Source organism: Rissa tridactyla, chromosome 4 (genome assembly GCF_028500815.1).
Source record: "Rissa tridactyla isolate bRisTri1 chromosome 4, bRisTri1.patW.cur.20221130, whole genome shotgun sequence".
Lineage (NCBI taxonomy): Eukaryota > Metazoa > Chordata > Aves > Charadriiformes > Laridae > Rissa > Rissa tridactyla.
In genome coordinates, this window is record NC_071469.1 from 61,377,909 (window position 1) to 61,522,087 (window position 144,179).

General features: G+C 43.7%; 1 protein-coding gene across 2 annotated transcripts; it reads left to right on the plus strand.

Annotated features, from left to right (window-relative positions):
• The first annotated feature begins 6,597 nt into the window (after window positions 1–6,597).
• Window positions 6,598–110,563, plus strand: KIF26A (kinesin family member 26A). Of its 2 annotated transcripts, none has more exons than XM_054200314.1 (15): window positions 6,598–6,747; window positions 9,197–9,442; window positions 43,099–43,599; window positions 59,580–59,746; window positions 78,514–78,697; window positions 93,589–93,798; window positions 95,780–95,873; window positions 96,353–96,615; window positions 96,858–97,041; window positions 97,339–97,498; window positions 99,210–99,372; window positions 99,932–103,310; window positions 107,412–107,602; window positions 108,473–108,623; window positions 109,080–110,563. In XM_054200314.1, the coding sequence occupies exons 1-15, from the start codon at window positions 6,613–6,615 to the stop codon at window positions 109,253–109,255; spliced, it is 6,204 nt and encodes a 2,067-aa protein (XP_054056289.1). In that variant the 5' UTR covers window positions 6,598–6,612; the 3' UTR covers window positions 109,256–110,563. The 2 variants fall into 2 exon arrangements, with proteins under 2 accessions (XP_054056289.1, XP_054056290.1); XM_054200315.1 differs by lacking the exon at window positions 6,598–6,747 and adding an exon at window positions 8,710–9,043.
• Window positions 110,564–144,179: the final 33,616 nt, after the last annotated feature.

Consider the following 144,179-nt stretch of genomic DNA (forward strand, 5'->3'; position numbering starts at 1 on the left):
GAGGGCTTTCGATCTCCCCTTGGAGAGGGGACACGAAGAGCCAGAGCAAGCCGAGATGAGCTCTGAGCTGCCAAGCCCAGGTAGTGACAGGAGAGCCCTTGTATCAAGCTGTTTTACCCAGCCCTCCCCTACAAGGCAGGTCACGACCTGGAGCTGTGCTTAAGCCCCTGCTTTGCTCCAGACTTGTAAGACCCACTCTGTGGCCTGAATTGCCCCACGTGCAGGCACGACATAGTCTTGGCATGGCAGGGAGTCCTGTTACTGTGGTGGGAACTGAAATGGGGTCCTGCAGGCTGGGCTGGACCCCCCAGGACCACAGGGGTGGCAAGGAAGCACCAGTGAAGTAAGCAGAGGGCAGAGCCCTAGTGTTGCAGGAAAGAGGCACCCAAATGGCAGAGCTGGAAGGAGAACTGGCCACAGGCAGGACAGAGTTTGCCAGCCCGGCTCATCTCAGGGACAGGGAGGAAATCTGCCTTGCGGTGTGAATTTGGCCACTCTTCTCCATGTGTCCTTTCTGTCCCTTCTGGTACAGCCACATCGCACCGCAGAGCCACCACGGAGCCAGCGTCTTCCCTCTTGCAGCTTTCGCCCTGACCGGGAGAGGGCTGGGTGCTTCTCTGGGTGTCACCCCAGAGCCCAGGGGTGTCTGCGTCGGCTGGTCCAGCCCTGCAGCTTCGCCCTGGCACCCCTAGGTCTCCAGGGTGGCCGCATTCCCATCTGCATGTGAACATGCAAGTTCGGGTTGGATGGGGCTCTGAGCAACCTGGTCTCGTTGAAGATGTCTCTGATCATTGCAGGGGACTAGATGACTTTTTAAGGTCCCTTCCAACCCAAACTATTCTATGATTGTATGCGTGGGACGGGGGGGGGGACGGGACTGGGACACGGGGGAGGCTGTGTTTGCTTTTCACACTGGTTTCACCGATAGGATCGTTATTTTTTCCACAGTCTGCAAGGGCTGAATTTTCCCTCGATGGTCTCAACTGCCCGCCCCGCAAATCAACTAAACCTAGCGTCGGCAACCGGGCCTGATCAAAATAAAGGAGAGGCCACACAGCAAACAAACAAACAAACCCCAAACAAACAGGCGCCCCCGCGGCTCCCAGCCCCCCCCCCTCACCCCCCTCCTCTCGCAGCCCGGGGTGGGGAGCGCTCGGGAACGCCCCGAAACCTGCAGCGCCCCGCGGGGAAACCAGCTTCCCTCTACCCCGCCCCAGGGAGTGGGTCCGGACCCCCCCGAAGACCGCCCCCCCGTCCCCCCCCGGCTTCCCACCGCCGCTGCGTGCTGCCCCGTGGGCCGCCGGGGGCTCCCCGGGCGGGACGGGGCCGGGGGAAGCCGCCTCCCGGGGCGGCCGGGAGCAGGGGGAAGTGTCTCCGCGGGGTCCTGCCGAGCGGCGCCCCCGGGGCTTTCCCGTCCCCCCCTCCGAGGTTTGGGCTGCGCTTGGGCTGGCCTCGAGGCCGGCTTTGAAAAGGGACGTGCCTGCCCCCCCTGGCCGCGCTCCCAGCCCGCCCCGCCATCTCTCCCTTTAAAGAACCACTAATTTATCGTGTTTTCCTAATTATGTTTTATTTAGCTATTCATGAGCTATTTGGTCTTCCAGTGTCTAGGGCTATTCCTGCTCTGCTTTCCTTTCTCTCCCTCCCCCTCTTCCCTCGCTTTGATGTCCTTTTGCATACTATACAAACAAGATCAAAAGCTACTTTTACCACCTCCGCCCACCTCACGCAGTATTTGTTACGGGAGAAAGTGTGTTTCGGGTCGAAACGCTGCCTTGCTAGCGAGAGCTACTACCTAGCAGAAACCTGGGGGGGGGGGGGGGGGCGGTATGGAACAGGGAGTGGGGGCACGGCACCAGGTACATGAACTTTAAAGTGAGCCCTATTACCACGTTATTTAAAGGTCTGATCGTGTCAGGTATAATGCTGAAGAAAAATGTTATGTCGGACAAAATGCTTATATTTTCCTGCGGTATTAATGAGAAGCTTGCCCTGGGCTATTTCCCCATCTCAGAGGGCAGCAGATGCGGAAAGTCCTTGGGGAGTAGATCTTTGAAATTTCATCAGCATTCATGGGTGACCTAGCCTTTTCAAACACAATGATAGACATGATAAATCATCTTTACAACGAATTCTAATTATCCTTTATATGGCCGGGTTGCCTCTCGAAAAGCAGAAATCTAACACTTTTCCATATTGCTTCCAGATTTCGGTGAGGGTGTCAAAAGTCTTTTGCTGTCCTTCTTCCTTGCTGCAGACCGCATTGTGTGACATTAGCCCTAAACCCCTGAGTGTGCAGGAGTCAAACTACTCTATTAAGTTACATGCTTGCCTGTATTGAACTAAATTTAATTCCTTTCGTCTCTTACCCAATGAAATTATGTGGTGCGGTGTAAGATAGGATTAGAAGTATATCATTATAGCAATTAATACTATAATGCCTCCATGATTAGTGTGCTACATTGAATTTCATGGATTTTTGCTCACTGTTGCCTAGATTTCCCTTGGGTCCTCTAGCCCAAACCATTGTATTCTTAGTAAATTAAATGTGAAATCACAGCAATATACTTAATAAATCCACTATCACCTGTACAGTGTATTAATAAAGGAGTCCAGTGCAACCTGTACAGTATCACCTTGCAGCCTGGGATGCTCACACTGGGAAGGCCTTTTCCTGCGAGGAAATGGCAGCTGCCTGCTGTGTGCCTGCTCTCCTGCCCAACCTTCTCTCCGCTTGCAGAGCAGGTCCAGGGGAACCGGACTGTGGGAGCCCAGCACGACTCATCCCAATGCAGGGCACAGAGGGGGCAGGTGGAATTAGGCTTTTGGCTCGCAGAGGGAATGCCCCACTCCATGGTTACTTAGCGAAGGGAATGCATTGCGATGCAGTAACCCCCGACTCTGCCTGGGGACTTGGATGGAATCCCCTGCCCCTTGCTGGCTCCCCCGTGCCCAGGGATGTTCAAGCCTCCCCCACCTCCCCTGGGGGAGGGAGGGGGTCTTTAAAGAGGAGTCTGTTTGAAGTGGCCCTGATGGAAATGGGGTTATTTCAGAGGTACAGTAATGGCTGTCTGGTTATCTGCAGCCAGGGCTGTGTGGCGAGGAGATAAGATATTTATTAAGAGACCCGTTTTAATGCTTGGGGATCGCTTTCAGAGGGCCCAAGAAAAATGGACTTTATCTAGTCTATTATTATGTACAGTCACCCTGTTGATGTTTTACTTTAGTTTAGACACGATGAATAAAAGCTAATAACTTTCCCTCCAGCTTGTTTATCGGCAAGACACCTGAGGGCAGTGGGGTGGGGAGATACTTGCTTTAGTAGGGGTGATTGAAGAGAGACTTTCCAGGATTCAGGGTGAGGTTGGGGCTGCACAGGGACCCTCAGTGCCTGACATTCAGAGCATATTTTAGACCCAGACTTTCCTAGGATCCTTGCCAAGAGCCTGGGAAGAGGGGCAAACTGTAGTGGGGAAGGGAGACCTGGCGGGCTGGAGGTGGCCTGGGGACAGGGAAGAGCTAGGCTCTCCTTGGGGCCAGATCAACTGATGTGAGTGCTTAAACTTGGGTTAGGCTGAAGGTGTGGGGGATGCAGACAGAGGCCTCAGGCCGTCTACAAAGGAGGCAACAGGCCTCCTAGGCCGGGATGTGTTTGCCTCTGCCCTTGGATGTTTCCAAGCCTCTTTCGCCAATGTGCATGGAAATGACATTATATTCTGGGTTCTGTTAATGGGCACTGTTCTACCTCATGCTGAGCACCTGGGCTGAGGGCCTGTGTGGGACATGCTTTACCTGTACAGCTAATGTTCATACCACCGTTTTGCTTGAATTGTTTCTCCTTTCACCCTCTTCTTCCTACCCCCTTGGTAGTATGTCACCTTCCAAGCACAGGGGTCTTCCAGGGCAGGGGAATGTCCCAGCTGTGCAGTGGGGCATGGTGGAAGACATGCAGAGTGGTGCACAGAGAGGCAGGAGGCTGGGATGGGGTTGGTGGGGAATGAGAGGATGAGTCTGTGTGAGGGGGTACAGGGCTGGGTCCCTGCAGACTCCATCCCCAGGTGTGTTCAGGGACCAGACGACATGTTGGCACATCTCTGGTGTGAGATGTCTGTATCAGGAAGGGACACAATAAACAGCCAAACAAATCCTTGCCCCTTTGCTGTAAGCATCTCACCATTCCCGTGGAGTACATATGCATGGAGTACTGCGTGCAGCTCTGAAGTCCTCAGCACAAGAAGGACATGGACCTGTTGGAACGGGTCCAGCAAAGGGCCATGAAGATGATGGGAGGGCTGGAGCACCTCTGCTATGAGGACAGGCTAAGAGAGTTGGGGCTGTTCAGCCTGGAGAAGAGAAGGCTCTGGGGAGACCTTAGAGCGGCCTTCCAGTACCTAAAGGGGGCCTACAGGAAGGATTCTTTATCAGGGAATGTAGTGATAGGACGAGGGGTAATGGTTTCAAACTGAAATAGGGTAGATTTACATTGGATATTAGGAAGAAATTCTTTACTGTGAGGGTGGTGAGGCAGCGGAACAGGTTGCCCAGGGAGGTTGTGGATGCCCCATCCCTGGAAGTGTTCAAGTCCAAGCTGGATTGGGGCTTTGAGCAGCCTCATCTAGTGCGAGGTGTCCCTGCCCATGGCAGGGGGGTTGGAACTAGATGATCTTTAAGGTCCCTTCCAACCCGAACCCTTCTATGATTCTATTTTGTGATTTCCTTCCTCCTCTCCTCCATCCCAGCACCTTGCCTGTGACAACTGTATTCCACCTCCTGTATTCCAACTCCATCGTACAGAGTCACCCATTAACCCACCTCCCTCATCTAACACACAGGCTCATCACTAGCTGGAAGCCCAGAAGGGGCAACCTAGTAAATACAGAGTATAGAGAAGCTATGGTGTCCTTTGTGGCCATAGAAACTTAAGACCTCTCCTCTCCTCTCCTCTCCTCTCCTCTCCTCTCCTCTCCTCTCCTCTCCTCTCCTCTCCTCTCCTCTCCTCTATTCTCCTCTCCTTCCCTCTTTTCCTTCCTTCCTTCCTTCCTTCCTTCCTTCCTTCCTTCCTTCCTTCCTTCCTTCCTTCCTTCCTCCCTCCCTCCCTCCCTCATCCTTCCCCTTCCCCATCTCCACCCCTCCTTTCCTCCCCCCCGCCCCCCCCGCTCCCCGCAGCACCTACGGCCACGCCGCTCCCCCGCGACGTGCCGTCCCCCGGCCGAGCCCGGGCTGCGGGGCGGGACCTCAGCCCCGCCCAGGACGCGGTCGCGGGTGGGAAGAGCGGGACGGGCCGCGGCTGCCCCCGCAGCAGCGCCCGGTGTCCGGCCGGCGCGGAGCCCGCGGGGGGACGCGCTCCCCCGCGGAGCCCGGCTAAACAGATTATTCAACTCACTTTCACTGCAGGCGTTATGAAGCGGGATAATGCTTTTGTCAGGGTGTGAATGATTTGTTTAGCGGGAAAGTACACGGGAAAGGATTAACGCTCTGCCCACAGCCGGCTCCCCCGCTCTGCCGGGGAGCCCGATCCATCCCGTCCGCCCCGACGGGACGGGCCGCGCCCCGGCGGAGACCCCCGATGCGGGAGCTCTGCCCCGGCCCGCAGGCTGGGACACGCGTGGGGACATGCGTACGTGGGGGTGCGGGGGGCAGCAGCGCCGCGGCGGAGGGGGCGGCCGGAGAGGCAGCCTGCAGGGAGGGCTGCCCTCTCCCCGGGGCAGCCCTGAGGGACCTGTTTCTCGGCCCCCTCGATGAGGAGGGGCTCGCTCCCTCCCCGCCGTCCTCACCGGCTGCAAATAAAATTAAGCAGGGGGGGAAGAGGGGGAAGCGTTTCAGAGGAGTGAAAGACCGGATCCCTTCCTGAAAGAGCTTCACTTCTGCTCCCTCAGGCTTTCCTTTTTTTTTTTCCTTCCCTTTTTCTTTTCTGTTTTCCTTCCTCTTTATTTCTGTGCTTGTCTTTTTCCCCTCTTAAACGGACTTCACTGGCAGCTTTTCCCTCCTTGCGCTCACCCCGGAGGAGGAGGAGAAGGAGGAGGGAAAAAAATAACAACCACCCCACCAACACAGCCACTAAACCCACCCAGCAGTGGATGGGGGGAGGCAGGAGGCTCGCAGTGCGGGCTCCTGGCCAGCGGGCGGTGGGAGCCCCCTCGCTCGGCGAACTGATGGCCGGCGGCGGGGGAGCAGGGCGCTGCCGGCCCCCCGCACCCAGCGCAGCGGCCGCCCCGGCCCCGGCGCCGGCGGGGCGCTGAGCGGGGCCCGCACCCGCGCTCGCTCGTCAGGCAAGGTGCGCTGGAGGGGGGATAAAACGGGAGGGAGAGCGGCGGGGAGAGGCAGAGAGAGGCAGGGAGGCTGGTGGGTCTGCCCGGCTGCTGGCTACCTCGCCCCGGCAGCGCGCATCCTGGCAGATGAAGGAGTAACTCACCCGCGGCTGGCTTTTTTTCTTTTTTTTTTTTCCTTCTTTTTTTAAAGGGGTGGGAGGTGTTTGCTATTTTATCCTTTTTCTTTCTTTCTTTTTTTTTTCTTCTTTTAATTTTTTTTCCTCTGTGTGTGTGTGTGTGTGTGTGTGTGTGTGTATACAAATACATCGCCTCCGCTCAGGGAGCCGGATATTTCCAACCCCAAACTATGGCTTTTCAAAAATCGCCCGATGCCTCCAACGCCACGAGGAAAAACCCCAGCCTGCTGGAGATAGGAGCCTTGTGCTTGGACTCGGAGATCATCTTCGGCTTCACCAGCCACCTCCTGCGGAGGAAAGCCAAGGTAAGGAGACCTTATCCCGGCCCCGGCGGGATGGGGGAGGCCGGGCGGTGTGGGGTGGGGTCCGGCTGCCTGCCCGGTCCCGGGCCGGCTCACGGGAAGGGGATGGAGAAGTTGGCGGTGGGAAGTTGGCGGCGCGGTGCCGGGGCGCGTTTCAGCACCACGAACAGTCCTGGCGGCTCCGCGGAGCGGCGCGGAACAGCGCGGAGCAGCGCGGGGAGGGAGGGACGACGGACCGCGCTGCCCGGCCGGCTCCCGGGGCGACCCCAACTTCAAATGGGGAGTGGGGGCATCGCGTCCCGGTATTTCCAGGAGGTTTTTTTTTTTTTTTTTTTTTTTACTTCATAAGAAAAGGCGGGGGCTCAGCCCAGCAGCGCGGCTCAGCCCCAGCGCCGGACGGGGAGCACGCCCCGGTAACCCGCCCGCCCCGTCCAGCCTGAGACTTGGAGCCGAGGGAGGGTTTTGCAGCCGTTATTCGGACGCATGAAATTTCGGAGCAAGTGTCCGGAGACCTGCAGGGCCCCGGGAAGGCGAGAGAAGGGGGCCGGGGCACAACGACCGAGTGCATGTGTCTGTGCCAGCTCCGCTTCCCCTTCCGGACCCCGGGAGGGGCACACGGCAGCTCCCGGGCAACAGCCCCCTTCCCCTTCCGTCTCTCCTCTTCCCCTCCCCACCCAAACTTTTCTCGGGCTCCAGGCGAACGGTCCGGGCAGGCGGGGGCAGTGGCCGCAGTGCCCCGAGGGGCTCTGCCCGCGGTGCGGGGGCGTCTCAGGGCTGTGCCAGGGGGGCACATGCCCCCCCCCCCCGCCCCGGGGCATGCACCCTTTTTGGGGACACACACACACACACACACGCACACACACACTCTTCAGACACGTGCTGGTGAAAGCCAGGGAAGTTTAAGCCGTGAAAGGTGCCTCTTGGCGGAGTGGACACCCCCCCCCCAATAGGTTTTTCCTCCCTCTTTGTGCTTGGCGCTGCTCACATCCCCGCAGACCCCGCCCCACGGTCCAGTGCCACCAGCACCCACCCCCGCTGGGTGGCGGGGAAGGAGACAGACAAGGAGCCGCGTTTGCCATCGCCGGGGGAAGCCACCGCCGCCGCCTCCCCCGCCGGGTGCCGGCTCCGTCCCGAGTGGGACCGGGGGCTCACGAGTGCAGCCCCGCGGCGGCGCCGGCAGGTGGCGCTCTGGTCACAGGGACGGCGCCGGGGCCGCTTCGCAGCGCCCGGGCACGTCCCGGCCCGGCCCCTGCCCACCGCCGCGGGGGCAACGGGACCGGGCAGCCCGGGGGGGTGGGGTGGGTGTCATGACAGACAGCGGCGCGTATCGCTTTCTCTGGAGGGTGGGGGTGGGGAACCTACAAAAAAAAAAAAAAAAAAGAAAAGTGCTAAATATACAAGCAGAAGCGGCAGCCAAGTAGACAATTAGCTGCGAACGTTAATTTCTCCATCTGTCAGGTCAATTTTCGCATGTAGGAACATCCCATCGCGCCCGCCGAGCGGCTGGGGAGCCGGCCCCGGGGGAAGCTGTGCCCCGCAGCACCGCGCATCTGCCCGCGGAGGGGGAGAGCACCGCACTCCCACTCCGCGCCCGAGAGCACCAGCGGCGGCGGTGGAGGAGGGGGGAGCAGGCCCGAGCCCCGTTTGCAGCTGCCCGCACCCCCAGCGCCCGCGGCAGGGGCCGCCGCAGCGGTACCGGCACCCTCAGCCCGGCCCTTTTTTCCCCGCTCACGAGGAAATTGGGTGTTGAAGTGTGAAGGCGGCAACTGCGGGAGTGCCCACGCTTTAGTCACACCCGTTTGGGACTATCCCGTAGGGTCACTATAAAATGGCATCTCCCCCCACCCCCCTCCCAAACCCGAACCCCAGCCCGCCCTGGCCGAGCCTCCCCCCCCGCGGCTTACCCCACCCCACCCGCCCCCGCCCAGCCCCTCCTCCCCTGCCCTCCGAGCACTTTTCCAGCTTTTTTTTTCCGACGTGCTCCCGTGCTCCGGGTCCTTCTCCGTGCCGCCGTGGGGAGCTCACTCCGCCTCCGTCTCCTAACCCAAACTTCACTCCCTCCTCAACATGGGAGGCAACATCACCTAGCGCGGCAGCCCGGACGGCGGGGAACGGGCGCGATCACTGTTGGCACCCCCCCGACCCCCGCCCCGCCATGGGCGCCGCGGGCCGGCCGCGCCGCCGGGCACCGCGCCGCCCGCACTAGCGGAGCGGGGCGCGGGGTAGAGGCGCATCCCCCGCTGTCATGATTGCGGCCGCCGGCAGGAAGGGTCTGGGACCTGAGCCCCGGGCGCCGGGGGTAAGTTGTTACAACACTCCTCCCCGCGTTTGGGCTGCCTTTTTTTTTTTCTCCTTTTTCTTTTTTTTCCCCCCGTCTTTTTTTTCCCCGCGAGGGGGGTGGGAGCCGCGTTGCCTCCGCGATCCGCGGCGCTGAGCTCTGCTCTCTCCGCAGGTGGCGGAGGGGAGCGCGGCGCGGGAGCTCTCCGCGCGGAAGAGGCCTCCGACCGCCGCCGAGGAGGAGCGCTGCGCCAGCCGCCCGCCGCCCGAGGGAGCCGGGGCCGCCGCGGGGACCGAGCCGCGGCCGCTGGAGCGGGCGGCGGCCGGGGGCTGGTGCCGGAGCTGCCAGGCCCAGCTGGCCGAGCTGAGGAGGCAAGCGGCGAGGCTGGCCGCCGGCGGCTGCCCGCCCAACGCCCCGCCGGTAAGTTCGCCCACGCCGCCCGTACAGCGCCGAGCACCGCCGGGCGGTAGCGGGAGGCGGCGGGGAGGGGGGTGGGTGGGTGGGGATGGGGGGTGCGGGGGCCGCGGGAGCGGGGTCAGGTGTGCATCCCGTCGGATCTGGGAGGAGAGCGTGACGGCAAAGCCGGTGATTTCCAAGCCGGGAGGGTTCTTCAAAAGTTCAAGGATTTCCCGTCCCGGGCGTTATCAAAAAGCGAAACTGTGCGGCTGGACGCTCCCCCTCTGCTACAGTCACCGCCTGCCAGAAACTGTTACAAAAGATAGTGACTTTGTGGGGAGGAGCGGCGGGAGGCTGCGCGGGTGCCGTCCGGGACGCCGCTGGGTGCAGCCCGGCACCCGGGTACCGAGCGAGCTCCTCATCCCGCTCTCGCTGGCCCCTGACAGCCCGGCTGGGTGACGCCGTTTCGGGGCTGCCGGCTGCGTGCTGCGGCTGGGCTTTGCAGCCCCTTCGTCCTTCCTACGAGAAGCTGCCGGTAGCAGCGGGTCAGCTCCTCCTTCCGAGGAGCCCGTAAAGTGCAGCTTGGGAAGCACACACGCGTGTTTGTGGCGCTGGAGGAAAAGTTTGAGCGGGATGGTTTTGCTGGGATTTGGCTGTCTGGGTGCTTGAGTTGTCCCTCCCTGGCTGATGGGCTCATTCCTGTCCTTAGCGCCACTGGGGCAAGCCGGGGCTGTGGCATTTTCCTCCAGTTTATGCCTCACGGTGGCCCTTCGTATCTAGTAGTGAATGGAGAAAGTGCATGAGCACGCCAGAGGTTTCCTTTCACACATGCGCAGCTTTATTTGCGTGCATCGTAGTTGCCTGCACAGTTTTTCTTTCCGTGTTTGTTTCTGTATATCAGAGGTATTTATTGTTGTCCCTTTTCCTTTAGTGAGGGCACGCAAAACAAAACTTTTAAGAGGTGATACAGGTGAAAAAATACCGGGTCTTGAGACAGAGTCTTGCCTAGGCACCTGAAGAGATCTAAGGATTAGCTGACAGGGCAAATTGCAACAGAAGACCCTGAGATTCAGTTTCAAGGCACACAAAACGTGTGTTGGGTTTTTGATAACATTTGGAAGTAACGTATTGTTTTCTAAACAATGCTTATCTGGATGTTTGCAAGAATAGGGGGGAGGGTCTGAAGAGGAAGCCAAACCCTACTGACCTTCATTTTCATTCAAAGAGTTCCTGTATGATCTACAGAATTCCCATTGAATCTAAATATAGTTTTGTTTGGAAGTGCATTGTGGAGCAGTGTCCGAATGCACAGTGAGGTTTGTATTTTCAGGCCAGATCCAAAGCCCTTTGAAATCAACAGGAGTCTCTCTATTGACTTGCTGGGTTTGGAGCGGGCTCTTATTTCAGCAGTGTAAAAGGTCACGTATCTTATCTCATTGAATTCAGGACTGCTGGACCTTTTGTTTTCTGGATTGCTGCGGACGATGGAAAGAAGTTTAATTTCCCCTTGTGAAGTGGATGCGATAGGCAGCTTGAGCGAGGAGCACATAAACCCCTGTTCCTGTTGTTGGGGTGGGCCTCAGCCCTAAAGAATAGTGTCCTATCTGGGAGTGGATCTCTGTCATGGGGAAAAAAAAAAAAAAGCCACCATTTCAGGAGAGTCAGGGGGCCTTGGCCAGGTGTTCAGGTGAGGAGACCTGTGAGCAAAGGCCTGTTTGTGTGGTCTCGTTCCTGCAAGTCTCGGGGGACTTCCTTGATAAGCACTCGATGATGGGTAAATTAATCCCTCTATTCTGCAGGGTTTCAAAGCACGCCTAGGAACGTAATAAAATAGTAGTCATCACAGTGTCAGAACCTCGACAGACCTGATCACAGAGTAACAGATACCTGGAGATCACTTACTGAGTAGCATACAGTAGTGTTAGATGTTTAATATTTTTTTTAAAAATACATTTTCTAGCCTAAGTCTAGCCTAATTGCAAGCTCAAACCCCCACTAATCCTGGTGTAGTGAGCAGCTCCTCAGGAAGGAAGATGCAATAAACACTCCTACTTACTGCCTTCGGAGTGTGAAGTAGGTTAGCGGGAGATAACAGTCAGGGGTTCGGCGACTCAGCTGCCGTGAATTGGCCTTGCGGTGGGAATCTGATGCAATATGCTGGCAGGTTGAGCACTGTGTAATAATGTTTGTGCCAGAAAGGCAGCTTGCTTGCTTCCCCCCCGCCCCCCATTCCTTTCTTGTTTAATTGTATAACAAGACATCCGAAAAAGCAGCTCCTCTCCGTAAGAGGAGCCCATACAATAAAAGTCCAAAGAGTTTCTCACAAGCTCTTCTAACGTCCTGTCAAACTAAGCGACTACTGGATGAGTAAACACCAGAAGGCTACCGCTCGGAGCATGCTGCTTTCAAAGGATTTACCTCCTTTGCCATAATAATTGAGGGATCTTTCAGCACAGATTCAGAAAGATTTCCACACCTGGTTGAAAACCCTTTGGAAAGGTGGGTGGGTGCCTCGGAGATGAAAGAAGGGCTAGTTTCCTGCTGTTGATATCTTTCCTGATGAAAGAGAGGAGGTGTATTCTCATGCGTGGGGCAGCTGAGGAGGGATTGAATTCACATTAGAATAAAAAGCCAACCTACTGTTTGCAGTCTGCAAGGGATAACAAATCTAATTGCTTGAGAGGGCTATGATTCATCCAGTTTATGTGTTGCTGTCCTTTCAATTAGACGTATTTAAAATATATAAATAATATAAAGTTTCGGTGCTCAGATGATGTGCATTGATTACAGAATACTGTTAGTTGTTTGTGTCTCTTTAAAGTCCTCCAAATCTCTGTGGACAGCTGATAAAAAGATACACCTCTTTGCTTGTGTTAAAACTCTTTAAGAACAAGATTTACTGCACCCCACGCTGTCGATTCCCTTCTTCTTACTGCTGCTGCCTTTACAGTTTGCTGCCACAGTGAGGCCTGTGTGTGAATCAAAGTGTGATTTTTTTTTTTTTTTTTTTTTTTCTCTCCTTTTCTTTCCATCAGGCAAGGAAGGAAACGAGCAAAGTTTAATCTGAAATTATTGCAGGTTAGCATTTTGGTATTGCAGTATCAGCATCAACTGCCGGGTCATATACTGAACTAGAGGAGGATGAAAAAATAAAAAAAGTGCCTTCGTTTATCCCTAATTAAAAGTTTTGTATGTGCCTTGCAGGCTGTGTTCCTGGGGAGCTGGTAATGGGATACAGGAATCTCCTACCTCCAGGGTTCTGGCCGGAGTGGAGAGCAGGTTGTTGTGCCTGGAAGTTGTTGCTGTTGGCAGCTGTGGGGCAAGCCACGGGAAATGAGTTGGTGGTCTCTGTCTCACTCCCACTTGGCAAATAGCCCTGTCACAAAACCACCACCACAATTACCGCTAATTGGCATCACTGTTGGCAGTTTCACAGGAGAGGCTGAGGACTGAATGGGGATGTAGATTAAATTAGTAATAATAATACTTAGCACCTAAAATCTTCACAGGGCTTCACAAATGCTAATTAATTAATTGGGGTGATGCTACCATTCGGTAAACCCGAACAGTGCTGTCATTTCTAAAGCGGTGTATGTCGGAGCGAGGTTTGCGTCTCCGAAAGGAAGGGGAGAGGCTGCGACTGTCCAAGGTGGGAGATGTGCTCCCAAGTGAGAGATGTGCTCCTACAGCCGCATCGCTGTCAGTAAACTCTGCGCTCCCTCTAGCACAGGCAACAGCCTTAAGGCTGTACAGCTCCTGTAAAATGGTTTTAGCTAATCCCTTATGAGCAGAGGAAGCAAGCTCTCTTGGTATGAGGAACGCGCGCGCTGATACAACTACATCCACAGAAGGGTTTTATACTGGTATAAATATTTTGGTCATAGAAAAGTAATAGTCGTATCCAGTTATACTGGAATAAAAGAATTTTTTTATCAGCACTGAAAGGAGGCCAAGATCAGTGGAAGTTCGCTTTGGAAGTGATTAGCATTGAGGATTGGGTTTCTCCCAGCCTAGGGATTCAGACGCCCCATTTCACCTGTCCCCATCCCTACTCACCCTGACCCCTCCCCGGTCTGAGCAGTTGATATGGTACCCACTGCCAGTGCAGGCGGGGGCAGCGTTAAGGGGGACAGAAACACACATATTGTATCGTAGTTTGAGTTCAGCCAAGTTCTTGCTGTCTTAGATTTTGAGAGCTTATTTTCTTCCCTATTTTTTTTTTTATCCCCATGTTGCATTATCCACACCGAGTGTTACATGACGCACACCACTGAACGGCTTCCTGGGGGTTTGAGGGACAAAGGAGCGAGTGTGGGCTCTTTACTGCGGGTGGGATCGACAAAGCTTTTTCTCTGATACCTAGAAAACCCCACTGAGTATTGTCTGTGTTCCCAGTTGACTGGGTAAGCTGTGGTGGGGTACAAAGAGGCACGCTGCCAGCCCTGGTCTGCAGAGAGTCTTGGTGACCAGGACAGGTTGTGCTTTTGGTTGTTAACGAACCATGAATCATTTGAGAGAGCTAAGCAAGTCCTAGCCTGCCGTGTCCTTGGCAGGGCTCTATGGAGAAGAGCCTCCTGTGGGAGGAAGTCTGTCTTTTTCCTTAAAAGGGGGAGGATAGCAGTGGCTGTAGACACACTGTTTGCACCGATGTGTCTCAGCTGTGCCAATGCCAGGCAGCGCTGCTGGATTGAACTCCCACCACACCTGCTGCTGATCAAAGCGACGGTCTCTTGGTACACCTGTATGTGCTGCTGATTGCATCAACTGAAGGGGAGATAGAGAACAAAGTTTGGGGAAGAGCATGCTCTTTCCTGTGGGTTTCTACTGTATGCTAAATAATCCCCACATGTTTCCGTGAGTAGCAGAACTAAGGAAGGATGGTTTGGTGGGATGGATGCTTTGCTCACCTCCTTTTCTCTCCCTGTCCCTCTGTGTTAATCCCAGCTGTTTCCTCCTTGTCCCGGATGACTTGATAAGAGGCAGCGCCTTCTCTGCATCAGCTGGAGCTGCACACATACTATTTGGTTGACAGTAAACTAGTACTCCCCGGCCATCTGGCTTCTGTCAAACAATTAATAACAAGTGGGTCCTGCCCAGCTTCTCCCACTGCCAGTTTGTGGAAGTTGTAGGAACTTGCTCTGAGCCTTTTGCCTCAATTTCAGACCATTTGACAGGTTCAAAAGCTGTTTAGAAGAGCTGGCAGCAAAGGAGGATGGAGAGAAGGGCAATATAGCAGTTCTCATTGCTTTGGAAAACCAGGCTAAGAGGACAAGCATGGGATTGAGGACTGTGGGCTTGATGCATGATGGCCAGCTACGCTTTCGTATTCCCACCTTGGCCACTCTGACAGCACGGTATCAGCAGGGCTAGTAGCAAGCATGATCCCTGGCTGCTGGTACCTGTCTCCTCACTGTTGGGCGCTTTGGGAGCCTGCGCTGCACACGGAGGAGCCTGGGAGAGGGCTCTATGTCCTTAGCGTTCGCCTGCAGGCTCACGCTTCCCTGACAGAACAAGGCTTTGGAGCATGTGGGGACTTCTCTCAACACCTGAGGTGCGCATGGAATAGGCCTAAGCTTTTAGAAGCAACCCCTGACTTTTTGTGGTGGTTTTCTTCCTGTGCCTATTGTTTTCTATTAATGCGTCGGCCCTTTCTACTGAGTGTCACGGTGACCTGGAATTTGAGAGTCCCGGTGATGGTTTAGAAACCCTGTGCTGCGTCTTGGCTAAGTTTGGGCTCCTCTGTTACTGAGGGGCCGCTTTTCATTTCATGGGGGGCCTTTCTGCAACTGGGTTGACATGGATAAGGGGAATTGAGTGGGAGAACTGTCTTCTACAGATTTGCCTCTAGAGGAATTCAATTTTCAGGGCTCTTTACAAGCACTAAATGCACCTTAAGAAGTTCTATATTTAATGTTTCCAAAATGGGTAAGTGGAAAAGTAATGTCATAGTTAATAAATATGAAACTACGGGGCATTTTTTTGTTTTTTCGAGATGCACTTTTAATGTGTAATTTTGCGAGAGAGACTCCTGCAGAGACTTGGCTGTGGAGCGCTTCAGGCTATGAGCTCAGATGTGGGTTTCAGGTACGTGTGCAGTCTAATAATGGGGTTAGTGACAACACTGTGTCAAATGTGTTGACGTGAGCACTTCCCTTGTTCCAGTCACTGCAGTAGTCCCCGTGCTATATGATAGGCCATGGAAACTAATTGTAATGAGTTTGCTTTAGACATTTAGGATTTTCAAGCATGCCCTTTTAAAATACAGGTGAGCGGGATTATCTTGCAGTTCAGATGCCAGAGGCAAGAGACCTTCTTGCTGGGGGATCTGAAGTGGGGGAGCAGGGATTGCACAATTAGCTGAAGGTACTGCAGTCTCCCGGGTAGCTGAGGGTAATTAGTATTGCTCTGTCTCTTTCTCTAGCTAATTCCTTCAGCACCCTGCCCTATTAGGGAAAAGGGAGGAAACACATAAACCATTTCATAATCCCAGGGGGTGGAAAAGAGCATCTGCTTCTAACATCTGAGGTTACTTTGAACCTGTTGAAATATGTAGTAGCTGCTTTATTGTTTTTGCCAAGAGTTTCCACCTACAGTGATCCCAACCTCTGACTTGTTAACAGTGAGGTTGTAGGAGGCCGTAGTCATCCTCCTCTCCCCCAGCCCACAGCAGCTGATAGTGGCTGCTGCTCTGGACCTGACACCACAGGGTATTGGAGCAGGGATGGCTGAAACCACCAAGAGTGTGTGTTTTTTTGTTTTTTTTTTTTTTTTTTTTTTTTTTTCTTCCCCCAAGACCAGGATTGCCTACAGTGTACACAGTTGCTTGCATGGGTCTCCTGCTGCTTGGGTACCCTGCGATAACTGCACTCTGTGGGTCTGAATCCTTTTTCCCCACAGTGAGGATGCTGATGTAGAGAAGAGTCAGTTAGTCCCTGGGTTTTCAGCTGGCTGATGAGCATTTTGTTGTGAAAAGTGAGCAGAGATTTTGCTTCGCCCTGGCTTAGAGGAGGAGAATCTATCCGGAAATGTGTGCGTGTTTTACGGAAGATTTTTCCATGATGATGCTCTTGCCTTTCTCAAAATTGGATTACCTTCAGGAACTAGATCTATTTGGATATTGCTCACATTGAGTGTGGCAGGCAGCTGTCCATTTGGGAGCATTGTATCTTCATTTTTTTTTTATTTACTGGAAATCTATGGAATTTGGTTTGTCTGGATTTGTCTCCCTGTTCTCTGACTTCAGACCTGCAGTTCTGTGGAATAAGTATTTTATACTTATGTGTTCAGTGTATCCTCAAAGGGAAGGCGTCTTCAGGAAGGTGGGAATCTTGTCTCCACCACTGGTAGTGCTCGTGATCAGGAACAGGCTGATTTATTTTACAAGTGTCTACTGATTTTGTATAGTCTTTCAGATGAGTGGCTAACAGGAGGACATTTGGGCCTTACTTTCAGGAGAATCATGCCTCCTGCTCCCTTTGTTAACAGGAGGAACTGTGTCCTGTTTAGACACAGGGCAGGGATGCAACACCTGAATTTAATCCCTAGATCTTTCAGTGACTTTGTGAATTTGGACAAGCTGCTTAATATCCATATGCTTAATTTCTCCTTTGCCCAGCAGAGAGAAAAATCTTCCATCTCTCATCCATTTCCAGCAATATTTTTTTGTTGTTGTGGGGCTTCTTTCTTGCTGTTGGATTGTATGAATGGCATCAAGCATCATTGACTGCTGCTCTTAGTAGGGCTGTCTGGTCCTGTAATATGCATAATAAGGAAGAATACGTAATACCACAGGGACACAGAAGCCAGTGGAGTCTGACCGGCAAATGAACTTTCAGGTCGGGTGTCCCTATGTTGGGGACAGGGGAGAGGGTTCTGGGGCTGGGGTCTCTGCTACAGAAAAAGCCAGGGATTTCAGATAACCATGAAGATGGTAACAGATAGTCCTGAAAATCTGCCGGTTCACCAGGAGGGGAGTGGTGAGGCTGTGTAAAGGGACTGAAGGTGCTGTGGTGTATGTCCAAGCAAAGGGGAGCTTGCTTAAGTAGCAGGTTATCAGATCAGCTCGGGGAGCACAGATTAGAGCTGTACCAGTGCTGTCTAAAAGGGGTTTATCTGCACACTGCTCTGTGCCTCCCTGTGATGAAACTAGAAAGCTGTCTTGTGGAAATGTGATGTGGCCTTGTAGTAAACCGGGAACTCTTTAGTCACTTCAGTCCCTCATACTGCTGTTGAAGTTTATGCCAAAGTGTGTTACTTATTAGTTTTTCGTTAATTTTTTTATTTTATTTTTAAATGGAAAAAAGTAAAATTTTGTAGAGGAACCCAAGAGCAGAGCTTCAAGTGATTATGCCGAGCAAGGGTGGTGGTGGGGATCTGTCACTTTGCAGGAGTGATGTATTCTTCTCTAGGATAAGTTAAAGTTTACACAGTGAGTGTAAACTGGTGTGTAGTTCTTTGGACTGCCTTCTTTGCTTTGAAGCTGCATGAGTTTTTAAGGCGTAGCTGGCAGATGTTCATTTTCATGTTGGAGAAAGAATGTTTAACTGTTATAAATATATCCATCTATTTTAGGCAGCATAATGCCATTGTTGCATGTTTGTTTTATCACTAAGAGTCTGACTGTTGCATGCATCGCCCTAACATACAGTGAATCCATGAAATCTCAGCAATTGCTCACAAAGAGAGGCTTAGGTGCACACAATTATCCTTCTTTCTGAGTCAAGCCTTAAAATCAGTCTTTGATCAGCGTTCCTGGAGTTTGGCAGGCTGCTCTGAGTTTTGGCTGGGGCTGGGTCGGCATTACCATACGTCAATACCTGTGCAGAATTGATTGGAACGCTGGACAGCTGTGGGAAAATGATCAATTTTCATTTAGCTCTTAGCAAATCTTCCCCTAACGTTGCTGAGGGATTTTACGTTGCTCGGTGAATGGGATGGGAAGCCTTCTGTACAGAACTGAACTGTGATACTTCTGGCGAGGCTGGGCATTGACTGGCTTTCAGCATTAACTGTGAAAGTGAAGCATTAGTCCTAGTTCTCACAGCATTCAAAAGATTACATTTAAATGTGTTTCCTGTTTTGCCACAACATGCAATTTGTTACAGCATGGTTTGCGTTGCTGTCGGTGTGTATATATTGATCAGTGCTGATTATACTGTAAATAGGCAGTGTTTGGCTGTGTGTTTTAAGTCATTTGGGAAGTTAGATGTACTCAGTTTGTATTGTGCTCTTTTTTTTTTTTTTATTGCCTTGTGTTGTTCTCACTGTATTGTGTGTTGTAGCATGTATTTACTCCTTTTGGCATTGTTGCTATTCTCCTAGACTTCAGAATACAGCAGTACAGCTTTGCCTGTAGCTTTGTCAAGTAAGACTTTTTTGCAGGGGTTGCCTGCTGCTTTTGCATCTGATGTGTCTCCTGAGCAGTTCAGAGGTGATGGCTGTGCCCAGGGTACATCCCGCAGCCCTCAGCAGAGTGGTGCTGCTGAGTGTTTTGGAGGAGGTGAGCCTGCTGGGGTGGCTGAGGTCAATGGCACCATGCTGGGTTGGTGGTACACGTCTGATTCCCATCCCAAAACAGGGCACCAGGAGCTGTTGTCATCCCCAGACTGTGTCGTGTCTCCAGGGACTCTGGGATGCGACAGTTTCAGCAGCTGTTGGAATTATTATGCAAGTGGCTTGTACGATCAGGAAATCTGCCCATCCTTATTGCAATTGCTTTACTACTTTTGGGTCATCTGTAGCGGCTCTCTGTACTGCTTGGTGTGGAGTGGTGAAAGCATTCAGCTCTTTCCTTGGTAGCTGTTGAGTCCCCTTTGAGTGCCTCTGGACAAAACGTGCTGGTGTTGTGACAGACTCTCTCTTTAACACAAAATTGTCTACTGTATAGTGTAAAAACAACTGCTTGTATCTACTGCCCAACTACAGCCAGGCTATAGTGAACAATAGCACAGTTCCCAGGAGGGTAAAGAGGCCAAAAGCCAAACCTTAAAATGTTCTCTGTGCTTTGTCCATGGAGTGCTTGGTAGATGCTGGTGTGGAACTGGCTCCAGAAGCCAAGACCACTTCCAGGCCTAGGTGACCAGTCACCATCCCAGACTGGGAGCATCCCAAGTGGACTGTTTTGTGAAAGGAAATGATTTTCAGCTGCAATAAAGAGACAGTGAAAGTTGGACGGATCTGGGCTCTGTTCACAGAATTGCAGAATGATAGGGGTTGGAAGGGACCTCTGGAGATCATCTAGTCCAACCCCCCTGCCAGAGCAGGGTCACCCACAGCAGGTTGCACAGGAACGTGTCCAGGTGGGTTTTGAGTGTCTCCAGAGATGGAGACTCCACCACCTCTCTGGGCAGCCTGTTCCAGTGCTCTGCCACCCTCAAAGTAAAGAAGTTACTTCTCACGTTGAGGTGGAACTTCCTATGTTCAAGTTTGTGCCCATTACGTCTTGTCCTGTCACTGGGCACCACTGAAAAGAGCCTGGCCCCATCCTCCTGACACCCACCCTTTAAGTATTTCTAAGTGTTGATAAGATCCCCCCTCAGTCGTCTTTTTTCCAGACTAAAAAGACTCAAATCCCTCAGCCTTTCTTCATAAGAGCGGTGTTCCAGTCCCCTAATCATCTTGGTAGCCCTGTGAACTGCGTTCATCAGGTGAACCTTGACTACTGATGCCAGAGCACCTGACGTCCAAACAATCAAAGGAAGGGTAGGGAGACAGTTGAGTGAGCTGATCCCTGGCAGCCAGGGAAAGGAGGATTTTGCTTCCCATATGGCGAGTATGCTTAGGACACGTGTAAAGAGCGTGCTGGCCTCTGCCAGTGTTGTCCTGTGCGTTGTATTGAAAGAGCAGCAGAGCTGTGTTTGTGTTTTGGCCTGGATTTAGTGAAGTTGATTGCTGAGCATTTGAAGAAGGGATGTTTGTCTGACTGGTATTATTTGAGCAATGTCAGCCATGTTGTGATGGCGCATCAGTTTTGTGTTGAACACGCGTACCTGTGTGTGTTTGTATAGGGACCTTGCTGCTCCACTTATGAGACGGAGTGCTCCAGTAATAGAGAGGAAATGGCGTTCGACCTTTGAAAATGTCACATAATCCCCACGTGCATGCCCTAATGCTGTGTGTGTTGTGAGGAAGAGAGGTCTTCCCATACCGCTGCCTGGCCCTGGTCCCAAGGAAACAGTCATTAGCGATGAGAAACAAATTTGCTGTACAAAATTAGGCCTTTGAAGGATGGAGGTGAGGCACAAGTGTCTCTGTCACTGTCCTTTCTGGGCAATGCTGGTGCTCCCTTTCTGGTAGGTGGGCAGAAGGTTGAAGGGCTGGTTTGTCCCAGATACCATTTTTAGAAGTGCCTTAGCCTTAATATGAACTACAGGTGCTGCAGATCTTTTGTAAGCTAAAGTATCTTGAAAACTATGCTGTGGGTGAAACACAGGCCACGATTTGGCCTGTAACTATTTTGCCTGTAGCTTGTAATTAAATATAAAGTTAAACCCAGGATCTCCGGTGAAAATGTTCAGGTGTTAGTGTAGCTTGTGTAACTGTGAAGGCAGAAGTGAGCTATTTTGCTGTCTTTCTCTGAAGACTTTGTTGCAAAGAAAGGCGAGTACATTTGACATTCCTCCAACAAGCTCTCACAAGGGTAATTTTGTGTGGATGATTGAGTGGCATGGAAACACTGTAAGATATTGTCCTTTTGTGGGTTTTGTAAAGAGGAGATACAGCTGAAGTAATTTATAATATGTACAGAGTCTCAGCAGTCTGCTGAGAGCGCTGCTTTTAGGAATTACCTGTAAGAATAAAGTAAAAAGCATTTATTATTGATATTCACATTCCACATATTAAGAAATATTTCTTCTGATATTGTTAATTTTTTATTTGTAGGCTCCGAAAGAGTGTAGAGGAAGACAAATGTGGTCGGGGAAGAAAAATATATGAGTTAATACATTAAGTTTACATATTTTTCGTTTGATGGATTTATGGTTTTTAATTACACCTTCATGTCTTGCATTGGGATCCCTGGGGGCCCTTTCTGAATTTCATACTTATACTCTTATAAATACGAGATGCTTTAACCTGCCACCTTGTGCAGCCTTACTGCCGCTTGACTGACCTCTGGTAAAGTTACTTTTTATTTGGGTTTAAGATTTGAGACCTCCACAAAGAGCTAAATGATTAGAAAAATAATTGTGTGATTTTGCAGAGTTCCTTAGCCTGCCATGTTGCACCTGGGAAACACAGACTGTGAATGGGTTTCTCTGACGTTTGCAGGGAATGGTGGACTTTGTGCTCAGCATTTGCCAGTTTGATCATGAGTAGCAACACCCTGGCCCCAGCTTATGGCCTTACCAGCTCCCAGTGGGGTGTTTGGCAGTGGAAAGTTGTCTTTGGTAACAGCCCTTTGGGGAGCCATGGCTAGGTTTAGGGAAGAGTATTTTCAGCAATATGCCGTCCTGAATCTGGCTGTACATCTCTCTACTTCTGTCTTCAGTTACATACGGCACCGGATTTTCATTTCGTAACAGTTTGCATCGTGGTTCTTTTATTGACAGTGGAATCGAAAACCTGTGTTAACAGGTGGAAAATGAAGCCTGTTGGCGCTGTGTAGTTTCAGTTGATTTACACTGGTGAAATGAAGAGGAAGCCAGACTGCAGAACTGGGTCAATGTCTGTATTCCAAATCTGTCTCTCTGTGTGGGTATCATTACCTCTGTCTGCCTTTTTTTTCCAGCACATGCTCTTCGTTTTTCTGTTCAGTGGAAACATAATTACCTGTATATGTGTGGGGGAGGAAATAGTGCCAGGATCTGTTTGGTATAACTAAGATATAGCTTATCCAAGAGGCAAACAACCCAGGCTGATAATATTCCGACTTTCCAAAAGAAATTTGCCTTGGGACTGACACCGGGTGTGAATATTCAGCCACAACGTGAGCCCCTTTTCTCAGCTTTGTGCTGTATATCTTTTTATTATTCTGGTCACGGTTACTCCTAAGCACACGGAGCTCAAGAGCAAAATAGCTCTGATTTGTGCTGTAAGAATTTAGTTGGGTTTCAGCTTCTTATTGCCAAGTCTTTTGATGACATGAAAGATACGTTATATGCAGGGCTGGCTTTTCTGACCCACCCTCAGTTGTTCACTGAGATTTTTATTGCTGTGGGAGGGCTTGACTCTTGTAGGACTGGGTGCAAAGAAAGGTGTGGAGTATATAGTTAAGGAACTGCAATGCAGAATAAACACTTGACCCTGGGAAGTGAACACAAGTGAGCACACAAAGGCATTGTTCTCTGAGGTGATGCACTAGATGATCTCTACTTTTCTGTGTTTTCTTTTTTGTAGTTTCCATTTTAGTTCCTTTTGCTAGTCCAGATTCGATCTGATTTTTTTTTTTTCTTTCTTCTTGCCACTGGAGCAACAGCCTCATTTGCCAGTGTTGGGAAGTAGTCCAGGGTATACTAAAGGCTGTACTTCTGCTTTCTTTGGAAGTGATGAAAGGCCTGCTACAGAAGGTAGTCTCACTAAGCATAATGGTACAGAAGCGGTTCAGCTGCATCTAAAGGAGTGAGCTGAAAAATGTCGTGTTCAACAAGAGAAAAATGTAGATCCACTCTGTGAAAAACCTGCTGCTTTCTGCACCTTGTCAGGATTCCTTAAGTCTGTGCAAGAGCAAAGAGTTAAGGTAATCCTGATCTTATTGAGGAGTTAGTTAACCCAGGAGTCTTGTATCTCAGCTGAGTACAACACAGGAGTGACATCAGTGAGAGATTAGAATAAGCTTCATTATCTTCAAAGACTGTTTACTTAATGGTTGGGGAATTGCTGTGTTTGTAGGTAGAGGTAGGGAATATCCTCAGGCAGGCAGGAGCTGACAGCATTAAGAAGAGCAGTAGTGTTTCTCCTCAAGCATCCTTACATTGCTTGTGTTCTTCTCCCAGCCTGCTGGCTGCCTCTGCTTTTGTGTACACCACCTATATGGAGGTCTTTTAAGAGATTGCCAAGGTAATTTTTGGATGCTAAGCACTGAACCCGAGCAGTATCCTTGTAGCTTTTGGGTTATTTCTTCCATGTCGTACTGACTTTGGCCCTCTATAGGGTAATTTTATGGACAGTCTGTAGCCTCTGGCTTGTTTTTTCATTATTTGCCTATAATTTTCCTCCAAATGCCTGTTAATTTTCAGGGGAGATGTGCTTACCAGGTAGCTTCTGAAAGCGTACCTTGAGTTAGCGTGTCTGGCTGTGGAGTGGTGGGGAGGGAGAGGAGAAGGGAGCAGGCTGTGCTGCTCTTCAGTGCTGGGCTGTGGGTGGCGCATCCTGGGGTGTGATGTGAGGGGGACCGGACCTGTGTTGCTGTGCAGCGCTGGCTTTGCTGGGAAGCACGTTCGGTCAGGGGAACAAAGTCTTCTGATGAACGTCCCCATCCGACACCCAGGTGGTATTAACAACCTGAGGAATCAACTTCTATGAATCCTGGGGCAGTTATAGCTTGTATTTTTCTAACATATATAAATCTCTAAGTTTTCTTTAAAATATTGGTCAGAGGTATTTTAAAATCTCAGAATTGAGCAGTGTTACCTACCCTTGGATATTTCAGTTATTGCTTGTAATCTCATAGAAAACACATATGTAGTTGGCTTGGGTTTTTGGAGGATTTTCATGCAAGACTTGACCTTTTCTGCAGGGTTCCTTTTGACAGCAGTGAAGTTACTTCTTATCTCCAGCAAAAAGGACAATCTGATTTGCAGATTGCTGTGTAAAAGCTGCAGTAAACTTAATTTGGAGCCCACTGAGGTACGTCCCACATGCAAGTGTTTAGATCTTCCATTTTTCTCATGAAAACATTTCTATAAAAGGGGTCTTTAAAGCCAATTTGTGCCTCATCGGCATTTTTTTTAAAAGACAAAGCAGAGATGCAGTGTTCCAGGCAGATATGTTTTTGTTCCCAGCTGTTTTGAATGCTCACTTGATGTTAATCCTTTGTTCAATCCAGTCCTATGTCATTAATGACTCTGGAGTAAGTAGGTATGCAGAGCTGGAGGAAATCCTGTTTTATACGTTCCTATTCTAGGAGAGCCTCAGAAAGACTAACAATAATGTTGCTTGGTGAGGTAATGGGTAAACGTAGTAAGAAATAAAAATGTGCTTACTCCTTACTGAAGCAGAAAAATAGCTTATGAAGCATAATGTTGTCTTTGATACGTGTAGATAATCTGACCAGCTTCAGTCTGTGGATTAAGGCATTAGCTGGGGTAGACGAAACAGCTTCTCATAAAGAACCTGTCGCTCTGGTTGTAAAGGAGTTGTCAGCAAATGCTAATGAGAATTAAAACGTGGGAGCCCAGTCATAACCCGGTGAAGTCACTTGAAAGGCTTGCCTTGACTTCAGCGGTCAGTTCATTCCTGTCTTGAGGTGGAGGGTTGTATTGCATAGCTCAGTGTTATCACGAGTCCGATGTGGGCACAGGTTCCAGTCAAGGGGGTGGGTGCTGCCCAGCCAAGCTCTGGTGAATCACAGAATGGTTTGGGTTGGAAGGGACCTTAAAGATCATCTAGTTCCAACCCCCCTGCCATGGGCAGGGACATCTCCCACTAGACCAGGCTGCTCAAAGCCTCATCCAGCCTGGCCTTGAACACTTCCAGGGATGGGGCAAGCCTTGGGTTTGTACCTCTCCTCTTTGTGGTCCTTTCAAGACCCTGTGGGAAGGTGAAAATGGGGCATCCCCCAGTGTTTCCTTCCCTTTGATGAATCAGTGAAGTTTAGTAGGATAGAAATACTTGTTTTCAAGAAGAACCAGTGTTTTCATAGGAGGTCAAATTTCTTCATCAAGTTCTTGAGGAAGTCAGGGCTGGATTTAAAGCTTTTGATCTTGGTCAGTAGATGAACAGCAGGTAGAAAAACAGGATGTAATTTTGGTAGCAGTTTTGGGAAACTGTTGACTTTTTTTTTTTTGAGAAGAAATTGTGAAATTGTGTAATTTTTCCATCAGCCAGCTTCCATAGCAGCATGTGTGAGTACAGTGAAACATCTTACCTTCAGCCTACTCGCACTCTCTGTGCTACAGGCTTCCCTAGGGACTTGGGCAAGTCAGCTAGCGTTACATTTTTAGATATACTTACCACTTTTAGCACAGGTATTTTGCTCAGCATGCAATTACGGACTACTGAGTTGCATGCATATATACCAGAGCTCTCCTATTGGTGTTCTTCATATATGCACTTTTTTATGTGCATTACTCTGGTGCAAATATTTCAACTGTCTTGCTAATCTCGTAGTACCTTCATATTTTTGACTGTGAAACAGCAGCCATCCCTTTTCTTTGAGTAACTAGGCAGAGTCATACGTGTGACATATTTTAAGACCACTTAGAAGATACAAACTTATTTAAGTGCTTGTGATTTATCTTGTTTTGCTTTATTTGATTTCTTAAATGTCAGCCACCCTGAACAGTTCCTAGGATTTGCCCCTTTTATTTGGTGTCAGCTGATGAGAAGGCAGCTGGTGTGCTGAAAGAATTACTCTTGTAAGAATTTGGTGTGTGATGTGTTTAGCTGGGGAGAAAGCCCAGTGACAGTTTGACAGTTGCCCCCTCCCCCCCCGCCCCCCCCTTTTCTGCTAAAAGTTGCCTTCTTGCTTTGTTGGTTTAGTGGTGAAAGGGTGCTGCAGCACAGTTCGCTGTGCAATGCCTTTCAGGTAGCGAGAGGTACCTGAGGAATGAGAGAGATCCCGTGTGCATAATTGGCTGGCACTTCGTTGACCTAAGCTGACGGGTATATACAGAGTCCTGATTCCAGCCCGCCAAAAGAGCATCTGATGCAGACAGCTGCTGGGTGTGTGACCCTTCTTGGCACGTGGGGCGTGCGTGGGCATGTGCCTTCCTACCTGTTCACTGGGTGCGGCTACCTCCAACGCTTTCTGCTCTCCTGTGCTTTTGGAGAGGACAGCCCCACCAGGAGACCTTCTCCTAGGTGGAGGGAGCTGTTGGACCCCTGATGGCAGGAGGGAACGGGGATGCCTGTGCTTATTGTCTGTAGAGGAGCAGATGATTGTGGCTCCCTCATGCAAACAGTGCTTCTTGGTGGAGTATTTAGGGTGAAGGGGGGGTGTGAATATATGCGTTGGGCATCACGAACTTATAACTGCCTGGTGGAAAGTGCCAAGGGGAGGTTGCTTGAAGCATCTCCCTGTCCTAGACCCCAATAACTGCGTTATTGGCTCCAAGATGTAGGAGGGAGGGAAACTATCCATTAACAGCTGCTTTCCAGAAACACTTGAGATCAGAGTCTAATGAGTATGTATCACCTCTGGTGTATCTTGCTTGTTTCAGGTTATGTTGTGAAGGCAGTCCTGATCATTATCTCATATTAATTTTCTGGAGCATGATGTATGTGGATACACCTACTGCGCTCAGAGATTTCACTGCAAGATTAGAGACATGTTTAGGAAATTAGTAATGAGAGAAAAACGCGTAATTAAAAATGATATCAGTTTGGAAGCTCATCCATCTTCAGCCAGCTTGCTGGAAGAGAAAGGAGTCTTACACAATGCTTAGTGGTGGGAAAATGCATTTGGCTTTCTACATTTTAAACAGGAAGGAACTATTTAAATGACAGGCTTACAATAGTAATCAGGGCATTTACTTGGGAACGTTGGATCACATATTGTAGCCGCCTAATGTCACAGTATCTCAGACTGTATAAAGTTAAGGCAGATCTCATTCTATTTGTTTTCTTTTAATGATGTTTTCAGACTTTTTTTTTTCTTTTTTACTTATTTGGACCCTTTATAAAGTAATCGTGTCCTTGTACTGAAAAGAGCATTCATATTTTGTGGTAGTCAGATTTACATATGCTGAATATTGTCTGTAATGTTATGAGGTTGCATGCTTAACAATTTATTTGTTTCCTGAGATATGCAATTTTATGTGAAATGTCTTAAATTCAGAGCATGCAACAGAATTTTAGCTCTTCATCCCCAATGACCATTATAAAACTGCCATATGCCTAAAAATGTGCTCGGTACAACTGTGATTGTTCAGACTGTGAATTTCCTCTCATTTTATGATGGGATCCTTAGTTCAGAATAAAATTACTCTTCAGCAATAGGAGAAACACCATTTGGTTGTATATGGTTCGTTATAAAAATGTGGTAACTTTGAAGTATTTCAAACAATACACATGCTTTATTTGAGGTTTTTATGACATTTTTCATGAACAGTTAACAGTACCTCGTTGTCATTTTTGTCATGATATGTCCATAAACTCAATTATCTTTCTCTTTGGTCCAACTTACAAACACATAGAAAACCTAAGCAGATGTCAGAGCAGTAACCAGGTGTACATTGTAGTACTTTGCAAAGTTTTAATTGCTGCAGGGATGTTTCCTAGTTAATGGATCTGTTTATTAAGTGCTTCTATCTGTTGTGTCTTGTTCAGGAGCGTACCTTGCACATGGTATTTTCAGGCTGTGTGTGTGTCTGTTTTATCTAGTGACAGCCTCAGAGTAACCTTGCAGAGGGATGTGCTTTCTCAGTTACAACGTCCACAGCGTAGTTAGCAAAACTGCTGAATTGCTTGCTGTGTAGAGTAATGTGTAATTTGTGATTTTTGGTAAAAATCATTAAATGCTTTAGAGTTTTGAGTTTGATGGGAAGGGGAGGCACCTAGATCCAGCTGGGCCTATGGGTGTGACCAGTGTGTAAATATTTACTCCTTCTTGGCTCTGTAAGCACTCTGGGGTAAGGCCGAGCATGGGCCATGAAAAATGATCGGAGGGCTGGAGAACCTTTCCATTGAAGGATGGCTGAGAGAGTTGGGTTGTTCCTACTGGAGAAGAAAAAGCTCTGAGGAGACCTTATTGTGGCCTTTCAGTACTTAAAGGGGGCCTACAAGAAAGATGAAGAGAGACTTTTTAACAAGGCCTGTAGTGATAGGACAAGGGTTGTAATGGTTTTAAGCTAGAAGAGGGTAGATTTAGATAGGATATAAGGAAGAAATTTTTTATGATGAGGGTGTTGAGATAGTGGAACAGGTTCCCCAGAGAAGTTGTGGATGCCCCACCATTGGATGTGTTCAAGGTCAAGCTGGATGGGGCTTTGAGCAACCAGATTGTGGCAGGGGGGTTGGAGCTAGATGATCTTCAAAGATCCTTTCCATCCCAAACTTTTCTATGATCTTTGGGTGGCTGCTGATGGTGGCTGCTGGGTGTTCACCTGTTTAGAGATTATGGTGGTTGTTATCTGGGAGGAGGGACAACGGGTGAGGAGGGTATGGCCAAAATGACTCATCGAAGACCATCAGTTCGTGATGGTGCTTGGAGCAGGGAGCCGTTAGGTTGGTGGCCAAGTGAGCCCTTGTGTCTGGGAGCTGGAGGTCAGGAGCTGTGATGGAGAGTGTTGACAGCTCCCAGGCATTCCCTGTTATACTTACCCGTGGAGAACCGGCCTTCCTTGAGAGGTGCGAGGGGAAGCACAGTCTCTCTTGGCAGCCACTTTGGGGTCTGTGCTGTTGTGTGGGAATGGGGAGATGTGGATATGGTCCGAGGATGTCTCCAGTTGCTTCGTGCTCACTGCCCAGAAGCAACTGCAGAGTGGGAAGAGGAGACCCTTAGCTTGTGCCCCTGTGTGATACTGCAGATATGTACCCAGACCAGGCCATGAAGCCAGGACTGGGTCTTTTATAAGCGATATTACGTATTGATGAAACAATGAGAGAGAAAGTCTTTTTCCAGGAATTAAATAATTGCTTCCTTGATGAAAGGACCCAACATCTGGCTCTTGTGTTTCATGTATTTTGTCATGTAGATGTAACTGTTTGCTTTGTTCCTGGCAGTAACGTAAACTTATTAATGTATGAAGCTGTTTCCAGGTCAGTGGAAAACTGCATATAAATCTTTATTACATGTACTTGATTGTCTTTAACTCTTTATAAGATATAATTAGCATCCAGTAATCATATTGCAGTGCTGTTTCTGTGATTACGCTGGTAGTTAGTTTGCATTGCAATTCTGGTTTTATAGACTGGAGCTAATGTTAGCTTGATTAAAATAAAGGATAAACATCGGCCTGTGTTGTTGGCCAGTTAATTTTCTCACCTTTCTGCTGCCCAGTTTCACTGCCTCTGGCAGTTCTGAGATGTGACCGCCTGCCACCAAGTGGCTTCTGATTTAAAAAGCCGTGACTTTTAATATGTGGTTCTTCAGGCTGAAGTGGAGCCACTTTCAGTAATGGTGTCTGCAATGGGAGGGAAGAAGTAGATTGCGGCAGGGTCTTCAAGGACAGTGACTTGGTGGAGCACTAGTGCCTAGAAATGTTTTGATCCTATTGTAATGAATAACTGCTGGTTCCTGTTGTTGTTTCTGTTTTGATTCAGTGCCCAGCTGGTGGATGGTGGAGATAGGATGTCGGGGCAGGGAAAGGAAGTAACTGTCAAAAGTGCATCTCCCTTAGGAAAGCAAGAATGTGGAGGCACGATAGAATCGGGGTGTAAATAGCACTTATTTTTCCTTGGTTTTCATAGCGCACTGACCGTATGCAATTTTCCACATGCTGGGTAATGGAAAGTTGGCCCCAAAGGAAGTCACTTTGTAAGTCAAGTTTGGGATTATAAAATCAATCACTGTTGGGTCACTAATTGGTGTGGAAGATAGGAATTTCCTATACAGTATGATAAGTTCATTGGTTTTCTGGCAGCGTGTGCACAGTGAGCTGTTTAGCCAACGATATTCTTTCCTGGTTCTGTTGTTAACTCAGGAAAAGCATTGGGTCATTTATAGCTACGCCCAAATCGCTGGTTTGTTTCTAAGTAGTAAGGGGAGGGCGGGGGCAGTTTGATGTTGTGTAGAATCTACATGTGTTTTATGAAGTTTGTTTTCATCTCTTTGTGGCATAATAGCGAAGCTTGGCAGGCATGTGGGAATCGTGAAGATTGATTGCTCTTGGTGTTAAGCATCTCGCATCTCCGAGTTTATATCAACACAAGCCTTCTTCCAGCAGCAGCATCTGGCTCATTGGCAAGATCTGCGGACAGTTGTTCTGATCGCTTTGGAGATGCCTCTGGCTGTCATGTGGCTGCTGCCTTGGCCGTGCTGCTTTGTTATTCTAGCTGGTCCCATTTTCATGTATTTATTTTTTGGCTTAACTTTGATTCTGATGAATTGCTCCTGAGATTGTGGTCTTGAATAAATCTTGCCTAACTTCCTCGTGCAGGGACTTCCATGAAATGCTGATGTTAATTTATTTCGGTGACTATTTGCTGGTTGGTGCTGGAGGAATAACATCCCAGTCTGTGCCTTCTGTGCGGGTTTTCCCTGTGAATCACAGCATCAGTCTTGTGAAGTAAAACACACATCTTTGAGCATATCCTGCATAATGAGTTTCTCTGAGACTAGAGCTGCAAGTGTAAATCAGATATTACCAGTACACAGTCCGTGTCCGGGATGACGCGGAGAGCCCTGGAATCAACCACTTGGATTTCTCAAATTGACCATAGGGAGTAAAGTTTCTGGTCCAGCTGATATAAAGTGGCACAGGAGCAGAGAGTAGTGTGTGCCAGTTCTGGATTTATGTCATCTCAAATGCTGTCCCTGTCTTTTTGATTGTATGTTTTTCATTCATATACCTTGTACTTTAAAAACGTGATTCTTTCCAAAGTACTGCAGCTTTGGAAGATATGTGGGCTTAAATAAAAGTGAGTGTTTCTTAAAATACTAAAGCGTCTATTTTCATTAAATAAGCCTATTGGGGTCACTGCCTTTTCTGGTTGAAATTAGCAGGGCTGTGATGTGCAGGAGGCCGGACAAGATGGTTATCTTCACTGGCCTTTAATTCTAATGATCTGTAGAACTGCTTCGGCACTGTCCACAACAGGGGCTGTTTGACGAGCTGTCAGATTTTGTAAGGATGTTAGCAAGGCATGGTTACACACCGTTTTCTGGTTTTAAATGTGTATTTACATCTGTAATAACAACAAGGCAACTTGGGTGGCATGTTTTTTTTTTTTTTTCATGATTTACTGCAAATCTGACACAATGTTATTTACTGCCACAAAACTTTGTTTTAAAATGGAGGGGGAAATCTGCACTCCAACATATAACTTAACTCATTACCCAACAACTACAAACATTTCATAGGTATTTTATGAAAAGGAGAGGCAGGTTGGTGAAAGTTCATTGCTGATTTGAAGTTAGGTACAGGGATACTTGAACTTAGAGGAGGAAATACTGACTTTGCACTCAGTACGACTGTTGCCATGGAGTTCTTTAGGGCCCAGGTCTTACTCTGGGACTGTAATTTCTTTTCTTAAAAGAACCCTTTCCTCCTCTGTACTTGGCTTTTTCCAGCAGGTGATGAGGCAGCTTCTTTTCCGATGTCCCAGAACAGAAATTAAAATGAAAACAGCCTTTTATGTAGCACCTTCAATTGAATGGAAACATAAATGTATCCTGTGATGTCAGGCATTGTCTACGTTTGTGGAATTTCTATAGAAACAATGTTAGATACTGTAAATGTTTAAGAGCCCTGTAAGTGTGACTGGTAGGACGAGCTAGAGCCTTTCATCTCTTAGTTGCTGGTTTTAATAGGATCTGGCTCGAAGCGTTTCAAAAATTGTTGCCAGGTACTTGATTGCTTCTGTGTCTCAGGAGATAAAGCACTTTTTTTTGTGTGTGTGTGAGGAACCTGAAAGAGTTCACAGAGGTATTTTAGCCAGCCATCTGTGGGCTTGTCTACATGTATGTGTGTTATAGGCAGACACAACCTCACTCTGCCCATGTGTTTAATGTGTTTATAATCTATGTCACAGCAGAGTTTATAAACCCTGTGAACATGGCTTTCAAGATGCTCTGAGCATGCGCGGAGTGGGTTTTTGTCTGCCTGTGGGCATAACCACATTGATTTATGTTTGTAGAAGAGAGACCTTGGGCAAAGGGAGAAGGGAGTTGCTCCTCTTTGATTACACCAGCCCTTTGCATGGGGAGAGGTTGCAGAGCTTGCAGGTTTCGCAGGACCACTGCAGGGCTTCTCACTGTTGATGCCATAAGGATTACAGGTGGGTATTAATCACAGGACTGTTGTTGTCCAACTCCGACGAGTGTGATTTGCTGGGCTAACAAAGGAAAGCGGGTTAAAAAAGGCAATTCTTTCTTGTTATTTCACGTAGAAAACGTACAATACCTTTTGGTGCCCAGTCAGGTATTTCAGGTGTTCAAGGCTGGATACATGGTTTATTGTTCACAATAGAGTATAGCCATTGAAGGGCTTATTACAAGACCGTACAATCAAAAGGTAGCAGGTAACTTGCAAAAAGTGGTATTCTCCTGGGAAGCTGGAGTATTCTCATGCAAAGCAATTGATTGATCTGACATAGGACTATTAGAAATAAGTTGTTTCGTAGGTAAAGATTAGCTGATACTATTCAGGCAAGGGCTGTTGAAGACCAATAGGATCAACAAAAACAGCAACCAGAACATCTTACTACTAATAATAATCTTGTTCTTACTGTGTTTTTACACAGTGCCTTAGTGTGATACTGCTACTAGTTCATGGTTCATGATGTTGTGGTGCTAGATGCTGAACTTCTCTTCAAAGAACTGTTGAAATAGGAGAAGTCTGTAGTAAAGTATAGTAAAATATAAAGGCTATTTTAAGTTTTCAGAAGCTCTTTAAGTAACTAGTCCTTATTCTTTTTCAGTGTATATATTTAGGGTTTTGATATCTCTGTCCATCTGTCATTTGTGTGTGTGTGATTATTTGTTACTCCTGAAAACCTGACAGAAATGTCTCAGGGTCAGAGGAGCGACAGTTTTACTGAGAGGACTTTTTTTGAAGGCTCTGTGATATGTGTTGAAGGCAGAGCCTTCAGAAACATCTGGACAGATAAGCTGGCAGATACCTACGGATTCATCTTTCTCATGCCATCCTGTTACCAACATTTCTGGTGAACCATCACCAACCCTGAGACATCTTCCATTTGTAATCTGGAATGGCTAATTTGCATTCCTTCACAGCCCCTTTTAGCGGGCTTTGCAATGAGCTTTTTTGAACCTTTTCAAGGAGGTGATCTAGTTGTTGTAATGCAACTAGTACTCGCTGCTGTGTTGTTTCCAATTTTTATTTCTGAGGTTTTAGTTTTTTATTATGTTTATTTCCAGAATGTTATGGACAGATAGGAGAGGTTGGACTTACACCATCTAATTTAGGTATCTCGTCTGGATTCCTAAAATTATCCCCTGAACATGTAGGGAATGAAATGTAACAATTCTGTACTTTTTATCTGTAAGGGTAGATTGAAAGTGGGATATCTATGTCGTATAGTTAATAATAAAGAATATTTCAGGTAACATGGAGATGGCTTCAGGTACGTGATGAATATTTGGCAAAAGGTGAATTATTCAAGGTGATACAGAGGGTCACAACTAGGATGAGGTGCATGGAATTAATGCAGGAGTGATGCAAGTTGGAAAACCTGTGAGCAAGATAGCCTAGGTTACTGAATAGTCATCTGAGGAGAACAGTATTTTGAAGTCTATATTCCTTGTCTGTCTGTGGCACCTCAACCCAAGCAACAAGTCTGTCTACAGATGTGTTACTCATCTTTCCAAAACCAGGTTCATAGGAACGTAGGCCTGGAAAAGGAGCTTTAGATCTTTAAAAAGTAGCCCAGCTTCCTCCACTGAAATGGGATCGCCTATCTCTTGGTCACCTCCCATGGATATTTCTCACCTGCTCTTCAGAACTTGCCACGAAGGAAGGAGATTTCTCAACATCATTCTAACCACTTGCCAGTATTCGCTCACCTTTGACAGTTTTTCCTAAAGCATCCTTGCTGAAAAGTAGGATGATTTCTTCTTGTCCTTTCCCAGGTAGATATGGAAAGTAACTGGTCACCAGTCTCTTTGTAACTACTTTTTGTGTACTGGAAGACTCTGCTCAGTTCTCGCTCTTCTAAACTAAATAAACGACACTCCTCTGAACTTCCTACAACATTCTTGTTTTATAAACTGCTTTTTGTGCTATAGACACTCTTCGAATGGTCTGTCTCCATCTGCTGTTTATATGGCTGAGATCATACTTCACCCCAATGAGATTTCATAGGAGGATCATTTGATTCTTTGGGCAATGTCCCCCACCTGCAGAGGTCCCTTAGGATCTGCATATTTATCTTTTCTTTCTCCTGCATGATGGGGGTCAGTTAATTCTCTGCACCAGCATCTGAATTGTAAAGGAGGGACAGCCATGTAATTTACTTTCATCCAAGTCCAGAGATACTGGAGGCACCAGGACTCCTCTTTCCAACAGGTAGTTGATGGCAAATTTGTAAATTTGCTTGCTGAAGTTCCTCTGCTGGAGAGTGGCATTAAACAAAACCAACCCATCCTAGAGTCCATCTTAAAGAAGTGCCGTAAAATGGACAGATTGGAGAGGGAGGTGGTGTCTCACACGTGTGCTGCTGAGTAAGCAAAGGAACCAGAGCAGACTTTTCCAACAGTGTGGGGCCTGCTTGTGGTTGAGGAATTAGAAATAGACTTCATTATTGCTCTTGTGTTCATGCCTGCTTAGAGGTTGTTTTTTTCCTTCTTTTTTTCCTTGATTAAATCCGAGGAAGAAGAAGAAAAAACTCTAACCCACTACAGTACTGCTTAAATTCACATGTAAACCCAAGATTTTTCAGCCAACAAGTCAGTTTTTGTTGAAACAGTTAAGCTGAGGCAGTGGCACTTTAATTAAGATGAAGAATAAGTGTAATCCACTTTGCTTCTGGAGACAGACTGCCTGGTGTGCTAACTGTGTGCTATATGCAGCAATTTGTAGCTTGCAAGAGGACTGCACAATGGGCAGCCCTTCGGTTGTGAAAGCTAAATCGTTTCTGTATGGTCCTCAAGTATTCATTTACAAACAAATAATTGATAAAATGAGCAAGTGAAAGAGACACTAAGAGGGTGTGATCCAATGCCAAGCACTGGTTTTCATAGTTGATTTTAAATCTACATTATGCTAATGATGTTCATTTGGAAAATGTGTCCACTCCCTAACTTCTGCTGCTGAGCGTTCTTTTAATTGGATTCAGATGGTTGGACTGAAACAGTTGTAGGGTTTGTATACAGATGTCCTGAGCGCTCCGAGCACTTTTTTTCCTATCCAGTTTTTCTAAGCCAAAGTTGCTTTCACTACGGCTTGTGTCCAGACGTTCTTGAACTCCCTCATTAAAGGTCTGTCTGATACAAATGGGCACGGTCTGTTGGGACAAATGTGGCTACGATCACTTAAACATGCTGGAGATCTCATCTGGGGCATTACTCCTTGCCAAGTCCACTGGGCTGGGCCGCTGGTCTCCGGCCAGCGATCATCAGAGAAGGAGTCCATCTCACAAGGCTTGCCATTGCAATGTGTCATTCTGAAAACACAGGCTGTTGCCTAAATAATTGTAATAATGGAAACAGCCTTTTGTTTCCAATAAAATGGTATTAAGAGTTGATGTTTCTGAGGCATTTTGACAAGGCAGCATGCTTTCCGTGTAGTGGTGCTGCTCTCTGATTTTCATCCCTGTGCTGAAATTCAGAGCTACGTTATTATCTGAGGAGCCTGATGGAACTCAAACTCTATGTGGAGTAGGTAGTATTCAATGCCATGAAGGTATTGGAGAGCATCAGTTTCCTGAGTAGTTCTAATACTTTTCATAAGCACTCAGTTTGCTTTCAGGAGGAAAGAGAAGTTGTGACTTTTTATGCAGTCTAATAGGCAGATTTTCTATAACCTGACTTACCATGCTCATAGGCTAACCAAAACTTGCTCTCTGGTTTCAAGGAAGAACTGATTAAGGACGGAAAGCTATTTATCTTTTAAATAAAAGTGTCTAATTTCTATCAAAAGTTTTTGTCTGAATTTCTGAAAGGGAACTTTGTCTCAGTGGCTGTTTCTGAAAGTAATAGTCAAACAAAGGCTTTTCAGACATCAGTATTGTGTGGTGATGGGCACGCAACTATTTCCCCAAACACTTGCTGCTGTTCAAAATGATACTCCTTTGATACAGGTTTAAAAAAAAAAAAAAAAAGACACAATGGATGTTGGAAGATGGTGTTTTCATATGAACGAAATCAGTACTGAATTTGCATTGTGAAGTTACAGTAAGCCACAGACCCATGAGGGAAAATTAAAGGATTACTTAAAACCAACAATAAACATGCAAATTAAAAGTCATCATTTTTAAATGAAGTCATACACTATTAAAAATAAGCACAAAATTACATAGTAGTTTGGATGTGTAGTTTATAGAATACACCAAATGTTAAAATTGAATGAAATTAAGAAAAACATTTTCCAAAGGCAAGTAAAATATCTGTTTAATTAGATCGTAAAGAAAGGAGATTAAAAGTAATATTTTGTCATACAGTAATTACTATTTTTCAGAAGTAGTCAGGTTCCTGTGTGTTCATCTAAATTTAACTGCGAGAGCAGATCTCTTTGGGGTCTTTTGTTTTGTTTGTGTCTTTAATTATTTTAAATCGCCACCGCTACCTTTATTTTGTTTCCTGTGCACGGAACGCGCTGCCTGGCTCTTTGCTGGCAGTACTCTGCCGGCCCACGAACGGGAATCTGGGAGATCAGCTCATACCCTCTGGTTCTGCGAGGTTAAAAGCCAAATCGTTGCAGGGGGGACTATACAGCAAGATAACAGGAAAGGCGGCTGAAACCATTGGGAGGTGGGTTGAGGTGCTGATGGGAGCCTGAGATGTAAATAAACCAGATTGCTCTCATTTCCTCTTTCCACTGTATTATGCATTCCAATAGTACTATTCATCTTTATGACAGACACCTATTGCTTTAACTTTACTGCGGGCCACTGAAGTACATTAAAGTGGGCAGGAAATGGAAATAAATAGAGTTCAGTGGAGGCTGCAGAATAACTAAACACGCCGCAGTCATTTTTAGTGTGGGGTCATGCGTTTTTTAGCAGATTTATCGTATTGCTTGACTTTTGTTAGAAAGATGAACACCGTTTAAAAGAGATGCAGTATACTTTTAAAGGAAGTAAGAAAATGTGCTTGGATTTTTTTCTTTTCAAACTTTTTGGGATGGCAAAGATGAAAAGAAATTAGGTTGAGTCTCAGCTGGCTAGAGTCAGTGGGATATGTCTGTGTGCAGTACCTGAGGTTGTGGTTGGAAACAGAATAACGGGATTGGAGATTTGAAGAAATCCTGCTATCGGCCAGCATGGGAGGAGGACAACAGTCCATCGGCTTAAATTAATCTTCCACCTAAAGGTAGCGAGACATTCAGGTAGAGAGGCCGGCTGAAATTTGGCCTTAAAAATTCATCTATTTGTTTTTTAATGCATGTGTTTTTTGCTCACTCTGGAAGCGTGGCTTGCTCTCCTGCTTATTGAGAGGGCTGTTTTCAAGGACAGCAAAGTTACACTATAAGTTCCAGAAACCCTTAACCCTCAGGAGATGGGACTTCTGGTGAATTCTGTTTTTGTGAAAGCTTTATGTGTTTGTTTTTCCTTGATTGTTTATGTTCTGATAAGATTAGGTCAGTAATTGAATGAATTCACAACATGGGTTACTTGAAGACTTACAGCTCATATTTTCACTCCCTTGAGATAGTCAGCTACTTGAAAACTTTTCTTTAAAAAAACATAATTAACCATTAGTACTGTTTTTTTCCTTGATTACATTGAACACTCTCTGTTTTTGCTGAGTATAGTGTTCTCTTTTTCTTCTCTTTTTCTGGCAATGACTGCTATACGGTTGAAAGCAAGCATCAGCCTTCAAAGCATTTGTCAATATAGAAGATATTAGTGGATATTTCACAATGTCATGTAAGATAAAAACTAATTTGTAAGCAGCACAGCAGAAATCTGGAAAGACAATTAAGACAAAAAAATCGTTAACATTGATTCTTCTGCAGTGGGAAAGTACATTCCATTCTCCCAAAGCATCCTTTAAAAATGTTGTTTACCTAGGTCTGTATTTAAGTATATATTTCAGTGTGACATTCAGTGATTCTTCTTCTTTCTTTTTAATTATCTTTATATCGAGAATTTAATTTACTTCAGAATACCGCTCCAGATACACTTGCGTTGCAGAAACTAGTGCCAGGCAGAATTGTAGGTAATTACGGAGGACGGTTGTTGGCAATTTGACTTTTCATCATTTGTTCGTCATCGTTTGTTCGCACTCAGTGGATAGTTCCTCGCTGAAAGGATTAGGTTACAGAGGGGTGGGTATTACTTCAGGGACTTCTTAAGTGAGAATCCAGATGCTTTTCTGCGTCCTCTCCTCTTGCTCAGTTTGGGAGTTACAAGTCAGTAGCTGCAGGTAAGATTTAAAGCTTGTATCTTTGTTTCTCTCTGGCAGTGGAAAAGCTCCCTGTTACTCCTCGTTAACTAAACAAACGATCTAACTGCAAACTTGAAATACTTGGGAAATTAGATTGAGCTAAAATTTCAAAAGAACCTAATTTCTTTAAGTGCAGTCTCACTGACAAACTGCTTCAGGTTTCCAAAGGAGCTCAGCTCCAGCAAGGTCATTTGGTGTGGCGTGCTTTTGAAAAGCTGGCTGTGATTTGGGTGCCTAAGCTGTAGCAGGGCTTTTCAGAGCTGCTGCCGTTTGGCCACGTCCCTGTTGCTTTGAGCGTGTCTGTAGCTTCAAGGGCAACGGTCTCAGGCCGTGGTGTTGCACAGTTGTGAGGTGGGGGTTTTGTGAGGTGTTATGGCTGAAACCCTGTTTGGTCCTTGCTGGATTTCACAGGGGGGCAATGCAGCAGTTGGGGCATACATCAGAGAGGGAAGCGTGAATTGAAATCATAGAATCGTAGAAATGACTGTTTTTTTCCTTCTGTTGCATGTTGCTGGATGTGTTTTCAAATCTGAGCTCGTTTTACCGACTCCTGGTTTCAGAGATAAAGCCTGAAGGCAAACTCCAGGCTAAATGCAGCTGGTGTTGAACTAAATGGGTGTTTTGCCATGCGTTCTAGTGGGAACACAATCCCAGTTTCCCAAGTTTTTACCACCAGGCCCAGTAGAGCTTGGAAGGGCTTGCAGACCACATCCATGTGCTCTTCCTCGTGTGGGCAATGTGCCTGTGTGTGTTTAATCTCCCAGCAGCGGTTTGCAAGCTGGCTTGTGTCTGTAAGAACCACTTGCTGAAAAGCACTGGTGAATTCAGACATCTCAGAAAATTGTTGCTCATATAAGTACGTGTAATTATCTCGTGCCTTGACCTGGCTGGGTGCTGCTGGGCTCACCAGTGCAGTTGTCGCTAGTGGAACCATCTACTTCACCCTCCTAACAGTCTGCAGTGTTTAAATATCTCAAATTCGTATGCGAAAGTTAACAAGCTGTGACTGAAATTAGGGGTTTGGTTTCTGTAGCGGGAGGGGAAGCTATAAATGCTACCACATCAGAGTACTGTGCTTATCCTGCTTGTTCAGAAGGCAAGAACAGCGTTTGGAAAGTAGGTGTGACAAAGACAGCACGGTTTATTTATGCTGTGGAGGAATAAAGGAGTCATCTTCTTTGTAGCATGGCAGACTAAAGTGGTTTTGGAGCCCCGTTTGGAGCAGAGGCTTGTAATGGTGTGTGTTTAAGTTCTGTGCCATTCCCCCCAGCGAGTTGCACACCCTCTTTGTCTGGCTTACCCCTCTGCTGGCGGAGCTGCAACGAGGATGGCTCTAACTTCTCCCCCCCCCGCTCCCACGTGTGTCTCTAACACATTTGGTCACTCAAGTTTTATTTCTTCCCTCTGTAAAACACGAGAGTGTAACTTCCACCCCCGCCTTGTTAGGGCGCGAGCTGCCGAAGCGGGGGCTCCCCGGCACCAGGCATTGTCACCGGGTAGTAAAACCTCTTTAATGGGGCTGGCTTAACTTTTAAGTTCTGGTTAATGTTTTTAACAGTAATGTGCGTTTCCTCTGCCCTTCACGCCCAACCATTAGCCAGGTGTTTTTGTCGCAGAGAGTGGAAAAATAAAAGTAATCTAACCGCACAGCTGGGCCCTTGGTGAGATGCTGGAGGAGGATGGCCACAGATGCAAACTGGGGATCACAGAGGCTGGATGAGCAGGTTAAAAAGCTCCTTGTAAATGCTTGGCAAACTACAAGCACTGGAAATAGGATGACCTTTTTTTTTTTAAACTGTAAATAAATTAGAAGGTTTAGATTTGGTATACTGTGTGCTTCCACAGTTTGCTCTGTGTAACTTTCTAAATAAATCAAATGTTTTTATTTTAATTTTTTTTTGTTGTTCTCCCCTTTAATATGGCATCCACTCGATTTCCTTGGAACTCCAAGACGGGCCTGACTCTGATCTGCCTTACACTGTAAACTGTGTTTATGGAGGCAGAATTGGGGTCATTAATTTTCTTTACATCAAAAGAAGTCGCTTCTTTTAAATGAGAAGCCTGTTTCACCTAGTAATTCGCTTTAATTGCTTATTTGAAACTTTTGACATTTGATAGCAATTTTAAACGCTGCCAGATGAGGCTCGCGTAGTCGGGACCTGCAGGTGCTTCCTCCTGTGCCCAACTTGGATCAAAGGAGGGAGCCCAGGGATGTGCCTGGCCGCGGACGGGGCACCCGGCGCTGGAAGGTGCTGGTTTCTGGGGCTGTCTGAATAGATGCTGTGTGTCAGCCTCGGCAAGAATTTGCTCAGAGGGCTCTCCCTTGGAAAGGTTTCTGCGGAGTGGCGTGCTGTTTGTTTTTCTTGGGAGATAGACTGCGTGGCCTTTGTTTTGCCTGAGGCTTAATAGTGCTCCCAGCACCGAGTCTTTATATTTTTTAAGTCTAACCAATAGCACTTTCTGCTAAAGGGTTAGAAAAAAGTTTATAAAATGTTAATTACTTCCCCCCCCCCCGACTAATATCTGTTAATGTAGTACTACGGTCTTCTGGGAGATTTAGAGGCAAAGAATTTTCTTGCTCATGATGGTAAGCAAATGGTGCAACTTCAAAGGCATTTTTACCAGGATCTAAACCTTAATAAAGAGAATAGAGACAAAAATGAAACAGCGTCTTTCACTTGATTTTGTAAACTGGTTCACCAATGTGAATGCAATTTATTGTTCATTCAGCAGCAGGAGTAGCTTTTCTTAGCCTGAGAAGTACCTTTTTTTTTTTTCTTCAAGTCAGTAAATAAACAATTGTTTAGATTATGGCGGAAAAAGCAACTTTTGTTAATAGCTTTTGGCTGTGGAATGACACGATGCTAGATAGACTCACAATGGTTTCTATCAACACTGTGCTGTGTCTTGTAAGATAGATTAAAAACCCTTGCAGGAGTAGTCCAGCAGCTGAAAAAGAGAGAAATTCTGTGCTGCTGCTGCAGAAGTTAGGCAGTGTTTTAGGACTTTCTGAATTCAGAGAAAAGGGAAATAGCACAGTTGAAAGAGAATAATGAGCAAAGCCAAAGTACCAGCGCCAAGACTTCTTAAAAGACTTTTATTGATGTGTGTTGTAATTAAAACCAGAATTAGTTAGTTTTCTAATAGGACATTCATTTCCTGGAGAGCAATTGCAGTTTGGCATAAAGTAATACATTTTTAAAAATGAGCAGTGATCTGGGGATACCCCTAGCATATGTTGAATGGCTAACTTACTAGCTTTGTGTGCCCTTGTTATTAACAAGCAAATTAAATATTTTAAGTTAAAATAATTATACAAATAAACCTTTGGCTGTGCTGTGATTTCATTAAAACCTTAATTGTTTAGAGAGCTCAAAGAGGGTGTGTGAAGCTGGGTCAGTTTTACTGCACGGCATTACTCTTGATAGCAGGTTTACAGCAGGGCTGGATTTAATCTCTTGACTAATCTTCACGGTAGCGGGCTTGGGATGGGAAGGTGTTTGTGTGTTTCAGGAGATAGGTAACTCTATCTCTGAACTAGAAACACAGAGCTGGGTTTTAAAATGTCTGGGCAGCCTTAAAATTAACTAGCAAGGGGAAGGAGTGGGAAAATTGCTCTGTGGAAACAAAATAGGTGTTGCTTTTAAATCAGTGCACATTGTCACACCTTCACACATGGCTGTAGGCTCAAATCTATTTCTCATCAAAGCAGCTGTAGCGTAAGGGAATATTGTGACCATCTGGGTTGCAAAGATCAGAAATAACGGTCCTCGCTGGCAGAGGAGCCAGCTGTGGGCAGCACCATGTAAACTGTTTTTTATGACACTTGATTAATCATTTCTGAGGGTGAGGACAACAAAACATTTACCAGGTCACACATTAATTTTTTGAAATACTTTAATGTCTAATTTTCATAGGTTTAAGGTGGTGGTATGTCTTTGAAACACATGATGGTATTTGTAGGTTCAGCATCTCAACTAACATTGTTCCTGAGCATGGGAAACACAGGCGCATTGGATGTCTCCAAAGGAGAGTTAATTAGAAGAGTGAGTAGTTACCAAGTACACTGCAGCTCCGCTGTTTAATTCTGATGATAATTTTCATGCTGGATCTAATACAAATGAATTCACTTATGGTTTATTAATCTGCTGTGACCTGCAACTCTGTTAGGGTGTTTGGGGGGGAAAAAAGGCTGAGAGTTACCAGAATAGATTTAAAGTACTTCCATGGGTGGAGAACAAATCACAGAGAACTTGTCTTTTTCTTCCTTTTTCTCCTTCTGCATTGTTTTAACTCACTATGTGTTTTTTTTTTTTTTGTTTTTTTTTTTCCTCCCTTTCCCCTCCTTCTTTAGGACCCCCGATTATCAGCTTTAATTTTTGACAAGCTTCAAGTGCCTGACTATTTACAGAAAAACAGGAATGAAGGAGAGAGCAGATGCGAAACTTGTGCCACTCACTTGAACCAGCTGAAGCAGGAAGCCATTCAGATGATGCACACCCTCAATCAAGCCAGCTACCCAGAGATGCCTGACCTCCCGCCCGGCGCCGGGGCAGTGACCAGCATGGTACCCAGGATGGTCACAGTCTCTTCGCAGAGAGATCTGCCTCTCATTGCTGGGCAGGTGGGCAGGCAGCCTGGAAAGTCACCCAATCTCTTCTCTGGGGCAGAGAGGAAGAAGGGACTTGGATGGTCTCAAGGCGTGGGCAGTTTTCCGAACTCCAGCGTTCAAGTCACGGTGGCCCCCAGCGGTCTCAGCGGTGCTCTGAGCTCAGTCACCATCCAAGCTCAGCAGTACCTCGAGGGCATGTGGAGTATCTCCAGAGTGAACAGCTTCCTGCCTCAGGCTTGTCTAGTAAGTAGTGATAATTCAGATCCTTGAGTTTTGTTTACATGTGTATGGATATACAGAGAGATAAAGACAAAATTTGAGATGCATACATATTTATCTTAGAGGGGATCAGCTAATGGTATTCTAAACCATGTTTCAAGAGCTGAAAAAGAGCTTTGAACGATGTTCTGTCAGATGTCACAAGGAATTTGCTTTCTTATCTCGGATGGTGAGATCCTTTCCTCAGGTGTTTTTGCACCTATTTTAGCTTCATGTATGCACGTGATGTTATTTGGTTGTCACATACCTGGTCACCCCTTCAGAAAAACCGAAAAGGCCAAGTTTGTTACACTTGAAACTCTGGGAGCTTCGTGGGGTTATCTCAAAGATTAATTTGACCCTCAAGTCTAACGCTGAACTCCTAAGGCCGTGTTCAGTTCAGCAGATGCTGTTGATAGACTGTCATAGAGAGCATTAATCTTCAGGTTAGATGTGCTGCAAAACAGTTTGCTGTAAAGGAAGGTGTTCAGAAGGTTGCTTCAGAGCCACATGCCTGTAAATGTCATTGCACTTGGATTTTAAGCATTGATGTTGATTTCCTGTGTTCTGTGTATATTTTAAGAACTCTTGTGGGAAATGAAAAAGCTTTATAGAGGTGCATGTTACCTTTAACAGCAAGTTCATTACAGATTCGTGACTGACTATGGAACCGTGCTAAGAAGAAGGATATAGTGACTGATTTTGACTGAGATTTATTCCTAAACTGTTTTCCCATGGTAGTGAACGGCGGAATGTGGGTAATGATGAAATGTGTACGAATAGAAGCCATGGTTTTCACTTAAAGATGTTGTGGCAGATTTTGCAAGACCAGGTATGTCGGTGCTAGGCAGCTTTAAATTCAACATAATGCCTTCAGTGCTGTTGTATATAAACACTACCTAATATTGCTTGGTAGCTTCAGCTGGTTGAGCTCCAAGATCATCAGAGAATAAATATTTAAGAGTGCTGCTATATAACGTTACTTGCACAGGGTGGCCGTTGTGTTTCCTTCCAGAAAAGGCTTGGAGACGTGATTCCTTCCTCCCATACTTCTCTCTTATGTGGAAATTTGTGAATGGACACACATCCTACCTCTGGGGGGTCCCCATTTAAATCCAGTGAATCTTCACAGGTGTCAGATTGCTTTCTGATAATTGTACATTGAGAAAAAGGAGAAAAATGGCCCATTCAGCTCTTCATAGTTTATGAGAAGCTGCTGCTATGAGTGCTTTTCTCTAAAGTGCTGCTCCATGCATTAGGGATCAATTTGGACAAAATAAGGCATGTGATGTTACCTCTTAATTATCTTTTAAATGTGTATATCACAGAAATGTAGAAAAAATGGGAAAGCGATGGGGTTAAGAAACCCGCACTCTCTGGAAGCCAAAGTATTTCCATTTCTCTGCTCATTCCTTGTCTGCCCTTATTCTTGTCTTAAATAATTCACTAACAGCCAGCTCCAGATTTCTTCCTGCTTAACCATGCTGACTGATAGATGTGGTTTTCCCTAACCACTGCATTATTCTAAGGTAAAACTGAGTTGCCTCATTTAACCCCTGTGAAGGAAAAATGTGTATAATGCAACAGAGCTTAAGTGTGATCTAGAAATGTGCAAAGAAGCTCAGTAGCCTGGAAAACAGTGACCTTTAATGAAAGGACAAACACTGTTAGACTGCGGGTGTTGGAGGCTGCTTGGATGTGATCCAGTCATCTGCAAGGACAGTTTAGATTTAGAAGCAGTCTTTGGAGAGAAGCTAGGCTTTGGTTGTTTTCTTTCTTTCTTTCATTCTTTCATTTTTTTTTCATCATTTAAGCCCAAATGACTCTGTTGTGCATCTCTGCCGACGTTGTGCTTTCTGTGTCTGTCTGAATTCTCCTACTGCCTTTTGTATTATTAAGAGCCTTGTGTCTGATGAAGCTATTTGGGTGGGTGAGGCAGAAAGTGCTTCCCCTACGCTTTTCCCTAGAGGAATCACAGGTGTTGGAGGAAATAGGATTGGAAGGATTTCAGGAAACGGCTAGTCTAGCCCTTGCCTAGGACAGCATCCACCGCGGGACATTCTTGTCCAATGCTCATCTTGCCTCGTCTTACAATTTTGCAGACTGGGATTCCCCAGCTTCTGTTGATTGTCAAGTCTGACCTTCCTTTCCCATTAGAAAAGTTTTCTTGATTTATTTATTTAACTTTTGATTTTGGCTATTCTTTGATGAAGTTGGAGACATGGTTTAGGTTTAAGATTAACCCAGGAGAGAGCTGTGGATACACATACATTTTGGAGATGCCTGTCTTTCTTGTAAGGCAGAGCTGGGGTGGCTAGAGGAATTCTGGAGCAAGAGGAATTGCAGTAGAAAGGACAGCATTGAATGTATTATGTGTAATGTTACTGCATCTCGGAGTCTACAGCCCCCATCTGGGCAAGATACCACACAAATGCAGAAGAAAAAGTTCTTCCCTTCCCCTGTGAGTTTACACTCTCAGGAGTGATGTGAGTTATTTTGACCACTCTGAAAATACCCCTGTTTCACTTAGAATCTCTAATTTTGCCTCATTTTCTTATCAAAGGGTTGTTCTTGAAACAAGTGCTGAACTCCCTGGTAGGAAACTGTTATCCAAGTGCTTTACATCCAAGGGATTTAACTTGGTGCTCCATCCAAAGTGAATGTGATTAGTTTTCTAGATGGGAAGACAGACATAGATCAAGTCTGGAGTTCATCTCAACTATTTTTAGCTGCCAAAGACAGGTGTTTACTCTAAGCTAATTACCGAAGCTTCCTTTATAGTTGAGGGAGAGCAACAGGCACCTCCAAGAGGTGTTTTGTCCTTCTCATCTCTTGGGTATCTGTTTTGGCTTGACTTGTCTGATGAAGATGCCTGTTGCAGAGCCTGGATGGGTGATGCAGGGCAAACCCTTGCTTGGGTGGTGCTGTTTGCCCAGTGCCTTGAGGTGATTTATTTATGATTAGTTTTAAGAGTGGCAGTACTGCAATTGTCTGCAGAGAGGAAAAAAAAATTACTTGATGTCTGTTCTTCTCATCTCCCTCCCCAAATTCGCACGTATTGCCTTGTAATGTCACTTACGGTTGCGAAAACACTTCTGGGCTGAATGTTGGGGGTCAGAAGTGCAAGACATTGTAAATTTTTAATATATGTTTGGAGTTCAAGTGTGAAAATCCATTATATAGATTATAAATTTTTTTGAACAGGAATGTGTCTTTGAAACATATTGTGTGTGCTGCTCAAACCAAAATAATAACTGTGGGCTTTGGGAGCCGTGAAGAGGAACAGTAATTAAGGATCCAGAGGAAGGTCCGGGGAGGGGAAGACTGGGATTGCCACCAAGGTGCAAAAGGTGAAGCTGTAATCAGTTGCTTTACCCAAGTGGCCTGTTGTGAAAAATTACAAAAAATAATCACCAGTAGCAGTGATAAGTAGTCTGACCAGACAACGAGCACTGTGGAAGGGAGGGAGCTGGTCTAACTCTGGGTAAGACAGCTGATTTGTAGTGGGCAACTGACAACTTTCATTAATGAATAGTTTTATATTGGTGTTTTTAATTCTAGGCCTGACAAGTGAATATAAGGTTACTATTCAAATGAAAAAAAAACATGTTAGTGCTCAGCATTGCCACTCAGTTTAACACAGAAGCAGAGGAGCAAGAGCAGTTTAGGCTTCCTAGGTGTGTTGGAATCTGACTGAGAGGTAGCAAATTAAAACCACTCCAAATACCTTGTACACCTATTAGGAGTATCTGCATATGTCGTGTATTGTGGAAAAAGAGGTCTTACTGTATGCTTTCCATTGGCTGTGTGATTAGTATGCAGTGTTATGTACTGCATAAAAGTGGTAAAGTAGCCATGCCATGTGCTATAAAGACATCACAGTGAAATAGAGCTTGTTTTGCAAATTGCTTTTTCTTTCATCTTATGCAAAATTAAACCTTGCCATGCTGTATTTCTTATTCGAATATATATGAATGGTACTGGTTACAAAGCAAAATATTATGGCTTCTTGAATCTTTACCCATTTCTAAATTGCTATAAAATATTTTTAAAAATGCATCATTCCCATGAAATGGGAAAAGTTGGAGTGCTGGAAATTGAAAGCAACTTAAGTAAAACTTTTAAAGCAAATGTATATAAACTTGTAAATTTATCAATGGGCCAACGTATTTCCCTGAGAATATTCACAAATCTAAAGTTAGGCATAAGTTTATGGCCTGATTCAGTGAGGTTCGGAGAGGGAGGCTTCACCCATGACGTGTGTAAATGGGTGCATGTACTCTAACGTTAAAAGAGTTATGTTCATTTGTTTAATGTGAAAAATCTCTGAAAGTTATTTTGGTCACAATTCAAGCTTTCCTGTAGTTCTTAGGAATAAGTCTCCTGCTTACGCTAATGTAAACCAGATGGATTCATCTGAGGGTATTTCAGCCTCTGTTGACTTTCCTTAAATCCTCTTTGTTTGTTTATAGTAAGGATGACTTACGTTTTGCTTAGAAGATGCAATAAAAAGCTGACTGTGGAAAACAGAATGACAAGATTTACTTTCCAGCATTTACTTTTTTACTTTGATAAATGTCACACCAAATGGATTTTTAAATTAATTTTTAAAATCCTTCTTGATAGCTTTCTCAGTGACCTTTTATTAATACAATGCGTGACATATATTTTGTAACGAAACAATTAAAATACAGTGCTTTGACCATAAATCTTGGCTGTGAGATGTCTGAATGACTTTGAGCTTTGGGACATTTCTCAGACTTTACATATAACATCTTGGTTCTGCAGAAGTCAATAGCAAACCCCAGACAGGTGGTGGGGCCAGGGTTGCATAGAGGCTTTTCTGTTTTCCCTTTAGCTTTAGCGGTGGTGGTGCTACTGCTTTTGTAGAGAGAGAACATAAAGGAAAGGGGGTGACAAAAACCCCCAAATCTTCAAAGCTAGTGTTGGTCACTCCGTAACAAGTCTGAAGAGCAGAAGGAAACCTTTTGATCCAAGTTACTAAATGTTTTTGTCATAATAACCTAATTTATAGCCCCCATGGAAAAGACCTTTCCCGGGATGGTTGCATCTCGCCTGGGCGGTATTGCCTTGCATTACAGCACTTTGCTGCCTTGGCAAATGCAGAAGGAGGGATATGTTGGGAGGACGACGCGGCCACCAGCGCCTTGCATTCAGAGTCAGCGAGACCCTGCCCCAGCAGCCAGGTAGCAGACCCGTTTAGAAAGCTCGCATTGGAAATTCAGCCTTGAACACGCAGATAAAAACATAGCCCTCTGCTTTGTGTATTTGCCAAGGACTTTGTGCTCTTTTTTTCTAGATTGCCCCCAGTGTAGGATGCTGAAGGTGAAAATGAGGTTACTTTAAAAAGTATCCCCAGGTACCAGAGCGACTTAGGAAAAATGTTAAGAGTTGACAGAATGGGTATTGGCTACAAGCTGGAAATGAGCATTTTCTTAGGTGAGGGTGTGGATCGTGTCTCTTTATATTGTGTATTTGACACTTCTGCCATACTATTGGTTTTACAATGTGGGACAGGGTAACTATTCTCAGGACTCAGACCCTCTTGTGGCTCAAATTACCACCTGAAAACTGTTCTTTTGATCCTTCACCCCTCTAGGCTAAGCAGTTGTTATTACAGCACTCACAGGGAGACAAGTCCATACTCGCCTTTGTTGACAATTGAAGTCAACAAGCAGTAATAAAGAATGTCGGCCCAGGCTTCACCTGAACTCATGGGGAGTAGATTTTAAACAAGCAGACTTCAGCGATTATGTGCAAATGATAATCCACAGGATTTACCTTTGGCCCACAGGTCATTCTCTCATCCAGCAAGTTTTATCATAAACTACACTAAGATTAAAAAAAATCCCTTCCTTTTTTTATGCAAAATATTTATATTTTCTACTCTCGCCTTTCAGCTAGTTTCTTTGGGATGGCCTTTTCTGTTCACTTAATTCACTTTCAGCTTCTTTAGTTTCCTCCTGGTCCATTTATACTGTGCATATGCTCCACTATGAACTCGCCAGTGAACTGATTGTTAATCCATGCATCCCACGCCACCCCAACATTAGAAATCACCTTACAGGAAAGGCTCATGCTTTTTGGCCGGAGCTCAGAAGTGTCATCCAACATTTGAGAAAGACTCTGTATAGCTGACATAGAAGTGCTTTAATGTGGCTGCTGTTGCTCTGCGCTGGCTATGTTGGTTGTTACGGGTGGGCTGCAGCTGAATAATGTCCTTTAGTTTCAGAAGTTAATGCAGCAGAGAAACCAGATAAATTCAGGCTGAGCTCAGACCTTGGCCGTGTGTGGGCTGGTGGAGAGAAAGCCTTTTGCAGTGATCTCTCTATACCACGTGGAAGGAACTGTTTTGCACGGCTGGATGCAGGTGTGGATTGCCCAGTCGTCCGGCTTGTGTAAAATAGGATTGAACATCGTACGTTTTTTGGAAAGCGCCTCGCCTATAACATTTGCTCCATAGGCTGTGTACTGGGCTGATGGCATGTTGAGGTCGTGGGACTCCAGGTACTCAAGCTGTGCACAGCGTGAGCATTGCCGAAAGCATCTCCCGTTCTTTTGTGGCATGAGCGGCTGAGCATGTGGCAAATATTGATGCTCTTTGTTACTTGCAAATGGAATCACTGCAATGCCCTGGGTGGTGGCTTATGAAAGGAGGTTTAAAAAGCGTCGATAGAAAATGTATCTGCTTTTCTGTTTCAGCACTTGGGAGAGAATTTATGATGTATAGATGGAGTTCATAGATGTTTCAAGCATTTCATATGTGTGTGTTTAATGGAATGGATTGCCACTTTACTGAACATAGCATCAAATCGTCTCTGTTAATTGAAAAAGATTTTTCACATTATTGCTAATGATGTGACACAGTTTTGTTAGAGATGGTGCATAAAATAGTGCTACTTGAAATGACATTAATGTATGCATTTAAATTCCTTTTTTCCCATTTACGTGCATTATTGATTTTATTTCATTGTTGAGGAGATAATGGATTTATAATTAGAATACAGTCACTGTAATCAATGATGAGATTATTAGACTTATAAATAGAACTTTAAAACTACGATGAGGTAATTTCCCAGTGTAACGAAGGATCAATAATTAGAGGTTTGCTTTGAATCTGAAAGTAGTACTTGTAAGATTCAACCGTGAAATACTTCTAGGCAAGTGAGTCCATATAAATTGTTATACAAACTGATGTGGTTAGGCATCTTCCAGAGTCAACCTACTATTATTGCTTTTGTTTGGTGCCCAAGTGCTTATGAATTAACTCCTCTGGGTTTGCATAGCTGCCACTATCTCAAAACTGGACAAGTTTATTCTTTTCTTATACTTTAGTTGAAGGAAGCATTTGAAAGATGCCATAGGCAGGAGTCCATTGCTGTGTTTTTGGTGTTGTTAGGCAAAGATAATGGATCTGCCATACAGAACCTCCTCCTTCTGCTTCTCAAAAGTGACAGTGGTAAAGTTGGGTAAGGCAGTCGGCTGCTGTAGGGGGCAGATGGCAGTGGAAGGATGAAGAAGGGGAGAGCAGCCCTTGTGATGCCTGGCTTAGGAAGGGTCTGGGTTTAGTTGCTCCATGCAGAGTGCCTGTGTAGACATCCCGTTGAGTCTCACCAACCTCTCCTGATGACTCTGAAGTACACGTGGGTGCCTATGGGAATAGCACAACCTCCTGTTACCAGTTAAGCTAAGAGACTCTAGTGAAAAGACTGTATGGGTGTGAAAAGACTGTATGGGTATGATAAGAACATAAGAAATATCCTACTGGGTCTGAGCTCCAGCCCATCTAGCCCAGGGCTGTCTGCATCAGCAGAGCTTGAAATATTGTTTAGGGAGAGCTATGGAGCCTGTCTGCTTTCTACAGTCTGCTCATACTCCCCATCATACACAGTTAGGGAAGTCTCAGGGACACATCCCTCTCTGTTCCCATTAGTGTCTGTTTCTGGACCTGCTGTCCAGGAATTTATCTAATCCCTTTCTCAATCTGCTGACACTCTGCCTCCACAGCCTCCTGTCAGCAGGTTCCACAAGTTCACTATCCCAGTGCAAATAAGTACTCTCTCTCTTTCAGCTTAGCTGCCATCTCCATGACTTTGCAAGTCTCAGTCAGATCACCCTCAGCCTTCCCCTCTACAAACCAGAGTCCCAGCCTCTTTCATCTCTCCTTCTAAGGCAGCTGCTCCATCCTCTTGACCGTTTACTTGCTTGTCTCTGTCATTTCCCTTACTCCATTACCACTGTCTTGAGATGCAGGGCTTGGACTGCACCTGGTGCTCAGAGTATGGACCCCCTCCTTCTTGTTCTCAGTGCCCTGCCTTGTGATGTCCAAAATTTGTTTGGTGGGGTTTTTTTGGGGGGGAGGGGTTTGTTTGGTGGTTGTTTTTTTTTTTTGGCTGCTGCCCCATCTTGAAGTGATGATTTCAGAGGAACTGTCAACAGCCTTTAGATGTTCTGAGTTGGAACTGCCAGTTTTGGGTTCAGCATCATTTATGTGTGGTTTAAATTATTTTTTCCCTAAATACATGATCTTATCTATGTCAAATGTCACCTGGCTCTTCTTTGCCCACTCACATTTGGGAAGTTCTTCTGAAGTTCTTCATCTCTGGCATGGCATTTGGCCACTTGAAAGAGCTTTGGGACATCTGCAGACTTGGAGATTTCACTCCAGTCATGGTGAGTCAGGACTGTGCGTCTGGGTTACAGGTTTGCATGTGGGGAGTGAACAACGGGTCATCAGGTAACAGCCACAAGGAAAAAAGAGCAGCATCTGCACAGCTCCATCCCTAATTTGGAAGCTCAGTGTCCTTCAACAATGATCATATAGTCAGAGCTGTCCCCATGTTTGCAAACTTAATAATACTTCATGAGCTTGCCTGTAATTGAACCTTGTTCTCTAGATTTGGGTGTACTAAAGACCCGTTTTCCGTTCATGTAACGAGGGCTTGTATCTCTTCAAGCAAGATACTAGTCAATGGGTGCTTTGTGTGTGGTAGCTGTCAGGCAAATTGGTCCCAAGGGATGTTATCTTTAAAGTAGTTACATCCAATATATAAGCAGTTCAAGCATGATTGAAAGAAATTAGGTATGACAGTCTCTGTCCACCTTTGCCTTTGTTTGCTGACATTTTATGTCAATCATTATAACAATATAACGATTACAATAAAATTATAAGATGTGTAATTCTTGTGAACATGGTTATTCCATTTTGCTGTATAGAGAGTAATCATGACACAGTGAGATTTTGGTTGAGTTGCATAAAGTCATTGAGAAATTTTTTTGCGGAGTCAGGAAGGCGACACAAGTTCTTCCGATCCAAAGCTCTGGATGTGTCCCATATTTTGCTGCTGTTAAGAACGCATCTGGCCTGTGGAAGTCAGTCCTAATGGAAAAGCATTTGTCTTCTTGTAGGAAACCCAATCCTAAACTGACAGAAATTTGCATTATTATGAGCTTGTTAATGAATTCCTTCACTTGCTCATATCAGCCTCTGACAAAAAGCAGGGATTCAACTGTATATTTGTCCACTTGAATAAACAGTTCATTTTTAATTTTGACCACAATGGTAAATTAAAACACCCTGAGCAGTATACAACTATATTTTTTTGGCTTTGCAGGCTGTAACTGTTGTAATACGTGTCAGCAGGGAGGGCTCTGAGCAACACTTTCTGATGCTTGCCTGGAGGCATTAGAAGAAACAGTTCCTCTAGTCTGGCTATTTTAAACCCATTCCATGTGAAAAGTCCCAATTTGAGAGTGTTTATGTGCAGCAGCATCCACGTCCTTCTTGATAGCGCTTTTTCATGTCCTCCTGACTTTCCAAGTGTTGGGTTTACACAAGCGGCTAGGAAGGTGAAGTTTGTGTGACTGGTAGTCAGATAGCTGTGAGGAGGTAAAAAAAACCCAAACCATCGTTTGCTGCCTCTTTTGGTACCACTGTCCTGAGTGTCTGAAATGTGAAGTAATTGGTCCGTCGCTGCCCAGTGGCATCTTTGTGCTACCAGAGCCCTGGCTGCAGAGACCTTCCAGCCTGAGAACATGGAGTCAAGGAAGGAACGGGCATTTTGCAGATGAAGAAGGCCTCCCCAGACCTGTCCCAAACCTTAATAAATTTCTCAGGGACCCAGGAGTGTGGTTTAGGAGAAATCTTGGGCCAAAGTGAGATCAGGACCTCCTGGTCAGAGGGAAACAAGCTGCCTCTTCTCCATCCTTGTTCTGCCAAAGGCATCAGGTCTGGATGCAGCTGGGTGCAACCCTCCAGTTGAAGGATGAGGTCCTTTCTGTGCATGACGCACAGACTGCTAGTGATTTTTTTGGTGGTAAACATCCAAACCCTTAACCTGTTTTAGTAATTCAGATATTAATCCAAAAAGCAAGGGCCCTGAGGTTGTCTCTAAATCTCCTATATTACTTTCAGTCTGTGACAGCAGACGAGCCCTCCTATTTCTATTTAATTCTACTTCTCTGTGATTTTTCTCCTTCTGCCTCATCTCAGAGATCAATGATAAGCTAGGCATTAGCAGCTCTTGTAGCTGAAAACCTATTTTGGAGGAAGGGATATTATGCCCTGCATTTGATTCACATTGAACACGAGATGCACATAAAAGTCTGAAACTACAGGTTTAGGCATTCTTGTTACCACATTGCAGCTGCAGGTTATAAAATGACTATGGTAGTCTATTGTAGTTATAAAATGCCCTAGTTATTTTATAATGAGCCCTGGCAGAAACATAGTCAAAAGGCAGTAAAAAGTTTATCCAGAATATGTTTCACTTCAGCTTGGCGTGTACCGCACAGTTAACTTTACATAAAGCTCAGCAGCGTGAGGAGGAGGAGACATTTCACATAGAAGATGTATGCAGGACTTATCCACACTTACGGGAAGGAAGGGTTTATAGTATGAGCATTATCCAGATAGAGATTTACGTCACGTTTATTCCAGTTAGTGGTAGTAGGTCATAAGAGTCTTAGCATGAATCATTTAGGGGGAAAATTATTGTTTTATCATATACAAACAGTAGATTTAATATATTGCAAAATCATTAGATCAAGCAGTTTTTACAATTTAATTGGCTATGACGTTCCAGTCTGAAAGGGCAATATAGTAAGTTAAAGCAAATACTCAAAATTCTGTATGCTTGCCTGCTAGTCAGAACGGAGTGAAAACAACTTAAAAAGAAAATTAAAAATAGAAAAAGACCCAGCACAGACTAAGGCTTGATCTTGCTAGAGCTTCACTTGCAATTCACTGTTGAAGCCCTGCTGAATGCTTTCATTATGGGACCAATTTTTTGAAATAAAATAAATTGTATTGAGTTCTGACTCTGATTACACAGATGTGTATCAGACTTGTTGGTGCTTTTGTAATTTTCTCCATTCCCTCTTCTCTCAATCTGTTCTTGATACTTATATTTAGACATCGTATCTGATTACTTTCTGCTACAGCTCTATCCAGCCTTCTGGTTTTCTTCTACCATTGCCGTGCAATGCTAGGATTGATTTCTTCTCTTTTTCTCTAGATTTTTATATTCCCATGTTTTTCTTGCCCGTTACCAGGCACATATTTTGCATGAGTTACAGAGACAAAGTTACAGTACCTAACTTGGCTTTTTTGGATCCCTGGACAAAGGTCAATGTCCAGAGAATGGAAATATTCAGGAAACTGGAAACATTATGGCTTAGTTTTTGGCTTTGCACTTCAAACTTGTGAAGAGCTTGTTAGGGTTGTAATTGTCCTTTAGATGGTAATGGCCTGGCAGTGTACTGTGTACCTGGAAATTTATTCTATGGCCAACTTCTCTGTAGTGTAATTTTGGACTAGTCTGACTTGTTTAAACTTGGGCAGATGTTTCCTGCCATCTGGTCAGGGCAGGGAACCTGTGTGCTGGGAATCGGGGACGGGGCAGGGGATGCCCCCGCTCTGCCCAGCACACCTCCACAGCTCAAGGATATCAGATTACCTCTGTCTCTTCCTGCCCTCTCCCCCAGCCTGTGGCCATCGTAACCAGGAACAACTCATGCTGTCACTGCTTGTTGTGGCCCTGCCAACCTCAGCTGCGTGTGTGGACGCTGCCGGCCAAAACACAGGATGTCTAGCTCTGCTCCCGTGTCCTCAGGATGGGCACTGAGACCTGGTACAGAAACTCGCCTATCCATGATGCAGGCACCAATATGAAGCACCGAGGCATCAGTCATTCCTGCACATGCAGAACGCCTGGTGTCACATTTTTGAGCGTTGTCCTTGCTGTGCTCTTATTGGTACCAGATTTCATGAGACTTCAGAGATAGCAGAGGGAAGGTGTCCTGGGAACAGTTTTGGAAAACCTTCCTCTGAGGATTAGCTGGTTTCCAGAGGGTTAATGGCTTTTGTCCCCCAAACCTTTTCTTAGAAAATGAAAACAAACATTAATCTCTGGATGTGGAGGCTTATGACACTTTAAATATTCAGTGCAGTCAGTAACACTTCATAGTGATAAGGTTATGATTTCTGTGTTTGATCATGAATGATTTATGAAAATGTAGTAAATGGTGAAGCACAGTTCCCTCTCAGCTGCAGACTGGAGTCTTCTCCCTGTGCAGACTTGCATGCTTAGTAAAGTCATGCAAAATTGCTCTCATTCCTCTAGAGAATGATATTTTCCACACGCAGTCCCCAGAAGAGCATGGGTTGAGATGAGGGAGATGCATGAAGTATTTAGTTTAAAAACAAAGCCCCCTTATCTTATTCCTATCCCTTCAGCAGCTCTAAGCGACAGAAGCCAAAACCTTGGTGTGACAAATTGGAGAGTCCAGGAGGGTCCCGTTACTTGTCTTTAGTTTTCCTGCCTCAGGGCAAATGGCTCGGACTCACAAATTTCCTCATACCTGAGCCCTCCGCATCAGCTGAGAGATGCAGCTGTCTCAGGGAGCTCAACATGGTTGTGCTGGAAAAGTCTGCACTTTGGATGGTGCAAGCAGTCCTTAAAATGAGTCCTAAACTTGGAAGAACTTGTTTTGTGCTTTTTTAGCTTCTCACCAGGCAGCAAAACTGATGTTACCGCTGTGTTTAAGAATTTTAATTGGGTAATTGAAGACTTAATGAAAAAGATATGGGTTGTCTTCTGATGATTTTATCTTGCGTGTCTTACTTCAGTTTTTCCTGCTTTACAAGAGTCAATGCCTTCTCCTTGGCTTCCCCTCATTCTCCTTTCACGGACGCACAGAACTGAGAATAAAACTTCCAAATTTACCCAGAAATTACAGTTTGAGTCTTCAAAAGTGTGAATGGCAATTTACAGACATCCAACTCAGATATGTTGGTTTAGAAAGTATTTCAGCCATCTGCTATCTGAAATACTAGGTTTGATTTGGGTATTTCAAGTTAGATGCTATGTCCACAATCATTGGTCTCGTAGAAATGTGGGTTTCTAAGTTCTTGGAGAAATAAAAAAGTGATGAAAAAAAGCATGCATGTTATACATTGCACATATTTTTGCTAAATGTGAATAGCTTTTACGGAAATTGACCTCTCGGAAGATGAATACAGTGTTCACAAAGAAACAAACCCCTTTCTGGTTAACAGATTCCAGTCAGTTCTTACCAATCTGTTACACTTTGCTGTAAAATTCACTAGAGTTTCATGCTAACTCTACAGATTCCATCTTCAGCTTTAGATTATGCCATTGTTTAGACTATGCATTAATTAAAAGTATGAGCGATTAGAAACAGGTTGCTGCTTCTGTCTTCTTTTTTCCATATTTTGCTTAAACATTAATTTTCTTTGTTTCAAAGTCCTGTTGTCTAATATAGCCCCTGTTGAAAGTGAATGGAAAAACATGTCTTGGGAATTAATCTTGACCTTGTAACTTTTAGTCTGAGACAACAGCACATGTGATAGAGCGTTATGGTTGTCTTCCTAGCAGAACACATGGGAGTATGCAAATGCTAATGTTAGGCTGCCAGTGGCTGCTGGTAGGGTTTCCTTCTCTTGCTGGCTATCATGCCACTGGCCACTGTGCATGGCAGCCCCTTGGCGTGCCAGTCTGTGAGCCCGGTGTACTGGCTCCAGAGTTTCTGGTATAGGTTTCTTAGTCTGTAAATTGCTAAGTCTGTAGGAAGCACCGCTTATTATTAGCGCTTTGCATCAGTTTATGTAACTCAAAAGTTCAGATGTCCCGTTTGGATCTTTCCCAGTCTGCATTGTTTTCCCCATGCCATATACTTTCCATGGATTTTAAAGACCAAAATGTGTCAAGACCGCACACTTGTTGCTTCAATTAGTGAAGTACCTGCTCATATTGCTGGCATACCATTTTTTGTGCCAATCTTTACCTCTAGCAGTGCTTGGTCACTGCCTTTTTGCCTGCATTGCTAAGTCTCCTGAGACTTCTGTATTACAGAGTGAACAGTTTTGCAGACAGTTATTCAAAGTTTCCAGTTAGGCTTCTAGTGTGAGTAGCTTTGCTAAAATTATGTTAATCTGCATGAGTATTCTTCTGTGTCTCAGCTTCAGCTCTCTTAAAAGAACTTTTTTGTGTAGCAGTCTATGGTAAAGCATTAGTCAGCCACTCCATAATACTGATAATAGTATTAATCTTTAAAGAGCAGACTTTCAAAAGAGCTGGGTGAGCTTTCTTCTTGTTGACTTTGCTGGGAACTGGGAATTCAGCACTCAACCTATGGGAATGAGTCCACATGAAACTCCAGACGGCCTTTCATGCATCAGTCGAGCGCTGCTTGGTTGGCAGAGTTTTCTTTTACTTGATACCTAATAACTGGGTTGCCTCAGTTCTCATGAGAAAAACTCTGTTTGCATTGTCAGTGTATGAGAAAATTGAGGGTGTGTATGTAACTGGGAAGGCCCTATTACCATGTCTGCATATCTATAGTTGTAAAACATGATCTATGGCAGCACAGAATTTAAAATTTGGTGGCATCCCAGGAAGTACTTAATTGCGTTTGTGCTTCATTACAAGGCTGTCTCCTTTTCTGGAATTTATTTTAGCTAATTAGTTGGAAATGTCAAAGTAGTATTTCAGATGACAGAAACATCATATATTATCATACATGAAGCAATTAACTCTTTTTGACAAATATTTATTGTGGTGTCGTCTTTAATTAAATCTTCAGTACTCCTAGACATAGAGCAGGTTCTTCCGAAAAGGAGGCCTTCCCAGCACTGTCAATGAGCATTTGACTGATGGGGCTTAATTGAACGTGGTACTGAAAGGCCTGGTGGCCTAAGCATGAAGATATCAACATGACGCAATTTCACAATACAGATGTCTGATATTTTGGCAAAATCCCAAAACAGTCGCCCCCCTCCAAACTCTGTCTCAAATACCACAGATTCATTATGCTGGAGAAGATGCATCTCCAGTCACTCCTGTTCTTCCACTGGAACGGTTTGCAGGAGGAACAAATGCTGTGCACTTGTGCTGCTAAGATAAATAATGCTGAAAAGCAGGGCTATAGATATGTTTTAAAAAAATCAATTTTTTTTTATTTAGTTCTTGGGGTTATTCATGTGGAAACATGTTACAAATGTGACTGTTTGGTTAGTTCCTCTTAAACAGATAGGTCTCGTAGATGATGTGCCACTGAGAAATAATTCCTGACAGTTATAACTGAACCAGATAAACAGTTCTGCCAGCTCCCAAATAACACTGTAAAACAAAAGGGTTCTGCTTATCGTTTTCCATTTCTTCATGCCTGTCAAACTGTTTAACTGTGCATTACCCATCACAAAGGGTCTCTGTGTTATTCCGCTCATCTGCTGCGGTCATGGTTTTTACTTTCTCTGTTGTGGGACCTACTGTGGTACTCCTGTCCAGCCGTATTGCTCCTCAGCCGCTGCTGATCCTCACCTTCGCCCTTGCAAACTCTTTGGAAGTGCTGCATGAGACTTCTCCCCGTCATGGCTATTCAGCAAGTGTATTAACCTGTATATGTGTTTTTATTTTTTTCAGGCGGAAACAGCACCAGAAAGTGGCCGGGATGGTCCCAGTGTTCAGATCAGCTCAGGGCAGAACAACTCTGACTCCGTGGGAGCAGGCGGCTCGGCCACCTCCCAGAGCCTGGTTGCTCCAGCCGGAGTCTCGGCAGGTACCTCAGCTGCAGCTTCATTCTTCATAAGGTAGTTATTAATCTTTCTGGTTTCTGTAACTGCTCATGGGTCTTCAATTGGTTGTGAAATGCTGTTGCGTCTTTGCCATGGGTAGAAGGTGGTGTGTGTGGTGCTGGTTGCTGAGAAGTGGAGTTGGTCACCTGGTCATGACTGTGGCTTTCCACTACCACTGGGGAGCAGGACTGTGATGATAATGCCCCCATTTCTCTCACTGGAGACCTGAGCAAGAACCCCTATTGACCAAAACCCAAGAAAATGTGTGTTGGTCTTTATCTAGTCCTTAATGGCCATTCCTACCTGTAGCAAGTCTGTTACTCTGTAGGTTTTCTTGGAGCAAAAGCTGAAGTAACAAGTTTTTTTTTACTCAGATCTAAATAAAAAAAAAAGTTAGACTTTTATTCAGTAGCACGGCTTATGTGTGCAAATAGAAGTCTCCCCATAGTCAGTAGCAACAGTTAAAACAGTTTAAGACATTCTTTTTTAGCAGTAGCTCAGCACAATCTTTTTTTCCCATTCTTGGGTCTTATAACAAAAATGATATGTTAGTTTTGTTTGTGAAATGTTTGTTGTAATTAGGAATGTTGATTAAATGCAATACGCTGTCAAGCAGATGGTATTTAAGACAACAAAATTCAGGGCTTTGTACTTACATTCCAAACTCCTTTTTTAATTCAGAACTGAACATGTTTTGAGACAATATTGAAAAACGTATGTCTGTGAATGGCATTAAAGTCAAATTTATGCACTGAGTGAGGATCCTTCTTATCATGTAATCATGATGGTAATTGTATTGTTTCCTTTTCCTTGATCTTCAACATGTTTTGCACCATTAAAAAAAAAAGAAGACATTTACTATAAGTTACAATCTGACCTCAGGAGGAGCTCAACTTCCCACGTCCTGTGTTTTAAAAGAACATAGTACAATGAGTCTTAAGCATTGTATGCCTAATTATCACAGTCTGTCTGTACACAGGAGGCTGGGATGTGGCTGCCCAGGTGTGGTGTGTGTAAGTTGGTGTTTGTGTCTGTGCTGGGACGTGGCTGCCCAGGAGTGGTGTGTGTAAGTTGGTGTTTGTGTCTGTGCTAAGTGCTGCAGGTTTAAAGTCAACACAGAGGAATGGTTGCTTACAGAGAATGGTTTGTTTCATTTTAAGATAGGTGTCTGAAATCAGTGGGAGTGGAGAGGAAAGGTCAGGGGAAAAAGCTCAGACATCTCTTTTCTTGTTTAGTTGCCTAAATAAGGACAGATGAATCCTCTCCAAAGTACCTAGGCTGGACAAGAGCATAGCTTTCATTACTGCATTTCATATCGTGGGTATGAACAGTCTAGCTTAAACTCCTTTGGATTTATTTCAGTGTGACTCTGTATATCGTAAGCAAATGTAAAGACTGTCACTTTCACCGGGGAATCCAGAAAATAAAATGGGCCCTTTGGAATTGAGAGAAAGAAATCAGTGCCTAATAATCTGAAATAAGATCCAAAACCTTTTCGCCCAGTGATGTTTCTGTCACTGGTCAGAAAAACTAGGTTCTGGTTTTATTGTAAAGCGACAGATCCTTACTAATGATTGTCGTTGGCTTGATTCAAAGATTCTTGAAGTCAACAGCAAGACGGCAAATGACATCGCTGTAGGTTGGATCAGGCACTAATTGCTTCTCATGAATCTGTCTTTGCCTTGAGTGAATCAGAGTTTTATAGCTTCAGCAGCTATGTGCTAGCTAAAACATTTTAAAACCCATTAGTACATTGCTTATTCCCTACCCATGTTTCCTCTGTTCAAAATCGATTCCCTTCAATTTTTTAACCAAAGAACGGGTCTGGTTGAAATTTTTCTGCACAAAGCACTTCTGTTTCTTTTTTGGTGGTTGTTGTTGGAGAGAGAGACTTAAGTGAGAAATATTTTTTTTCCTTTAACAATTATCAGTTATCTGAATTAGTTTTGTAGAATTTTCGTGATCTTTCATCACGTTGCTGATCAATGTATTTCAGTATTCCAGAGCCTGTCTAAGAATCTCAGGTTCCCTAAAAGCAAGCATTCAAGAAACAAGTTCAGTTATGACTGTGATTAAAAATACAAATTGAAACACTCACAAAGGCTGGGGGAGAGAGATCCATTATTGATCCCTGGCGGACATTAATATGTAGAGCAGGTCGTCAGGTGCATAGTCGTGGCCAGGCTGCTCCACCACCATTGGCATTAACCTCAGGAGAGGTTCCCTCTCCCCCTGCTCCTTCTTCTCTTCTGACTCCTCCTGGCATGGGGACCTTATGGATCAAAGTTTCCATGCTGAGTCTTCCTCCCACCCTCGAGCCATGCGGCCCTCAGCAGGAGGGGAGAGGAAGAGGAAGAAATCTTCAAGAATGAGTGAGAGACAGATGCCGGCAGAAACTGGGGTGGTAGCAGCTTATCCAGGGACCACAAATATTGGGATATCAACAGTGTTGGCTGTTTTTGTTCAGTACTGATGGGACATCAGGCTTCTTTGCTCCAGCCTTTCCAGTCCGTCTTCTCTTTGCTTTTGGACGATCCGGCCTTGAGCGTGCTGAGGAAGAAGGTCACCCCTGCCTTGAATCCTTTGCGGCAACATCCACTTCTCTGTCCTTTGTCTCTCTGTTCAGATAATCCTCTCTCAGCAAGCACCTAGAGATGAAAGAGGAGTCGTGGCACTAGTGTTACTCTGTGGTCTCCCTGTTCATTGGATTTGCTGATTCTTTCCTTACCGTGTTTCCCTCCTCAGCCACTTAAACTGTGAACTTCATAGTGGGGCCAGCGTGTTACTCGCGTTATGCAGAGCCTGGCACGTTTTGTTCCTTGTTCTCTACTGGAATAAATGCAATTAATATATTGATAATCACACACACATATTTATTTTTTTGGAATCATTGCCCTCTCTTTGACCAAATCTACTGAGTACCTTCATGTTTTTACAAGAGCCCTTTTGTAAAAGGGGCTGTGGTTGGGACCTTAGCTTGTGAAAAGGGCTGTTTTGTCACAGAAGTAAAGTAGCTAGGCAAACATATGTGTGTCTGTTAACATTCGGCGTATTGGGGTGCAGGGTTAATTACTTTGGAAGAAAAAGCCTTCGTAGGGTGCTTGTGGAGACTGCATCTGCGATTTCCTTAGCAGGAACAACACTAGACCCAATTTTTTTTTCACATGAACAAAGGATTCCAGTCTTGTTCTTCATAGAATAGCATTAACTGTGTTTGTACAGGTCCTAGCACAATTAGCTTTTGGGCTGTGGCATAGTTTCCTGGCAGCAAATAAATGTCTTTTTCACATTAAAACTGGAGTCTTTAAGGGTAGCACCCTTTGACTCTTGCTTGTGGGCTGTCTTGTGCCTGAGAAGGCAGGAGGTCTCTGCAGGTTTTTGTTGGTTGGTTGGTTTGTTTTTTACTGCTGTTTGTTCCTCAGTGGGAGTCATAGCTTTGTGTTTGTAAGGTCACAAACTCAAAAGACAGTACAGAGAGTTCATGTCCTCACCTGGAAAATGATAACTAAGACCCACAGCAAAATGTTTACCTGGTGATAAGAGGTACCCATGGCTAAAATGGGTATCTTTAGGATAGTCTTTGCAGTGGATGCATTGATTTTGTTAAGCATATGTGTGGCCCAAATCTACATATTCATCCAAAGCTCTTTCTCATTTGAATGTCATATTTAATTTCTTCAAGCTTAATTATGTTCTGCTTTTCAAAAAAAAAATAGTATTTTATTCATTACCTAGAAGTGCAGAGTGTCTAGCATGGAAGTGCTAAGTATTCAAAATCAAAGCCAAATATTAGAGCCAGCAGACAGAAGTGTATTAAGAAATTAAATCAGTTTTAAGCTTTTTTCTTCACTCTGATCTGTCATAGAAGGAGGAAAGCTTTGATTAACATCTGACTGTGTCACACAAGCAAATTGCCAGACATTACTCAATGGTCATGCTACTGAAGGACCAGAGGATTTAGCAGAAAATGCAGCTTCTCAGTAGGTCAGTGGCAGACTAAGAAAGTCAGAGCAAAAAGTGCAGTTCATGGGCATGGATGGCTGTGAAGAGGCTCCCAGTTTACCCTTTAAATGCAGGGGAAGTTTAATCTTGCATTCTTTAGATTTAAGAGAATGCAGCTGGGCTTTGTACCTTAGTGTGGAATGAGCCGTGCCTTCCTTAGTGCTCCATGCTTCATACTTGTTTCCAGGTTTTGGGGTTGGGTTGTTTTGGGTTTTTTTTTGTATAAGGAACCTGAACAAACTTTATATTACTAAGTGAAAATATGTGAGATAGTTGTAGGACCCTTCTGTGGGTTATACTTACAACTAAGTAAATATTGGCTTATCGTGGTATAAAGCTGAGTAAGTTGCTGGGTTTTTTTGTCAACTGGACACCTAGGGAAGAGAGGAAATGATGCTTCCAAGAACAGGCAGAAGGGCAGCAAGGAGGAGAATGGGCATGCACTTGCGTAGAGGTTAATGGGCTGTCTGCCAAAAAAAGAAAATACCATTCTCTTGGGAGGAGAATCAAGGCCCCCGAGAAATTGAAGCCGTCACTATTAACGTGACATTTCCGCCTGTTGGTGGCTGGTGACAGTGGTGGCGGCACCGGCTGTGCTGCCGGGTGGGAGTGCGGTGTTTTGGTGAGGGCATGGCTGCCTGGCCTCGGCACACAAAGGCCAGCTGGAAGGAAGGTTTGAGCAGTGACAGGGCAGCCAGGAGGAATCACAGCTGCTTAGAAGAAATAATAATGTATAAAACCAAGCAGCCCTGAGCAATGCTGAGCAGAAGACAGACTGTGTTAAGTCTCCCTTAAGTTTTAATCTTGTTTGATGTTGGGTTATTTTCACATTTTTTTAAAAACTGGTTTGGTCACAGGGTTGCTCTTGCTGCCATGGGACTGCCGCCTTTGAAGCAGGGAAATAGCCGTGGAGTTGCAGCTACTTTCCCTTGCATCTGCCTGCTTTTGTTTGATGAATTAGTCTTCCAAACGTAGTACTCACTATGCACTCACTAGTTTTCAGGTTTCTAAATTATTTGCAGTGTTGCTGGGCTTTGCTAGATTAAAACCATTTAAGTTAATAAATCTAGAGAACCATGGTGGTGAATCACACCCATTATCTTTCCACTCTCGTCGTATTCCTGCATGTTTGGGAAAGCTGTGTCAATTTAGACATGACATAAAACATTACACATGATATGCTTTTTGCAAGCAGCTTTTCTTAACAAGATATAACATATAATCTCTGAGTAATGTAATTGAACATCTTAAGAGTTAAAATAAGCATAGTCGTCTTTTTCTAGATTCAGGATATTCCATCATATTTTAATGCCTGTGAGTCGTGGATTAAAGAATCTAATTATTCACTAATGAGCAGTAATGGTACATATAAACTAAGGGTCACTATCCTATTACAGGCACCTGATGGTTCACTGATAAGCATTTGGTCATTAGATTGACCATAAAATATAGTCAATAATTGAGGTTACTCATAGAGCAGACACCTTATCAGCTTTAGGCATGGTGGGACAGCTTGTCAGTACTCTGTGTACTGATTGTGCTGTGACTGAGCATATGATTAGGGTATTGAAGCAGCCTGTATCTAATGAAACTGCAGGAAAGGCATAGCAATATTAGCACAACCACTAAATGACTAATGTGTTTTTGTTCCAAGCCTCAGACACTTCAATTAGTTCCAATAAACTCTGATCTAGTGTAGCGGTAGGCAGAGAATTCAGATATTTTGTGTACAAGCTTTCATTACACTAGTCAAAATTCTTAGCGTTTCGTGGATGGATGAAATCTGTGTGGCTTTGAATGAAAAATAATGGAAATAATAAAGGCTGTCATTACCATTTTTACTTTGGTTTTTTTTTTCAGTTTTATTTTTGCATTTTTCACATGTAAAACACTTTCTGAGACAATGCCTAGTCCCTGATTTAAAAGATGAAGCTGACAGCAGCAAATTAGATGTCTACATATTCTGCTTTAAGATCCATTCATGCAGTTCATATAGGCTTGTGCATATAGATCTAAACTTAGTATGTGTTCCTTAGCATTTTGTACCATATGGAACATTAGTCAAATAGTCTGGTTCTTGAAGGCTTTTGTAGAGATATTGATTTTATTGTGCTTCAAACTGTTGCTGAGAAAATAACCTCAGAACCTATTCTTTTATGGTATTCCTTTTTCCATGAGGATGCCTTAACTTTCATAAATTATTTAATATGGTGAAGGATGCAAAATGCCTTTTGTCTTTCTGAACTGCTGTTCAGGCTTCTGTGATGCAACCTTGGAAAGTAACCATAGAAACATGTTAAAAGCATCAACCGAAAATCAGTAGTTCGGTTTGACAGTGATGCAAATTCTGTGAAAGAAGATTATGATGTATTAGGAACACTTGAGGCATATATTACTGCTAACCTGTTAAACCTGATTATTCCATGACTATCAGTACTTTCAGAATTTAATGCAGGGGAAAAAAGCACAAAAAATATGAAACATGCTTTTTTTTTTTAAGTTGCCATGTTTAAGATGTTTCTAGCTAAATCACTTCAGCCTGTCATTCTCTGTCCTGTTAAAAGCAAGAATTATATTTCTGCTAAGCTCATAATGTAGTTCATCAGTTCTCTGTATTTAATAGCTGTAAACTTTTGCCCTGTACCCTGCTGTGATGCACTGGTATCCTGGCTTTGTGCAGAGCTGGCACAATTTAAATCTCTTTGACAGATAAAGTGGATAACTGGGTTATGAATAAGTAGTAGTTCACCAAAAGGTGAAGAAAACGTGTGACTCATTGGATCCTGAGTTAGACCTTTTTGTGCTGACCTGTGGTAGTTAAGCTAGTCTGTGAGGCTGAAACAGAGGTGCTTGCTACAGTTACACGTAACCGTAGTAAATTCTTGGTGAATGACAAGTCAAGGAAAGAAGCAGAGTCAGTTGTTAAAGCTTCCTTATTAAGCTCAACCCACGCCCAAGAAATCCTGTGTTGAAGTGATATGGGAAAATTAATTTTGAATTAATCACCTAGGAAAGCGGGGTACCAGCTCTTCCCAATTAAGGCTGCCTTGCTGGCAGGTATATCCAAAACCCATGCACGGTTTGTCCGTACTTTGCAGTGTCACAGCAGTATCACAGGAGCTGCGGGGCACTTCCAGGGATGTGATGGCTCACTGGCATTAACGCAGCTCAACAGCATCAACCCTTCTTCGTTAAATGCCCCAAATACCACAATTTCTTTTGCTGCCATCTGATCACTGTTGCAAGCCGGTCAGGAAGGGTGGCCAAGCAGTCTGCAGCTTGGGGGAGAGCTACAGCTGTGCAGATGAAGTGGAGCATCCAGCTGTTTCGGGGGGGACAGGTATATAATTAGCCCTTTCCCCTTAATGAATCCCTTTCTGGATCTAGTGCAGCCTGGTCCCTGCAGAGTGTCCTCCCTGCTGCATGGTGCTGGAGAAGGAGATGCCTTCCCAGCCCCCTTTTTCCTCTGTGTGGAGACGGGGGGAGCAGGAATGCCTTCATGCAGATGTGCAAATGGAGATGGAGCGGGTGCCACCACACAGCTTGCCTCGTCTTGCCGGTGCCATGCCGCGGCTGCTGGAATGTTGTTGCTAGCTGTTCCTGCAGAGTAAACATGAGCACATAGCGTAGCATGGTGCTATGTGTGGACAGGAGACAGGGCAGGGTGTGCAGTGTTGTGCGGTATCTTGTGTCGTCTTAGGGCGGCTTTAGCTTTCCTAGTTGCTGTGGCAGCATAATACTGCCTATAATTAAGGACAAACAAAACGGTGCATACTTTAGGTATATCCCGTTTGGCATTAGCCCGTAAGGAGGATAAATTAGAAGATAAGCCTGAATTTAGTAGGCTTTGTTCTTGGAGACAGAAATGACTCTCAGGACAGCATGTTTAAGAGCAGAACATCATTACTGGTATCATTGCTAATACTGCATCATACATTTACACAGTGCTTTATCAGCAAACAGTAATCCAGGCTCCCTGCTATGAAGAGCTCCTCTGTGATGATGATGAGACTGACGGGGCAAGCAGAGATGAGACACAGAGCTGTAGTTCAGCAAAGGGAGGAGGTAAAGAAATCAGAGTCGCTGAGGGGAGAGGGAAGGCAGAGTTTTGGACATCGGCGCTGCTGAGTTAGAACGCTGATGAAAGCATGAAAAATGTTCCAAAGGCCGATAGATCCGAGATCAGGATATGGCTATTTGACTAGAGCGGGGATGCACTGAGTGATCAGATGAGGGCGAGAGCCCGTGGTGAGGATTTCAGAGCACCTTGGAGGGAATTGGTCATGGTGACCAGGGGGTGTTGGTGACCAGATGAAGCAACATTGGGCATTTAGGAGGCATTGGCTTGAAAAACGAAGCTCCCCAGTATAGAGGGTTAGGGATCAGGGTATGAGCCAAGGAGAGATCATGCAAGGCATCAGTGTCAAGGAGATGTTTGGGAGGAGAAGCCTTATCTGGGTAGCACAGGCCACAGGGGTTGTGTGGAAGCAGGATGGGCTACGCTGGAAGTGGCAAAATGAAGCAAGGGGGGAGCCTGGTGCCAACCAGATTAGCAGGAAATACAGAAAGGATTTTTCATAAGAGCCTTTCTATATTTTCTCGTTCATTTATAGCTGAATGCACCTGATCATTCTGTTTTCCTGAATATATGGAATCTCACTGTTGTCTAGCTATCAGAGGTTCTTTTTCCCTTCGACTTCTTCCCTTCTTTCTGCCCTTCCTAGCTTGTCAAGATGAGCAGTTCTCTCACCTCTCCCCCCACCCCAGCCCTCTCAGTCTGCCTGCTTTTTTGGTTCCTGGACTCCTGAACACCAGTGCTTGCTCTGACTCCGTTATTTGGGGCTCCTCAGCATGGTGGCAGTGGCAGCTGTGCTGGTGGCTTTGCTGCAGTGGGAATGGAGCATTCCATAGGTAAAACGATAACAGTGACTTTCCTGTGGGGATGTAATTTGACAGTTTGCACCTGTTTTGCAACTTTATTAGTGCCTTTCAGACTCTTCCAATAACGTATTTAACTATTTTAATACTTTGTTAAGACAGACAGACTTGGCAGGCAAAACAGTAAAATCAGACTGATAGATAATTGAATATTTAGTTCTCATGGCCGACTTGCAGTCACTGCAACACTTAGTTTACCGTGTGCAGGATGCGGTTTGCAGGGCAGATGGGCTTTCAAGTGACAGTGTCTCTATTCTGAGCTAGGCTGCTTTGCTTGCTTGTGCTCGTGGCAAAATAAGATATCCTACATTATCATTTGTAACAAAAATGAAATGTCAAGCCAAAATGATGCACCAGCACTATAGCTGCAGTGCTTCATCAACTGCAGGATTACTCTGAAGGTACTCTTAAATTCTCTGTGAAATAGTGAATTTTGGCTTTCTATAACTTTCCTCATCCTTCCTGATGGAGGATGGAAGATGTTTCTTTTGGCAGGACATTTCAAAGAGCTTAGCCAGTACCTCACTCAGCATCAGTCAGTGCTGCTTTGCTGGTTATCACAGAGTGATGCTCTTGGGGTTGCCTTCTGCTTTGTTGGGCTTTTTGTGTCCTCAGTGGTGGAGCTCGCTTACTAAGAAGCACTGCCCGATGAAGTTTTTACTGGGAGGAAATGACTCAGTGGAAGTTAATCAGCATAAAATGAATCTAATCTAAGCGTTATTAGTGAAGCTAGTTGGAGTCCAGGGCAAGCTTCAGATTATTCTTTGATGATGTGTCTCAATCACGTCTTCAGGAGTTACTTATTTCTGCTGAAATTTCAAGTTATCAGCTTTGGGTCAGAAATAGTCAAATCTCTCCATCTGCAGTGACGGAGGAAAATGCAGCTCACATTTTCCTGCTAAGTGCTATTTTAAATGGTGCTGCAATTTCAGCCTATTATACCTCTGAGAAGTATCGTTTCAGAACTGAGGTCTGTTAAATAAATCACAGGAATGCTGGGCTTTAAGAAGCCCATGTGTCCCTCCTCTGTTTAAAAATATTCATTATGTGGGCATACGACGTCTGTACTTGGGTGATTTCCACTGCATCATTTAATGCTGTCAGTGACCATTTAACTCGCCAACAGTAGGAATAAGTAAATGCACCCTCTGAGAAGTTATTTGCTTGGCAGTATAGGTGTCAAGCCTTTGACTTAGCATCTGAAATAAAACCCGGCTGGAGCAGGAAAAGATCCTCTGTGGATTTTCTAGACGTGCACTAAAACGTGGAACTGAGGGAGCTGGAGGTGATGAGAAAGGTATGTCTGTGGGGATGGTGTGTTGGGGCAAAGGAAGGTAACCTGAAAACATAACCCACGCCAGAGCTTTTATGGTAAAGCAGGCTTTGCAGTCACAGGTGCTAACTTGTATTCAGACTGCCAGATGTGACCGGGAATGTGAAAATCCTGGATATCCCCTTCGTTCTGTCCCCCTCTTTCCTGTCTGGTATTTGCCTGAACCTTGTGCTTCAGATGAACCCCTTGTTAGCCGTGTCCTGTATTTTATCTCCCATCCTTTCCAATCATAAATGTGCTTGTTTCTTCCCTGGAGCAGCCTGAACGAGCAGAATGCTTTTGCTTTTCATACCAGATTGTTTTTGATGAATAACATGGAGTGTAATATCCTTTGTAACAAAAATAATTTATTGCCTAGTAAGTCATTTTGGTGCTGGCTTCTTTCTGTATACCGGGAGCTGATATTGCAGGGCAAAATTGTAAGTGATCTATATAAGTAATTACTTTAATAATGAAGGGCTAGTTAGCACCATTGTTTCTGTGTTATTACTTTGTAGTTTTGAGAATGTCTTTATTACTTTTTCTTGATAGAATACAAATGAGACTAGAATGTTATTCTCCTCAACCTGACTGTTTCATGAGGCTAAGTCTCGCTGGCAAACAAGGCCAACTTTTTTTGCCTAAGGAGCACGCTTAGATTGATGTGGTTCTGCCTGCTTTAGCTCAGTTAGTTCATGAAACAGAGCGAGGAAATATTGCTGGCATTCAGGTAGCTGGATTCTTCGATACGTAGCTATCTGTGCTGTGTGCAGCCTAGGAACTGACATATTTCTATATTAGGCGTTGACAGTCTTGCTTACATAAAGATTAACCTACACAGGTTTTGAGCAGTTTGTCATATGGTACAATTGTAAACAGCGAGTATGGAAGTACAGCAGTATGTTCGTCTGCTCTTGCTTTGTTTAACATCGTTAGTGAACAGAGCTGGAAACGGTATATGGCAGGCTGCAGTGACTAGCTGTTATTCTGGTAGATATATATAAAAAAAGTCAGTTCCTGAACCCTGGTCCTGGCTGCTGAAGCAATGTTCTTTGGCCAGAAAAGTGTCTTAAATCTGCAAGTTGAGGAGAATATGGAGCTGACATCGCTCACGACAATTTTGTAGCAGCGACCTCAGAAACCACTGGTTTGGGAGAGCAGAAAAGTGGTTGGAGCGTAACAGTCCATGCTCGTGCAGATCTGCTCGTTGGTGTTTCTTAAACCTGGAGAAAAATTACATGGAAGAGCTGTGAAAATTCTTTCTTGGATTCCTGCATGCACATTGCTTGAATTCTTGAAAATGGGCTTGTTTGGTTGCTTCTGTTTAAATAATAACGTGTAGCTGAGAGGAGGGACCAGTTCTTGGGTCTGTTCAGCATGAGGAAGCTCTTCTGATGTCAGGGGCACCCTGCAGGTTTATTCCAACTTGCCATCTTCCAGAGGTCTTTTTGAGTTTATCTCAAAGTGGCTTTGCCCAGTCTTTCTTGTGTGGTGCCTGAATTCAGGTGAGTCTCGGCTGTTGCTCAATGGTGCACAGAGCCTTGATTCCATACTTTCTGAAGATGTGAACAGAGTTAGGGGGAGAGCAACAAGGATGGCCAGAAATCAAGGAAACAGCCTTTGAAGAAAGGTTGGAAGGGCCATGACTTTTTTGCTTGTAAAAGAGAAGAGTGAGGTGCGGTGGTGGTCTTCCTACAGGTAACAGTTGCTGCAGCAGAAGGAAATAAGTGCTTCTGCATGTCTGCTGGGCAGGTGAGAGAAAATAAAGAACATAAATTCCAGCAAGGCAGATCTATGTGAGACATGAGGTGTGAATTTTCCAACAGTAAGAATAGTTAAAAACTGGAACTGATTGCCTCAGGAGGCTGTGGACTTGCTCTCACTGGGGGTTTCTAAGAACAAGTTGGAACAAGTTGGAATATATTGGAATCTATTAAGTAAAGTTCATCCTACCATGGAGCATTGGGAAACTGTAGATAACTTCTTAAAATCCCTTCTGGACCCGTCTTCTCTGATCAGCTGTGAGCAGATGATGTTCCTAATATGTCAACATAGCTGATTTTTATTTCTGCCTTGCTGATTTTAATAAGAGATACTAAGAGAAAATTAAGAGGTCACTTAAAGTGAGAGACTGAAATTCAAGCTGGAATTGCAAGATTATGGTATGTGCAAGAGGCAAGGCATGAAATTAATCTCATATTGGAAATACTTTCTCTCATAATGTTGGCTTGGTAATATCCCTACAATATTAGATGTGGTTTGACATTTTGGAATGTTTCAGAATAATGGTGTTCTACTGAAACTTTATTACCATCACCCATTATAAAAATGCTATTGTTTGAGGCCGTGCATTGTGATCCACACGAACTAATTATTTATTGAGGAAGCTGAACCACTGAAATAAGGAACATTAATTGTTTGTTCTTCCTGGCAGTGCCTCGTGACAGCATTGCTGGGACAGCTAAGCAAACAAAGGTTTGGTGCTGTACTTGTGTAGTGGTACTAAAGTAAGGAAAGCCTTTATATCCTCCTGAAGCTATATATGCATCACAGGAACACAGTAAACTTGTTCTAGGGGGAAGAGAAGTCTATAACCTCAAAATTTAACATATACTGTATAAGTAACTCCTTGGACAAAATTTATTGTAGGAGTACAGATGGTGCCTGTCCTTCGCAAACCTTCATGACAGATTTAGACAGTCTCGGTTTTCTGTTTAAAAATGGCTTTTTCTGAACCAGACTTTATTTTCCAGATCAAATGTCGTTAGTGGAAATGGATACCTTGTTTATTTTTAAGTTTGCTTGGGATTTTGGGTAGCAACTGCACTGTTTCATTGTGCTACCTTTCTAATTTTAGAACCACAAATCAAATACTAATAGCAATAATAAAAGTAATAATGCCAACCAAGTTTATTCTGTGAGCTGCGGAAGGCTCAGGACAGAGTGCTGGAGGGTGTATTGTAGGACATCCGTCTATTTGTTGTCTGTATTGACGAGTAATTAAGGAAACAATAACTGGAACTGCAGATACAATGACAGACTGTGACTTTCCCACTGCTTCCTTTGGAGCTGCTTTGCAGTGGGAAAGGCTTGGGATATTGGTTGTGTGGCAGAGGAGTGATGCCTTGTTAGGCTGGGAACTGGGAATGTTTGGAAGAGTCTTGCTTTAGAGTAAACTTATTCCCAGCATAAACCTGTGTCCAGAATTTTGCAAGCTTTGCAGAGGGTTCAGAACCAGGAGAAAAATTGCTCCCATGATGGCTGTCAAGGTCAAACCAAAACTCTTGAATAAGTGCACTCTTGAGCAGACTCCTAAGTTCAGGATATTTAAGGCTTGAACTGTAAAGTTCTTTGGCCTTGACCCTCTTTGTGGAGCCCTTAAGCATTCTCACAATATGAATAATAACAACAGTGATCTCTGAAAGATAAGGCCGGCTAATAACACTAAAATTGTTAATATGTAATGAGTCATGCTGAAATGCATGTGCGTAAGTTTTCTTTTATTATTTTTGTCAGTGGAGCTTAATAATGGGAAGCAGGATTATCGGTTCCATTTCTGACTTCTGGCGGTTTGTCCATAAACCCACCAGGTCAATTAAATCCTCTGTATCTCTCCCAGTTGACCCATTTCTAGTATGTGTCCTGGCGTGTATTTCACATCACTCCTCCTTCTGCAGCTTAATAAATATCACAAAGTTTTTAGCAAAACAATTTTATAATTTTGCATAATTATAAAACTTCCAAATCTAGTTTCCTTTTTCATGGAGGAGTTATGCCCAGAAGGAACACTGTTCTTTAGGGATTTAAATTGTGCTGTTTACTTTCACAGCTAGAATGTGCAGAACGTGTACAGTGAAAGTAAGCTAGAAGCAGCTTGCTGCACATCAGAATATCTGAAATGTTGTGTTAACACATGGACAGAATTTAAAATATGAAAATGTATGGTTCTTTTAATGTGTAGGCTTTGTAGCTACTGTGGTTGCACAGTCTTATTCCCTAGATGCTGAGCATTATGTAATTGATCTGGCCATGCTTTTCCTCACTGGTCTCATCCATGCATGGCAGAAAACCTCGTAATCTGTAAATTGTGTGGGGGAAAGAGCAGGTTAGAGACTGTCCCTCGTCATTTGATATTTGAGTGCCCCTGCATGTGCCATATATTAGTTTTATTTTCTACTGTGACACCGAGCTATGAGAAAAGAACTCTCCAGAGTATCTTAAAAGACATCTTCTATTAAAGATGGAAAGAGTTAAGCAAAATGCAGATAGTAGATCTCACAGCCAGAGGTAAAAGTAATATATATGGGTCTCTCTCGTGCTTTAATTGGAAGAGAGGCATAAGAGTGTGGAGCTTAGTTTCCCTTGCAAGAATATTTTGTAGAAGAGTGCTTGGTGCAGGTTGAATGGGGAAAGCGAAGGTAGGTGGAAAGCATACATCTGTGTCAAAGCTGTGACAAAATGCTTGGAAAATGCACAGAAAAACAAATGACTGTAACACTTAAGTTTTGAATCGTATTCCCTAGAGGTCGTAATTTTCCCTGTGAGGAAACAGAAATGATATTGAAGGTCAGACAGCGACTGTGTTGCTGAAGATGGATGTGAGGGCCTCCTGTGCGAGATTAAATTTGCAAAAAATAAGCAAATCATGAAATAGGCATGGCACCTAGATAGGCTCCTGCCGAAAGCGATCTGGTGTGAGCCTGTCTTCTCTCTTTCTGGTGATAGGCAAAAAGGGAGCGGTTCATGAGAGCTTTGCCTTCCCTGTCATCGTGGGACAAATTCCACCTGAGAAAAGGAATGTTAGAGAAAAAAAGGACTGGAAACTTAAGTGTGAATTCAGTAATGGGTTGTTGGATAAGGACTGCAGAAAATCCAGCACTCTGGAGTGTCTCAGAAGTGGATCCCTATAAATACATATCCTCATGAATTTTACTGAAGTAGGGAGTTTTGTGAAGTTGGATTTTGTTTAATTTAGTTGGGCCCATGTCCAAACCAGCCTGGCCTATATTTTGGCCTAATGAGTACTTGTCTGGGATGCCACCAAGTATATTGCTAGTGCTGCAAGAAGTGCGTAAGGATTGATGAGTCCTTATGTGGTGCTCTTTGCCTGGACCAGTCCAGGAGCCCAAGCAAAGCATATGAAGGTGGCTGCCCAGCTGGCTTTTGTCGTAGTTAAAGAACTGACTGTGCTTTTTGTAGGAGCTGAGGATGACAATTACTTAAATTCATATTCAGAGTCTACAGTTTGTTAGTGATGTTTTGTTTTGCCTAAATTGCCCTATTCTTTCCATTAGATCCTTAACTTTTCCTTTTTAGAAAAAAAAACCAAACAACCCAACACGCTGTTTGATATTGCAGGTACAAGATATCTGTGATGTTCCAGCTCCAGAAACAACCTCGTTTGAATGTCAGGCAAAACAATTCTTGCATTCAAACACAGAGAGGTTGTAATTAAGGTTTGCGCACTGCTACCTGAGAAGAGATGCTTTTTAAATGTGAACGCATACATCATTATTAGTGCAGTTGGCCTGTTGCCCATCAAAGCACTGATTATTTTCTACAACAGCTACTCCAGTTCCTCTGCTTTTTCAGTTTCCTGTTATCTCGCACGGACATCAGCAGTCCCTCTGCCAAATTTCTTAGTAAAATTGTGGCACTCCAGACTCATAGGAAGAGGATTTATCAGCATTGTAGAAGTTAATTGCTTTATCTAGCATATGGCACTGTCCTTTGAACAGTGGAGATGCAGAAAGTGTCTGAATACTGTGGAAGTGAATTACTTTGAAAGTTGTTCTGTCTTGGGGAAGTTAAGACAGCTAGTAATGGATTTGATATCTTTGATCTGCTTTTTGAAACGGTCCGAAACTCTAGTTACTGAGCTATTCTGAGAGATGCTGTCCTTTAAAAAGGCTGACTTTTCTGTTTATTTGTTTATATATTTTGCTTAGCTTGGCCTTTTTGGGTGCATTTACTCATTGAGTTGTTAGTGCTTAGTTAGATGCTTGGATACACAATTTCTGACTAAATCCGTCCTTTGTATCTCATTCTCTTTCACATATGTTTCCCAGAGGAGCTCCTTCAGCCAGATCTATTGAAGGAATAATTATTTCATCAGGATTTAATGTATATCTTGATTGCACTTTGAAGACATTCTCTTGAGGAGTTTTTATCATTTCAACAAGGGATCATAGCATGTAAACAAGGAACTAAACATTATCTTCGTATTAATCAACAAGATGATTAAATAATAACCACAATTGTTAATTGGTACTTGGAGATAGAAGGTAATGACTGTCTTGAGTTTGACAATGAGAGTACCGACAGGTAGGGATTCTTTTCTGCACAATAAAGCTGCATATAATTTAGGAGGCATTATGGTTTTACTGTGCAGCTGCAACCATAGTGAAGTTGTGCAACTGTTTGCCTGGTGTCCTATTTCAGGCATATGTTTTCATACTGAATGAGGTATTAGCAAGGGAATTTGAGATTTAGGCAGTTAAATCAGTTCTCATTGCCACCAAAAACCCGAGGTTCTGTATAAACCCATGATTGGAGTGTTTTGCTTCACTGTGGGATGTGGTTCCTGCTGGTTTCAGGATGCAGCAGGAGTCAAAAGTTGCTTCTTTCCTCAGAGGCAAAAGTCCAAATTGTCCCTCAAAAGGCAGTGGCCTTTGGCTCCCTCTGAGTTTGGAACTAGAGCATTATTTTTTCATCACACGAGTCTTTGTCTTTTCCTAAATACTGCAGTGTTTGTAGTGGGAGAAGGAAGCACGTAGGGGGTCTGCATCTCTAGAAGCTGATGAAGTAAAAAAGGTCCAGGAGTTTAACACACAAGTTTGGGAATATAGACCATAGGACTGGGAATTTTGGAGATCTGTATCGAGAGTCCTGCTCCTTGTACTGACTAGCTGTCTAATCTTGATGCGAGTAATTTTGCTGCTCAGACACAACCAGTTCTTTATAATGTATGTCATTTGAAGCAAATACTACTGCTGCAAGAAACTGTGCAGCCTTCCTGCTCTTGGTGGTTATTTTTGCTTCTAACCTACCCTAAATACAAGCAAAGGAAGAGTTTCCTTCTCTGATCAGATTACTAAGCTGCCTCAGCCTGAGGCTGCCTGGTGACTAGATTTGTGGCAAGGTTAGGGGATCTAGATTTACCCTGAATTAGGTATGACAGCAAAGCACTGCCTTAGTTTCTCCATATGTCTTTTGCTTATAATATTTCACAGGTGCTAGTGCCAGTTTGATCTCACTGAAAAGTACCCGGAGATCCTGGGCTGAAAGGCATGATGAAAATACGAAGTAGCCGTCGTATACAGAGACTTACTGTCATCATGTATTTGTAAACTAATTTCTCTGAAGTGTTTTTATATTGCAAGCATGGACCAGAATAGTACTTTGTCCCCAGAAGATCTGTTGGCATCAGTAACATGGTCTCAGGTTGCCCACAGATGCTGGCAGTGTAGCACTCTGCATTTTTTTTTCTGGCCTAACAGTCATTCAAAGTAATGTTAAAAGATGGCGTGTTGCATGCTTTTTATGATATGTATCTGAGGGTGGGCTGTCTACTGACAGTCTCAGGGTCAGATCACAGGCATCTTATTCAGGTGGCAAAGCTCTCCTTGGCTTTGACAGAGCTGGGATTTCACCCTCACTGCCACCTCCAGTTGCCCAGCGTGTGCTCGCTAACACGTATATTTGTTCTACTTAGTTCTGCAGGGTGATTTTTTTTTTTTTCCCCGGTGTGGTTTTTGACGTAGAGTTGAGTTTCTGCTTTTGTTTCTTCCTATACTGTTTGGTATTTCTGATGGGAAATAGCAGAAAACTGATTACGTTCCTATTCTTATTCAAAAGGAAGAACGTTATGATTTTAATTTTATGTTTTAATTTTTCCTTCATCTTTTATGTTTTGAAATTCTGCATTTCAAAAGCAGGATCATTATCATTCAGAACATTAAAGCATGTCTTTTTAATAGCTTTCCCTTTTAATGTGAAAGAATGGAATTGAGGAGGAAAAAACCAATCTGTCTTGAAGGAAATTCTCTGTTATCTAAGGATTTTCAGTGCAGCCAACAAGAGAGGATCTTGAGCTCAGCTGACTTGGAGTGTTATCCTCTGCCTTGAGTAACTTGTAGAGTACAAAGAACCACTTTCATAATGTTATCACCAGCAAAGTCCATCTGGTCCTGCCAGCGACAAGGGGATTATTTCAGCTTTTTATTACGTCAGTGAGATTTTAGCATTTTAGGATTCAACTGTCAAGCTGTTGGGGGAAAGAGGGGAAAGTTAGATTATAATTGAAACTCTGTTGGGGGAGAAATTAAGTGAATATTTTGCCAGTAATTTTTCTACCCGTATTTCCTTCTATTACTCAGTCTCCTGATGGTTTGTCCTTGTGAAATCAGATTAGAACGCAATGACTTGATTTGTTAAGCAGGCAGTGATGACAATGAGCATCTGTTTGTCTGGTCCAGATTCCCATTAACACCTAGTAACATTGTCCTTTCTTGCTATTACTTTTATACAGAGCAGCACAGAAGCTTAACCTGTCTTCGAAGAGAAAGAAATACCATCCGCCCCTGCCACACACGCACGACTTCTCTATTTATGCCACTAACTTTAGTGGCATCCTGCAGCTCTGTCCTCCCCCAGCACCACCATGCCTTCTGAGAGCTGTGTCCAAAATCAAGGACAACCCTGGCATTGGAAAGGTAACTCTGGATTTCAATTTTTTAAATTAGTTTTCTGGATGAATTTTAACAGGGCTGGAAGCTTTCAGCCTAGTACAGGGTCGGATAGGCTCAAGGGAAGGGTCTTGGGGTAGAGAAATAGCCACAACTGATTGAATATGCCTGAGAGCTGTTATCACCTGTTGACTTTGGAAAGAGTTGGCAGCCTCAGAGCAGATTCCGTGCTAGAGCGTTGGCTTCCTTGAAGCCAGTTAACATCTCTGACAACAACATTGGCAAAGGTTGGTTTGTCTTTCCCTCTATTAAAGCAAGAGACAAATTTTCCTTTGGCATCATTGGTCCAAAACCAATGCACATGCAGGCTTCACCTTTGGTAGACAGTAGTCTCTGCATTGCCAGCAAGGCGCGGCCTCTGTTGCTGTCTGTCTGCTTGAGGGTAAGGAGATACGTTGAGGGGGCTTTGCTTCCCTCTGCTTCATGTGTCATTGTAAATCAGGAGTATGGAAATGAAGTAGCAAGAGAGAAATAGATGTCTCTCCGATTTAGGAAACACAGCACCTTTCAAATTGTAAAATTTGTGCTAATTTTATTTAAAATTAATTAAAATACAACCCGATTATTTAGAGCTTTATTCATAACTGTTTAATCACCCACACAGCAGAGTCTGAATACTTATTTACATAGGTTATAAGAGATTAGTGTTTGAAGATAGAATTGAAGTAAGCAATGTGCACAGGAGAGCTAAAATATGCACCTTGAGTAACCATACAAAATCAGCATTAACATAAAGAGATTGTCAGCCTAAATACCTATAGCTGACGCTGTTGCTCACGGAGAACACTCTGTATTTCTTAAGCCAGTGAGTTTGTGCTAAATGGAAAACAAAGGAGTAATTGGGGCTATTTTAAGCAGGTGAAAACTCACAGATGAAAATGTGGTTTCTTCTCCTGGTTTTCCAGTGTTTGTTAGAAAAGAGGATGTAGTATTAAATGGTGGAATACAGCAAACCTGGCATAGTAATTTAGAGATTCCCAGGTGGAGGAGGTTTTGTTAAGGAACACCCTTTCTACGTGTGTGTTTTTGCAGAGCCCATTTGTTGTGCCTGCCACTTCTCCATGAGGCTTAGCACTTGGCTGTGCCACCAGGAACAACAGGGAGTGTGGCATTTCTGAGGCTCTTTGCCTTAGGACCTTCAAAGCATGTTTGTATCTTCTTGTGCCTGCAGCTCGATACAACTGTCTTTGCACCTCATTGCACTTGAACGCCTGCAGTTATGTGGAGCCAAGAGACTTCAGCCTTTTCCCTGTGCTTTGAGGGTGGCTGGTGGAGCTTACCAGCATGACTTTGTGCCTCGTGGAAAGCTATGGTTTATCTGCTGTCTTCAAACAGATCAACAAAGTCTAATAAAGATCAAGTGCATGATCCCAGATGGCAGGAGATTATATGCCTTGGATCATGTGGTCTACCTACTTTGTTAATTAGTGAGCACAGCAAAGGGCTTTCAAAGGGAAGAGCTCTACCAAAATGCCAAGGTGCATGTCAGGACCTCAAGCAGCTGTGCTGCTCAGCTGTATGAGCTTCTCCTCCAACGTGGCATATATATGTATCCTGTATGTATGCTGGCAATGTGGGTGGTATTTCCCTCCCACCTGGCACACTACACCAAGAATTTCCAGACTTAATGGATCAATAAGCTGCTGTTCACCCTCAAGATGTCTCTGTTGTTTAGCTCTCCGCTGAAAACGTTATTGAAGATACTGTTTGTTTGGGCCCAGGGTTCCAGCTGTGTCCTTCTTGCCATGTACTTGGTGACCACAGTTTGGAAGAATCCTGTGCTGGAGAGGATAAGAGCTCTCTGCTAATTGAATCAACCTTTTAGTTCTTGAGTTAAGATCTAGACCAATCAAATGGTGATAGGGTGTGCTAGTTACTAGTTTCAATGCTCCTCATTATGAGGATATATTACCACAATTGAGAGAAGAATCAGCAAACATTGGCAGATGTGCTGTGGTCCTCTGTTAACTTTAGTCCCTCTTCTTATAACAGCTTTTTACTTTACACTGCTCCTGGTTATCTTTTTCCGTGGCTTTTTCTTACAGCCTGTCCAATCATACGCATCGGGGACAGAATCAGTGGTGGATTCTGGAGTCACTTTTTCCTACTGCAGCATCTGTGGCTGATGCTTTCCTTGGTTTCTGTGATGGTTCCAAGGTCAGCGGTGTCCCTCGCCCTATTATTATTGTGTGGTTACAGTGGTTTAAGCAGCTGGTGGGGCAGCCTTTTCCTTCCTCACCTCCCAGCTTGCTGCTGTTTTGTCTTTCATGGTTAGTTATGATGTGGAGAACTGGTTTCCTTTCTGGTTTCTGCTCTAGAGGTAAGAATGTAGCAGCGCTGGTGGGTTGCCTAATTCCTGCCTAACTTCACTTTACCGAGAATGACCCACTGAGGACCAGTCGTGAGTTCCCTGAGCACAGATATCTTGACAAACTTTAATTCCCTTCTTGTCAAATGGTTTCTTTCAGACCAGGACAGGATTCCATAGAGAAACGTGCCTTTTCTTACTGTGAAGGGGCTGAAGAGATAAAATTTAAGAAGAGAGTAAGTTGTGTTAGAATGAAAAATAGAGTAATAAACTGGAAACCCATGAAGTGCCCAAGATACTTCAATGGGAGCAATGTGACTCCCTGTATGAAAAGCTGAAGAGGTGAATGATATGTCAGCTGTGTGGAAATTCCATTTATTGAAAGTAAGGCCTGAATACTACAGCGACTATTTATTACATGTAGTGACACACTCTAAGTAGTCTTATTTCTTTTGTGAATCTGCTGAAAGCTTAGAGCAAAGTACATGTTGAAACATTTACAATGACGAATATGATTGGCTTCCTGTATTTCCCCTGTGATGGTAATTCTTAACATCCCACCCCTCCCCCCTCCCCGATGCTCAGGGTTGTCTTTTAGCTGGTATTTAATATATTACAAGAGACACAGGAACAGAATATGGAAAATGTGATGTCACTTTGGGGCCAAAAGGGATAAAAGGGCTCCAGCAGGAATCTAGAAGTATAGCGTCAGTGTAATGCTGACTTTCAGACCAGGCAACCAGGCAAAGTGGTTGAAACAATGATAAAAACAGAAATTAGCAGGCACGGGTTAATGTGATATAGTAGAGTTCAGCTGATGAAGCTTGTACAGGTCGAACGCATACGTTGGTGTTCTGTGGAAGAGCCAGTGAGCATTTGAATAGGGTTGGTCTGGTTGATAGAGTGTATTTGGATTTCGAAAAAGCTTTTGACAAGTCCCCTGACCTAGGTTTCTTAAACCCTAAACCTGTCATGTATTCTCTAGTGGTTTAATAACTGGTAGGAAACAGGAGGGCAGATTTCACACTGGAGCAAAGTTAGCACTGGTGTCATATGGAGGTCCGTGCTGTTCCGTGTCTTCCTAAATGGTTTGGATGAGGTGGTGAAGCTGCGTATTCAGAGTACCAAAACTAAAACTGACTGTGAAGACTTGCAAAAAGATCTCATGCCGCTGGAGTTACTGGGTGGATAAAGAGGCAGATGAACTTTAGTAATGATTAACACAGGGTAATGTGTGTAAGAAAAGGAGCTTTAACTATGCATGCACAAATGATAAGCTGTGAGGAAATCAGGCATGACCGTAGCCATTTTACCAGCCATCACGGAAGCTGCAGCATTAGGTTTATCATGAGTCTGAGCTTCTAAAGAAATGCTTTATTGAGTGTTCAGGAGGCAAGAAGATTAAGTATCTTTAGTTTTAGGGGGTATCTAACAGTATGTGACGTAACTACATGTTCCTCTTCAGGCTCATAATGCTTAAGTAACAGTCACCCATTGATGTTTGGTTCTTTCCTGGCCTTTTTCCTTGAGGTAATATCTTTAAAGAAGTTTAATAGAGGATGGTAACAACTGAAGAAATGTGAAAATTTAACCTTCTCCCCCATGTATTTATCTCTAAATTACCTTCTCAGAGGGGAGCTATTGCTGTGCCTGAGTGAGGGAAGAGCTGGATCCTAAGCCTCCAGCATGCAGAAGAAGCAGCTATGTGTCTTTTGCTGCTGGTACAGAGTTGGACCCTAGTAAGCCTAAACCTTTGGAAAAAAGACCTCACCAAACAAATTAACCTCCCTACCTGGAATTTTAACTTTCTTATTTGATGTGCAATTTCAAAGCTGCCCTACCATGATTATTTTCTTTTCCTGCCAAAGAAACTTCCTTAGCCAAAGCACCGATTCAGTGGAGAGCTTCCCCATCCATTAAATCCTTTTCATTAGTTTTGAAGTTAAACACATGTGGGCCCACTGCTGAATGAGGTAGGTGCCCTGGTAATGGAGAATGCAGAAAAGGCGGAGTTACTGAATGCTGCCTTTGCTGCAGTCTTTACTGCTGAGGCTCGCCCTCAGGAACCTCAGACCCTGGAGACAGGAGAGAGAGCCTGGAGTAAGGAACACTCTCCCTCGATCGAGGAGGATTGGGTTAGAGATAATTTGGGCAAACCTGACACCCACAAATCCGTGGGCCCTGATGGGATGCACCCGTGAGTGCTGATGAAGATGGCAGATGTTATTGTGAAGCCATTCTCCATCATCTTTGAAAGGTCTTGGAGAACAGGAGAGGTGCCTGAGGACTGGAGGAAAACTCGTGTCATTCCAGTCTTCAAAAAGGGCAAGAAGGGAGGTCCCAGGAAACTACAGGCTGTTCAGCCTCACCTCCATCTCTGGAAAGGTGATGGAACAGCTCATCCTTGATGTCATCTCTAAGCATGTAGAAGAACAGAAGGTCATCGGGAGTGGTCAGCATGGATTCACCAAGGGGAAATCATGCTTAACCAATCCGATAGCCTTCTACGATGGAATGACTGGCTGGGTGGATGAGGGGAGAGCAGTGGATGTTGTCTACCTTGACTTCAGCGAGGCTTTTGACACTGTCCCCCATAACATCCTTATAGGTAAGCTTAGGAAATGGGGGTTAGATGAGTGGACAGTGAGGTGGATTGAGAACTGGCTGAACGGCAGAGCTCAGACGGTTGTGATCAGTGGCGCAGAGGAGGCCTGTTAACTAGCGCTGTTCCCCAGGGGTCGGTATTGGGTCTGGTCTTGTTCAATATATTTGTCAACGACCGGGATGAGGGGAGAGAGTGTACCCTCAGTAAGTTTGCTGATGATACAAAGCTGGGAGGAGTGGCTGACACACCAGAAGGCTGTGCTGCCATTCAGAGGGACTTGGACAGACTAGAGAGTTGGGCTGAGAGGAACTTAATGAAATTCAACAAGTGCAAGTGTAGGGTCCTGCACCTAGGGAGGGATAACCCCGTGCATTGGTACAGGTTGACCTGCTGGAGAGCAGCTCTGTAGAGAGAGACCTGGGAGTCCTGGTGGACAACAGGATGACCATGAGGCAGCAATGCCAGTTGTCTCCTGGGGTGCATTAAAAAGAGCATGGCCAGCTGCTCGAGGGAGGTCATCCTCCCCCTCTACTCTGCCCTGGTGAGGCTGCATCTGGAGTACTGTGTCCAGTTCTGGGCACCCCAGTTCAAGAAGGACAGGGAATTGCTGGAGAGAGTCCAGCGAAGGGCTACAAAGATGATCAAGGGAATGGAGCACCTCTCTTATGAGGAAAGGCTGAGACACCTGTGTCTGTGTAGCCTGGAGAAGAGAAGACTGAGAGGGGATCTCATCAATGCTTGTCAATATCTAAAGGGTGGGTCTCAAGAGGATGGGGCCAGACTCTTCTCAGTGGTGCCTGCTGGCAGGACAAGGGGCAACGGACATGGGAAATTCCATCTCAACATGAGGGAAAAACTTTACTTTGAGGGTGGCAGGGCACTGGAACAGGCTGCCCAGAGAGGTGGTGGAGTCTCCTTCTCTGGAGATACTCAAAACCCACCTGGACGCGTTCCTGTCCAGCCTGCTCTAGGTGAACCTGCTTTGGCAGGGAGGTTGGACTAGATGAACTCCAAAGGTCCCTTCCAACCCCTGCAATTCTGTGATTCTGTGAATTGACTGAATTGAGCATAGGCAGCACCAGGACTATCTTGGATGTTTTTGTGGTGACTAGAATTGGAATTGGTCAGCCTGGCTGACAGGTCCTGTCACTGTTTGTGGGACCTTGTCCTGAACTTGTGAGCTTGATGGACATTTGGGGAAGGGAAGAGGCTTGAATTCTTGCTTTTTGTTAGCTGTATGACTATAGCAAAGGCAGTAACTGTGCATTGTCAGACCTGCTGCAGGAGGCAGGAGTGTGAAAAGACTGTGATGGCTAGTTCTTGCACTAGAACTCAGTTATTGATTATTTGAGCCCAAGATCGAAATTTGTTCTTAGTCTTATATCATCATCTCCGTGCATATCATACAGTTCTGCTGTGGTGAAGTTGCTATATGTTTTTTTATGGTTGAATGCGTTTGTCGCTAGAGACTTACTACAGCAGAGAGCCTATATTTATCTTTTGCAATTTCTTTTTGTAATTTATCATTGTTTCAAGTACTCTCTTGGAAGGTGGGAAATAAATGTCTTACTAATTTCTTTTACATTTCACAAATACCAATTTTCCCCCTTATAACATTTTTAGCAGGAGTGTGTGGACTTTTCGTGTGATACAAATCTTTAATTAAGCCTTTTGCTTGATTTTCTTTACTAAGAGTGCAAAATGTTATACACTCTTAGAAGTGCTTGCAGGCTTTGTCCATGTTCAGGAATACCAAGCAAGGAAAAGTTGGTGTGGTTGTTTTTTTGTTTTTTTTTTTTTTTAATAAATAAAAATTTAGAACTGTAGGTCTATTCAGGACTGTTTTTTCAAATAATCAACAATAATCAAACTCTCATGCACAAAGGAAGATCCCATTACTAATGCAAACTGGATACTGAAAGGAATTTTGCTCGCTACTGATAAATGTTATGTAGCAAATTTCATACCTTTCTCTTGAATGTGCCAAAAACATCAGAGTCCAAATCATTTAGCTGAAACCTACTTAAAAGGCAATGATCCAGTACAGTATGATTCTTGTAGCTGAATCATTTTTGTGGTCTCTCTGGGTGTTATTAAATTTAATGTCAGAATAGTAGGAAAGACGTCTGAAAGCCATTTAATATTGTCACTGGAAAGAAGTTAGATTATGCTCAATTTCTGACATTAATGTGCTACTTAAGATAATTTATCATATTGTGGTATTAAAAAAGACATCCTTTTTACAGTGGCTGCTGCATAGCATTCTAATTTGCTATTTTTCTCTAGCATGGTAGGAAGCCTTTTTCATGCAAAATGTTTTTTCTGGGGTTCTATTCAGCTCATTCTTTATAATACTGCGTCACTTACAACAGCAACTTTAAGTGCTTGTCTCTCCCAAGGATCCTGTCAATTTTTTATGTTAGAATGACAGAATCCTCCTATGTGAGACAATTGAAGTGGAGCGTTTAAAGAGAACCTGAGTTGTCAGACATGTTCCTTGGACAGGTATATACATATTGGTCTCCATTTACGTGTTTTATACATTTACTTTTGTTTATGCTTTACCAAGCCATAGCTAAGGTACTGGTAATATGATTTACTGATCATGCAGGGTTTTCTTAAGTGTGCTGTATGTCCCGTTCACTGGTTCTTACGATGGTTTGATGACGGATAACAAATAGGTACTTAATTTTGTCATCTTTATTGCTGCTTGTTTCCTAATGACTAGAGTGTTATTTCTGATATAAATCATGTATCATACTAAGTGCTCTTCTATCCATGTATGTAGTCCATATCATCCAAGGTACATACATCCCTGCTGAAATGCCTTGAACTGCTTAAATTAGATAAAAATACACAATGTCTTCTACTTTGTTTCCACCTTTAAAAATGAAATAGTTTTCTTCACGTCTCCTGGGAGTAGAGAATCAATCCTTGTTGAATAGAGTACAATACAGAAGTGAGGGTGGGTTTTTTGGGTGTGTTGTTTTTTTTCTTTTAGGTTTTCCCAGGGGAGCTAGATGGTCTATGCTACTATGGCAGTTTTGCATATAAATTTGCCATCCATTGGTAGTGGCAGTATATGAAAGGCTTGTAAGAACGACCCTCAGTAAACCAATTTAGCAAGGGTTATATATCTGTCAGTTACAATTAAATCCATGAAAAACATCGGCTTGGAACTAGGACTTTTGTAATTTGATTTACACTGTAGTTGAAAAATAAGTGATTTCAGTGGAAAATGGTCTTTATTCAACTGAATGTGAATTCTTTGTAATTTCTTGCTGGGAAATCTTAATTCAGAATGGTGGATGTCTAAACATAGTCATTTAATTAACCTGCTGTTATATGCCATTTTGTGAACATTGGACAAAATTAACTTCCTGGCTGCACAATGCCTGTCAAGGATGTGTATTTCCAGGGAATATTTAGTGTCTATTCAAATTTGATATAACGACATTTATTGCTAGAGACCAAATTGCTTGTTCATTTAGGGATTATGATACTGGTGTTATGCAGAATATGACCAGCATTTTTAGAATGGATTCCAGTATAGTGCCAGCACTTTCCCAAAATATAGATGGATAAAGTCAGAATTTATTTTAGTAAAAAAGGCTTGAGTGCATGTATTTTAAAATTCTACATGCTTTTTAATTCATTCCTGCTATTTTTTCCTTCTCATTCTGTCTAATTTGAAACTTGACAACTATATAGCATCAAATGCTAACAAAGCATCACTATAAACACATGAACACTGCACATCCATTAATTTCAAAGGAGGTACCATATGTTAACATTTATGCCTGTGCTATCATACTTGGCTGGGTCAGGGTCTTAATTTCCTCAGCATTCAAAATGCCATGGAGTCTTAGCCATTACTTAGTGAATTAGTGGAGTCTTCTCTGTCTACATGTCTGCCCCAAATTTAACTGCATAGAGTATTTGGCACCCTTCACTCCACTGAAAGACGAATGACCAACTTTCTGAGATATATACAGTTATGTGGTTTTTTATTTTTTTTTTATTCATTGTCTAAAACATGTAAAAGAGCTTTGTGATCATCTTAGGATCAGAATCCAAATCACCTGGTTCTTTTAAGTGTGAGACTGTCCTTCCCCTTCGTCTGGTCTCAGAGTTGATAGCCCTACCATCTCTCTTAACTACGGAGTAATAATCAATGTGAACTTGACTCTCTCAGTCTTCTGGCTGTTTCTGTCTAAAGTTGTGTAGGATTGTGTCATTCTCTCTGTTATCACCGGGTCTTTTCTCTATAAATTCAGCCCTGGACGGGATTTCTTCTGGGACGACACATGCCTCATTGGTCTTGGAGGAGTTTTGTGTTCATTGATGCATGACTTTGCCGTAGCTCCATTCAATTCAGCATATCCAAAATATATGGTCTGCATTAGACAAAACTGCTAGCTTGCCTCTGGCCATCAGTCTCGCATTCATGTCAGAGAGTTCCTTTGAAATCTGGGTTTCACGGCTTTTTGGTCTGTCTCTTACTTTTTCCAGACCTGCTTTCTGACACTGACATACACTTGATGTTTTGCACTATCTTTGACCAGTCCTGCAGCCACCTGTTATTTTAGTTGCTGTGACTCCCCTGTCAGGTTGGAATTGTTTAGGTCAGAATTGTTAAGTATGCATCTGTATTTGACTTTCATAAGGGTTCAAGATGTCAAGGATTAGAGTTTTGGCTCAGGGCCCCAACAAATCACTGATATTTGAGTGTACTGTATGTTTCTGTGGTTCTCTAGAGGTCTCATCAGATATTTCTAAAAACTGTATGGGGTTTAGTCCCATAGTTCTCCACATGGCCTTTGTCTTCCAAACAGGGGATTCATTTTTTTTCGCGCTCTCATTTTATTCAGAAATCTGCCCTTTGTCAGTTTGTCTCCCTTAAAATTCTTTACGCATGCATAAGACTGCGATAGGACTTTTGTTTTTATGCTACAGCATCCATCCACTGGGTTTGCCCTTACGTACCTGGAGCAAATGAATTCTAGCTTGCTTTTATAGACTTTCTTTTCCCTGACTTCCACTGTAGGCTGACAGACAAATAAACTTTTAAAATAGAAAAAAAATTCATTGATTGCTATGAATATCTGTCCCATCCTTGACTGACAGTGCAGGTTAAAATTACACCCATTGTTGTGCTGGTTAGGTGGGCCTCTGACCTTATGCCACCCATTTCTAGGGCTTTTCCAAATTATGTGCTTGTTTATTTACTTTTTAAATTCTTTATCTTTTAATGGCATATTCAGGATGTATTTGCCATCTTCTTTTCCCAAACACTTTTGATTTTAATAGGGTTTCCTTCAGCAATTTTGCTGACCTCGTGGTTCTTGCAGAAACATGAATTTGGAAAGTTCAGCAGCTGAGTGTTAACCCCTAGTGTACAAAACGCACCAGATTAGAGTCAGTTAATTAATGAGATACTTCAGTGGTTGGCATGATTTAGGCTGTCTTCAGGCACTGAGAAAAATGTTAACAATGTGCAAGTATTGTCATGTTTGTGTTCCTTTTATTTTTATTTGCAGAAATTGAACTCAAATACAAATCTATCCTCTTTTTTTGTATCAAGATCCTCCATTAAAGTGGAGCTTCTATCCAGAATTCAATGTCTCTGTGAAAGTCTGTGTACAAATCCTTGTATCCTTGATAATGATAAACTTCCTCTTGTAATTCTTTTTCTTACTCTGTATCTTTCTGTGATGTTGAAGAAGAAATACAAAAAAGGGAGGGGGAAAAAAAAAAAAAGAATTGTAGAATCATAGAATGGTTTGTGTTGGAAGGGACCTTAAAGACCACCTAGTTCCAACCCCCCTGCCATGGGCAGGGACACCTCCCACCAGACCAGGCTGCTCAAAGCCTCATCCAGCCTGGTCTTGAACACTTCCAGGGATGGGGCATCCACAGCTTCTCTGGGCAGCCTGTTCCAGTGTCTCGCCACCCTTACAGTAAATAATTTCTTCCTAATATCTAATCTAAATCTCCCAAAAATCCCCAGTTCTAGCAGGAAGGGTCACCCCCATCACAGGAAGGATGTGCCATCTTAAGTCTCCTTAAGGAGTCTAAAAGTGGTCAGGTCAGAGATGCCCTGAGCCTGAGATGACTTTTCCGAAATTGCCGTATTTGTATTGTCTTTCCTTTTTTGTGTTCTTTCCTCCCTGCCCCCTTTCCTTTTAGCTTCCCCCCTCCCCGCCCCAGTCCTGTTCTTATTCTTTCAGAACTGCCTTATTCTTCCATTTCTTCATCCATTCTCCTCTAAATTCCTTATCTTGTGTTTTCTTTGCTTTGTGCAAGTGTTACCAGTAGCTGGTACCGCCGCAGTTGGAACTGACCATCGGAAAGCTGGCCATATTGTTGAATAACTGCCCTCAGAGGGTGTGATCCTGAGTGGGCCTGAAATTAGTGTTATCGCGCTTAATTCTAGTCACTCATTTTCATAGGCAAATAAAAGTATTAGAGTGCAGCGCAGGTATTGCTGCTATGCTCTCCGGTTATGGGCCAAAGCAACTTTAAAATTTGCAGTTTCCCATGTTTTCTTGAATCCTCCCCTCACTGCAGGCCCTTGTATCTGGATGATTTCCTGCACTGCACGTTGCTATCTCTACAGGTGAGCATGCCTTTTGTACGAGGACTAGATAAAGAGACCCAGGAGAAGATGCAGTTAAATTGATCCTTAAGGCAGGAACCACGCTGGCTCTATGGTACGCTGCTTTTTCTGCAGGACTCATCCCAGAAAAGTACTGGGATGAACTTCAGAGCTGAGAATAAAAACCTGTCACTTCAGATTGGTCCTGAAACACAGGAGGGCGAGAACTGTAAGAAGAATAAATGGTATAACACCAAACCTTTCTTTTACGTACTTAGAAGTGTGTTCATGCACCCAGGATCTGCCTGCGCTTAGTTTTTGTTGTTGTAAAGGCATACGTTTGAGTAATCTTTGTGCTTACTGGTGCTTTCATGAGCATTTCTGCTTCACTTCTGAGTGAAGTCAGAGTCTGGCTCAGCATCGTGAATGAGTGTGACACATTATTACCCTACAGTTTCTGGCAGGCATCACTTATGGATAGATTTAGTGGGCAGAGAAACTAAATTTGAAATCAGTGTTTTTCTGCTCTGCAAATCAGCTTTTATACACAAAACACTAAAAGAGGAACTCCCTGGAGCTGCTTTTCCTGGAGCTGCTATTTTAGTATCTTTCTGCTTCAGAGGGGTGGTCTCAAAAAACTGATTTGATGTACAAGGTTTTTGTGGGGGTGAAGCCATCTTTGTATTAGGGGGAGCAATGCTCTAATGGAGGTAACTTACTGTTTAGGTCAGGAGCAAACCAATTTTCCTCTTATCTAAGCTCTGGCTGCTATAATCTAATAATAGGTGGAAGAGAGAACAGAAAGGACTGTTTAGAGAAGTGCTTTGAAAACAGGATATATTTTAAAATTCATTTTAATCAAGTGACCCTGAAGTGGGCATTTGTACTTACATATATATTTAGGTTTGGTTGAGTTTGTTTTTTTTTTTTTTCCCCGAGGGAGGTTATTTTTCTCAGTACCTTGGTAGCATGTCAAGGTTGAGCTAGCAGGCTAATGCACAAAGCTGGCTTCATGGAGCTTTTAAGGAAACAGCCTTGAGCGTGTCACCTCTGATGCACTTGGCTTTTGAAACAGCTGTTTCATTTATTCTAAGGTTCGCTTATTTTCTGGGACTGTATTTTCATATTCATATCACTATGAAAGGGGAAAGAAAATAAAGTGTTGAAATTGGGAGGCTGCTTGAGTCAATAGGTGGAAGAATTTGCTGCTACCTTTGCTGGAGTCTCCTGCAGTGTTTACTGGTGGGGTCGGTTGTTTCTTAACCCTTTGCTCGGAAAAAATGTTGGGGAAAAGCTTTTATAGCTGCTTTCTGGAAAATATTTTCTGTGAGGATGCTTGAGTAACTGTGCAAGGATGCAGCTTAGCCCCCATAGAAAGTAGGCACTGGAAAAATGAAACAGTTGAGGACCTAAATGAAATGCTCAAATTACTCCCCCTCCCCAGCTGAGAAAGACAGGGACAGCTTGGCGTGGTGCTTACTGCTGCATCCACCCATCTGCTGTGGATGATCCTGGCTTGGACGCTACATTTTGCTTGCACCCACTGGCTGCAGGTGTGTATGCTGTCACCTTGTCGGGTACGAAGGGCAGTCCTAGAGGGTGACTCAGCCTGCTCTGGTCTCTGTTCGTTCCTTTCATTTCCCATGTCATGCTTTGCTGAAGTAGTTTTTGAGCTTTGGTTCTTTCTTTGCCATTGTTTCTCTGGATCCAGGAGCGATAGGGAAGTGCTGACTGCAAAGCACATTTTTTTGTAAAGACATAAATAATGTGTCAGTGTAGCAAGTGCACACTATTTTAGTGAAAACGTGTTCTCAGAACATAGTAGATAGGAGTCAAATTGTTCTCGCAGATTTAAGGTTAAATTTAGCAACAAAAAGTTACTGAAAAGGAGGATTATTCTTTATCAGAGATGGATGCTTTCCAAACCCAGCTTCCTCATGCAACGTCCAGCACAGAGCTAGAGATGGGTCTGACTCACATCAGCAAGCGACCACGTCCTCTCTGTTTGGAGGGTTCATCTGGCGATTTGCAGCAGAGGGGTTGCTATCTGTCACTCCCCTTCCAAATCGGGTGCAAGTGCTGTAAAAGGAGTTAGTGGGTGTTTTGTGGGTCAGTAGACGCATTGCAGAAGATGAAGCTCCTGATGGACACTCTGGAGAGTATGGGTGTAAATTGTTCCAGCTCTGATGGCTGTGGTGAATTACAGCCATGGAGGCTCTTCACCAGTGAAACTAAATGGTTGACACTGGTGCTGCGAAAGTTGTCTGGTAGTTGGATAAAGAGATAATACTGTTGTTCAGCTTCTTATTGAAACATTTCGTATCGGCCATGGGAAGTCACTCTGGCCGAGCACTGCTTTTCTCTTAAGTTTGAACAGCTGAGCAGTGCAGAATTGAAAATCGGCAAAGCGATGCACTGCGCCTGTAATAGTCATTTACTTCAGTGCAAGGTGTATAAAACACGCTGGTTCTGACCTGGGAGCATTTCATAAGGATAAATGGTTGTAAGTGGGTGTGAGGCAGTATTTCACAGTTTTTCAAAGAGTATGATTTCCAGGAAGCTTAAAAGAAGCAGGTGTGCAGCCTTTGCTGAACTTTAGTGAGACCCAGTCACGTGGCTCCCATAAGCTGCTTTGGAAATCGCAGCCAACACGTCTGAGCTCTCTAAAAATGCTGTCTTAAAATGCCATGTGTAGGAAATTGGCATTTGCAATGCTGCAATGGAAATGTACTTTGTGAGTGGTTTCTTTTCAAGCTTTTTGACCTTCTAATGCTTTTCTTTCTTCCTTCCATCTGCAACTAACCACCAAAGAGCCTAGCAATGACAGCATAAAGGTGTCTGCCTGGGAAGGCTATAAGAGAAGCACCTTTTTATTAGAAGAATGTGAACCAGGAATTGAAAGCTTCTAGATATAGTTCAGTTTGAATGCACTAGCTGTTTGATCCTTGTGTTATTCAGACTGATTTTCAGAGTGGATCAGTTTGTGCTTTCGGTCATGTTAAGTACTTGAAAGGTAGGAGACTGGAGTTTCCTTTTCTTTAGGCATGGTATTACACCTACAGTGGATTATACCTGCAGACCAGACATTTATAAATTGAAATGGTAAAACTGGAACAGAGTCAACTGAAGGGACAAAGTGCACCTTTAAAAGCTAGTTCAGTGAAGACCCCAGGGTGGAAACCAGGCTGGAAAATCTGGCTCTAGTTTTGTCCCACGGTTGTTCTGACACACCTAAATATTACAAATGAACGTGTCATGGGAGGGGGAGTGGGTTTGGGAGGAATGCTTCGCATGCATTTATCTGTAGCTGGGAATTCAAGTTGTTGCTTTCTTCTGAATTCTTGCAGGTGAAAGTGATGGTAAGGATTTGTCCCTCTCAAGGAGCTCATGAAACATCCGAATCCATGTCCTTCCTAAAGGTAGACCCGCGAAAAAAGCAAATCACGTTTTATGACCCAGCGGCAAGTGGGCCTTCCAATGCAGGTCACAGGAGAGGAGTTGTTGCTGTCCCAAAGATGTTTGCCTTTGATGCGGTTTTCCCCCAGGATGCTTCGCAGGTACTGGAGTCACTCCCATAAACCTCCTGAGTCTTCTCATGGCCACTGCATTTGATTGCCTTAAGAGTTCTTTTGGTTTCTGGGGAATTTTATTTGAAGGAGTTGCCTTAATGCCTGGAAAAAAACATGGTAATTAACAGATAAGTGGGTAAATTCTTACATTTTCAGTTTAGCCAAGATGTAAAATTAAGGAGTAATAGCTGGGGAGATGGATTTGCCGACTAAATTATCTTCCTGCATTTTCTCTTGTTAGAGAAAGCCACACAGCCAATTTGAGAATCGCTTTTCCATCCAGTTAGGTTTTAACCCATTTGATGTCACTGAAATAAAGTCCTTCCCCACTGCTTTCAATGGGAAATGAACATGTGCTTAACGTTAAACTAAATGCTGCTGTTAGAAGAAGAGATACAGCTAACCCTGTGGGATTGCTATACTGAAACAGTTAGGGAGTTTTTCTATTTTCTTTGCCTTTTCCAGGTAGTTTATACTATGTTTTTGACTGATTATTTTATCTTGATGGTGGTGCTGATGGTGCATGCCTTTCTCCTGCCCTCAAGGGTGTAGGAGCCCACATCTGAAAACTGATACACAGATAAGAGGGCTGGTATTTTGAGAGGATAGTGGGCTGCAGTATATTTGGTGAGACTGGGCACCTGAATTTCCGTCTGGGAAAAGTCTTGGGCTCAGAAAAAGAGCCCTAGAACAACTTTGAAAAAAGGAAAAAAATTAAGCAGAGTATGAAGAACTACTTAAGTTTGAAATGCCTGACAAAATATAGGGTTTGGTGAAAGAAAAATAACACACAAAATGTCCAAGGTGAAAATGGTATATTAATGTTGAGAAAAAATGACAAGATCTAGTTCAGAACCCCACTCTCAGATCTTCTCCTAGGATTTCGTTTAATTTTTGGGGTCCCAAACTAGAGATATAAAAATATCTATTAGGTCCAAGTTCTAGCCAAGCACTGAAAGATGGAGGATAGCCTCCCACACAGATCAGTGTCTAAAGCAATGGTAACCATGCCAGGAGGCTGGGTTTAAGACTCTGCATAAGCTCAAATGGCCGTCTTCAGGCAGAAATATGCACCAGTGATCTCGACTTTAGTCCCGAACTGGAAGTGGCTTTTTCTTACTTGTGTTGCCAGCCCCTGCTGCAAGGTGGCCAGTCACAGCCTGCTTCTCTGCTGGTTTTGGCACCAGTCCTTCAAGTTGTTGACCCCTAGTTTGGGCTAAGGCTCTTTCAGGTCCTTGTGGTGGGCCTGTTGGGTGGCCTGTTTGTGGTGTTTCTGGGTGACGCTGGCCAGCACAGCCACTTCTGTGCAGGCGTCGTTGCTCGAGGCAAGCTTGCTGCCATGCACCTGCAAACAGAGCCTTATCATTTCACCATAGTTACATATTTACACCAACCCTCTCCCCTACCCCCAGTTGCTGTACTTAATAGATCATCTTATAGTATATTTGAAACCCTCGCTGGCGTGGATAAACTGGTTTTAGTACACTCGGATATTTTAGCAAGTTCTCTTCATTGATGATGATGTTTCCCCTGGAAGAAGAAAATGTGATACTATAAATCTTATTCAGGGATCTTAATGCATTTTCTCCAGTATAACTGTCTGTTTAATTCCTGTGAGCACTCTTGAGTAGCTTAATTTCAGTGGAGTTGCTGCTATTGCTGAATAGCCGTGGCTAAGCTATTATACCAGCAGGAAGCCTGGTTGGATAGCATTCAGTTTGCTACATTAGTCATAGAATCAATATTCCAAGAGAATTGGTTTAATAGAATTGAGAACTACTTTAGGCTGCAGTAGCATATTTTATTATTTTTTAAGATAGCATAGTTACTAAAATAATAGGACTGATGCCATAAAAATGGGGAGAATATTACACCTCAAAAATATTGAGTCATTCATTTCATTACAGAGGAATAGTGAAAAACAGAGCAGTATATGCTCTTTTACTTATTTGTCTAATCTTTCTTTCAGGCTGAGGTGTGCTCTGGAACAGTAGCAGAAGTAATCCAGTCTGTTGTGAATGGTGCAGATGGTTGCATATTTTGCTTTGGTCATGTCAAGCTTGGTGAGCTCCCAAATTCGTTACAGTTAATTACTATGTCAGTCTGGTAATTACATGCTGTCAGCTCCTGGAACAATAAACCTGGAGTATATGAATAGATTAGAATTTCTTTTTAATTAGCTTTGCAAACTTATCATGGTTTATTTCTACACTGGGATTGTAAGTTTTAATTTGAAAAGGTAGAACGTAACATCAGATTAGCTTATTCAAGAAAAAGTTTATATAGGTGCATTGTGATGAAAATGAAAAGAGCAGAGATGTTTTTAACGTTAATTTGCTGTGGGTCTGAGTTACAAAAATTGCAAAACTGATTGAATAAATAGTAATGGATTAATAATTAAATACTTTGCATTTTTGCATCTGCTCTTTCCCATTATCTGTGCAGCACATGGCGTTACATGTAGTGTACAGTGATGATATGAAGAGGATGCTGTCTTGTACAAGAAAGGTGAATTAAGTTCATGTTTGTCTTTTCATTCTAGGAAAATCTTTTACCATGATCGGGAAAGATAGCTCCACGCAAAGCCTTGGTATCATCCCCTGTGCAATTTCTTGGCTCTTCAAATTAATCAATGAACGTAAAGAAAAAACTGGGACTCGTTTCTCGATTAGAGTATCTGCTGTGGAGATCAGTGGCAAAGATGAAAACCTTAAGGATTTGTTAGCTGAAGTAGCCACTGGCAGCCTTCAGGACGGCCAGTCTCCTGGGGTTTATCTGAGAGAAGATCCAATATGTGGAACCCAGGTATAATGGATATCGCAACATGGATTTTTCTGAGCCTTTCTTCTGCTTTATATTTCCTTTTATCTGACAACAACTATGACAACTTTTAAGACAGTAAAAAAAATTTATTGCTTTTAATTTATAAGCCCTGCTCCCATGGCGTACATATTTGTTTCTTTTAGTGCCCTGGAGATTTAACCAGTTTGGAAAAAAAAAAAAAAAAGCCCCTGTGCTAATTAGTAATTTTCTTGTTTATATTCAAGCTTCAAAACCAAAGTGAGCTAAGGGCCCCGACAGCAGAGAAAGCTGCCTTTTTCCTTGATGCTGCAATTGCTGCCAGAAGTACCAGCAAACCTGAATGCGAGGAAGAAGATAGGAGGAATTCACATATGCTTTTTACTCTTCACATATACCAGTATCGCATGGAGAAGAGTGGCAAAGGAGGAAGTATGACCCTTCTTACCATATTGTTTATTTTTAAATTACGTGGTTTGGGGTTAGTTTAAGCAATAATTTGCAATAAACTTAAAAAAGAAAAAATGAAGTGAACCTTCAAGCTAATGGAGTCACCTTTAACTTTGGTAGCTGCGGCTAATATCTGGTTTCCTTTCTATTAATATTTAATCTGGTAGTTATCCCATGCTGTATTCATTATTTTCCTCATTTGAATACATTTTGAATACCAAGTTTGGCTTGAGTCCATGCAAGAACGTGATGTACAACTGTTTTTCCCTTTTGTTTTAGTGTCTGGAGGACGCAGCCGTTTGCATCTCATTGATCTAGGGAGCTGTGAAAAAGTGCTGAGCAAGAGCCGAGATGGAGGAGGCTCTCTGTGTCTGTCTCTCTCTGCCCTGGGCAATGTAATTTTGGCCTTAATTAATGGTGCTAAGCATGTGCCATATAAGTAAGTGAATTATTATCTGCATTATCTTAAATTTGTGGCTGGTGTTACCTTAGCAATGAATTGCATCAACAATTTACTCTTTACCTAAGATGAAGTTAAAAGAAGTTCTGTCAGAGAAGGGTTCGTCTTCTTTTAAGGTCACTTCTATATTACAGATACGTATATCTATTCTTCTACCTGTCTGTACGTATATATACATACACACAACTTTTAAAACATCACACAGTAACATGAAATTCTTAATTATATGCATATTGGTATATACTTAAGTTGGGCGAGATGCTGGGGAGGGTTTGATTGTTGAAAAAAGCAGGGGAAAATGGCCCAAATGTTTTCTTTCCTTCTATCTCCTCTTAGTTTCCTGGGTTTGGAATTCAGACTGATCTCAGCCAGCTGGATGTTAGTGAACAATTTCATCAAAATTTCATAGGATTTTCTCTCCCTTTTCCAAATTTAAAAATTGTATTGAAATTTGAGAAAATACTAGCAAGTTTACCAAGTATGGTCATCAAAGGTTGTTATTTCTGTATGCCTTTTTGAATGATACATTTTTTCAATTAAAGAGAAAGAAGACCACCATGTTGCACACTTGTTTAGCAGAAGTAGTGAACATTTAGGTGTGTTCCTTTGTGGAGTGTACCTGACAATAATATTATGTCAAACACACCTGTGGGGAAGCCAGCTTAAAGACAACAGCCACATTGTAAACACCCTTACCAGAACTTGGCCTTCGGTCCTTAAATTTAATTGCTGCTTGTCTTCACGCGTTATAACTTTGTGCCGTTGTTATCAATCATGTCATTTCACATATTTATCTAGTGCTGCATCACAAACAGGTGTTCTTTCTTTCTGTATTAGGCAGGAAGATAATTTCCTCAGGCTAATTGCTAGGTTTGTGGATGGAGTAGAGGATGGATGGGCTAGAATAGGGAAGGGCAGATCCTCAACTTTGTCGCCCACCATGGTTTAGTGAGCAGACATGACAGTAGTTCCTACATGTTGGGCCAGCTCGGGGGGGCAATAGGAAGCAGCCTTCAAGGAGCCCGGGGAAGATGTCTTGGAGACCAGTGGAGGACAAAATGTCACCTGCCTTGTCAGCTTTGCTGTCCATGGCAGAGGACATGCATCACCAGGAGAGCCTTCAGAGAGAAATTCTGCTTCATGTTTGCTATGTCAGACCACAGTACAGCAGGCAGAATGGAAACTATATTAGCTGGGGTGATACTGATAATATATTGCTGATATCTAACAGTGTTATGTTTGTTTAGAAATTTCTTACCATTTTTGTTGACTTATTTTTTTCTTGTTATCAAAATAGTTTGAAATATTGCTCACAGAGCTTAGCTATCCAGGAACTAAGTCTGCATAGCTACAAAAACAGCACTAGTGAGCTTTTTGGGTAAGATGAGCTAAACCTGACATAACGAAACCATTTATCAATCAATTGTTTTACAATTGTCTAAGTAACAAATAAAATGACTTATCATACTGCAAATACAGGCAGATAAATAATTAAAATATTGATATCTCTTGTATGTGTACATTTAGACACATTTTAAGTGTGGTCAATTAATAGGAGCTTATTTCTTATCTACATGTACCATACTTGCATATGTCCTATGAGAGTGGAAGCACAGCTTGTGGTGTAAAAATCTGCAAGAAAAGATTGTGATTTCCTTAAACCATCCTGGTGCTCTCATTTGCTACACAGGGACAACAAGTTGACAATGTTGTTGAGGGAGTCGCTTGGGAACATCAACTGCAGAACTACTATGATTGCGCATATTTCTGACTCCCCAGCCAATTATGCAGAAACTCTCACCACCATTCAGCTTGCATCGCGAATCCACCGAATGAGAAAGAAGAAATCCAAGGTTCGTTCACAAACAAGCAGAAATTAATTCATTTGAAAATTAGTTTTCCTAACCTCTTGGTGGAGGAACATGGGATTTCTCGGTGGTAAGAAGGAATACAAAATGCATAAAAGCTCAGGAGAGGAACTGACAAATGACTTGGCACTGAGCCATCATCCCGCCCCCCATTCTTAATCCTGAAATTCCCTTCTTTTTGTTCCAAACACGTATTCTTTCTTTGCTTATGTGCGGAACTATCTCAAAAGGTCCTATTTGTATTAATTAAACAATAAGAAAGGAACAGAAAACTGTTGAGGAGAAAGACAATGCATAATATTTAATGGAAATTATCTGAAAAGGTGTGATTGTTGTATTACTTCTAATACAGTAAAATCTACGTAGAGTGACCTTGTTATTTTAATTCATACTCTAATGTTTTTTCCACTAGATGTAGTTGTGATAGTATAAACAAAGCACAGAGTATATAGGAAACCTGACCTTTTAATCAATTATATATACATATATATACACTTATATATCAATCAGTGTTAATAACGTTTCCCTTATTGATCATTTGCAGTATGCATCCAGCTCGTCTGGAGGAGAGAGTTCATGTGAAGAAGGACATGTCCGAAGACCGCCCCATTTGCGACCATTCCACCCGCGAACTGTTGCCCTTGACCCCGACCTTCCCGTCCTGAGTATATCTAGTGATCCAGATTATTCCTCCAGCAGTGAACAGTCTTGTGATACTGTCATCTATGTTGGTCCCAGTGGTGCAGCTTTGTCTGACAGGGAATTGACAGATAATGAAGGTCCTCCAGAATTTGTTCCCATAATCCCATCTCTAAACAAGAAGAGAAGTAAAGACAATTCTGCTAGTGGTAGGAGTTCTGACAAGGACCATTTTAAATGCAACACTTTTGCTGAACTGCAAGAAAGGTTAGAGTGCATTGATGGAAGTGAGGAACCCATGAAATTTGCTTGTGGAGAAATCTCTGTTGTGTCCAATTGTAGTCCAGTCCCTGGAGGTACAGAAAATGCACAGTCTAAGATGATAAAGGAAAAAATATCTTCTCCTTCTGGAGGATTTAAGAAACCAGCTCCACAAGAAATTGCATCTCCCAAAAAAGGACATAACCTTCCTTTCCAGGCTGTTGCACCAAAGGGCGGCAATGGCAATTGTCATGAAAAAAGCACACCTCACTTGAAAACAGAGCTTTCCAAGCCACAGAGCAGAGCTGACAACAAAATAATAGACGCCGTACTGGAGGGAGAGAGAGAGACAATCACCGATTCCCCGCAGTCCTCAAGGTATAGCCCTTCAAGGAATCCAGAGCAGAATAAGGCCACAGCTGAATGTGTCGTTAAGGAAAAGTCCTTGTATGTGAAGAGACCCTTACCAAGCCCAGCACCTCCACCTCCACAGCAGAAAGAGCACATACTGAGCTCCAAAGCTGAGAATTTGGAGCTGGACAATGGCAATGCAGTTCGGACTCCTCCTGTGGGAATGAGCAAGCAGATGGGAAACAAATCTGAGCAAAACCCTGTAGGAAGCATGTTCCTGGTTGGTAGCAATGGCCAGAATCAATCAGGTGCGATAGAGGTACACAGCTTCAGGTCAGCATTCAGAGGGAAATGTTTCGATCGGGATATATTAACCACCACGGTGACTTTGCAGCAGCCTGTTGAGCTGAATGGAGAGGATGAGCTTGTTTTTACTGTGGTGGAAGAGCTATCCATTAGTGGGATTATGGATAATGGAAGACCTTCCAGTATCATTAGCTTTAACAGCGACTGCTCCCTTCAGGCCCTTGCATCAGGTTCGAGGCCGGTCAGCATTATCAGCAGCATAAATGATGAGTTTGATGCTTATACCTCACAGGAGACTTCTACTGGTGTAAATATTGATATTGTTGTGCCCTTTGCTAAGGACCCCTTTACCAGCAGCAGACGTTCCTCCATCAGTTCGTGGCTTAGTGAAGTCAGCATCTGTACAATCGAAAGTGATGGAGCCCAGTCTAGTGACAGTTTTGTTGCACAGTCATCTTACAGCTGTAATAAGTCCGAGGAACCCTTCAACTTGGATTCATCCCATTTATCTGTCCCCCTAAAAAGCGCTCTGAATGACAGTGGATTTTGCTTCTCTGAACTGGAGAGTGAGAGCTTGAGTTCCAGCAAGCTCTCCTCGGGCATCAGCAAAAGCCCTCAAACCTCTGAAACTACCAAAGCATCTCAGATAAAAAGTGCTTTTTGTGTCACTGATCAGCCCGTAAAAATAAAATTTAGTAATTCTCGCGATACGCCTGTGATAGAAACAATACATTCTAGTCTTCCTAGGAAAACAAAAACTACCTCGTCTCCAATCCACAATAATACTGTCCTCAGCTATAAAGAGCTGCAGAATCCACATGCTATATTTGAAGATCCCTGGCTGTTGCGCACTGATTATCAGTTGGAAGCAAAACCTGCAGACTCACTGCTGTCTCCAAAATCTCACACATTTGGTACTGAGAAGCAGCCAGGAAAAGCTGCCCAGTATTTTGGCGCAGCACCCAGGCCAACGAAGTCGCAGACTATGCTCGCCTGTTCACAGAGGGTTGTGGATGGTTGTGAAATGGCCTGCAAATCCTCCAGCGGAGCTGCAAAGAAGTCAGAAGTTACGATGAAGATGCCACAACTGAAGAGAGGAGCCACCACGCTGGGAGTGATGCCAGTGTCGCATGCTAACAGTACTTTGTCGGAGGCTGTATCTCGAGGGAATTTGGATGCTTCCTTGGCCACCGGCAGCTTGAAATCATCACTGGGAAAGAAGAGCACACCACAGAAGTCAACCATGTTGCCTAGGCCAGGTGGGCCAACACCTCCAACACCTCCTGTACGCAAATCGAGCCTGGAACAGAAACCTGTTGGTCTGGGTAATGGCGGGGGAAAAGCCTCCAGCCTGGACTTTGCCAGAGCTGCCACCCCAAAGGTTGAAGATGAAGCAGATTTGAGGTTGAAAGCTGGGTCTTACTTCAGTGAAAGTGCCAGCAGCAAAATGAACCTGAAGGGCGACCACTCTTTGCCCAAGATGACGTCCAGCTTAAAGGCGAAGGCGCCAAAGAGTGATGCCGTGCACCGTTATGGGAGCCACATGTCCCTGGAGAGGTGCGACAGCCTGACGTCGGTTGGATCCAAAGCAAGCTTGGTGAGGGAGAATGGGAGCAACAGCCGGGCAGGGCGCTCTGTCCCCAGGCTGGGGGTACCCCCTGTTGCCTCCGGTGTGGGTTTACCACCGCCCTTCACCACTGCTGCACCCAGTAAAAACAGCCAGGCAAAACCCACAGCTAACCCGAAAGTGCAAGCGAACGGGAATAAAAACCGGGGCCTCTCCGCCAGTGGGTCGAAGTCTCTCAGTTCCTCTGTGAAATCCCTGGCGCAGCCGGCAGGGAAGGGCTCTGGCATGGCCCCCGGTGGGAAGGCAGCCCCCCGCTCCGTGCAGCCTGTCAGCGGCAAACCCGGCCGAGGGACCATCATGGGGACCAAGCAGGCCATGAGGGCGGCCAACAGCCGTGTGAATGAGCTGGTGTCGGGCGGCTCTGCCAAGGTGGGGCACTTCCGAGGCTCCACCGACTCCGACAGCGGCAATGACAGCGGCATTAACCTCAGCGATGAGAAGTCGCAAATCCCGGTGCTGCCTTCTCCGTACAGCAAGATAACGGCACCCCGGCGGCCTCAGCGGTACAGCAGCGGGCATGGCAGCGACAACAGCAGCGTCCTAAGTGGGGAGCTGCCGCCGGCCATGGGGAGGACGGCTCTGTTTTACCACAGCGGGGGCAGCAGTGGCTACGAGAGCATGATTCGGGACAGCGAGGCCACCGGCAGCGCCTCCTCAGCGCACGACTCCATGAGCGAAAGCGGGATGTCGTCGCCAGGTCGGATGAGGAGCCTCAAGTCCCCCAAGAAACGATCGACAGGTAAGAAATGAAAGGGGAAGGTGGTGGCTAGGTGTCCATGCTCCACTGCGTCCCTCAGGATGGGGGGTTGTCATGGCGTCTCTGACAGAGAGGGAGAGGAGGTTTGGGGGAAATTCAAAAGTGTGTAGGCGGACTGCCTGCATGCGCCTGCGTGTGGACGCATCTTGCTGTGACAGCAGCTACTTGTCATTTATTTCACTTCAAAGCTGCAGGTGTGACACAGGTGCTGCGGCAGAGAGGGCAGGAGAGGTGCCGGGTGCCCCGGGGCGCCAGCAGCCTCCCTGCGAGGGAGGAGGCAGCAGATGTCCGCCGGCAGAGGGGAGGATGTTTCTTCCTCCCTCAGCAGGGTCGGCAGCAAGTGCGGCACCAGGGCGGCCCAGAATAGGAGGGTGTTATGAGTGGGTTGGGAAGAGTGAGTGTGCTGGGTGGGCGCTGATGAGTTTTTGTGAGGATCCAGTGAGTGTCTGGGAAGACAGGTGGAGAGAAGGGCAGTGAGGAGAGGAGGAGCTCTGCTGCCAGGCGTGTGTGAGGGAATTTCAGTGAGATGGGGCTGGGACTGTAGTTTGGAAACAAGAGAATAGGCCTGGAGGGGAAAGGAGTGTGAATTAACGAGGACTGATGAATGTGTGCTAGATTATCCAAAGGTAGGGCTTAGGGGCAGAGCAGTAGGGTGCATATGTAACATCCACCAACTCTTACATTAATGCTACCAGCTAATTGCAAAACTATTGTATTGCGCTGTAATAGTGTTTTTATAAAGAAATTTTAGAGTGTACACGTGGATACCATAAGCAATAGGAAATGGACTGGATCCTATTTCCAAGGCAGACGTGTCTGACCATGCCATGCAAAGGTGGGTGTACGAGAACCAGGTCCCTTTTCCTGCTCTCCGGTGCCTTTCCTTATTGCTTTGGCAGGTGGTGCTCATGTAAGTGCCACTAGTTCTAGCCAGCTTTAAAATCAGGCTCATATGACTGCTGTTACAGTATTCGTTTTTACTGATCTACGTTGAAATTCTGTAGTGTCATAAAGAATCTGTGGCAATCGGTGTCATTTAGGTAATGACCACCAGCCTCCTTCAGCAACCTAAACATACTGACTGTTGGAAATATAATAGGCACTAATATCAGCAATGCACTTTTGGTTGGAAAGCGGTAATTATTACAATCCCTGTAGACACCCATGATGCTCAATTCTGGCAATAAAACCACATGAGTTAAACTGATGTAGATCTCATGGTGCTTTCTGGTCAAAGCAACTGAGTTGCTTCAGCAGGTGATAAATCATTTTGGAAACTTAGTGTAACATTTGCTGCAGTTCTCCTTCCATAGCATATCAACCTCTTAAACCTTTCCTACAAATCAATATTAACAGCTGTATAAGTTGCACACATGTTGAGAAGGCATTACCCACTGACAGATTTGTATTTGTTTTTGCCCCAGGAAATGCTTATAAGGTCTTTAAAAATGAAAAATTATTTCTTTTTCCAATTGAAATTGCTCTATATCAGTAAATTATGCATTACTTTTTTGGAGTGCTGTAGAATTCGAGACAATTACGTGTTTTATATGTAGAATGAGGTTTCCTAGGAAGCTCATGAAATATTTCTTACAAGAAATGTTTGGTGCAGACCCATTATTGGCCTAAAATATATTGAAATTTTTGCAAAAGTGTTAGAGATTCTTGGAGTACCTCATATTGCTCCAAACTGTGTTGGAGTCATGCAGTCTGTGGATTTAAAGACAGATCCTATTCCCATATATGCCACTGGAAACCTTGTCCCCTTATCCTTTATCTTCATCCTTGGAGAGATGATGTTGACCCTGGCTGGTAGAGTGGAAGGATATGAAGTTTGTCTGCTTAGTATATGTGTTTGACTGTATCTGTTCAGTGTCCTCTTCAGAGGGATCCTGCTGCCACCAAAGTGGGTACAGGGTCAGAGTTACAGCGGGTGATTGAGGATAAATGAATTGGGGTTGTGAGAATGATGAGCAGGTGTTGTAGAAGTAGAATCAAGTCTTCTTTCCAAAACATTCCTGTTGTGATTGTTCTTGTTATTTAGAAATTATCAAGGACGCAATTAAGAATTAGGGATACTTAAGAATACGTAAGCAGGTAACTCTTCAGGTGTCTATGGAAGTGTGTGGCTTTGGGGGTACCTGCTGGGATTTTGTCTCCATTTCATGTTGAAGTTTGCGACAGGGCTTGCCTGACAGCCTTAACTTGCACTTAACTCTCCTGTAGAGGTCTCAGCCCAGAAGTTATTTTGTGAAGTTATTTTGAGTGCTGGTGCAAATGGATGGTGATAGGCCTCGACATTAGAGGTGGCTCAAGTTACAGCTTTGTTGGTTAGTGCCTTCTGAATGCCTCCTAATCCCACAAAGTAATTGAAAACTGCTGGTATTTAGCACCATGTGGTGGATTGACCCTGGTTGGATGCCAGGTGCCCACCAAAGCTGCTCTATCACTCCCCCTCCTTAGCTGGACAGGGGAGACAAAATGCAATGAAAGACTTGTGGGTCAAAATAAGGACAGGGAGAGATCACTCAGCAATTACCATCAGGGCAAAACAGACTTGACTCGGGGGAAATTAGTTTAACTTATTACCAATCAAATCAGAGTGTGGTAATGAGAAATAAAAACTAAATCTTAAAACACCTTCCCCTCATGCCTCCCTTCTTCCAAGGCTCAACTTCACTCTCAATTTCTCTACCTCTTCCCCTGCAGCAGCGCAGGGGGATGGGAGATGGAGATTGTTGTCATTTCATCACATGTTTTTCCTGCTGCTCCTTCCTCCTCAGCGGGAGGACTCCTCACACTCTTCCCCTGCTCCAGCTTGGGATCCCTCCCACGGGAGACAGTCCTCTGTGAATTTCTCAAACCTGAGTCCTTCCCCTGGGTTACAGTTCTTCACAAACAGGTCTGGCATGGATCCCTTCCACAGGGTGCAGTCCTTCAGGAACAGACTGCTCCAGTGTGGGTCCCCCATGGGGTCACAAGTCCTGCCAGCAAACCTGCTCCAGCATGGGCTCCTCTCTCCATGGGGCCACAGGTCCTGCTGGGAGCTTGCTCCAGCATGGGCTCTCCATGGGGTCACAGCCTCCTTCGGGCATCCACCTGCTCTGGTGTGGGGTCCTGCACAGGCTACAGGTGGATATCTGCTCCACTGTGGACCTCCATGGGCTGCAGGTGGACAGCCTGCCTTACCATGGTCTTCACCATGGGCTGCAGTGGAATCTCTGCTCTGGTGCCTGGAGCACCTCCTCCCCCTCCTTCTTCACTGACCTTGGTGTCTACAGAGTTGTTCCTCTCACATATTCCCACTCCTCTCTCCAGCTGCAATTGCCCAGTTGTTTGGGTTTCCCCCCCCGCCTTCTTCAATATGTTACCCCAGAGGCACTACCACAGTTGCTGATGGGCTTGGGCTTGGCCAGCAGTGGATCTGTCTTGGAGCTGGCTGGCATTGGCTCTATCGGACATAGGGGGAGCTTCTAGCAGCTTCTCACAGAAGCCACCCCCATAGCTGCCCCCCTCCCCCCCCTAAAAAAAAAACCCAAACCGAAACCCAAAACCCCCCCTTGCCGCTGCAAACCCAATACACAGCTTAAAGCACTGGTAGCAGTTCTGGAGGGAACTGTTTGCTTTGGAAAGAGGTAATACAATGGGAGGGATCTTATATAGCCTTGCTTGGCTTTAACTGGAGGAGCATGAGATTTCCAGACTCATTTGCCAGTTATCAGTATTGGGTTGAAATTACTATCTCATTACCATTACAAGGTAATGAATACCATTGTAGCCCACCAAAGAAAAATTAATCCAGGCAAAATATTTTTGTAAGGAGAGAATAGAAAACTGATGCTCAGACATCTACTTTGGGAGAGGAATGGCTGTTACTCCTATCCATGAACCAAGTGGAACATACTTTGCCAAGGCAGTAACTCAATTAGCAGCCTGAGGGTATTTTACTAAAAGGAAAAGATCAAGAAAAGCATTTCTTCTTAAGTATCCTGAGAACCTAGATCTTTCTTTAATTTACTGCAGTACATTCTGCAGTCTGTTAGCCTCTTGGAGTCTGAGGAACGCTTGTCTTTTGTATTTTAGGTCTCCAGCGTCGTAGACTGATTCCTGCTCCGTTGCCAGATGCTGCCTCCCTAGGAAGAAAACCCAGCGTTACTGGCCAATGGGTTGATCTACCACCTTTGCCAGGCACTTTAAAAGAGCCATTTGAAATTAAAGTTTATGAGATTGATGATGTGGAACGATTACAGCGACACAGACAAGAGGAAACTGAGGTCAGCACATATTTTACAACAACTGTAGACAACTTAAATTACAGTATACAGGCAGAATCCTTGCTTGAATGCTGGAGTGGTGTTCAGAAAATTGATTGCAATTAAAGCACTATAATTATTAATTTTACAATTCATATGTTGGGGTACCCTTAACACAGAAAATGAAAATGATTCCTGTCTAAAATTAATTGTGTCTAACATGACTGATGGTGTAAATGGAAGTTACCGATGAACACATTATGAGAAGACTTTATAATCTTAGACTGGCTGATGAAACATTACAGCATCCTTCAACTATAGGGTCATTAACTCTTTATGTAAATGACAGGATTCTATTAAATCAGGGATACACTGAGTTTAATTTACTTGTAATTGGAACACCAGCTAATTCTATTTTGGAGACCAGAATTCTATATTCTTCTGATGCCTTTTTCCCATTTCTTTCATAATAGCCTTTCCAGGATGTTGAGAAGGTAGGAATGCTTTTAAGAAAATAAGAATTCATATGTCTTAGGATTAAATATAACTCTTATATTAGGCTGTGTTTATCATTTGCACCGCTGGGAAAAAAAATCCTCTACAAACAGGAGTAATTTCAGAATGTATTAGAGATGTTTGCTAATTCAGAGAAGTGCAACAAATGCTTGAATGATCTAGCATGCTGTTCCTCTAGATTAGAATCCATTAATGTAAACTTCAAATAAAAAAAACCCCAAAAAACAATAAAAAAGCCCACCAACCCCACAACCAAACAAAACAACCCACCTGCTAACTCTTCCAAGTAATTAGCTGGGAGCAATTTGTGTCAAACTGTTGGAGGTCAGCTCATAGCAGGCAAATTCATGAAATGGCCTTTCTGTGTCTTAAAAGGGTCTGATGTATTTCCATACCAAACTGAAGATACTGGAAAGGCGCCAGCAGCGAATCAGAGAAGTAAAGGCAAAGCATGAATTTTTGAAGGAAGAGTTGGAAGAGACAAAGTGCAGGTTGATGATGGATCCAAATAAGTGGAAAGAAGACTGTAAGTATTTTGCAAAAACAACAGTGTGATCAGGATATAACAAATTTTCAGCATGTGAGCTGTGCCACTGAAAAAGTTAAGCACTTGCTACGATATTTTGTTGAATTGAGCCCTAAAATACTCTGTGGCTCCATTCGTATTTCTGTGATACAGGATTTGTTCAGTGCCGAGTAGAACTGGAAATGAACAAAAAACCCCCTCCAAACCAACCAGAAGAGAACGTCAAAACAATGCAGTGACTCACTGTGATGCTTGTTAAGATTAAATACTTATATAACCTCTTATCATCCTTCTTTCCAAAGAAAGAAAAAAATGTTTTGCATCTGCTGGACAAAGTGACAAAGATTCTTAGTTCAAGAGAAATAAAATTTTACTCTACATTATTGGCTCCCTTGTGATAGAATAATGTTTTTGCCATGAGCTGTTTCTCTCACTCACTAATTTTTTGTCTGACAGTTGAAGTGGATCCTGATCTCGATAAGGAGTCGCAGGAGTACCTGGAGGCACTGGAACAAGTGACAGAGGAACTGGAACAGTGTGTTAATCTGTGCAAGTCACATATCATGATAGTGACGTGTTTTGATATTGGAATAACAGATGCACAAGATGGAGTAAAGGAAGTGGAGGTTTGAAGAGAGGTTTTTCAAGGGACTGAGGGAAGTGAAGCTGGATCGTACGACATGAAGAAGTAAAGAGATTAAGTAGCTGGGAAGTGAAGGAGGAAAGGTGAAGACTAAAAAGCAACAATGAATGTTGTAAGAGGAAGAAACAGCTGAGGGATGGGAATGTTCATAAATCTTTTGGTGCCTCAACGTGACTTGAACTGTACAAAGATAAAAGTAGGATCAAGTATTGCTTCCACCAGAGGGAAGTGAAGAAATTTAGTACAAACCAAGATGTTAATTAACAAACAAATAAACAAACATACAATGGAAGTGCCTTTAAAGTTCATTTGATTTTCATTTTTGTATTTGGTGCTAGAATTAAAGCCAGCAAACCTAAGCAGACCACAAAATGTATTCCTACGAAATATTTTATACTGTATAGTGTATTTATGACTATATGTAAAAAAACAAACAATGTTGTAGCAAAAGCAATAAGTAAATTATGTTTTCATACCTGAACTTGCCTTCTTGTTTCATAGAAAAGCTGTTTTATGTAGCAGAATTAAAATTGTATTATAATTGTTTTCTTGGTTAGGGTTCAAGATATTTTTATGAACATTTATCTATTGAAAAGGTGTATTATGGCATTTTGAGATGATTGTTTTACCTTCAGGTTTTGTATTATTGCTTTTTTCAGATCAAAATAAATGTTTGTTTTCCATTTTATAGATACATATATAGATATATATTAACTGCTTACCTACTTCCTTGGTTACTAACCTCACTTATCACAGACCTGGTCTTTTTTGGAGTCGTAAACTTAATGTGAGGAGGTCTACAAAGGGCACTGTGGTTTGTTTTGGGTTTCTTTTTTCCTCTCTGACTGCAGGAATTGAGAATTATGTTTATTACCAAAACCATAAAACAAGCAAAAAAAAAAGGAACAAAAAGTTTTTGTAAATGTTAAGTTAGGTCCATATTTTTATATAGTTTTGACTATAAATATAGCATTTGCATTTTGAACTTTTAAGACAAATAGTATATCTTTTTACAGTTTTTCTAAGGAAGGCAAACCCTCAGGATCAAATTTATACATGCTGCATGAGATTTGTGCTTTTTTGAAGGAGGCCACTTAAGTGTGGAAACTATTGATAAATTGTTGCCAAACAAATACTTTTGAAAAGGTTTAATAGTGTACGTAATACCACATTTCATAATGAATCATATTTTCTAATCATCTTCCTTTTTATGGTTTTTTCAAATCCTTTGTACAAATATGTATTATAACAGCTTGCTTCAGTTTTTATCTGTGAATAAAAGATACATCTATTGTTACGATCGCTTCTTGCTGTGTACATGATTTTAGCATTTGGAAGAGAGCGGATGGCCTGTGGTACACTGTATTAAATGTCATATATTATCTCTTTGCCCAAGAGAGATAACTGGGAACAGAGTTTTGACATTAGTCATCATAAACCAATCGGGAAAGAGAGACAAAACACCAAAGGGTAAAATAAATAGCAATGGTAATACTTATATTCTCTTAGCACTTCATAGTTTACAGAACAAAGACCTGCGGCTCACATACTTGTTATCCCTGATGAGACAAAGCAATTAAAAATGGGTCTAAAAACACAAGAAAACTTTAGGAACTGGAGTCATGCCCTGGGCCATGTAGGTCCATCATAACAAATGACTACGTTCATTTCTCTCTGTCATTGCTGCGTTTGCTCTCTGGTTAGACAGTAGCTGTGCCTCGTCCTCGTCTCCCACTCATGCTGGTTGGAGTAACTCCAGGCAGATTTAATGTAAAGCTAGTGCTTCCTAATGTTGCCATCTCAAGTATTTTCCAGCTATTTGGCCAAACAGACTGTAATGTGTGAAATTTTCCCCTCCCTCTTTTTGTCTCCTTATGCAGCCCTAATGGCATGGCATCCAAGCACCAAGTGCTCTTTCCCTCACAGGGGGCCTGTGAGAGAGGGGGTAAATGCTTTCCTCCTCATTCTGCAGCCGGAAAAGTGGGAGAGTGAGAGCAGGAGTTTGAGGCTTAAATATCTTTGTGACTTTGCATAGGTTACAAAGGATGCCCCGCTTTTACCTACCTCTGTGATTAATCCCTGGAAAAGCGTGCACCATGTTTGCTTACTGACATTTGGCACTGCCTTTGGTTGTATGTGGGGGAATGTGGCATCTATGATTTCTAGAGGATCTCCTTGCTGATATCCTCAAATACCAGATATATTTATTAAGTTGTAAATTCCTGCTATATTTACTTTCTGTATGTGTGCAGAAAGTCACAGTTCTTCCAAAGATGGAATCAAACCCATGTAGTAATTCAATACGCTGTATTTTTTTTTCAGAGCAAGGATCAGATAAATAAATACAATCAAAATAAAAAAGGCAGCAGCATGCTGAGGGATAAGTGTCTCTTAGCAGAGGGGAAAACCTCCAAACAAGAGGGCCAAAGGAGAATATATTCATGGGGAGCTCCACGCTGTGGTGTTAGGTTTTATGCTGGTGCCATTATATTGTCCTCTGGAGATGCACATCTTAATGGTGCTGCTGCAAGTAGGTTGACCTGTGGAAGCCTCTGAGCCCTGGTCACAGCAGGGCTGGGCTCACATTTTTATTTTCAAGGTAGCCTGAAACCCTCTCTTGAATGGACACGGAGGTTTTGTTTCTTTTATTTGCCAGCTACTTCATCCTCTCCTCAGAGGTCTTTATTGTTTCTCCCCAATTCGGGCAATATTGTAATCCTCTGAAATAAAAATCAAGCCACTAATCATCCATCCCAATTTTTATAAACCCGACAATTTGTTTAACTAGTCCTCTTTACAGCGTTTGCTGATCAGGCCTGCATCCTTTGATATTTTCTCCTTAATTTCGAACTGTGGTTATGTTTCTCACAAACTATCAAAAGAGACATTTCAGGGCTGCTTAGTTCCATGTAAACATGGCAATAGCATGCATATTAAATACATTTAGCCTCTGGCTCGGTGACACAAAACAAGCCTGAGATGCAAAATAAGGTGAGGCACTGATGGATGAAATAGCAGACTTTTCCCTGTGCAAATGCTGTTCTTTATAGGTAGTTTTGGGTAGTAAATTATCATTCATATCTCAAGACCCCAAAGCCTGTACTATTCCTTTCTTTTTGGTTACTTTTGCTGTTCTGTCTGGTTAAAATTTATACAATTATTTGCTTAGTTTTTGATTCGAGCCTATTCTGCAAAAGGCTTAATTATATAAGGTTACAAATGATAATTGCAAAATTAAGCTGGATGCTTTATTTCATTAATTTTCTATCGAGATTTAATGATTTCAAATAGCCATTAAATTGCATACTTCAAGAAGTGGTGGTGTTGAGTTTGCTACGGTGTCAAATAAAACCCTAGAAACACACCGGAGCTGGAGAACTGCCCGAGTTAGCTTTGGCAGGGCTAATTCACACTAGGACTCTCTCTGCCTTGGTTGCAGACCTTTCCATTAAATCCCTCACCTCCTCCTTGCTGGGCCAACCCTTTCTAAGTCCCTTGATGGCCCAGTTTACCAAGCAGCTCACATCACATTTATTTCCTGGCAATGTGAAAAAATATATTGACAGCTGCTGTTTTTCTTAAACCAATGCAATGGTGACTCTAGATGAAGCCTAAAGATTAAATTTCAGGAACTGGGATGTAAATTCCCCCTTCCTCAAACCCCACCTCTCACTGTGTTTCACTAACCAGGAGACCAGAGGTGAGCTTGCCTGTGTGTGAGGGGCAGGGAGATGTCCTCACAGCCTCGGTCACACAGTCAGGCATCTTTCAGGAAGAGATGAAGTATGGACTGGAACAGAAATCAAGTGAGAAAGCAGAGGACTCTTATCTGGTGACCAGGGGCTCAGGAAAGCGAGGAGAGCCTTGCATTCTGGGCATGGCCTCCAAGCTTACTTTTGCATTGTCCAGTGCAATCAATGGTCATGGTCCAATATAGAAAACTACTCCTGGGAGGTGGGATTTCAACTCACTTGTCAGAATTTACAAGTTGAATGGATGAGTTGAAGGAGTCAGTAGCCACTCCTGTAAGCTGTGCTCTTGCTAACCATTTACTAAGTGGTGCAGCTACAGGGACATTGCCGCATTGCTAGAAGTGTTTGGAAATGCAGTTATTACAAACATAGATTCCCTATAGAGAAATCAGATGGTGTGTAGGCAAAAACTCATTGAATGCATGTGTAAAACCTTTTTCCTTGCAGGGCTTCTGGTCTAACCAGTTCCAGCTAAGGCATTTCTAGGACATTCTAACTGCAGTACTGAAACATCAGTACTAAAAGAGAATGTAATAGAAATATGAGATTATTTGTTCTTTTCTCAGCATGCAGAAAGTGTTTCATTTGTTTCTATTTCAAGGTACTCATGTATTCTGTTTCTAGTTATAAACCCACGTTTTCCAGTCACTTGCATTTTATTTTTAAAGTTATGTGTGGAACATAACTCCACAGGCAGCTGTTCTATATTGTGGCTATAGGCAGGGTTTAAGGCAAAAATGTTAGCTATAAGATGACCTCTGTATCAGATGTCCAAGCTGGCAGAAGTGGACGCAAATAAAAAATGGTGCCGTATTTGGGCCCCAATTCACTAGAGCACTTAGGCACCTGTTTAAGCAAACAAGTAAATCTGGTTTGTATCCAGCAAAACACTCCAATTTTGGCTTACATCCCATTGACTTGGATTTTTTTTGCTCCAGGGCTTCAGATGGTGTAAATTGCTTTAGCAGTGGTTCAGTGGAGGTATGCTGGCTTTCACCAGATGAAAATCCCGCTGAAAATATTTTACTTATCAGTGGTATTTGGGAGAAAGGAAAGAATGAGTCTGTTGATGTGCAATGGTGTCACAAGTGCAACTTAGAAAGCAGAAACTGCCTCCCAGGCTGCTCCTGTATGTAGCATCTCATGGCTTCACGCAGAATTTGACTTGCAGAAATCTGCTTGTGGAATACAAAGACTAAGACATAACTCTTGACAGTGTAGATGTTCAGAGAGATTTATTATCAGACCTGCAGGGGAACTGCCTGGTGGTGGGGTTTGTTTGGCAGGACAGTAACCTTACAACAGCCTACACAGGAGCCCATTACTTCACTCATTGTTTCCCTTCCCAGGACTCTCCCCACAAGCCTGGGGGGGGGGAGAGCAGGAGCATGGTGGCAAAAGGAGGGGAATCTTCCAGAGCAACCCACACAGGGACTCTGGGTGATGCACACTTCCTCAGCAGCCTGCTTTTACCTTTTTTATACGTCTTTTGCTTCTGACTGTTGCATTGCTCCCATATGAGAGGGAAGGGCAGCTGTCATGACTACATCTCAGTAGGGGATGGACAGTAAAGAGATGTTCTTATAGAAGATACAAATAACATTTCTGCCTTCTCTCCACTGCATCAAGACTTATTCAGTAGCATAATTCACTTGCTGGGCTTTTATATTAACATATTCTGTACAGATTAGGACCTTGGTGGTAAGGAGGTCTCCCTGAGACAGCTTTTGTTTAGTTGATTTATTTTCCAAGTGGACAGCCCAGGTCCCAGCATGAGCGAGAATAGCTTAATTCTGCAAAGGTTTTGCTTCATTTATTTCTTTAATGTAAACATTTCTGTGGGAGCATCCTATCAGGTCTGGCAAAGGAAGGCAGCAGCACACGCTGTGCTGCCTGGTCTCCCTGGGACGGCTGAAAGAGCTTGTCCGGACTTTCAAAAGTCTCATTTTTGGAGCTTTGCTGTTGACTTCAGTAAAAGAACCAGGTCATTAGTTAACTCCTGGCACCACTGGTATTACAGCAATATTACATAGCCAGAAGGAGCAAAGCCTTCAGTCCCAGGGTAGTGAAAAAGCAGGTTTGTGCCTCCTTGTTATCTGGCTCTCCTAGGCGAGGTCAGCAGATTGCCTCAGATTCTGCGCTTCAGAGTGTCAGGGACCTAATCAGGGCTGCAGAGCTCCTGACACAGCTCACGTGACTATATTTAAAGCACATTTTAATTGATCTGATCTTGTATGGGAAATACCTTTGGAGTCCTAATGTGCTTCTCTCTGGGAGGCAGGCGCAGTGCTCCAGGGCACAGGCAGTGGAGAAATAAGCGGACGTTTTAGAGTTTGGCCTTTGACTGGAAAAACTGACTTTTAAATATTGGCTCAGCAAGACCTTTCCCTGCATCTGTAACAATGACCCTCCATTTGTCAGCACCTGGCACAGATATACTTACAAATGCCGCTTGTTTTGAAGGGTGCCACTCATTTTGTTGTACATTACCATTTAAATGAGTTACATTTGTACCTAAAGGCTTCGGTCTCATGGGGCTAAGTGCTGTACAAACACAATTTTTTAGCCTAAATAGACAGGGTGTGAGGGGGAAGGACAAAGTGGACTACTCTGTTTCTCTCCAAATTGAGCATGTAGCAGTTAAAAATGCGTCTCACAATGTCCTGTGCTGACTACGGAGCAAAACCTTCAGCTGCGGCAGCTGAAACACTGCAGACAGGCTCCGATGGGATCCCATTTTCAAATTGCCTAGTTTTCAAAGTGAAGACATGTTATTTACTTGTATGACAGGAAATGCTTTGCTTTCCCTTCGGCTTTTGGGGAGAGAAACAGAAGGAGGAAAATGTAATAATGTATACAGATACATCCATAACAGAAGAAAATGCCAGTGCCTGGACTGCGCACTTCCTTGCAAAAGCCGTGCATGCTGGGCAGGCACAAAGCGCTGGAGAAGAGCGAGGGCAGCCATGTGCTGCTCCTCTCCATGTATATCCTTGGTCACATTTCTGCTGAGAGTCCTACCAACCAAATCATTTGCAAAACCCCTATGTATAGCTTTGATGTAGCAATTATATAACACACATTTGCAAACGCAAAGTTGCCCTGTTTCCTCCTTTTGCCAGCTCTTAGTGTTCAGTAGAGCATCGTCTTTTCTTCCTACTGTTGCCTCTTTGGATGCCTCACGCTGTCTCTGATTTGCTCTTCGATACCTTAAAGTATCTCCACCTTTTCTTCGAGCTCTTCTTCACTAATATTCCGATTGTAAATGCAGTTTGCCGTTAGATGTTGTGCAATGGGGGCTGGCCTCTGCCCGGCGAGGATGCAGCAGGAAGAGGGAAGGGTTGGTAAAGGAAAGCTGCCTGGTAGAAAAACTGGGAATGGAGTTCACACCTAGGACTCAAACACTCGGTTTGACTCAGGCTGGGAGCTTGGTGCTGCGGAGCCAGCCGGGGGCGGGGCGGAGCCAGCGGCCCCCCCCTCCCCCCCCCCCCCCCCGGCGGCAGATTTAAACGAGGCGTAAACACGCCAACGGTCCCTCGCCGAGGAGACCGGCTCCAGTGCAGGTAAGTCCGTACTGGGGAAGGGAATCGCGGCAAAAAAGGCCGGCAAAGGGGCTCGTTTTGAGGGCTTTTCGAAGCCTGGAAAAGCGGCCAGGCCGGGCCGGTACCCGGGATTTCCGTGGGCTGGTGACAGCTGAGGAGGCGCGGGGCGGAGCCAGCGCCCCCGGCGGCAAATCGAAACGAGGCGTAAGTTCCCCTCCCCGCCCCCTCATAAAAGAAGCCTTTCGGGAGCGCAGCACTTGAGCGAACGAGGGGTGAGCCGGCGTCGCTTGAGAGCACCACGACATAGGCAGTCACCCCACTCTCTAAGGGGCTAAAGACCTTAGCTATGGCATCCACCCGCAAGAAGGTTGTGGGCTCAGCCTCAGCCAGAAAGGATGTGGGAACCCAGACGGAGCTCCCCCAGAGACAGACGGCCGTCCAGGTCACGAGCTGCAGGGAGTGCTGGAGCCTTTCACCGGCAACGGGAGGCAGCTATGGGAACCGCTGCATAGGTTGCGAACGGGTAGATGATGTGCTCAGCCTGGTGGCAGAGCTGAGATAGGAAGTTGAAAGGTTAACAAGTATTAGGCTGGGGAAGAAGTAGACTGGTGGAGCCAGGCTCTGCCCTCCTTGAAACAGAAACAGGAGCACCTAGCAGAAAGCAGCCGGCATCAAGAGGCCCCTATACCCTGCTCCTGCCAGGTAGAAGCCTAAATGAAGGGAGTGAATGGACGGTTGAGGCAGTGGGCAAACCCTCTCCTTGCCCCTCCCATCCCCCTCAGTACCTCTGAACAACAGATAATGAGGTACTGAACGAGGAAGGCCAGTCAAATGAGGATGTGGATGATGGGCAATCCACACTAGATACATCTCCACAGTCAGAAAGGCGTACTGCCTGTATTATTACCACACCCACAAGGAAGAAAAGGGTTGTAGTCATTGGTGACCCCATCCTGAGGGGAACTGAGGGTCCAATATGCCGGGTAGACCCTCCTCACAGGGAATTCTGCTGTCTTCCTGGAGCCCAGGTTAAGGACATAACTAGGAAACTCCCTAGTTTGATACAGTCCTCAGACTATTACCCATTACTGATTTTCCCTGTAGGTGGAGATGAAGCTCAACTCGCACACCAAGAACAATCAAAGGGGACTTCAGGGCCTTGGGAAGGTTGGTAAAGGAGTCTGGGGCACAAGTTACTTTCTCCTCACTCCTTCCGATTGTAGGCAGTGACACTGGAAGGAACAGGCACATCCAATCCATTAATACATGTCTCTGTGGCTGGTGTTGCTGACAGTTTTGGGTTTTTTGACAACGGAATGGCCTACATGGCACCGGGCTTATTGTCATTTGATGGGAGACACCTTTCTCAAAGGGGGAAGAGGGTCTTTGCCCAAGAGATTGCGGGGCTGATCGACAGGGCTTAAAACTAGATGTGAAGGGGGAGGGGGATGATAATATTAGGCTTGTCTGTGACAAGCTGTGGGACATCACATCAGGGTTAGAGGGAACAGGGTGCTAGGAAGGGCCTTCGACCTGTTGCCCTGAGGCATGCTGGGGATGCTAGTTCACAGCCAAAGTCTTACGGAGATGAGCCAGAGGCTCCTGAGGTAGTTCAAGTCAGCAGGGGAACCTGTGAAACACCCTAAGGGGTGCTTTTCTAAGAAGGCGTCACAGCCAACAGCCTGGCTGAAGTGCCTCTATACGAATGCATGCAGCATGGGCTACAAACAGGAGGAGCTGGAAGCTACTGTGCTGCTGGAAAGCTATGACATAGTGGCCATTACTGAAACCTGGTGAGATGAATCCTATGACTGGAGTGTGGCTATCGATGGCTACAGGCTGTTCAGAAGGGACAGATGAGGAAGGAGGGGTGGAGGTGTTGCCCTCTATGTTAAGCAAGGGATAGAGTGTGAAGAGATGTCCCTAAAGAACAGCCAAGAGGAAGGTGAAAGCTTATGGGTAGGAATTAGAGACCGAGGCAATGTGGGAAACCTTGTGGTTGGTGTCTACTACAGGCAACCTGATCAAGGGGAACCTACTGATGAAGCTTTCTTTGTCCAGCTACAGGAGGCATCACGTTCAAAGGCTCTTGTCCTGCTGGGGGATTTCAACCACCCTGACATCTGCTGGAAAAGTAACATGGCGAGCTGTAGAGTGCCTCAATGATAACTTCCTAAGACAGGAAATAGACAGCCCTACCCGAGGGGATGCCATACTGGGCCTCATAGTCACCAGTGCCAGTGAGCTCATTGGGGATGTCAGGATTGGAAGCAGCCTGGGCTGCAGTGACCACGCACTGGTGGAGTTCACAGTCCTGAGGGATACGTAACAGATGAAGAGCCTAATCAGGACCCTGAATTTTAGGAAAGCAAACCTCCAGCTGTTCAAGGAGTTAGTCAATAGGACCCCCTGGGAAACGGTCCTCAGGAACAAGGGGGCAGAACAGAGCTGGCAGATCTTCAAGGATGCTTTCCATAGAGCACAAGAGCTCTCGATCCCCAGGTGTAAGAAATCAAGTAAGAAAGGGAGGAGACTAGCATGGCTGAGTTGGGATCTGCTGGTCAAACTAAAAGGCAAGAAGGAAATGCACAGGCAGTTCAAGCAGTATCAGGTGTCCTGGGAAGAGCATAGGGATGCTGCCTGGGTATGTAGGGACGAGGTCAAGAAGGCCAAGGCGTGGCTGGAGCTGAACTTGGCAAGGGATGCTAAGAATAACAAGAAGGGCTTCTCCAGGTATGTAAACCAGAAAAGGAAGGTCAAAGAAAGCGTGCCCTTCCTGATGACTGAGAATGGCAAACTGGTAACAACTGATGAGGAGAAGGCTGAGGTTCTGAACAATTTTTTTGCCTTGGTCTTTACTGACAGCCTCTCTCCTCACGCCTCCCGGTTTAAAGGACCATAAGATGGGGACCTGCGGAACAAAGTCCCTCCCACTATAAGTGAAGACAAGGCTCGTGACCACCTGAGGAACCTGAATATACACAAATCTATGGGACCTGATGAGATACTCCATGATACTTGAAAAGTCATGGCAGTCAGGTGAAGTCCCTGGCGACTGGAAAAAGGGACACTTCGCACCCATTTTTAAAAAGGGTAGAAAGGAGGACCATGGGAACTACCGCCCTGTCAGCCTCACCTCTGTGCATGGGAAGATCACAGAACAGATCCTCCTAGAAGCTATGCTAAGGCGCATGGAAGACATGGAGGTGATTTGAGACAATCAGCATGACTTCACAAGTCCTGCCTGACCAACCTAGTGGCTTTCTACAATGGAGTGACTGCATCAGTGGACAAGGGGAGAGCTACGGATATATCTATCTGGACTTCTGCAAGGCCTTTGACATGGTCCCCCACAACATCCTTCTCTCTAAGTTGGAGAGATACGGATTTGATGGGTGGACTGTTTGGTGCAGAAGGAACTGGCTGGCTGGTCGCATCCAGAGGGTGGTGGTCAATGGCTTGATGTCCAGATGGAGAGGGGTGACAAGTGGTGTCCCTCAGGGATCCGTACTGGGACCGGTGCTGTTCAACATCTTTGTCAATGACATAGACAGTGGGATCAAGTGCACCCTCAGCAAGTTTGCCGACAACACTAAGCTGAGTGGTGCGGTCGACATGCCAGAGGGACAGGATGTCATCCAGAGGGACCTGGATGAGCTAGGGAGGTGGTCCCGAGCAAAACTTATTAAGTTCAACAAGGCCAAGTGCAAGGTCCTGCACTTGGGTTGGGACAATCCTCATTATCAATACAGGCTAGGGGATGACGTGATAGAGAGCAGCCCTTTGGAAAAGGACTTGGGGGTAGTGGTGGATGAAAAGCTGAACACAAGCTGACAATGTGCACTTGCAGCCCAGAAGGCCAATCGCATCCTGGGCTGCATCAAAAGAACCGTGGCCAGCAGATCCAGAAGGGAGATTCTGCCCCTCTACTCTGCTCTCGTGAGACCCCACCTGGAGTACTGTGTCCACCTCTGGTGCCCTCAGCACAAGAAGGACACGGACCTGTTGGAGCGGGTCCAGAGGAGGGCCCCAAAGATGATCAGAGGGCTGGAGTACCTCTGCTATGAAGACAGGCTGAAAGAGTTGGGGTTGTTCAGCCTGGAGAAGAGAAGGCTCCGGGGAGACCTTAGAGCGGCCTTCTAGTACCTGAAGGGGGCCTATAAGAAAGCTGGGGAGGGGCTGTTTGCAAGGGCATGTAGTGATAGGACGAGGGGCAACGATTTTAAACTAGAGCAGGGTAGGTTTAGATCAGACATTAGGAAGAAGTTTTTCACAATGAGGGTGGTGAGACACTGGAACAGGTTGCCCAGAGAGGTGGTGGAGGCCCCATCCCTGGAGACATTCAAAGCCAGGCTTGATGGGGCTCTGAGCAACCTGATCTAGTTAAAGATGTCCCTGCTTACTGCAGGGGGCTTGGACTAGATGACCTTTAAAGGTCCCTTCCAACCCAACATATTCTATGATTCTATTCTATGATTACTAAATCCAAGTTCAAAAGATAGAACTTCACACTGCTAGGATTTTTTAAGATTATTTTTTAGGCAACTACTGAAATAATGCATATGCACCACATATCCATACTCCAAAGAGCCACAACAAGATGGCTACTGTTTGCATGGGATTTCTCTATAAAGTACCTGGTAGGCTGCTGAGGGAAAGTGTTGAATGCAGAAACCAACTATTTTTCTTGGTTTACGTATTCGGAGCTTATTATGTTGCCTTATTAATCTACTGTTTGGAAAAAAATAATGCAGTGGATCAGCAAGCTAAGGTCTGGTATATTCTTGGTGTGCCTTGGAGCACTCTTCAAAGGTCCTGTGACTTTAGAAAAATTCCCTTCTCCAGTTTGAATGCTGAAATTGCTTCATGGAGTTGTCCTTGACAGCCAACGCAACACAAACCGAGCTCTGAAATAGCATCAAAACATTAAAATTCGATGACACATCTCATTTACTTTTTCTTTAAAATCAGAAATTAGGGAAGCTACTCTGTCAGGAGGGACTTGCAGACATACTGACAACCCACTGACTGGTTTGCCGTAGGTACTAAAGATCCCTTTTCGGGTGTGTAAATTGTATATGGAAGTTCGAAAGCTTCATGAAATTTACCCCTTTATGGTGCTCATGGTATGGATGCAATGTAAGATCAGCTAATATAATAGATAGGTTTGTATTTGTTGGGAATATGGCCAGGAATTTTGGCTCCGTATGCCACGAGGCATGCATCTGTGCAGTCCTTGCCCTCCAAGGCCTTTCTCCATTAGCAGTGTTAATAATCAGGCTGGAAACGAGCACAGCAGTCTGACAGCACCATATGCAAACTAACTGGGAACCTTTGGAAATGCTAGTGCCCTGCCTTCCCTTCTCTCTCTGCTCCATGCATATACACAGCTACTTAATAATTTTCCAGCCGACGGGAAATGAGAAGATGTAGCGCTACTCCCAGCACTCTACGACACATGCAAGTTGTTGCATGCATTTCAAGTGGCTTCCACTGTGTTGCTGTTTACACAGAGCTCCCGATACTTTGCAAGGGGTAATTTAACTGTAATCTCCCACAGCAATAAGCTGCACAGGCAGTAGTTGTGCTGTTTGTATGTAAGTTTAAAATGTGGCAATACTTCAACAAAGCCAGCGTGGCTTTGTGTTTACAAATGTGTTGCATCAGCCCTGCCTCTGTTGTGCCATCATCTTATCAGAGTGAATGCCTGATGTGTTTTGCCAGTCTGTAACGTGTTGGCACATACTCTTCTAAGGGACCCGTTGCTGCTTTTTGTTTCTGGAGTGCACACCTGTAGGCTGGGGAGAGGGACAGTGCCTGACGGAGTAGCTCCACTGGTTGACAGAAGTATCTGTGGCAACCAGACTATGATTCAAGTTCTCCTGCTATTTCTCAGTCTTTGAAAAGTCACAGGTCTAGTTTTAGCAATGTTACAGATGTCAGTGCCAGTGTGGGCCACCTGGAACATGTCCATTTTTTGTCCTTATTTACTGCAGTTGCTGTTTCTTGTACCTTAAATTTTAAACCACTTAATGTCAAGATGGGGGTTTCGTTAGCATTTACATGCGTCAGATTACGATCACTCCCATTGCCCAGAGCGATGTGAGACCAGTGAAGAAATAACAGATTTCACTGTGCATTTGGAACAAGGAGTGAAAAGGCTGTAGTCTTTTCTTGCAGCTCTTCTGCACACAGAGGGGAGCGGTGACTATGTGGAAGGACTCGGCTTTGTACTGTAGCCAGCTTGAGTGACGACTTGACAGCCCTGGCAGTGTGCTGGTGACTCACCACACCAAGCAATCCAACGAGAGCTGGAGATTTACTCTGTATAAAGACAAATTGCTCTTTTTATTTGTTTTGTGTTGATTTTCGCCTTTTCTAAGATGCGTGATGAACCAAGGACAGCAGTAAGATGCTTCATACCTTAGCAAACAGGGTTTTTTTTTCCCCCCATTTTGTCCAAACTTGAACTTGTCCAGAGGCCTTTGAATAGAAACACAGTTTGCTTTTTATATTGGGTGTTTCAGACATGTTCTGACTGCATCATGAAATGACAATAGGAAGACTGCAGAACAACTACAACAGAAGAGAACCTGCGGCTATTAGTAACTATCTCTGAGTTTATTGTTCTCCCTTAGACCAGTACTGTTCCCACACATACCAGTAATAGAGCGTATTAATGCATGAGAGCTTTGCCCCAGGGTTTGCACTTCAGGCTGTGCATGGTATCTGTCAGGAGAAGCAGAGAAGCATGGTTTCTTACAGCTACTAAAGTGAAGCTCCTGACACGTCCCCAGCAACAACCCCGGCAGACAAAAGGCAGCGTGTGCTGTGGCTAGTGCAGAGCAATTCGCATGCTGGCTGCCTGGCCAATTGCTGCCGCAGGGACTGCTTGATGCCTGACTTGCATCCGCCCTTCCCTTGGTGGAGGAGTTAATTTCCTCCTCTATCTCGCTGCCAGTTTTCATGAAGCCCGGTGGGAACGTAATTATCACTGAGATTTCTGTCCTTGGTCATATTTGTTTGATGGCGGCCAACCCTCCTCCCAGTTACTGAGGATAAGGGGGAGAGTGGTCATATGTACAGCACTATTGAATAAAAATGGCTCAGCGGTGAGAAGAGTTCCTGTGTGCAGTATGAATCTAAGTAATTTGCTTCTAAAAAGTTGAGCATGGTATTAAGCCAGAAAAATACGCAATGAAGCAACATACTCCTGAGTGATTCAGTGACTTCTAGTCCTAAACCTGAGGTCATCTCCCGTAATGAGATACATCTGAAATAGGGTTTTGCTTCTCTCAGTAAATAACGCCTTTGCTTCCAGGAATGAATTGTAAGTAGTTGAGAAGAGAGGGTATTGGTACAGCCAGTCGATCTGTGTTCAGTGGGGTTAGAAAAGCTGAAAATAACTCTGTCCTGGAATTTGCTTATGAGGATTTCTTACAGCTCCAGATTCTGGATACGGATTACATTGGCGCAGCTTTACCTGAGAGTACACTCAGGTAAACTTAGTTTGTTTGAACTTACATCAGGATTGATGAAAAGAGAATTTGGTCCTTTGGCTGTAATTCAGGAAAGCACCTGTGTTTAGAAAGGAAGCTTACACACTGGCTTAACTCACTGCCATGCTTCAGAAAGCACTTCCCTAATTTACGGGCTTCATGTGCATTATTGAATGGTAGCGAATTAACTGGAGGTGAAAACAATTCTAGCACATTTCTTCAGCTGCTGGCAATACATGTAACTCCATTGTCTTTAATAACGAGTGCTAATTTTACACCTGTTAAGGACTTGATAAAGAGCAGCCTTGGCAGTGCTGTGCCTTCTGGGGTAGATAATGAGCCATTTTGTGTTTGAGTTCTGGCTTTCTCACTTGCTTGTGCTGGCTGGAGTGTTATGAGGGTGAGATGTGGATTTTATTTGCTGCTGAGCCTCCTATATTATTCTTCTGCCTCTCCCGTGCTGCTAGTAGCCATATGGGTGACTCTTTTGGGAACATGCAAGCGCTGTATTTTGATTTGCACCCCTGTGTAAATGGTTTGAATGGCTTTCTTGACCTCTGTGATCAGTCCTAATATGAGAACATTTGAAAATAGTCTTGGCTTGTACATACCTTTGTCTCTAGAAGTGAGGGCAGTCATGTCTTGGCTTTGGAGGAGTTTTAGTGAGAATTTTTTGAAGTCACTAATTGTACAGGCCATCTGCTGGTGGGGGAGGGCTGAAAAATGGTAGGTATTGTCTTAAGTGTGCGTAATCCAATTTCTTTTTTTGTGAATGCAGCCTTTAATCACCAGTCTTGCAAAGGGAGGCATCTGTTTCTGAATTTAAGTAGCTGAGACTAATCAGGCTAATTCAAGTCTTTCTGCAATAGGCCTAATTGATCAACTTAATATCTTGGAAAAAATAAAATTGTTTATTTTTGTTACTCTTTATGGTAAGGAAGATGATGAGTCTTTTAATCACTTTGCATGGGAATCTTGCAAGTTGATGTAGAAATTTGTTTACAAAATACACCTGTTCTCATTTGTTGCCGCTTCAAAGCCTGCACTGTGGTTAAAGGGAAAAGAAAGTGCTGATATGTGTATTTCCTACCAGAGTTCTCTTATTCTCGTAGTAGTGCAAAAAGTTCTGTTAGTTTGAAGTACATCTAAGCCTGAAGTGGATGTGAATTCTTCCAATGTAAATTGTCAGTCTGAACTAAAGCATTTAGTCTGAGAAGAGGTTTTCAGTTAAGCCTTTTCTCATGCCAAAATACTTTGTTTTCAGAGCTGAGCACCCTACTGTGAAGAAGAATTGTTAGTATATGTATTTAGGTGCACAGTGCCTAGTACTCAGTATATTTTGCAAACACTGAAGCAAGCTATTACTAGAGAAGTGCTATTGAGGGTAATTGAGGAAGAGCAAAAGCACACAAGTCAGTGAAGCTAGTAGGTAGTAGACTTGGCTCCTTGTTCCTCATTCTGGCTGTTGGAAAATACACCACATCCCAGAGCTACCAGTCTAATGTTGCCTGGACCTGTGCAAACATCTTGAATCAAATGCAGAAATGTTATTTACAGGACAAAAATGTGCTTCTGAGGAAAGGATACTTGTACTGTCTCTGTAAAACTAGCAAATCTGAATTCTGCTAAATTTGCCTCAGGTTGGAATTCACTGATATTTTTACAATTGGGTATTGTCACATTCCTGGGGAAAGCCGATGTGGACTAAATGATTCATTTTATTATACGCACAGACACATTCAGGCAGAAAACTGTGGTAGCAACAAAATTGCATTGCTTTGCTTTGTGAACTTGTTAAAATAAAGTGTTTTATTTGCTGGTGTTGAAAGCTAGAACAAGTCTTCCTTACAGCTTCAGATAAACCCTGACATTTCACACAGGCCTCAACCCTGGGCAGATTATTAACCCTTGAGTGAAGTTACCCTTGACATCAGTCTAACATGTAGTGAAAGTTATTCATATACCTAAGCTTTTATCTTAATTATTGTTTGCCCGCTGTATTAGGGAACGGATTAATGTGCCAAGGGCAAAAAACCTTTGCGTTTCTATTCACAAGTGCCTATGGGGCCAGACCTTTTTTTAAAAGGTATAGGGAATAGCCCTCCTTCTACTGTTCTTGTGATAGTAACATAAGAAGAGAGAGAACTGTAGAACTGAACACAGTAATGAAATAATGCCTAATGTTTCATACGGTTGTAGTGGAAAATAACCAAGGGAAATGCCAAGAGTAAGCCAGTGAGTGTTAATTTACAAAAATCTGGCATTAAACAAAGTCAGAAACACATGGCAACTTCCAACTCACTTTATTTCACTTAGTTAATATTTTGCAGTGTTTGCATGTGTAATGCTGATCAGCACCAAGATCTAGTAGTTTACCTACGCCCTTTATGAGGTAAATAAACCAACATCCTCCAAACAACATTTAAGCATAGGTAGTCATCTTGACTTAATCTGCCATGAACACTTGTTACAAATATTCTCATCCTTTCCCCTCCTGTCTTTTACAATGACAGTACCATAACGTTTATAGGATGTATTTGGGATGTTTCTTAAATCCCAGAAGACCTGTAGCATAAATAATTTTACTAAATGATGTTACTTGAACACTCCCTTTGTACTTGTTGTTTCCTATCACGTAACCAGGATAGCACCTTGCTATCACTGCAGTGGTGGAATGAGATATCTTGGTATTGCAGACATAACTACAGCCACAGCCCAAGATAAGTTTTGCCACTTTTAGAAAAATTAAGTACTAGGACAGCATTGGACATAGCCATAGTGCTTTCATGTGGTGTGCTGTTGTTCTATTGATGGTGGTGTTGGAAGTCTCTTATAATGTAATATTGGGAGGAGCTGTTACTATCAGGTGTCTGATGTATAAGTAAGTGGTGATCCAGTTCTGTTTACTATCTTTATCAATGATCTGGACAAGGGGATTTAGTGCACCCTCAGTAAGTTTGCAGATGACACCGAGTTGTGTGGGAGTGTTGGTCTGCTTGAAGGTAGGAAGGCTTGACAGAGGGATCTGGACAGGTTGGACCAATGGGCTGAGGCCGATGGTGTGAGGTTCAACAAGGCCAAGTGCTGGGTCCTGCACTTGGGTCACAACAACCCCATGCAGTGATACAAGCTTGGGGAAGAGTGGCTGGAAAGCTGCCTGGCAGAAAAGGACTTGGGGGTGCTGGTCGACAGCTGGCTGAATTTGATCCAGCAGAGTGCCCAGGTGGCCAAGAAGGCCAACAGGATCCTGGCTTGTATCAGAAATAGTGTGGCCAGCAGGACTAGGGAAGTGATTGTCTCCCTGTACTCAGGACTGGTGAGGCCCCACCTTGAATATTGTGTTCAGTTTTCCTCCCCTTACTACAGGGACATTGAGGTTCTGGAGCATGTTCAGAGAAGGGCAACAAAGCTGGTGAAGGGTCTAGAGCACAAGTCTTATGAGGAGCGGCTGAGGGAGCTGGGATTGTTTAGCCTGGAAAAGAGGAGGCTGAGGGGAGACCTAATTGCTCTCTACAATTACCTGAAAGGAGGTTGTAGCAAAGTAGGAGTCTCTTCTCCCAAGTAACAAGTGATAGGACAAGAGGAAATGGCCCCAAGTTGCACCAGGGGAGGTTTAGACTGGATATTAAGAAAAAATTCTTCACTGAAAGGGTTGCCAAGCATTGGAACAGGCTGCCCAGGGAAGTGGTTGCGTCACCATCCCTGGAGGTATTTAAAAGACGTGCAGGTGTGGCACTTAGGGACATAGTCTAGTGATGGACTTGGTAGTGCTAGGTTAATGGTTGGACTCAATGATCTTAAAGGTCTTTTCCAATTTAAATTATTCTATGATCTAGTGAAATTTGTTAAATGAAGTAGCTCCAGTAACAGAATGCTACAGATGAAATAATAGGAGGCTGCTTGGTCACTGGGTTGTTTAGTAAATTTAAACAGAGGGCTCCTTATTAGCCGGGATGCTCAGAGGGGCTTTTCTGAAAAATGCAGGGCCTGGGCAACTGGTTAGTTGTTGGCTGTCTTTTGCATATGCAGTGGCAGAAAGGTAAGGAAGCTGTTATGAAGATGGAGCATTTGGAGAGACAAAGTGAGAAAGGCAGACTTGAATCTTGTAGCAAAGTAATTGTTTGCTGCAGTTTGTTCCTCTGGTGCTTTGGTGGCAGGACTTGGTGCACATTTTCTGTAACTAGGCAGGACTGTACCAAAGATGTTCCTGACAAGTAGTTGGCTTACAGTGATAGCAACTCATGGGAGCACTGTCTGTCTTGTTTTTTGGTTGCAGTCTTTGCCATGATTGACTTTTACTGGAGTGTGAATACAAACAGGACTTCAAAATATGTGGGAAGACCCTTTCCACCCTCAAACAGTCTGATACTACTGTCTTTCCTGCAGAGGAGGCAAGATCACTGTATTCTCCTCAACTCAGCAGTCTGCAAGAGCATGAGGTAAGAATTTTTTTCAGTCTGAATAAATTATGATGTGTGTTTTGAAACTCGGCTCTAAATTTGGTGTTTCCTATCTATCTTCTGGTATGCGGCAACTTGTTTCAGCAAGTAACAGCTTTTGTGACACAGGAAGTATGAGACTGTCTAGCAAGAGCCTGTAATATAGTCCTCATCCTACGTTAATACTTGTTTAATGATGTCTCAAGGCCCAGTTGTGATGTCTGACTCAGAGCTGCCAAGATTGGAATAATCTTCGTGTTTGAGAATAGAAGCAGCTTTATACTAAAATTCTTGTCCTGTTGGGATTTTTGCAGTCTCCGTTAAAGTGACTTAAGGTTGCTCTGTGTGTCTAGAAGAGGGGAGCTTAAATTTAAAATAAAGTTAAGCTTTTATTTTGGTGAAAATTAAAGCCTTTGCTAAAAAAAACTAGGCTTGCATGGCTGATTCAGTCCTATTCCTATGCGGACACCTGAAGTGATGTAACTTAATTTATACAGCAAGGATATTGTGTTTACTCTGTATCCTGGATTGTGGAGCACTGTGATTTACTTAGGGGTCTTTCTCTCCCTACTCCTCACTCGAAGTTCAGGTCTTCTAGCTGAATCAGGCGTAAGAGATTTGGAAGTAGCATTTCACACCCTGCTCTAATAAATTCCTTTTTAAGGAAGCTCTAATCTGGTTATTGCTTCATAAATCTAGTACGGTCTGTAGGAGCTAACGTTCATGAGGTTTTTCTTGCATATAATTTGCTCACATGTCATTAATTTAAATCCCAGCATTTAGTTAGGGAGTTGCAAAACCTGTGTACCTGCATGGTTGTTTAAAACATGCTGCACAATGCGTGCACTTTGTCCACATCTTACTATTTCCCTTGCTGGTTAAAGCTGTCCTCTGTGCTACAAGTTCAAGTCTATAAAGGTTAGAATAATGCATGTGTCCTTAAAGCCAAGATTGCTTCTTTTGCATTCTATCCAGGTTTATCCATTTCAGCCAAACTTGTTAGCCCAGGCGTTTGGGATCCTTCCCATATATAGCCTCAATAGATTCTGCAGGCACCTTTTTGTATGGATGCTGACAGATGAGTATCTGGTTAAGGGCTAAGCGTAAGTGAAGATGTCCTTAAGACAGTTTTAGGTACTTATGTTGGAATAGTTCTGGTGCTGAAAAGCTTTGAGAGCAGTTAGACCAAATTTGGGATTTGGGGACACCCAGTTATGTCTCTTTCTTTGAACACAGTCACTTCTTCAGATTTCCCTTTATGGGAAATGTATATTCTTAGGCTGTAACCTTAGTGGAGGTAAAGCAGAATGGCTTTACCGCAGTCAGACTGACACTGCCTCTACAGGATCTGCCTTTAAGCTTTTTCATCACTTTGCAGAGCAAAACAGGTGTGCTTTCCTCTAAAAGACATTGTACTCTCTGTGGAGCTTCAGTGATGAGCAAAGAGAAATCTTTCCATTTAAATAACTATAATTTATATTGATGATAATATGCTGAATTCTATAACCACTTCCATCTCTCAGAAGGATCTTAATACATCCTTGAGTTTTGGGACACTGTTTCGTCTGGATGTAGTAGATGGATGTAGATGTCATGGGGTCTTTAATTTTCACTCCTTAGATTCATTCTCCTTCTTTCTGATTAATTTCTCTATGGGGTGTCTGCCTTTTACATCATGGCAAATGGAGTGCCAGGGGGAGGGAGATGTAATGTTTTATTAGCAGCCTCTGTTTAATGTAACCGTGCTAGTCCTGTGAACTAAATATGCTATCAAATGTAATCCCCCTGAGATGAACAGACTTACTGATACTGGGAAAGCTGTAGAAGAACATATACAGGGTATAGAGGAATGCTTGAAAAGCCAGATCTTTTCTGTACCATTTTTCTAAGCCTGACCCAGAGGTCCTTTCTGTTAATCTTAAATTTTGCTTACTTGTAGAGAAGGAAAGATATTTCAACGTATACTATGTATTTGACAGCTGATTGAATGAAAAGGTTGAAGCTAATGTGTGATTTGAATTGCACTGCACTGGCCAGAGAACATATAAAGAAAGGCTGAAATCAACATAGTATATTAGGAGCCCATATGCATGAGGTGCGTTCTTTTATTAAGCAAGTTTTTGAATAAGTCTATTGAAACACAGAACCAAAGGAATTATGAAGTCAAAGCCAACATCACTCCATTATGTCTCTGCTTTCACATTTTTAATTCCATAAGACCGAGATCCATATTGCTGTTCCTGTAAATTGCAGGTCCCTGTTTTTCACAGTTAGTGTGAGATGGGCTGGTGCCCACATTCTTGGGGCTCCGAGACTGCCTTGATGTGAAATCATTTTATACTTTGAAAGGAAAGGTGGAATCAACTGCCTTGTGTAAAGTGTGTCATCTACTTGGATTAACATGTGCTTTAGCTCCTATTGTCTAAGACTAAACAGTTGGCAATTTAGAGAGAAGTTATTTTTCCATTTGTTCATATGGAAAACAACATTACTGTACAGGCAGTACTTGCTCGTGCTGTGTGTGGCTGGATTACTTTGACACTTTCTGTCCTTGTCTAAGGAGTCACAGATCTTGCTCCTGTCTAATTAGTTTCACCCAGTTGTACTAGGAATGAACCTGGAGATATCTGGAAGCATGCCAGCCACAAAAAAAGGTGTATGGGAAAGAAGTGACTTGACATCTCTCAATATCAATCTGGTGCTTAGCTATTAAGCAGCCTTCCTTTTCATTACTATAAAGAACAATTTGAATCTGACACAGACTATTTAAGGGATCTGAGGGCAAGACACTTGGCTTTTCAATCTGTTTTCTTCTGCAATGTCTAGTATAGTAAATGCATATCACTGGAATATTCTGAAATTTATGGTGATTAGTAAGCCTCCTTGAGAAACCTGTATGCAATATATGATAGAATGATTTACTGATCAAAAAGTGATTACTTTTTAGAGAAGTCTAATTGCACATGAAAACTTTGTAGCCAGTACCAGCAGAGTTCATTGCCCAGAGACCTTGCTGCTTCATAAACCAATTCAAATGCTATATTGGCAAGTCAAATTTATATTGACCAGATGTATAGTCAAGAACTTAGCACATCCTTAGTCATGTGTAAATAAGTGTTTTTAAAAGAAAGGTACTGTTCTAAAAAGAACTAGGGAGCTTTTTAGTATCTCTTTTCAAGTTAGAAGAAGGGGAAAGGTAATGCATACAACTGTGACTTCCAATTGAAATTTAGGTTCTGCATGTGATATTGGACCTGAACCAGTGACATCTCCATGCATACCTACCTGTCATGTCAAATACTTCACTTAAAAAAAACCCCACACTGCTCCAAACATTAATTTCTTTACCACTATGACTTCCATTGATCTGTGCTTTCCCTGAACCACCTTCTGTGGTGGTATTGTGGCCTGTGGGGAAGCATATCACTGATTGGTACGGTTTTATTACAAAATTATCTCCAGCCAGCTCTGAATCATGGTCCAAGTGACCAGATCCTGTTTATGGTGCCATGGATTGTAACAACCTTTGTCACAAGTTTGGACAGAAGTCTGGAGTTGTGCTTTTTAACTGTGTGCTTTGCAATACAACGTCCTGACACTCTGACCAGGCGGTGCTTGCTCCACATGGGAACGTCCACCTAGTTTGGGGGAATTTGTCCCTTAGTTTTTCAACATCCACCCTTGAAGCCACGAGCTAGTGGACTACTTTACTTCCCTGTTGTGACACTGTAAGGGACACAAGTCACAGGTTTAAGCAGAGGGGGCTTGTAGCAGTGACCTGTTTGAGCAGGCCATGAACTGCTCATTGCTGGTCCCCACTACTGCTAGCCAGCTCTGAGGCAGCTGCAGAGTATCCCTGCTTAAACATATTTAAACAAGAAATATTTCTTCATGAAGAAACTGCTCCTGCCACCTAGACCTCCTGTGCTGCCCATCGCTTTGCTGGGGTAATTTTGACTGAGTGAGTGTAACTCACTGAAAATAAAGCAAAAACCCCACCACATTACGTTTGTATATCTGTGTCCTTTTTCTCAATGCTCAAGTTAGCGATCAGACATTTGTGTTATTTAGTAACAAATGAAATAAAATTCCTTGACTTGAGAGTGTTTTTCTGATGACAGGCAGAAAGGTTAAAGCTGGTAAACTTATTTTAAAAGCATGCTCCCAGATCACAAGCCTCTGAAAATGAGTGTTGGGTGCTTAGAGAAGCTTTATGAGCATGCTTTTGTTAAATAGCTGCTCTGATCTTGCTTATTCAGTCTTTAAATTAATGTGTAAAAGATGCCTATAAGCAACCAGCAACTGAATTGACTGTGATTAGATGGATTATTACTATTACTCAGCCCAACAAGTAGCTATATGTTTTGTGTATTCAGGCAAATTTTGCTGCGCAGGCAAGTGGAATGATATGCACATGGGCTAACATAAAATCCCCCAAAATATCCCAGGATTAGACAAACAGATTTATGGAGTTGAAATAGAAATGAATGGCCTGTGTTTCTAAATTAGAGGCTTTCTGGCATTTACATATGCAAATAGCTTCTATCTCAAAATATTCTGTTTCAAACAAGCGTTGACTCAGTTGCTCCTTTTCTCCCCATGCTAGGAAATAGAAGCCGATTTATCAGAGCATCAAACTGATTAAGACGAGATTATCTGCTGTAGGGGCTCTTTTAAAGAGGTCTGGGGATTCCACTGGGTTGCTGTGTTCGGTTGAATTCATCTCACACAGTAAAAATCCAATCTCTTGGCTTTAAATTTCTTTAACTCTTTCTTTTTGGGTGAAATAACTAGGAAGTTCTTAAAGTTTTGAAGCCATGCAAACTGCAGAAGGTTTGGTAAGCATCCCTGGTGATAAAGTAACCCTGGAGGGTTGTCGTCATATGATGAAGAAAAGGCTTTGTAATATGGACCATGAGCCAGGTCCTGTAACCCAACACTCCTGCCTGTGGTTGACTGCTCTGGGCTCTGAGCTTGCACTCTCCTTAGGAAGGATTGAGTGCTGTTCCTGATGGACTGGGCTGAAGCATGCTCAGCCCTGTCTGTTTGCTTTAAACAGTTACCCAAAGGGTGCCAGTTGGGTTAAGGTTGCAAGCCTTTCTTACCTCTGTAATTGTTAGAGAGCTCTAGAGCTCAAGTTGAGGTAGCAGTTGAACGCTTTAAGAGTGGCAGGTAAACCTGGCTTTGAAAAAGGGTCTAGATCTGTGGATTTGTTACCTGAGATACATTATTGGTATTACTACTCAGGGAGTCAAAGTAAGACAAGGAATATACTGGGAATGAGAGGGGAACTAAGAGGCCCTGTGGTCCTCTCTGCTCCCTCAGATCCCATGAAGACTTCATTTCTGGTTCCTTTCCGGACTTTGGGTTAGGATGACAGCTCTAGATCTCATTCTGCTCCACAGAATGTTTTAATATCTGACTGATTTTTTTTTTTTAGATAACAATTTATTGTTCATTGTCTCGGAGGAAACAGATAATTGATGCCCTTACTGCAAGACTGGAAATGGCCATTAAGAAAAATCCTCATTTCATCGTTTCCAGGTGTTCTTTGGGGAAACTTTATACGGCAGGAAATTCAAGCCATGCGTCAAATAGTTACAACACAAACAGTATTATTTCAATCAAGGGACCCTCTTCTGAAATAAACTATAAAAATACAGGAGAATACTTTATTTCCTCTTTAAGCTGTTCTTCAGGAAAGCACTTAATCATTTTAAGGCTCACTGACTGCAATGTGACTTACACATATGTTTAAGTGCTTTATTGACTAGAGGTATATTCCCAGTGAGAGGCAAGCACTCATTGACTATGTGCTTGCTCTACGGGTCTCCTATCTGGTCCAGATTTGTATTTGCTACTACAATACAGTAACTCTTCATATTTTTTGATTGGTATTGTGTTGGACCCTGGTGTACTGCTGCTCCTACTGCTGGGTTTGGGCAAGAGAAGGAAACTATTGCAACCAATCCACAGCGCTTTCCCTCATCTCCCTGGGTCAGGGAGAAAGTATTTGTAATGACAATTCCTTGGATAGGTGATAGTAGGGGATCAAGAAGGCATAGATTATGTGAAAACATGATAGCAATACACTGAAATGCTGTGGTATTTTTTTTTGTACAACTTTATAGCAAGGCTGGATCCCATTGTTATTAAAGTTGATCTGCTGAATGGGTACGGGAGGGTACCCAGTGTAATGGTGACTTTTGTCCTTTCACAGTGATTTCTGAACAACAGCTTACAGAGGAAATAAAGGCTTCTCCTGTATTTTTATAGTGCTTTAAATCCCCTCCAGAGTTGTTTGTTTTCACATTATGCTGTTTGGGAAGCCCCTTGAGGCAGAGGCCTCCCTGGGCTGTTGGGAGCAGTCCTAACTAAGTGTTTATAATCAAAATAGAGCTGGCAGAGAAATGTTTGGAGATGAAAGATACATGGAATGATGCATCCAGGGTGACAGGTCATCTTTACCCCTTCTTCTAGCAATGGGCTCAGGCCTCCCTGCACACGCTTCTGTGCCTCCTGCATGAGTGCTTTCCTGCGTATTTCAAATGCACATTCCACTGCACGCTGCATAAATGTGAAACCAACATCTAGGCAAAAGCTTCGGACTTGTTGGCTCCGAAGAGTGTGACAAATTGAAAGTGTGACTTTCTTGCTTGAGTTTTTGTCCTTTAACACCCTATCATGGTTTGCATGTTGATAAAGATACTGAGCCAAAGGACAGCAAATGATACTTACACAGCCTGAAGAATATCCACTCAGTTGGGTAAAACCTAGCTAAGTGGGTTTAATGTCCAAGTTAATCTTCAGTCATCTGTTTAAAGCTTGCAGATCAATGTATTTTAATCATATTGCGTGCTATCAGTCAAATGTAAAAACAAAGTTCCTTTTTAAAAGATTAATTTACTTCATTTGCAAAAAACACACTTAATGTACAGGAATTTTGATTTTTTTTTTTTTGAGAGCTCTTTGAATGTTCATTGAAGTAAGATTTCCATTTATATTACATTAGAGTTGACAGAGGGGAAAAAATGAAAAGCTATCTGCTAATCAGTTTATTTCTCATAATGAAAACAAATCTGCAGTTTCCCTAATCTGAAGGGCATAGAGCACAAACTTTGCAGGGAGCCAGTTACTTGCCGTCCAGGGAATCGGCTTTCATCTTGCAGAAAATTACTGTTTGTGGAAGACCTTGATTGTGAAATGCTGCTGCTAAACTCATGGTGACTCTGTTCTGCCTGAAGTCAAAAGCAGCCCTTGGTAGATATGGCAATGTGCAAGGCCTATGAAAACAGGTATCAATTAATATGGTCAGATGCATAAGGCTCTGTACCCATGTCCCAGGCCTGCTCCTGTTTAAAAGCCATGCAGTTTTTAGTGAACCTAATCCAATAAACCCTGGTGAGAAGTAGTGTACGGCCGTATGACACGCTTAAGGGGTGTGGTGTAACATGAATGTGGAACTTCTGGAGCTGTGGGCAGGCTCCAAGAGCATCAGTTTCTGGGTCTAAGATGAGAAAAATTGAAGTTCCCTCTTCCACTGCAACTTGTCCAATGCGGCAGAAAGTATGTACTATAAATGAGAAGCTGTGCCTGTTGTGCCAGGCAATGTCTGAGTTTGAGAGTAGGCCCTTGCAAATCCTCTTTTACTTAAAGAGCAATATGAGGTGGAGGTTGTCTTTCCCTGAACCTAGAGGCTTGTAGCATGGTAGGCGCAAAACTGAGAATGTTCTTGCTTCAAAATTAAGGTTGTGATATAGACTGGAGAAGAAAGTTGATCTGAAGAGGCAGCGTATGTCAGTGACAGAACTTGGACACAATTAATCTCTCTGCACAAGCACAAAACATAACCTGTGTTCTCTTAGCTATCTCTTAACCTCATGGTAGAATGGCTCGTATACCTAAAAATCTCTCTGTATGAGATGCTAGTGAGGGATATGTCCCTGCCGACGGCAGGGAGGTTGGAACTAGATGATCTTTAAGGTCCCTTCCAACCCTAACAATTCTATGATTCTACATGTATTGAAAGCAGTGCTTATTAGTTAATGAAGCCAGTGTTGAAAGATTTCAGTGTTACTGTTAGGGAAGTAAAAAATGTCAACTTCAAGATGCTTTTGAGCTGTGTTAGACTGGCTAGCATCCTGATGCAAAGAAAATTTCCAATCTGAAAGCACTGGTGGAAGAGGGGGGAAAAAGTAAAAAATTTTCCTTGACAACATATTGGTAGAGGGAATAATTTTCCTTGCCAGCATCCTGGAGCAAGGATTTTTTTTTTTTGTGTGTCTGTGCTAGCTCTTGCAAGAACTATTTCAGCATGTTAAATGTGCATGCTGAACAGTGGCAGTCATGACCTTTTTTACTGCTGCTGTTCTCCACAGGCAGAACCAAGTGCAGGAGGTGGCAAGGTATTCGCAGATGAATCAGTCCATGTGCTGTGGCTTAGAACATGAAGAGCAGCTGTAAAAATCTATATGGAACTGGTGCTCGTGAGATCTGTGTTGATCCAGGGTTGACTTCCAAGCTTCACACAGGCTCGAACAGATGGAAGGGACTGGAGGCCCAGGAGCCTACAGAGGTTGGAGAGGGGAGGACTGTGGCAGCTGGGAGGGAGGTAAGATGAGACAACTCTCTCCATAAAGTTTTGGTTGCAGAAGTTATGTGCTGCTGTTGAATTCTATGTGGTGCTGCTTTTGAATCTTTCTGCTGTGGGTATAAATCAGGAATTGCAGTTTTCTGTCAATTTAGCATGATAATGACAGTGATTGTCCCAACAAATAAATGCTTAGGTGGTGAATCAGAGGAGTGAAAAAATAAAACCCTTGCAAGCAGACTAGTGTCTCTTTTTTTTGTTTGTTTGGGTTTTTTTTGTTTTGTTTTTTTTTTTCTTCCCCTGATGCTCTGGCAGAAATCAGGTCTGTGGAGCAGGGACAGTAACTCATGTCAGAGTTTATAGCTTAGTGCATCAAGCCTCTGTGAGCTTAGCAGTGCCAGTTGGATTGGGTCTGCTGCAAAACTGTGGATGAGACTCATCTTTTGACACAAATGGAGAAAATAACTGTCGAATTTGAATAGAAATATGAAAGCTCATTTCTGTGTTGAAAGCTTTTGGAGAGCTGCAGCTTTGTGACATGCCTCCTTCCCTGTGTAGCCCAGTTTTTGGGCTATGGTGATTCCTCCTACATGGGAATCTGCAGTGAGGAAACAAAGAAATACTATTAGCATACAAGTGCTCATGGTCACTTGTTAAGGAAAATTTGTAGCTAAGCAGAAAGCTGTGGGCTTGGGAGAATAACTTTACAAGTTATGGCTTTTGAGTATTAAGCATCAAAGAAAGTGCTGAGTCCATGGAAGGATATGGTATTTATTAGAGACCTTGTTAGAAAGATGGTAGCATATTTTCATATATGACTTCTCCGTGTTGACATGGAGATTACATGGACTGATCAACAATATGACGTGACCTTAAAATTACAGAGCATTTATGTGTATGTGTGGCTTTTCAGACGTTTGCTTCTCTTTGAAGTAACTTCTCAGTTTCTTCAATTCCTCTAGAAAAAAAAAGAATATTCTTCATTCGTGGTAAATATCAGCTGCTTTACATTTGGAAGGGTGTAGATGATTATTTGAAAGTTAACATAGATCATCCTCTCAAACATGCCAGGGTTTGTTCAGCCTCTCGGCATCAGCGTATTTTTATATGTACTCTTTACTTAACTGTTAAGTACTATGTAAGCAGAAAAAGGAGCTTTGTGACAGTTCATACAAGAACAAAACTGGATGGGACATCCTGAACTAAAATAATGTGACGTACTAAAGCTTCATGCTTTGGCCTGTCTGGACTGGAGCGCTTTCCATTATTTTTCCTTTGCTACCTAATTTTAAGACTTCTCTCATGGTTGCCCTTGGTGCAAGACAAATGCAGCCATTCTCACGATCCCTGTCGTCCAGGGGTTTCTCTCCCTTTCCTGTATTTTAGGAAAGAGCTGATGAAGGAACTATCATAGAAAAGAGATTCCCTGTTAAGTATTTCTTTGGAGTGAAGATAAATCAGATTGTATCCAAATAGCTCTGAATTTTACAGATAAATCTTTTAAAGAACCGGAAATGCATGTCTTTCCTCTCTTATCCTCAGTGAATGAAACAAGTGCTAGATTCATGTGCAGTCTGTCTGTAGCTTTTGATTTGAACTCCTCAGCTGATGCCTGTTGCTGGTATCCTATTTTCCTATAGTCTACAACATACTGATGCTCATGTGTCTGTATTTCACCATGAAGCTCATGGGTAAGGACACAGATAAGGGTGTAGAAACCTTTCATAGAGGAACAGAGCAGCAATTACTGTCTGAGAAGTGACCCGTGTAGATTAAATGCATAGACATGAATTCAAAGTTCTGCACGCAATTCTGGCTCTAACACATGCTCTGTGTACGTGTGCTTAGTGATTATTTTTTAAGGCTTATTTTGGCCTACTTTTATTAACACTGTTTAGAATAAGCTGGTAGGTGAAACTTTGGAGGTCTTTGAATTGCAGCTCCAAGAGGCTTCATTTCCACACCAATTAAGATCTGGTAATATCTTTAGCTAGTAAAAAGGAAGCTTGTAAGGAAAGGAGTGCATCAGTTTAATGTTCATATGGTAATTACCTATTTTGGGGTGACATTTAATAGACTGAAGTTCACTGCTGTTCATTTTATCCTTTTGTGTGGGGATTGCTGGAAAAGAACATGTACTTAACATTTTGGGATGTGACAAAGGAGGAGAAAATTATACCCCTCGGCTCTGCTCTTTTGATCTTGTATTTTTACCAAGGTGAAAATGTAGCGTATGTCAGATGCTAGCTACAAAGTACATCTAGACTATTTTTGTTTTGGACTTGCAGAGAAATTGGTCACTCAGATTGCAGAAGCATTTCTTTCAAGGAGAAGAATTTTTTTGGCACCTGTCAGTCCTTTCTTTGAACATTTGTGGTTATTTAGACTAGGCAGTTTCTTTGCAGCAGCCAGTAACTCAACTGGGTTTGGTGATATGGAACTAGAGCAGAGATATTCAATCTATGTTAAATCCCATTATATGTGGATTTGAATTTAATCTGTAGACAAAGGATTTGTGACTTGTTTTATTTTACAGTTTCATATGAAAGCATTATCAACACAACCATGATTTTTACATGGGAATAATTAAGATGTGCCCAAAGAATGATAATGGAGGTACAATCCTCAGTTTTAACCAGTGAAAACTAAGATCGGGGGGATTTACCTGCATTTTTTTTATCCCTGTTCATTTTAACATTTGAAAATGGACAGGGAGTGGATGTTAATAACGACAAAACCTAAGGTTTCTGGCACCTTGGGAGAATATGGTGTGTATGAGACACAGACTAAATGTGTCTCAGGGCTTCATGAGGAGCTAGTAGTAGGGGAGGGGAATTCCACGCAGCCTTACTCCTGTACCGTGAGTCTATTGTAAAATGAAGGTGTAGATATGCGGGGGAAAAGTGAACCCGTAGTGTCTTCAAGTTACACTAACATATGTATAACTTAAGATTACTTTTCTCTGATTTTTTTTTTTTTCCCCTGCCTCCAAAAAGCTTCTCATGAGGCAGGTAGGCATCCGTTTTTCAAAAGCAGGAAATTTGTGCCTGAGGAAATATAAATAGCAAAAGGTGAGGGGAAAATGGGCAAAGAACTTGGATACTGATAACAATGGAGCCTGAGAGGCATGGTTAACAGCAATTCCCCTTCTTTTCAGACACCCTGCAGAATAGCAGGAAGCTCTTCGGGGAGGCTTTCTTGTGTTGCTGAGAGAAACAAAGGGCTGTTTCCTTCGAAAAAGGCCCTTTCTTGGATGGCCCTTTGAGAAGTGAAGCTTTACTATTATTCCTCCAGTACATTGCCAATAAAGGTGTCCAAATAATTTTAAAAAGTCTTGTAAAAGCTAGACTCCTAAAATGCATCACAAGTCAGGATTTGCATGGAGGAAAAGAAGGAAGAATAAGATTACTGGGCCAAATTATTATCTGATCTAAGTTGATGTGTGTGCGTGTGTCTCCTGAAGTCACTGATTCTTCTCCTAGCTATGTCTGGCCTATTTGTCACTGCTTATGCTTGAGTCTCCAGTATATAAAAAGGACCACACACTTGCTGATGAAAATTAATTGGATTAGTACACTTGGAAGAACTACACCAGATAATTATAGCTGTATTTCTTTAAACCAGTGTTGTATAATCTTCTACAGAATATATTTTTCTGAACTATTCATAACAGCTGCTGAAATGAAGCACCAGAATCTCAGTCTAGCATAAATCTACCAGCCAGAGAAATTCCTTCAGTTTATACCAGCTTGAGGGCCTGTCTCAAAGTTTTTATTGTTCTGACAGAGATTTTATGTGAAAAGAACAGAGGCCAATAAATGTGGCTGCAGGTCAAAGCAGAGTCTGCAAACAAGTCTTTATGAAGAGCTGTATTAAGTGGACTGATTTGCTTTTGAAAACCATTAAATGTACTGGAAATCCAACCAAATTAACTAAACCTGACACACATTTGGATCGTACTCAGTTATTTCATCTAGCTGAGAATTTTTTACACTAAAGATTTTCCAATTTTTCTAAAATGGGAGTTTTCATTTTAAAAATTAATAAAAATAAAAAAGAACAGCTTTATAGGATTACATTCAAATTAAGTAAAAGAGTTGGCTTTGAATTTGAAACATAAGTCATTCTTTAACTTGTTTTTCTAATATTATGAGATAGTTTGTTTGACTCAATTTGAGCTTTTGTCTCTTTTTTTATCATGAAAATGAGAATCAGTTGCTCAGTACATTTAACTCATCTGTCATAGTAACATTCAGGAAGAACTTTCTTTCAGACTTGGAACACACCCCTATTAACTAAAGGTCAATAGTGTAACACCAAGTACCTAATACCCATTTCAACTGAAAGGGACATTATCTGTTTTTGAACAGAAATGTGCCACATTCTCATCTCTAAACAAACTACTGTACCAGGAGGGGAAGAACAGACTATTTACCCCTCCCTCAGATGAGGAATTTTGTTATTAAAATGTTTCTTCAGAGTGTCTTGCAGTGTCAGGAATCAAAGGTCATAAATAAAGAAGGCAGGGTTTATTTATTTCTACCCTCCTGCTCTAATTAAAGGGTCAGAAGGAACCAGAGAGTCCCAGTTCCCTTTGGTTCTCAATAAGCCTCACAATTTATTCTAGATGGGCTGGAGAGAAGGGAGGATAAAATAGCCATGTCCTTCTGACTGCTGATCTTTTAAAGTCTTAGATCTCTATCTGCTTGATTTGTATCTGCTTTGCAAGAGGAAGGAGCAGTGCACAGCTAAATTAAATAAATGTATTTAAATAATGATGCAACTGATTTAGAGAAGGGCAGGAAGGAGTGGTGATGATGTGAGTTACAGAAAGAACCAAGTGACAGTCTTAGCTCATAATTTCCTGCCTGCTCTTGCCTTAATGTTTAAGTTGTTTTTAATGTTATTGAAATGTGTGTATGCTTTTAAATTTCTTTGTTCTTGTTTTTCTATTAAAAAAAATGTATTGAAGAAATATAAACTTAGCGGGGGTTTAAGTCAGTGAGTATAACTGCAACTGCCCTCTAGGCTCTGCAGGAAAGTGGTCGAATCTCATGAGCCAAAGCGAGTGTTTATGAACAAGAAGTTGGCATGTGCTATGTACCAATGCATCTGGCCTAGGATGTCATAGTCTTAGGTCGTCATTATGGGTTGATGTGCTACCGGAGTACTGGAGCTCTTCTAATGTGCTACAGCATCATGACCACCTTCTCACTGCACTGAGTTCTCAGTAATTTGTGGCTTGTGATGGAAGCTGTGCCAATGTATTTCTGTATATATATGCACATATTTATGTACACATAAGCAAGACTAACTGTATGTGGTAGGTAATTCATTTACCTCACTCCTGTTATTAATTTGCAGAACTCATTGCTATAAGCACTGAGGCTAAGGGCTTAGAGATTACTGAAACAATTATACTGTCATGGTTAAATATCAATTGTACATGGGTTGAGGTTAGGGAAAAAGCAAGACTTTCCTCACTTAGTTAATGGTGATGGCCTACTTGCTGGCTGCCACGTTTGGGTATTTTGTTACCCTGTTTTGTACTTGCTGTATGCACCTGGATGAATTGCCTAAAACAAAGGATAGAGTGGGAGTTAATTCTTGAAGATTCGCCTCCTAATCACATCTTCAGAGGATCAGGTGAAAGCATGTTATTTGTTGACTGCAGAAATGGTAACATGGGCTATGTTTTCTCTGAAGTCAGCACTCTCTTACAAGGAAGCACTGGTGTTTCCAGCTTTTCAGCTTTCACCTTGAATCCTAATATTCGATGTTAATCTTAAAGACCTATCACCTTATTTCAAGCTAGTACCTGAGATTCTTGGTTTAGCTTTTTTGGGAAGAGGTTTGAAAAAGTGGTCCAACCACTCAAATCCCATCTCCAAACGCATGTGAACAATGATGGCATTTCTAACTGCTTCCTGATTGTTGGAAACATGACTCATAGGGTCTGTTTGTTTGAAGGTGGATGATGCTATACTTACTGTACCAGCTGCAGAAGACCTGGCTTGCAGCCTTTGGTTAATTTGTGAAGATAGTCTTATTTTGATTTTTTTTTTTAATTTAAAATAATTAACTATTGCATATGGCCTGTGTCTGCTTCTATTTATATTAAAGTTGCTTTTGAATAGTATGAACACAAGATTGTACCATAAAATTAAGCTCTTTACGTTTATTACCACTGTCAAACCTCCAAAACATTATTTGAAGAAAAAAAAAAAGGAAAGGAAAAAAATGTATATCAGATCTGAGCTAAAGGGGAACTTTAATGGCGGACTGAAGGCCTGAAAACAGGCTCATGTAATGAAGACCATTACAGTAGGAAATGATGATCATTGTTGTTATATAATGCACAACAAATATTTACAGCCAGGCTGGTGGCTAGCAACAGCCTCCTTAAGACATTAGAAAATTTATTTTTTATCCTGCTCTAGAGGAACCATTTTGGACAAAATTGCTCAGAGGCACTGTCTGCAGCACAATGGAAGCAAATGGAGTGCAATCAGTCTGTGGCTAGGTAACTGAGGTAGGCGTTGTATTACCTCCTCCATTATTTTAATTTGCGTGGAACTTATAAAATATGTTGGGAGCCCCAAATAGCAGTGCTGACAAATGTGAGCTTCACATGTGGTGTGGGGGAATGTACATTGTTGTTAAGTGGCATATTACAGAAGGATAAATGGAAGGTATCTCATAAGCAGTTTTTCTAAACCTTGTTAAGTGCTGACGTTCCATCCTTTTAATTAAAACAAGCTGTCTTTTATGGCTGTGTGTAATGAAGAAATGGAAGATTTTATAACACCTTTTTATCCCCTGACACGGGGTGAGGGAAAATAGCAGTCTGTCTTTATCCACACGCATCATCTGTCAGAGGGCAAAGTTTGTCTAGTTTTCCCATACATGTAGCTTTTCATTGCATGTGTAGTTTCTGTGGGCATCCACATTGCCTGTCTGTATCAGCTTCTGAAGTGAACCTAATCATAGAATCTTCATGGTTGGAAAGGACCTTTGAGATCATCGAGTCCAACCATACACACACACAAAACCAAAACCCTACAATCTCTGCCACTAGAGCATGCCCTGAA

Bases quoted from the DNA above. Each gene is read 5' to 3' on its own strand.
- KIF26A (XM_054200314.1), top strand. From the start codon at position 6,613: ATGGCTTTTCAAAAATCGCCCGATGCCTCCAACGCCACGAGGAAAAAC. The intron at 97,042-97,338 runs GTATGACCCTTC...CTTTTGTTTTAG, and splicing joins GAAGAGTGGCAAAGGAGGAA to TGTCTGGAGGACGCAGCCGT. The intron at 97,499-99,209 runs GTAAGTGAATTA...TTTGCTACACAG, and splicing joins GCTAAGCATGTGCCATATAA to GGACAACAAGTTGACAATGT.